General features: G+C 34.7%; 1 pseudogene; it reads right to left on the bottom strand.

Annotated features, from left to right (window-relative positions):
- Window positions 1-57,034: 57,034 nt before the first annotated feature.
- On the bottom strand, window positions 57,035-124,053 carry LOC149543550 (lysine-specific demethylase JMJ13-like; annotated as a pseudogene).
- Between the last annotated feature and the right edge of the window lie 20,126 nt (window positions 124,054-144,179).

Raw genomic sequence — 144,179 nt, 5'->3', positions numbered from 1 at the left:
GTGTGAGAGTGTGAGAGAGATTAGGGGGTGGCAGAGAGAGAGTATAGGATGGGAGAGATAGATTAAACAGATGGGAAAGAATGAGAGAGAGAGTAGGAGGTGGCAGAGAGAGAGAGAGAGTATGGGATGAGAGAGACGGAGTGAAAGGATGAGAGAGTGTGTGAGAGAGAGTAGCGGATGGGAGAGAGTGAGAGAGAGAGTTGGGGATTAGAGAGAGGGAGTAAGAGTAGGGGATGGGGGAGAGAGAGAGAGTAGAGAGGGAGAGAGAGAACTTGAGAGGGAGATAGTAGGTGGTGGGAGAGGGAGTGAGAGAGGGGGAGAGAGAGGGGGGATGGGAGTGTGTATCTGTAAAAGAGAGAGTTTAGGGGATGGGAGAGGGGGGAGAGAGAGAGAGTAATAGATGTGAGAGAGTGTGAGAGAGAGTAGGGGGATTGGGGAGAGAGAGAGATAGTAGGAAGTGGGAGAGGGAGGATGGGAGTGTGTGTGAGATATCTAAAGAGTAGGGGATGGGAGAGGAGAGATGGTGAGAGAGGTAGACAGAGTAGGCAGTGGCAGAGGAAGAGCGAGAGAGATAGAGAGTAGGGGGGAGAGAGAGTGTAGGGGATGGGAGAGAGAGAGAGTATGGGATAGGAGAGGGGAGAGAGAGTAGGGAGAGAGAGAGAGTAGGGAGGATAGAGAGTAGAGAGGATGGGGAGTGATGTGTTTTCACATAGTGCATACGCGCTATAGTGCACACACAATATATGAAATCACCTAAAAATAGTCAAAAAGAAACTTTGGGGCCCATTTCATCCATTCTCTACTTTTGGTTTGTTGTGCACTCTATTATTCCGACAGAAATCACTGGTTTCAACATAGCAAACACTATTTCAACACTTTTTCAAGCTAGCAAACACCAAATTCAATCATTGGATATGCAATTTGAAGACTTTTTGAATATTCCTTGTATAGAAAAGGTTAGTGCAATCCATTTTAAATATTGTTTGTTGATATATAGACACAAATTTGATTATAATTTGACATGTTGTTTAATATATAGTGAATTCATTGAAAATTGTATGTTTGAATGAAATGTTATTTTGAAATGGTTAGAAATTTGACAAGCCATTTGATATATATTGTGTATTCATTCAAATAATTATAATTTTTATATGTATTTGAATAATTTTTAATTTACACATTTGAAATAATTCAAATGTTTGAATAATTTGACATGTAGGAATCATCACCATGCTAAGGAAGAAACTAAAAACTCAAACAAATGAAGAGAGGGAGAGAGATTTGGCAATTAAAAGAGATAAAATGAAATTACTGCGTGAACAAAGAAAATTGCAAAGCAATAATGAAGAATTGACTTTCAAAAAGGATCAAGAACCACCAGTACAAAGAAATAAAGAGGAAGAATTAGAAAGACAAAGAGAATGAATGAGACTGTTACGCTCAAGAAGACAATTGAATTGTGAAGCTACACCATCTTCCAATGTTGGAGTCATATCGTCCGCTACACCATCTTCCAATGTTGAAGTCATATCATCCTCTCATGTTGGAGAGACACTGATTTGTAGATTTGATGATATACACACTCCATCATGTTATGTTGAAAGCACAACATCAACACATCAAGTAGGTGATATTACATCTTTTACATCTTATTGCCAAGGCATATCATCTTCGGTTAAAGGTATGCAATACACTCAACCTTATATTGATGTTGAAAATGTTGAGAGAATTAAAGAGATTATAACACCTTCTAGAATTTTTTTTAGAAGACCAAAATATTTGATTGATATTGATGCTAACATTTTGAAATCAATGCCTGACAAGATTAGCAAGTGTATTTGTTAAAGAAAAGTTAATCATATGTGGAGATTATTTTTTGAAGAATTAAATATTATAGGTCAATGCCAATTATTTGTTGAAATGATGAGGAATTTGAAATTTAGGCCTATCATGAAGATTCTTGGGCTAAGAATGATGGACAATTCAAATGAAAAAAATATTATAAAGAATCTAATGAGTGCTTATGACAAAGTGGGTTCTAAATCATGCACCAAAGATAGTAATATCACAAGACAAGTACTTACATCGACAATAGTGAGTAGCCAAATGAAAAAAGCTTGACTCATGAGAAAGACAAGCAAAACATTAAAAATTGGTAGAGGTACTCTAAGGAGAGCCATGCTAAGGTGTGAGAGATTGGAAGATCCAACAAAAAATGAGTTATGGACATTTAGTGGTAGACTACCATGAAAGGATAAAGAAATTAGTGAAGCCTTGTAATCATTGATCAAAGATTTTTTGAAAAAATAACACATGTTTCCCCTAATAAAATAGATGTTGTAAGGAGGATTGGTAGCCAAAATCGCGACCCACATGCGAAACATTTTTTTGGACTCAACTCAGACACATTTTTTTGCAAAATTTATTGGTATGTATCATCAAATTCGAATAAGTCAAAGATTTTTTGAGATGGGTAAACCTTTAAATGTGAAGATAAATCACACACGCACAACTTGTTGTTGTAGGATACATATTGAATTTTCTAACCATTTTAATGTTTTAAGGCATATATGCATAGTTTTTCATTCTCAGTTTGTTTTGCAAGATTGTGACATGAATGAGCCACCAAGATCTTCAAGAGAATTCATATCCAAAATTTTATGTGAAATAGGAGATGGCCAAAAATTTTACAAGACATCATGCTTGGATGGTACGTGCTTATTTTGTGGTTCTTTGCAACTTTTATCAACTTGTCAACATATGGATAGTACACATGCAATTGGAAATGAAATAGTAGATTACGAAAAATTTAAGACTATGACATATGCTCTAAAAGATGGGAAACATGGTAAAAGATGTGATTTAGTCATTGAAAAGATTCCAGTGTATGATTTCATGAAGATTTTTCGTGAAAAGACTATTTATGAGTATGCAAGGCATACCCATAGAGCTTGATGACTGGATTTGCAATTCAAGTTGTGCAAGGATACGTTTCCACTGGATACCATTGTTTTAGTTATAGATTTCATAGAGAACTACACACTACAACCACAAAATGAGGTGCAACAAAAGTATTATACTTCTCAATAGGTTTCCATATTTGTTCACATAACATTCATGAATTCACCTACAAGTATAGAGGATGACATGAAAATTTTGAGGGAGTACCATTTTTACATCAGTGATGATCTATCACATTCTACAGAGTTCATACATGGTTTTTTAAAACTATTTTATGGAGATTTGGCTAACAATGGCATAACATATCGTTAGCACATTATTTGGTCCGACAACTACGCATCTAAATTCAAGAATGCACAGATGTTCTATTAGTTGAGAAGGATGCACAGGTTGTGTAGAATTCAATATATGTAGAATTTCATAAAGGCTAGTCATGGTAAGGGAGAGCACGATGGTGCAGGAACATGCATTAAAAGAGCCTTGGCTCGTGAAGAACTAAAGTACAAAGATGGAGCAATATTGATAGATGCAAAATCCATCATCCAATGTTGTAACGCTACAATGGGTCTAGGTAAGGAAGGTGAGTCTAGGGTTCGTAGATTTTTTTGGTTGATAGATAATATTAACATTGCACCATATCAGGGTTGTTGCACACTAATATGATCTAGTGAGTTACACTCTTTTAGAAGCTCTAATGTAGGTTCATGGAGTATCCACACATGAAAAATGGCATGCTATTGTCCATCATGTGTAGAGAAAAATTGGGATGACTGTGAGTCAACTAAATGGGTGGACAAATGGGATATACGGGTTTTGGATGAAATCGACACCTATCATCCCCCACAAGCACTGGAAATGGTAGAGATGGATTTGTCTATTGACTTTGACCACTTGTCAAATCTAGTGCAAGCTGGTAATATATATATTTATATATCTTTGTGATTTCAATATGTAACTTTATAACTTTTACCCAAGTATTTTCAGAATTAATGACTGCATTTTGTACATTTGTCACTGTAGGCCATGTTTTTGTTGTTATTGCACCTGAAGACAATGAAGAAGGGACATATTATTATTTGTGTTGTTGTGTTGAAGCCAAAAAAAAATTGGATCACTCAGTTATAGATGGTGAAGGTTTAGAGTACCATGTCAGTGTGGTGGTTGTAACTGGCACATGGCTTAGATGATATTCTATGAAGAACCCTAACTTGTTATTTGAGAATTGGCAAACAGAGAGGAACATTCTTCATTATTCAAACTTTGTTGTCGCATCGAATATCCACTTGATAAAATATGGTGGAAAACCACATAATAAGATTCTTTGGAAAGTTCATGAGTGAGACCATGAGGCAATACTTGAGACATTAAAATGTCGAGTAGATCCAATTGGCTTATTAGATTGAATAGGGAGAGAGGGAGAGAGAGAAAGAGTGATCAATTGGATCCAAATACAATGTTGCAACCTCTTCCCCAAGACTATCCACACGACTAAGATGGACCGTATTGTTATGATGTGTAAGTGATGAGATTTAGTTTAAATAATAGATTTTATGTTTTGATTTGTTTAGAATCTAGATACATTATTTGAATTTATATTAGATTCTTTAATAGGACCCATTTTTAGATTAGTCATTTAAATAAGTGAAAGTTTAGAATTTTTTGCTTAGATCAAAATGTAATGAAAGAACATGAAAATTGTTACAATGTGAATGCTTTGTGATGTAAAGTTGTGATTGTGTGCATGTAACTAGAAACTTCAAACTGGCGAAAGCAAGGATACAATGGGAGAAGTTTTCAATACTCATCAAGAAAGGGTTACCATATAACTCAGAAAGCAAGGATTTCTACAAATGGATAATTCTTAATGATAAGCCAAATTATATTTTTTTCATTCTCTAATTTTAGTGGATTAATCTTATCATAGATTTTTAGTGTGCTAAGTCTTCATTTGTAGGTCACTAAAGAAGAGGGCTAATAAAGTTGAAGCACTAGTGATAAAGGGTGAGATGCCAAAATCATCTGCAAAATGGTATTATCAATTCACATCCTCAATATTTATTAGTGTTCTTTGTTCAAGTACCATTGTGTGTTAATCATCTTATGCCTGGAATTGTAGAGGATCACAATCATCAAAAAGTAAGAAGGAAAATAGGTCTCGATCTGATGATAATGGGGCAGTTACAGATATAGTTCTCTCTAAGGATAATGTTGATAAGCCAATGTATAGGTTGAGAGAACCAAAAGACTATTTAGGTCTATTGAAAAGAAATCAAACTTTTGATATTTTAGGATACAAAATGTATATTGATGGATTTGACAAGAATTAAAAGTATATAGACAATCAATTTAGTCTTCCATAAAATGGTTCTTATATTAACAACTTTTACTATATTTATTGATTTTGTTCTAGCATTTAATATGATTTAAGTGATGCAAGTATATATTGGGTAGGTTCGGCATATGCTTTGAATGATTTATCCATGTTCATCACAAGATGACCATCTTAAAAGTGTTTATTGAGCTCATTTTTCTGGCTACAAGACTAATGCTCTTAATTTCTTCCAAACCATGGTTTCTTGTAATAGATACCCAAGAATACTTGCAATCATTGCATTCCAATTTGTTGGACTTTGACTCATTATTATCATAAAGTTGGAATGTTGGAAAGGGTTAATACTTGATTATGTAGATTCATCCCATGTGTGTTCCATGAGGTTTTTACTATTGTAACATTTTAAGATTTAATTTTATGGATTTTTCCCTCATTTTGTACATGATAGGTTTGTTCAAGTGACATATGATGAGGTTGTCTGTGCAACGTAATGATTGAGTTGAAGTGATTTATGAAGTAAAGGGATATTTAATGTAGCTATTTAAATCATCTCAAAACATCCCATCTAACATTTTCCAACTCCTTGCACACTCTCAGCAACTCATCTCTTACACTTTCTCAATTTTGTCTCTTCTAGGCTTGTTCCAACTAGCCCTTGCTAGTCACTAATTTGTCATTTTCTCAAAACATTCCCATAGAACTTCCTAAAATATTGGGTGATTAAAATAAAATTTTCCTCACTCTAAAATAAACTCCAAAACCAACTACACTTTTTTTGTAAAATATCACTCAAAACTGGCTATTTAAGTCTACCAACTAGGCCTAGTTTGAGGCCATTTACAAAGCAACTCATAATCCCTTGACTCTTGGAACTCCCATGACCCAAAATAGTATTAAGAAATGACTCAAATGCAAGGATTATTCTATTTTTTTGGTCTCATGATCAACTTTACAATGGTTTTTACAAAACCCTCCTTTCAAGCCCCTTTACCCTAGGGCTTTCTAGAAATCTTACTTTGCAACATCTCTAGAACCTCAAAATGGTTCAAAAACCTTCAATTTGGTTATATTAGATTAATTCAAACATAAAATGAAACTCTTGTTTGGATAAAACACCAAATCCACCTTTGGAGAAGTCACATTCCCCTTTTTATGCACTCTTTCTCACTCAACCCCATACCCTTGCGCATCAAAAAATCAACTCCAGGTTCTTCCCTGCACATGAATGATTAAAGAACATATTTTAAAATACTCTTGAACCATTCCACAAGCCCTAGTAAACACATATAGTAGAATGGGTCAGATTCACAAAATGACTCTCAAACCCCTCTTAAATTGTCACCTACAACAGATTTTAGGACAGTCAATATGAAAAATACAAAATGATTGACTAAACCTTCATACCAATGCTAAATGAAAGTTAAAAAATTTCCTTATCACCTCCAAAAATAATTAGATCAAAAGGTACTATGAAAATGAAATTATAGTAGTTACAAGTTTAGATTTTTGATCAAAATTTTAGGGAAAACTATGCATTCATTGCCTAAACTTCAAAACTCTTACATTACCAATCAATTTCAACCATCCAAACTTGTATCACACACATGGTAATGAGGTTTTAAACTCATTTAGACTCTCAAAACCAAAAGAAACCTCCCTAAATACCCCTCTAACTACCTTTGTGCATTAATCACCTTATTTTGTTGTCAAATTGACACTTTTAGTTGTCAATTGACAAGTTTTTGATATTACTTGCTACATGACTATCCCATTACATTAATATGGTCATTTGAGACCTTATTAAACACAAAAAATTAAACAAAAATCATATCTACCATTTGGACCCCTTACATGACTCGATTAAGCCCATTTTGGCTTATTTTACAAAATATTGCACTTTTAGTGCCTTTTACATCTTTTAGAGGTTTTGATAGCCTTATTACATTATTCAAGACCTTTATAGGTCTTTTCTATCCACCCATAACCTAGGATCAATCCAAATCCATTCCTAGTGACCCCTAAGTACCTTGTAGGCTCAATAATGCCATTAAGGCTTACATTAAAGCTTTGATTACAATATGATCAATCTATGATAAAAAAAAAATCACATGTACATGATTAAACTCATTACAAGTTTTAATGATCTTTGAAGGCCATTTTTATTCTAATCCACCTAAGGATTGCTCATCTTGTCTCCTGCTTGTGACCTTGGTGCTCCTGCACCAGTGTTGGCCAACAATTGGAAATTTTGTGTTATTGATTGAGCTACTAGATCTTGTGATTTTAATTTTCATTGAAGACACCAAGGACTAAGGATCCAATGTAATTCTAATATAGGGAGACTCTACCTTGCAAGTGGACTTCACTTCACTTTACAAACCCAACCCTCAAACTTAGGGTACTCAAACAACTTGGATCAATGCCTAGGAACTCCCTTTCACCAATAGGCCTACAAAGGAAAATACTTCTTAAATGGTTTCAACACTTGACTTTTTAGATGGAAATGGTTATTATAGGCTAAATCCAACAAGAAAAATCCCAAACTTGAGGTTTCTCAACACTCAACAATCAATTTTCAAAACTGTTACCAGTACTTCCTACTAGGACAATTTCTAGTTTTAATGGGCAAACTCCTAAACCATACAAAGGAACCCCCCATCCCCCCCCCCCCTCCCTATTTTTTAATTTTAAAACAATCTTCAACATTCCCTAAGAGATTCCAAAAGATTAACCACCAACTCGGCTCCAACATCAAGTTATGCCTGTATATGCTACTTTAGTATGTTAGAAACACTAAATTAAAATAATCAAAAAGCATTTGCATACTAATTTAACATAACTTCATGAGAGACAAAGTGAAGTCCTCAAATGAGAATATGAGCCATGGATAGGCTCTCTCAATTAGGATGATCACTTGATGTAGAGGTGTGTCTAATAGCTAAGATGGCTTGATTATGTATGTATGCTCAAATGCTCAAATGGGCTTCAATGGAGGATTTTTGATAGATTTTGGTGAATGGATTTGATGTAAAAATGGCTTCTCAAAATGGAATTATGGCTTTAATTTCTAGATTGTGTTGTTTTTGCAAAGGGGAATGATCCAATTTATAGGCAAGAGGCTTGAGGGATGGAGGGCTAAGATGGAAGGAAAGGAGAAAGCTTATGGAGGGCTCAGATTGAATGAGAGGAGAGCACATGGATTGTGCTTCCTTATAGCCAATCAGAGAGTGACACATGTCATAGGGTGAGAGGATGGAGGAAAGGGCAAGGATGAGTCAACAAAGGAGGCTCAAGAGATAATATCTTCATAAACACCCTTCATAAGTGCTTTGTAAGAGCATTGAAGGAGAGTGTAAGAGATATTTGAGGGTAATTTATGTTGGAGGGTGAGGAATTTCAACTTGGGTTGGATTAGTAAGGTTTTAAGCTTGATTAGGATTGTGCAAATGATTAGAGGATGGATTAGGATGGTTTAGGATTAGCTTAGGGATAGACAAGTGGATGACAATAAATGAGGGTGGGTGAAGGAGGAGATATTTGTTAACTTTGGCTTGGGTTAGCAAGTCTTAACCCATGTTTAGGGAAAGTGACAAGGTTAGGAGGGGATTAGGATTAGGATTAAAGATAAGGATTGACATCTTCTAAAAGAGTATAGGCTTTGGATGAGGATGAAGACTTTCTAGAAGAGTCTAGAACTTCCTAGGATGAGGATAAAAAAAGTTTTTTAGAAAATAAATAAAGTTTTATTTATTTCAAGGGTTTGGGTTGAAGAGATATTTATTAAAACATTTTTAATAAACATGAGGATTAATATTTAATCTTAATTAAATATTTTGAGTTGGGATTAGGGATAGGAAATGATGGGATTAGCCTTTAATCAAAATTAAAGAAGGATTAGAAGATTTTGGAAGAGGTTAGTGGTCTTAAAGAAATTGGCCAAGTTTTGGGCAAAAAATAAATTATTTATTTATTTTGGGATTTTTGGTCTATTTATTAATTAAATAATTAACAAATAAGGAAATAATGTTTAAATAAGATTTAAACATTTTTGGGAGGGATTCCTTAATTAAATATTTTTAATTAAGATAAAGGGATTTAATGGCATAAAAAAATAATTAATTAATTCTTAAATAATTAATTAATAAATGGTGATGTCATCAGGGAATTTTTTTAGAAAAATAAAAAAATTTATTTTCTAAAGGAGTTTTAGGTGTCTACATTTTGCCCCTCTTTGATGTGATGCCACAAGTGGCATGGCATCAAAGATAAGAAAATAAGATGCTCAAGGCTAGAGCAGAAGAGGAGAGAATGGATTGCGAGATGCCCCCTCAAGAAGGTGGTGGGGAGAGAAAGTGAGGCTCGATGACTTCTTGAAAAGTACAAGAATCTTGGTGGGTGGGAGGACGAAGAGTGGCTTAAGATAAGAGGTTTAGTTAGCTCAAACTCTCACTATGGGAGAATGATAAAGGGGAAAATTAGAAGCACAAGAGTAAATAAGCTTAAGACTTTTAGGATTGGGGGGAGGATGAAGGAGCAGAGTGCTATAAAAAGGAATCTAGGATAGGGAGATGGATGATGGGATGATAAAGTTGATGCAACAGGATTTCAAAGAGCTAGATTGGTGAGAGATGGGTTTCAGAGATCCCTAGGACTAGGATTGTGGATTTCGAAAGATGAGGCTTGGTGGATCCTAAGACTAGGATTGTGGATCCCTAAAGCTAAGAGTGATGATTGATTCAAAGAGATACCGATGCATAAGCTAGGGTAGGAGAGACAGATGCTAGATATGGATGGGGAATAATGGAGATGAAGGGATTCCATTGAAGCTTTTTGAGCGGGGGGATACTTCAAAGAGAAATACCACCATGTAGTTGAGCACTAGATTTGCTATAGGACTATTGGTTAATTGCCAAGGTTACCAAGAACATCAAGGCTTTTTCACCAACTATCTAGAGGATTGACAGACTTGACTCAAAACAAACATGCAAGGATTGCCCTAGTAGCACACATGAATCAAAGAGGAAGCAACGCGAAACTGACACTGGGTAACCCACAAGTAGAAAAGAAAAACAAACAAAAGACTTGATCAAAACCTTACACTCAGATTGCCCCATTCGCAGTATACCATGATATGGAAGATCGTGGCAACCTTGAGGAGGGAACAAAAAGATTGCTTGGAAAAGATACTTCAAGACCCAAAGGGAAGATTCCAAATCAAAAGAAAGTGAAAATCCAAAAGAGAACTGTTTGCCAATGAGATGGGTAGGACGAGGTACTACCAGACCAAGATCAAACATGAGGAAAGCTATATCCTACAAAGATCTATCAGAGAGCACCTAAGCTGATGGATCTGGATGAGTGATGCGTCTGGCAAGCTGAACTAAGAAGGATAACACTTTGGTGACATGAGATCTAGCTAAAGGATGCATTGGAATAGCTAACCAAGGGTTGTGCGATGTGTGCAAGATGTTGATCAAGGATGAACTAACACGAAAGCTGGATAGATACAAATGGTACTAAGCTAAAGAGGATGTACAAGCTGACAAACCAAGATATGTTACAAATGTACAAGGTTGTTCATGTTTGGGTTTTGTGAGATGGAAATGTTCTAGAGTGTGTTGGATGGATAGTTGGATAATTTGATGGTTTTGTGAAAAGCTTAAGGAAAATGGAATTCTTTTTGTGCATGTGATAGGATACAAACTAGGATACAAGATTATTTACAAGCTGGAATATGGTACAAGTTTTGGACAAGATTTGGATATACAAGCTATGATACAAGGTATGATACAAGCTTTGGTACAAGATTTACAAGCTGAGGTACAAGATTTACAAGTTGTACAAGAGGTATTTACAAGCTTCATTAGATGTTGGATATTTGGTTGGAACACCAAGGGAACAAGCAGGTGTTTTATGGGATGGTGAGTGGATGGATGAGGGATAGGATAGTGATAGATAATGGATTAGTCTTAGTACACAAGGCACCTGAATTACCAGGTTTTCACCAAGGTACCTATCCAAGGCACTTGAATTGCCAAGTTTTCACCATTGGATGCTTATTTCTCTTTACTATTTTTTTTGTATTTTTAAAAAGTTGGGTATACCAAGGATCTTCAAGCATAGAACTTCTTGAGATGAATGATGTTAGTAGGATCATTCAAGAGTTCTCCTTCCAGTGTAGATAGCTGATAGGCTTCGAAGCCAAAGGAGGAAGTGACAACATAAGGACCAAGCCATGTAGGTTCAAACTTGCCTTTCTTTTTTTGATCGGCTTGGACTTTCATATTTTCTTTGAGGACCATGTCGCCCAATTGAAAGTGTTAGGGAAGCACCTTCTTATTGAAGTTCCTTTTGAGACGAGATTGATAGAATGTGAGGTGATCATAGGTGTGTTGTCACTTCTCATCTAGGAGATCTAGCTGGGTGAGCTGAGCTACTCTGTATTCTTCATCTGATATTTTCCCTCACAAAGATATGTGCAAGGAGGGAAGTTCAACCTCTATGGGTAGTACTGCTTCGGCACCATAGACTAGGGAGTATGGAGTTGTTCTTGTGGATGTATGGAAGGAGGTTCGATAGGCCCATAGGGCTGGATTTATTTGTAGGTGCCAATTGCGGCCGAAATCATTGACAACTTTCTTTAAGATTTTGAGGAGGGTTATGTTAGTTGCCTCTGCCTGGCCGTTACCTTGTGGGAAATATGGGCTAGAAAAGTGGTGATGGATGTGGAGGGAAGTGCATAATTCTTCCATATTGAGATTTTCAAAGCTATCTCCGTGGTTAGTGAAGATGGTGGATGGGATGTCGAAGCGGCAAACAATGTGGTACAAGATGAACTTGGAGACCCGAACTCCTGTAGCTGAGACTAGGAGGACTACTTCCACCCATTTAGTGAAATAGTCTATAGTTGTTATTATCCATTTATGTCTGTCAGATGAGAGAGGTATGATAGTTCCAACTAGATCAAGGCCCCAACATGCAAAGGGCCAAGGTGGTGCAATAGGCTATAGATCTTGTCTTGGAGCGTGCACAAGATTGGCGTATTGCTAACATGGGAGAAATTTTCTGACAAAGTCACAAGACTCTTCTTTGATGGTAGGCCAATAGTAGCCTACTCTAAGGATTTTTCACGCTAGGACAATACCACTCATGTGGGCACCGCAAAGTTCAGAGTGTACTTATTTTAATACCATCGCAGCCTTGTTTTGGTCTAAACAAAAGAGAGAGTATTGTGATAACCCTAACAATATAGGGTATTGGCTATGATGACATAGCAGGATGATTTTTGGATGAGGTTTTGGCATTGGGTTTGTGTGAGGTGAGAGGATATGATACCATCTTTAAGGTAAGCATGGATTTCATGGTACCAAGGGGATTGAGGACCAACCAAGATACAAACATGATTTGAATCCTCATTCACATAGGCAGGTGTGAGGAGCTGCTCTACTAAAAACTCATACTGTGTAGTCACTTGGGGAATTTCCAAGAGTGAGTTGATAGTAGCCATAGCATCCACTGCTTTGTTCTGCATTCGAGGCACTTGTATAAAATGAAGCTTTGTAAAATGTTGGGTTAGCTGATCAACTAGTTGTTTGTAGGGTAATAACTTTTCATCTTTGGTTTGATATTCATTTAGGACTTGCTTGATGATGAGCTAAGAATCGCCAAAGATTTGTAACTTAGTGATGTTCCATTCTGCAGCTATCTTTAATCCTACTATGAGAGCCTCATATTCAACTATATTGTTGGTGCTAGGGAATTGTAGCTTAAAAGCTTTTGGAATGTAATCTCCTTGAGGTGTGACCAACAATATTCCTACCCTTGATCCATGAGATGTGTATGAGCCATCAAAATAAAGTTTCCATGGGGGTTGTTCTTTAATTAGACAGATATGTTCATCTTGAAATTCTATGATCAAAGGATATGTATCTACTAGAGGTGCATCAACTAGGTGATCTGCTATAGCTTGCCCTTTGATTTCCTTTCTATCCACATACTAGATGTCAAATTCGCTAAGGAGCATAACCCATTTGGCTAAACGGCCTATAAGTGCTATTCTAGAGAGCATATACTTGAGAGGATCAATTTTGGATACTAGCTAGACGGTATGACTTAGCATGTAGTGGCAAAGCTTTTGAGTTGAGAAAACAACTGCCAAACAAGCTTTTTCCATAGGAGTGTAATTGAGTACATAATCAACTAGGGTTCTACTGATATAGTAGATGGCTCTTTCTCTGTCGTAGTCATCGTGCTGTGCTAGAAGTGTCCCTAGAGCAATAGGCATTGCTAATATGTACAAGATGAAGGGACGACTAAGAATTGGTGGAACCAAGATAGGGGGATTGTCGAGATACTACTTGAGCTGATCGAAGCTGTGTTGACATAAAGAATCCCACTTGAAGTTCTCATCTTTCTTTAATAGATGTGCAAATGACATACGCTTATCTACAAGCTGGGAGATGAAGCACCGGATGGATTGAAGCTTTCCCTAAAGAGTACGAAGCTGTCACAGTGTCTGAGGAGGAGGCATGTCTAAGATAGCCTTGACCTTCTTGGGGTCGATCTCGATACCTCATTTAGAAACTATAAAGCCTAGAAGCTTGCCAGATGTGACCCCAAAGACACATTTCTTGGGATTCAACATGAGATGATATTTGGCTAACCTATTAAAGACTTTCTCTAGGTCAGCAAGATGATCCATGAAGGTGTGAGATTTAACCAAGATATCATCCACATAATCCTCCAAAATGCTATGGATAAGATCATGGAAAATGGCTATCATAGCTCGTTGATAGGTAGCCCTAGCATTCTTTAGGCCAAAAGGCATCATGTTGTAGCAAAAGGTTCCCCAAGGGGTAGTAAATGCTATCTTATGCTGATCCTCTTCTGCAATCTTGATTTGATTATACCCAGAAAATCCATCCATGAGGGACAAAATTTCATGTCTAGCTGTAAGGTCTACAATCATATCTATGTTGGGTAAGGGAAAATCATCTTTTGGACAAGCTTTGTTAAGATCTTTGAAACCAGTGTAGATTTTGATGTCACCATAAGGCTTAGTGACAGGGACCATGTTGGAGATCCACTCTAAGTAGTCGATAGGTCAGATAACCTTAGCAGCTAACATTCTTTCTAATTCAGCTTTGACTAGTAATGCCACCTTGGGGTGCATTTTTCTAAGCTTTTGTCTGATGGGCCTGATCTTTGGATCGATTGCAAGATGATGAACTACAAGCTTTGGATCAAGTCCTAGCATGTCCTAATATGACCATGCAAATTGGCCAATGTTCTCTCTTAAGACCTCAAACAGGAGATCAGCTTGGTCTTGCGATAAGGATGCAACAATGTGAACAAGTTTGGGGATCTCTAAAGAACTGATATTGACTTCTCTAGTATCCTCAATTAGAATAGAAGACACCTCTGGTCGATTATCTTGAGGAGGCAATGCTAAATCCTCATGTTCCGCTTGTGACTCTGGATTTTCTCATTGAGGGGCTCTCTTCACTACCTGAGCTAGTCTTGGATTCGCCTTAGTTCCAGTTTTGGGTGTATCAAAACTAGGTTGGGGATTTTCTCCAAAATACCCCTTGGGATCTAGCTTATAGGTATAGGTAGAATCTGGCTTTGTTTTCTTGTGAGGAGTTTCGGCTCCCATGAATCTTAGAAGCACTTCCTCTAATGTGAACTCATCAATGTGTATGACGCTTGGTTGGTCCTAATCTATGAGTTCAGGGTGAGCAAGTGGTAGGTCGATGAAATGGATGGATAGTTCTTGGAGAATAGAGTCTCCCAAGGAGATTTGGTCTGGGATATTATCATAGGCTCTCTTTTCAACTTCTTCAGAATGTCTTCAATTTCTACAAGGTCATGGTGGATGTTCAAAAAAGCATGACCATCCGTATTGGTGCCCCCAGTTGTGGGTATGCCAAAGCCTAGACCTAACTTATTTTCCCATTTGTGTGCTTCGATGGGACACTGCATGCCTCTTTCCTCTTGTCCTAGATCACCGCCTTGATAGTTCCATTTTTCAGTGATGAGCTTATGTGCTTGGGGATACTTCTGGCTGAAGTGATCAAGGTATGCTTGATTTCTTGGAGGTGCATCCTTATGTAACCAATTGTTGATATCTAGAGTGAGCTCCTCATGAAGAGGGATTCTTGGGGATACAAAGGTTGTTGGGCCAAGCTGTGTGCGTCAAGGAGGTGGAGTCTCCTTGGTTCTATGATATGTGGGCTGTCCATAGGTGTCTGGATCAAGTGGCCATGCACCAACTGCAAATGCATTAGATAGGCTATACTCTCCACAACCTTTGTTGTTGATCTTTAGGGTAGATAGGGTGGAGGCGAGGATGGTTTCTGGGTCATTACAGGTGTTGGATGAACTGGTGATGGATTGGCCAATTTCAATGCCAGGACAATGGTTTGTATATGAGGCTTCAACTGCATTGCAATAAGAAAAGGGTTCTAGATCGGCATGGATGGTCACTTTAGTGCCCTGATGCAAAAATTTGAGGCACTGATGATATGTGGATGGAATGGCCTTCATGGCATGGATCCATGAGCATCCAAGGAGGATGTTAAATGGTAGGTTTAGATCAACAACATGGAAAATTGTTTCCTGGATGACCGACCCAACCTTGATGGGTAGCAAAACTGTTCCCTCTATGGTTCTCTCCAGATTATCATAAGCTTTAATGGTGATAACCTCATTGATGATATCTGCTTCAATATACCCAGCTTGATTTATGAATTTTAGGGTGCAAATATTCAAGGCTGATCCATTATCTATCATTACTCTTTTTACAGTGAAATTGGATACCATAATGGCTATGCGAAGTGGAAGGGTGTGATTTGGCTCGACCACAGGAATGTCAGTGGGCTTGAATGATAAGGCACATGAGGATGAAAGGTGTCCAACAAGATTATGAAAATTAGTCACATTGATATCCGAAGGGACACAAGATTCTATGAGAGCACTATCAAGGATGTCTTTGTACACAAGACTAGTGTGGAGAAGGTCTAAAATGGAGATTTGGGCTGGCATGTTCCCAAGGTGTTCTAAGATATTGTACTGGCTTTTTGATAGAGCTGATGATGTTGTTGGGGTTGATAGTGCTGATGGGACTGATGGGGCTGCAATGTTCAATTGCCCTCTTCGAGTGGTGACTGCACACTCATTGTTTGGGCCTTAGATATTGATAACATTGACAGAAGGCTCTTTCTCAGATATACAACCTATGAGGCTACCATAGTCTATGTAGGATGAAGTGTGGTCATTGTTCTTCCCATGTTGTTGGTTTGGCTGGTGGTTGTTGGTGTTGTTGTTGTTGGTTTGGATGGGTGCTTTTCCAAGATTTTGGTTGTTGTGAGGAGGAAAAGCATTTTGATAGATCTACAAGCCTGCATTGGGAGAGGTTTTTGCTCCAACTATTATTTCTTTTTGATCAATGAGGTCTTACACATAATCTTTCAGCTTCATGCATCTAAGGGTGGTGTGCCCTTTCACCCTATGAAACTTGCAATACTCATTGTCTCTATACCATGCAGCTTTGGATTCGCCTAGGTCAATTTGCTAGGTAGGAGAAAATTTGATGAGGTTTTCCTTAACTAATTTCTCAAAAATGACATCCAATGGCTCACCAAGGGGTGTATAGTTTTGAAGTGTGGGTTGGAACTTGGGCTTTGGTCCTACAACTACATTGATGGCATTATCTTGATTGTTAGACCCTTGAAAGTTGGGCTTTGGATTGTGGCTTTGAAAGCTTTGCTGATTCTGCTGTTGGTTGTTGATAGCTTGTATTGTTTGGTTGATAAGGTGGGTTGGACTGATTTTGGGAAGGACCAACAATATTCACATGTCTGTTGTCAGTGACCCCATCTGTTGCAACATGCTTGTTTTTGTTCCAATACCTAGACTTGTCATTTGAATGTGGTTGATTTTGGTTGGCTTCCTTGTAAATCTTGACCACACCATCTTTAATGAATCCTTGTTCAAGGATCATTCCTTCTCTTTGATATCTTTGTAGGTCTACAAACAATTCATGGTCATGTGGTGAGCTAAGCTGGGATGGGCATTATCAATAAACATTTTCACCAAATGGAACTCTGGCAGGGTGCAAGATATGCGGGTGGTAAGGGTTTGCCATCTTTGTAGATATTCACTAAGACTTTCTCCACCTTTTTGCTTGGTGTGGACAAGATCAACCACTAATAGTTTTGTCTCAACAAGATGGGCATATTGGGCTACAAATGCCTTAGAAAATTCAAAAAAGTTTTTGATTATGCCATATGGGATTCTATAAAACCATTCAAGAGCTGGTCTGGCCAAACTTTTGGGGAAGAGGTGCAAAAGGAAGATGTCACTGTATGCCACTTCTTGGCAGTGCATGTAAAATTCTTTGATATGTGTGACAGGGTGTCATTTTCCTCTAAATTTGTCAAACTTGGGTATCTCAAAGTGTCATGGTAATGGCTCTGTCAAATGGGTAAGGACACACATTCTCAAACTTGAAGGTTTTTGGGTCATTTCCCTCCTGTATGTTCTTCAAAGTTGTCTTCATGGCTTCCCATTCTGAATTAATGGGTGATGGCTATGGTGCCTCCACTGTAGGAGCACTCTGAGGGAGATATGCACTGAATGGTGCAATTGAATATGGATGGTTTTGAGGTATGGGCTGGTAGGGATTGTACATGGCTTGGACAACTAAATGGTGGATGATGGGTTGCTGAGGTGGAGGTGGCACATATTGCTGCATGTGTTGCGAGGCTTGCTGTTAATATTGGATTTGAGGTTGGGATTGAGGAACATAGGCTAGCTATGGGATAAATGGATTGCTTTGTGGCGGTAAGGTATAAGATGGTTGTGAAGCTTGGGGAAAGGATCGAGGAGCTTGTGGAACTTGACTTTGGATTTGAGGAGTTTGACCAATATATGTGGGTTGTGCCCCCATTTGGAAGGTATCCGCATGGAAAAATAGGCCAAGTAATTGGTGGTTGGTGGTGGTGCATTTCCTCCTAGACGCAGCATAGAAAAATAGTTAGTAATAGGAGGTAATGGATTAGTTGGTGGTGGAGGTGGTGGGAATTGAAAGCTTGGAAATGGAACTGATGGGGTTTGATAGCTTGGTGGTTGGATTTGAAAGCTTGGTAAAGTGGTGGCAGGAGCTTGGGTCACTTGAGAGCTTGGTAGAACATTGGTAGTAGCTTGTCGGGTTTGATAGCTTTTTGGAGTGAGGGCAGTAGCTTGTGGATTTGTGGCTGATGGCACTGAGCTCCAAGGACCTAGTGGAAATGATGGAATTGTGCTTTGAGCTGAGGTAAACAAGCTGAGGGTGATGAAAGGTTGATTACTTGGCCCCATGGGTGGCATCCCAGTTGTATATTACTGAGGTTGGCCAAAGATGCTAGCACTGATTTAGGAGATGGGTGGATTTGGAAGGCTGGGTTGGAGAGCAGCAACAACAATAGTGAAGGGAGTGAATGATGAGGTGTTTTGGGCGAAGGGGGTTTGGGATGGAGTGGTATAGACCAATGGTGGAGTGGTGGTAGCTGGATTGGCTTGCGGAATGGAGATTTCAACTTGAGTGGAGGCTGGTATGTTTGGGTCTGTTGGATCATATGAGGTGGGTTGAGGCTCTTCTTTTGGTATATACAAAGGATGATTTGGATCGTAAGAGCCTATGGGTGGTGGCAGCTACCCAAACAGAGGGTGAGAAGGATCTAATAAGGGAGGAGGTCTTCCAAAATTGAAGGCTCCTACGTTGTCCCTCTAAAAGTTTTCCATGATTGTTTCTTTGTTCTTGTCTATAATGGCATTCACCAATACTGCATTTCCTAGTTGGTTCATGAAAGCTTCAATGTCAGTAGGTGATGGTATAGCATTCTCTGGGCTGAAGGATGGTTGAGTGCTCAAGGGGAGCGATGTTGTCTGATCCAAATGATAGGGCTCCATTATTTCCTTCTTCTTCTTGGCTAAGCGAGTTATGGGTGGCATGAAAATGTTCCTAGGGATTAGGTGCAACAATGTTGATGGATGCAAAAGGGGGGAGGCTTTTCTATGCAAATGATTTCCTAGGCTGAGGCAAAGCTATATGAAAAACCTAAGGAAGACTGGGTTGGGGATTCTAACTTCAAGGATATGTTGCCAAAGCACAAAAGGTCTACTTTCCTATGTGCAAGCTTGGTGGTGATTGTGTCAACTTAAGGATACACTGATGATCCCTTAGGAAAAACATGAGATTGACCACTTGTGGATCCCAACCTTTAGCTCAAGGTGATGAGGGATGACATGTGACAAGGCTAGATTACCCTAGACAAATCTCTATCAGAGGAATAACCTTGGTGAGACTAGTGGATTTGCAAGATGATAGGAAAAGCAAGTTTTGGCAATGTAACAAAAATTTTGAAGTCTTGGATGTGAACTCTTTGATTTCTGGCTAGATGGTTTGGTTCTAAGGCAAGGAACTAGATAAGATAGATGAGCTAAAATGCTTAAAGGGATAACCTAGAATGGCTGGCTTTCCTACAAAGATGACTCTAAAGTGAAACTTATGCAAGAAGATTTGGAGAAACAAGGGGGCCTAATCATAGAAATCATGCCTAGTTGGTAAGACATAAGCAGGGTTAACTCTTGGATGTTTGTAAATCTGATAGTGCGATCTAACCAGGCATCTTGAAGGGCTTCGTGGACAACTTTGTCTTCTACTTTGTGGAGTTTGGTAATTCGAGGGCTTGGTGTTACTTCCTTTCTCTTGGCTGAAATTTCTTGGTATACCTGAGATGGCTTGAGTTTGGCTTTATGAAACTTCTGTTTGGGTTTGGGTTGTTTTGACATAAATTCCTAAATTTGTTTGGCTTTGAGAGATCGTGGTTGTTTTGCTTCAACTTTGTTTAACTTCTGAAATAGGTAGTGACTACGCTAAGTGTTCCCTAAGCTAGGATTGACCCAGTTTGGCAAACATTCATTCAACAAGTTAAAGATCAAGCAATAGATAGGAACAACTAGATAGAAGTTTTGATTCTCAGAAGATAGTAACTGTACTGTGGAGTGTGTATATTCTACAAATGTTTCGATCAGTCACTTCAAACACATTAACATCCTAGATGGTTGTCTACAAGGCTGATAGTTGGTTTAGCTAGGGAGTCCTCAATATACCCAAGGTACGTGAGGCCCAAATCCATAGATGAAACCAAAACAATGTCACATAGCCTAGAGGAGCGGTAACCCACTTCTCCTCTTTCATTTCTCAAGGGTATAAAGTTCCTTGAGGCTTAGCCCGAGTGACAAAATTTTGATCGCAAGAGAGGTGTCTTTGGATTCACCTCCCAATCTTTATACTCCATCGAAATGCTGAAGTTGAGGTCATCCCAAGGGGTGATGAAATCCCCAAGCAGGCCTCCTAAAAGCTAAGACAAGATTTTGGATCCTAATCTTATGCACCCAAGATGGCCTCGAAAGAGAATAAGGGGAGAGATGACTTGGATGATCTTGGGCTAAAAGACTGAGTTCTTTTCCAACTGATGCTTTAAGTTTTCTGATCTAGACCTTTTGAAAACACGTGTGATTTAAGATGCAAAGGTTCAATTCCAATTTGAAATGCACCAAAAAAAGAGAAGTGATCGAAGAATGAATACACCAAGAAGATTGAGGGTCAACAAAAAGTAAACTCCCACGCCTGGAGGCCCTCCACATCAAGTATCAATTGATTTCCTTTAAGGCATTCGAGATTGAGTGTGAGTTTGTTTTAAGTCCAAAACAAAGATGTGTGTAAAGCTCAATTTCAAGCACACGCCCAGAGGCCCTCCACATCAAGATTTGTTCAATTTTTATGCCCAAATGAAGTGTTAGCGAGACTAATGCGCATTCAAAAAAATTTCTATCTTAGAAAAACCAATAAAAACTCAAGTAAGTGGAATTTGATTTTTTTGGAGCACTTAACACTTTCTTAGGTAGACCCATCCCCATATATGGCACCGATATTGCAACCAATGGTTAGAATGATGGGTGATTAAAGAGGGTGAGTCCAACAACAAATTCACTCAAAGTGTCTTTATTTGTTTTTATAACTTAGAAAGTTTCTAAAATGTGGATTCTTTTTATACCCCAAAAGATGATTATTTGATCTATGGCATTCAAGATTAGATTTGTTGTTTTAATCATGCATTCATAAAAAAAAAAAAATTGATTTTAATCGATGACACTCAAGAGCGATTTTAGCAACATGAATTCAAAGACAAGTGTTTAAGCATTCAAGTTTTTTCCTTTGAGCATTCAAGATTTGAGATTTTTCGTGTTGTTTTAAGAACTTTGAAGTGCTTTGTTTTAATTCAAGATTTTTTTGGACTCAAAAGTGAAAATAACTCTTTGGACTTTGATTTTCATTCAAGATTTTGTGTTCTAGTTTTCATGTTTTAAGCCTAAAAAAATGATATTACTAGATTGTTTTGATGCATGAAAAAACTAGGAAACATTCAAGATTTTGCAACAAGACATTTGTTTGGAACAAATAATGAAGCTTTTAGGACAATTTTGGAAACCATTTAGGACTCTTACTTTTCATGAGATTTTTAAAAGAAATTTAAAATATTTGCAAATGAGGTTCATTTTATCCTTGATTGATGCTTTGAGTTTTATTTAGATGTTAGTGTGTACTTAGTGTTGATTTTGAACCTTTTGAAATGGAAACTTGAAGTTCTTTTTAAATTTCCAAAAATGAAGTGTTCCTAACTTTGCATGAATGCATCTAAAACCTTGATGTTGCAAGGATGCAAATGATTGGATTGGTTTAGTTTCACTTGTTAAAAGATTTTTTTTAATTTTTATTTTTATTTTTTTGCAAATTTTTAGTTTTTAATGGATTTAAGTATGATTTGGGGGTTCATTTTAAGCACTTAAAAAAAAGTGTGTATGATTTTTCTTCCTTAAAAAAAAAAGGCCAAGATCCCTCAAGAAGAATAAGAAGAAGTAGATGGAATAGAAGAAGAATATAGACAAGAAGAGGAAGAAGAATTCCAAGTGCTCCGTCCACCTATAAGCTTGAAAAATCTGCAAACACTATGAGATAGACTATGAGTTCCTTTGTCTTCTTCATGCTCATGTGGACCTGCAAAACCAATTTATACAATCCTAACAATCACAAAAACAAACAAAATTAGCCAAAATTAGCAAATGATATACAAAACTTGACTAAAAAAGCTAATGAAGATGACCCATGCGAGGTCCTACTAGGCGTGCCAAAATGTATATGCTACTTTAGTATGTTAGAAACACTAAATTAAAACAATCAAAAAGCATTTGCATACTAATTTAACATAACTTCATGAGAGACAAAGTGAAGTCCTCAAATGAGAATATGAGCCATGGATAGGCTCTCTCAATGAGGATGATCACTTGATGTAGAGGTGTGTCTAATAGCTAAGATGACTTGATTATGTATGTATGCTCAAATGCTCAAATGGGCTTCAATGGAGGATTTTTGATAGAATTTGGTGAATGGATTTGATGTAAAAATGGCTTCTCAAAATGGCATAATGGCTTTACTTTCTAGATTGTGTTTTGTTTGCAAAGGGGAATGATCCAATTTATAGGCAAGAGGCTTGAGGGATGGAGGGCTAAGATGGAAGGAAAGGAGAAAGCTTATGGAGGGCTCAGATTGAATGAGAGGAGAGCACATGGATTGTGCTTCTTTATAGCCAATCAGGGAGTGACACATGTCACAGGGTGAGAGGATGGAGGAAAGGGAAAGAATGAGTCAACAAAGGAGGCTCGAGAGATAATATCTTCATAAAGACCCTTCATAAGTGCTTTGCAAGAGCATTGAAGGAGAGTGTAAGAGATATTTGAGGGTCATTTATGATGGAGGGCGAGGAATTTTGACTTGGATTGGATTAGGAAGGTTTTAAGCTTGCTTAGGATTGTGCAAATTATTAGAGGATGGATTAGGATGGTTTAGGATTAGCTTAGGGATAGGCAAGTGGATGGCAATAAATGAGGGTCAGTGAAGGAGGAGATATTTGTTAACTTTGGCTTGGGTTAACAAGTCTTAACCCATGTTTAGGGAAAGTGACAAGGTGAGGAGGGGATTAGGATTAGGATTAAAGATAAGGATTGACATCTTCTAGAAGAGTCTAGGCTTTGGATGAGGATGAAGACTTTCTAGAAGAGTCTAGAACTTCCTAGGATGAGGATAAAAAAGGTTTTTTAGAAAATAAATAAAGTTTTATTTATTTCAAGGGTTTTTGTTGATGAGATATTTATTAAAACATTTTTAATAAACATGAAGATTAATATTTAATCTTAACTAAATATTTTGAGTTGGGATTAGGGATAGGAAATGATGGGATTAGCCTTTAATTGAAATTAAAGAAGGATTAGAAGATTTTGGAAGAGGTTAGTGGTCTTAAGAAAATTGGCCAAGTTTTGGGCAAAAAATAAATTATTTATTTATTTTGAGATTTTTGGTCAATTTATTAATTAAATAATTAATAAATAAGGAAATAATGTTTAAATAAGATTTAAACAAGATTTAAACATTTTTGGGAGGGATTCCTTGATTAAATATTTTTAATTAAGATAAAGGGATTTAATGGCATAAAAAATTAATTAATTAATGATGATTTCATCCAGGACATTTTTCAGAAAATAAAAATATTTTATTTTCTAAAGGATTTTTAGGTGTCTATAATGCCCACTTTGTGTCATAGTCCTAAATGGTCAATTTAGGCTGGGTTACGAGGAAAACATAAACAAATGGGTTTAAAGACTTGGTTCAACCCATTGGATCTCTTTTATACATCAAAATTTTCCTTCTACACCCTTCACCTAGGTTAGATTAATCAGTTTGGGAGCTTGATCCTTCTTTTTCCTTCAAATCTAGACTAGACATCAGATTATGTTCAGTCTAGCGCTTGCTGGTTAAAATAGATGTCATGCTTCTATAGCCCTAAATCTCTACCATCTCAAAGAACCCTCTCCTAACTTGTATTACACAAAGTGGCATTGAAATCCCATAGTGGGTTTGTAAGTTAGGATTCTATCTTGCTGAAACTCTTAAATTTAGAGTAAATCTGACCAATCTGTACTAAAACTAATATAAATTTTTTTGTATACAAGATAAAGACCTCAAAAAAATTGAAATAGAATATTGACTCAACCCTCTATCCAACCATATAATACTTGTACCACCACCAATATTTACAAGCCATACAAAATTGAAAAAATAGTAAAAAAGGCATAAAATTTGAGTTTTTTATTCACCAATGTTGTCCACCGTCCGTACAATGACCTTTCCCACATGTGGAAATCTTAAGTACATGCCTTTGAATAGTTATAACTTCTATTTGGATGGTTGCAACACCATACAACCTCATTTTCAGTTTGACAACTATTATTTGCAATAATTGCTCTTTAGCAACTTTTTGCATTTTTTTATTTTTTGCACTTTTTTACGTTGGTTTAGTGGTTTTGAGTCCTATAATAATCATTTAGAATGATTAGGATTCATTTTAGTTGGTCGTTAGTTGAAATTCCAAAAAGTGCAAGATTTGCAAAGTTGCATTAGCAACTTCTGCAACAATTTAGCAACTTTTAGAAAATAACCATAAAACTATCTTTGGATGGTTGAAACCATTTGTAAATGCCTTTATAGGACCTTTTAACTCAAATGAAAGGCATATAAGGAGTTTGATATGTTTTTCTTCCAAGAATCTAATAAAAAACCCACTGTTCCAGCATTTTATGACTGTTTTTGGCCATATAGTATGGATTTTTCAGATTGGAAGGGTGATGTTTTGCATTCATCAGTTAGTGTATCTAATTTGAAGAATTTTGGAGGTGGTTTGAAGGAGATATTAGTTTCCATTTGCAAGTTATACATTTTTCCTTCCTCACTGCCTGTGAAACCCTTGAACCTAGGGTTTGGCCAAAGAAATGGTCCTAGTTTGAGTTCCCACTGATGGAATTTCTTTGAAACTTGCATGGGGTAGGGTAGGGCTATGTATTTTCATATTTTGATGGTTTTGGAATAGGGGGTTGAATTGGGAATAAATGGGAGGAAGCCCTAGGTCTAATAAGACCCATGTATTAGACCTAGATTTGATGTTTTGGTTAAGTAATGAAAAGAATAGGAGTTGAGGACTTATCAAATTAGGAAAACACCCTCATCTAACCTAGAAGAATGCTCTAGAGTTGAAGAATGAAGTCCAGAGACCCATTTCTTGGTCTTTTCTTTGTAAACCATGCCTAAACTTGCTAATTAGGCCTGTGTGCAAGGTAGGGTTAGTGTATGTTGGAGTGGAGTGGAGTTTTGAAACTGTGGTGTCTGTGGTGTCAATTTTCATTAGATGCTACATAATGAGGTTCCAACCATTGATACACCTTGTTTTGGTCATTTTAAAGTTGCTTTAAACCATCTTTAAGTGTGTGGGGAATCTTGAAGTTCCAAAGTCTCATTCTTGTCACTTTGTGTGAAGAACAATGCCAATTGCTACATTACTGGTCTGTGAATAATAACAGTAAATCTGACCATTTTTTTATAGTTTGGATTGTGTTGGATGGTTTTAGGTCTCTATTGATGTAGGGGAGGTTGTAGTTTTTGATGTCACATTGTGTTAAGGTTGAGTGAATGAGATTTTGGTTGGTACAAGGGGGAAGTAGTTGGTATTCAGTCTTGAATGAAAATATCTATACCAAACAAAGTACCCCGTATCTATAGTCAGATCTTACTTAGTACATGTGTATCACTTGGAATATGAAAATATATCAAACTTCCAAATATATTGAAGTGACTAAGTTGCTTTTTCACTGCTTAGAGATTCCAAAAGATCAAACTCCAACTCTGTTCTAGCACAAAGTTGCCAACTGTCAAATCTCTCTCACCTTTCATCGTGGGATCAAACTATGTACTTTGTTAGCTCTAGGTGGTTGGGTAAACCCTATCCCCAACCTTGTCCTATCCCCTTTAGCCCTCAAATGTTCTTGGGCGTGCCGAACTGGAACATCCCTAAGGGTCACTAAATGCTATAGGGTTGCGATCTTTGATGCGGCATATCTCAGAGCTCGTGTGAGGTATGGATGTGATTCTACTTCCTATAGGACTGTGTTGTGGAGGCCTACAATAACCTCTCTCACTTTTTGGAGATCACACTTCATTTTCATTTTACGATGCCATCTCGGGTGATGGTGAAACTTGCAGTGTTGGCCAATACAAAGTTGCCAACTGCCAAATCTCTCTCACCTTTTGTCGTGGGATCAAACTGTCTACTTTGTTAGCTTTGAGTGGCTAGGTAAACCCTACCCCCAACCTTGTCTTATCCCCTTCAACACTTGAATGTTCTCGGGCAATCCAAATTGGAACGTCCCTAAGGGTCACTAAATCCCATAGGGCTGCGATCTTTGATGGGGCATATCTCAGAGTTTGTTTGAGGTATGGATGCAATTCCAATTCCTATAGGACCGTGTTGCAAAGGCCTAAAATAACCTTTCTCACTTTTTGGAGATCACACTCCATTTTTATTTTACGATGCCATCTTGAGTGATGTAGAAACTTGCAGTGTTGGCTAGTACAAAGTTGCCAATTGCCAAATCTCTCTCACCTTTCCTTGTGGGATCAAACTGTCTGCTCTACTAGCTTTGGGTGGGTGGGTAAACCCTATCCCCAACCTCATCGTATCCCCTTCAATGCTCAAATTTTCTCGGGCATGCTGAACTGGAATGTCCCTACGGGTCACTAAATGCTATAGGGCTGTGATCTTTGATGGGACATATCTCGGAGCTCGTGTGAGGTATGGATGTGATTCTAGTTCCTATAGGACCATGTTGCAGAGGCCTACAATAACCTCTCTTGCTTTTTGGAGATCACACTCCAGTTAAAACTTGTAGTGTTGGCCAGTACAAAGTTGCTAACTACCAAATCTCTCTCACCTTTCATCATGGGATCGAACTGTCTACTCCATTAGCTTTGAGTGGCTAGGAAAACCCTATACCCAACCTCATCCTCTCCCTTTCAGTTCTCAAACATTCTCGGGCATGTCAAAATGGAATGTCCCTAAGGGTCACTAAATGCTATAGGGCTATGATCTTTGATGGGGCATATCTCGGAGCTCGTGTGAGGTATGGATGTGATTCTAGTTCCTATAGGACCATGTTCTGGAGGCCTACAATAAAATCTCTCTCTTTTTGGAGATCACACTCCATTTTCATTTTACGATGCCATCTCGGGTGATGCTGAAACTTGCAGTGTTGGCCAGTACAAAATTGCCAACTGCCAAATCTCTCTCACCTTTCATTGTGGGATCAAAATGTCTTCTTCATTAGCTCTGGGTGGTCAGGTAAACCCTATCCCCAACCTTGTCATATCCTCTTCAGCGCTTGAACATTTTTGGGCATGCCAAAGCAGAATGTCCCTAAGGGTCACTAAATGCCATGGGGCTGCGATCTTTGACGGGGCATATCTCAGAGCTCGTGTGAGGTATGGATGAGATTCCAATTCATATAGGATCATGTTATGGAGGTCTACAATAAAATTTCTCACTTTTTGGAGATCACACTCCATTTTCATTTTACGATGCCATCTCGGGTGATGCTGAAACTCGCAATGTTGGCTAGAACAAAGTTGCCAACTGCCAAATTTCTCTCACCTTTCTTCGTGGGATCAAATTGTCTACTTCATTAGCTCTAAGTGGCTAGGTAAACCCTATCCCCAACCTCATCCTATCCCCTTCAGCACTCGAATGTTCTCAGGCACGCCAAACCGAAACGTCCGTATAAGTCACTAAATGCTATAGGGCTTCAATCTTTGATGGGGCATATCTCGCAGCTCATGTGAGGTATAGATGCAATTCTAGTTCCTACAGGACCATGTTGTAGAGGCCTACAATAAAATCTCTCACTTTTTGGAGATCACAATTTTTTTTCATTTTACAATGCCATCTCAAGTGATGCTGAAACTCGCAATGTTGGCTAGTACAAAGTTTCCAACTACCAAATCTCTCTCACCTTTAGTCGTGGGATCAAACTGTCTACTCTGTTAGCTCTAGGTGGTCGGGTAAACCCTATCCCCAACCTTGTCCTATCCCCTTCACCACTCAAATGTTCTTAGGCATGCTGAACTAGAATGTTCCTAAGGGTCACTAAATGCCATAGGGCTGCAATCTTTGATGGGGCATATCTCAGAGCTCGTGTGAGGTATTGATGTGATTTGAGTTCCTAAAAGACTATGTTGTAGAGGCCTACAATAACCTCTCTCTTTTTGGAGATCACACTATGTTTTCATTTTACGATGCCATCTTGAGTGATGCTAAAACTTGCAGTGTTGGCTAGTACAAAGTTGCCAAATTTCAAATCTCTCTCACCTTTTATTGTGGGATCGAACTGTTTTCTCCATTAGCTCCAGGTGGTCAGGTAAATTCCAAAAGGGTGTCTAAATCTACCCATAGAATAGTTAGATTTCAACCTAAGAGGAATTTAAGTCCATAAAATCAAAGTAGGAGACCTACAAGGAATTCTATGATAGTCAACATTTTGTACTGTATGACAATTGGAGGGTTAAACCAAGAGTTGATTCTCAATTAGTTCAACATAAGGAAGGTGTCCCAATAGAAACTTGGTGTTGGTGAAGCCATTGGTGAAGAGTTACAGTTATTGGCTTGGAATAGGGCTAGTGTCCCTAAAGCAAAAAGGTGCAAGATCTTGATTGGAGAAGTACAAACCTTAGAGGAGTTCACAAATGACCCTATCACTTTGGATAGGCCACAAAAATGATATCCTAAAGGAGTAAGATATTGGGAAGGCCACAAGTTTAGTTTGGTAGATTAGGAAGAATAAAGTGCTTAAACCTCACTTCTTGCTCAACACCTCTGCATTAGTGAGGGGGAGTTAAAGAGGATAGATGGCTACATAGATATGGAAAAAATAGAAATATAAAGAGGGGGGGAATAAGAGAGAGTGAGATATTTAGAGCAAAGTTGTATCCATTAAAATCTTTAATAATAAGTTAAATCAACATCAATAAAATTTATTACTTAAAGATATTCATAGTTCTATCTAACCACCTCCCAAATCAAACCATCATGGAGCCAAGATTGCAATCAAGGGACAAAAATAGACTTATTCAAAATAGCATCTGCATATGGATTGTCATATAGCATAAGACTACAATAAGCTCTACCTTGGACAACCTCCATGCAAATGTGCTGATCATTAGGATCATCATAATAAAATGCCCACTTATCAAGCATTAAATCATCCTCAGCTTCCAACTTACAGTACGCCCTTATTTTCACCTTCTTACCTCTCTTTGCAACATAAGCATGTTTCTTAACACTATCCCTATAACTCCAATGCTTGCTGAACATGGAGAAGATGCATAGAGATAGAGGGAAACAAAAGAAGGTGTAGGTAGACATGAAGATTAAAGGAAATAAAAACATAGTGATAAATGAATAGAGATATAAGAAGAGGATGAATGTGAGATAAAATAGAGAGAGTTAGGGAGATGTAGAGAGACATTTTGTTGGTGATATAGATTCATAGAGATCATCATATTAATACTTAGTTTTATCTAATTCAAAAAATATTGAAGATATCATGCTAGAACTCTCTTATTGATTTTGTATCGACTTCATACTTAATTTTTCTTCTTTAGGTCATCCTTTTTAGGTTTAAGTGTATGTGCATACATTAATGATTATTAGAAATTGTAAAACTTGATCTTCTTCTTATGTAACAATATTTCTATGCTTAGATGAATACACTATTTATTTGATTATATATCTATAAAATTGGTTTGTACAATGAAGGCCAAAAGTCTACAATCCAAGGTTTTAATTTAGCTAACAAATGGAGAGCTTCTCAAGGTATTGATTTATTTCATGGAGTTCCTAATAAATCTCAAGGTTCTCATTTAGGTGACCAATTGCTAGGAGGTCCATGAATATTGCTTGATAAAGTTTATTGCCAAGAGGTCCTAATCGATCTTGACTGATAAAGTTTATTGCCAATCAATATTGTATCAAAAATTCAAACTAATTAGGTATTGAATTAAAATTGATAAACAAATGATAGATAAGGAAAACTTTAAACATGAACAAGATCATAAATCATATGACAATGACATATTGCAAATGATTAACTTATGCTTAAACAGTGATAAAGTTTATTGTTAATCAATATTCTATCAAAGTTTTGAACATTTTAGGTATTGAATTTAATGTCATACATAAACATATCTAATTTAATATCATACATGCACATATCTAATTTAATGTCATACACGAACATATCTAATTTAATTTCATACATGAAAAAATATATAATATAAAATGATAACCAATAATGTCGTATATGAACAAACATATCACATATTAACCAATAATGTCATAAGTCAAATAATGTCATACATCAAAGAAATGTCATACATCAAATATAAAATTTCATATACATGAAATGTGTATTGAATATGTCCATTGATGCCTATATATATACATGTCTAGATCAACTATATCTTTTCCTTCTCACGAGGGGAAGGAAACAAATCTCTTGACATCTTCTGTCATCATGTGGAGGGAGACGGTGGAGATGACAGGGCCCTCTTGACATGCTCTCTCATCCTCTTGTTGAGGCTCTTCTCTAACTCGAGTTGATACAAAGAAAGTAGATATGAATCAATATTTATTATACGTTGAAATCAAATATATGTACACACAAAATCAATTATTTTCTCACCGCCATCAAATAGTCACTCTGTAAGTCCACCTCAAAGGCTCGTGGATGATCAAGCATGATGAGACCCTAAAAAAATTCAATAAATATAATCTTTTATAAATAACATTAGAAATTTTGAGAGTAACTATTATAAACAACAACTAAAATGAAGAAAATTCTTTCATACCTCAGTCAATGGTTGTGAGCTAGCCATAGCTGCGGCCACTCCATGATCAACAAACTATCAAAGATGAGGAGGGGTGTCCGACGTCATGAGCTGCATGTCATACAATAAATGTTACATGTAACATGAAACATAAAACAAATATAATCAAATGAATTAAATTAACAAGAAACAAATGTACCTGTACATAGCTTGTATGATGTCTATGCTCCAAGTCCATAGTAAAGGTTGACGGTCTAGTAGAGAACTGAAGCACATGCATAATTTTTTTCATGAATCCTTAATATGATTACTTAATAAATATATGTATTAATTTGAATGATTAAATCGATACATGCCTCTAGACTCATGGAGGGGAAAAAAAATGGGGCCGAAGGATCGCTGCTAGGCCCGTCAACACTCTAACCCTGAATTTTGAACAATATCAATAGATGCTAATTAATTAATCATTCACTATACATATGAAATGTGATCAAATTAGTAAATTATAATTGTAATTTACCTATGTGTCAATGCCAAATTTTTTGTTCAGGAACTGATCAGTGACGAGCCCATTATTCGCACCATCTCCAGCATGAGTGCCAAATGTGCATAAGGATCCACATGAAGTGCACATGTGACCACAACGCACAAAAAGCTCCCCCTCAACTAATGGGCTGGTGGAATGGATGAGGGTCTATGTCAAAGCATTAATGGTTCCTAGAGCACTGGCCTCTACATGTTCCTTCACAAGTGAAGGAATAGTCACATGCTCGCGTTGTGGCTTGACCATAGGTTCCCTAACTACATTATGGTCACGACATGCTCCTGGCATCTCAAATGATGACCCCCCACCTCTACCCTAGGAGTCTAATATATCAAAATAATTGGGGATCTCCCCAAGGAAAAACTCACAATATAATTTCTTCAAAAAATACATGGAGACCTCGTGATTGTTGCAAGGAGGGGCATCGAAAACCATCAACCATCTATCCCAAAAATTATTTCTAATAGCATCGTGTATGCACCAATAGATGGGGAACCGTTCAGTACCCTCTCTAACAGTATTTTGCTCATTGGGTTTTTTAAATAATGCACATATTCTACCTTTTCGTATTTCTTTTTTTTTTTAACATCTTCATATGACAATTTATTTGCATAAAATATTTTTTGTTGATCCCTCTTAACCCACCAAATATCTAACTGACCACTAATTGAGGCTATCTAGGTCTTAATGGATTCAAGGGATGATGCCAATTGAGCCCTCATTGGATTGGTTTGTCCAGATTCTTTCAACTGAGCAATGAGTCCTTCTATTTCAATTTTGCCTCTCTCTATTTCATTTATTATATTTTCTTGTGTGCTTAGCGGAGGTCTTGCAATTGGTTCGGGTTGTGGAATTTGTTGTTCTTCTTGGGGAGGGTTTTCGTTTTGAGGGTTTTGAGGTTCTTGTGGATTTTTCAGTTGATTATGGACATTTCCTGATAAAAAATCAATTGAAATCCAAATAAATAAACAAATTTAAATAAAAATTGTAAAAACCCTATAAAATAATATTAAAAACCTACAAAACAATATGAAAAACATATCAAACAATGCAAAATGAAGTTAAGATCACATACATCATGGGCGTGGGCATGCTTGTGATCTCAAATTTTGCCGACGAGGAGGCATATTGGCAACTAGGATGGCGAAACCCTTTGTTTCTTGAACCCACGTACGCGCTGCTAGTGTAGGAATGCGAAAAAATAGGGATGAAAATGATGGGCTGTAGGTATGCAGCCCATCTATAAAAATTCACTTTTTTTAAAGCGCGTACGCACTATTGAAAATAGAAAAAAAAAAGAGTTGTCACCTTTTTGGCATCACAACTCGATGCATATACCCATTGATATTATCATCTTTTTATGGACCAGTATTCAAGTGTTCTATTTGGACTCTAAAGGATTAAGCTTCATTATGGAGATAATTTTAATCTTTCTTTCAATCACTATTTAATGGATAGGTATCAGGGCAATCTAACCCTAACTCTTGAGCATTCAACCTCGTTCTGGGGATAATCCTATGAATTGTGATTGATCTTGTCATACTTTGATGGACATGTATCTGAGTGTTCTACTTAGTCTCCTAGGGACTTAGCCTTGTTCTATGGATATTCCTATAGTTTATGAAAAGTATTTATTGTCATCTTTTAATGGATAGCTATTGGGGCATTTTAACCCTGACTCTTGAGTATTGATTCTCATTCTGGGAATGATCCTACGAATCGTGACAATCTTTGATCTTTTAGATCAGTATATAGGTGTTCTATCTAAACTCTGAAAGGTTAAGCTTCATTCTAGAGATAACCTTAAAAATCTCATCAATTGGTTTCCATATCATCAACCTCAAAGACAATATCAGTTCTCATTCTATGGTTGATACTTTTGATTATTCTTTGAATCAATGTGCTACTCGCAAATCAATTCAAAGAGGAGAAAATGTAATACCCCAAAATTGGCACATTGACATTCTGAACCAATTTTGTTGCATTATTCTCAACATCAATCTCTTAATCATAAATGACTATTGCACTAGGCATTTCTAACAAATTGTCTTTAATTGACCTAAGTGTCAAATACAAAAAACCCTTAATTTGTATTAATCACAAATCTTATTTAATTCCTAAACATTGACTTTAATTGGCTAAATTAATCTTTTAATTGAATTAATTTAATTATAAGTCCTAGTACTTTAATTAAATTGAATTCACCTATTTTAGCTAACACACAATAAGAATTAAATACATTTAAATAAATAATATCTCCTCATTTCAATTATTGAATTTCAATAATTCATTAATTGAGAAAATCATCAAATATGAGGTAACATTTAATTAAATATTCAAATATCTTCCAAAGATCTCATCTTGAGTTCAAAAAATAGAAAATTTGAGTTAATTTAAAAAGAAAGGGAAATGAATCAGTCAACTAACTCTTAACTAAATCTTATTTCCTAAAATATCTCAATAGCTCCCTCTTTGATAGAAACTTTCTATTTGAACTCAACTTTGAATCAATCTCAACCTTTCATTCAGATCAATCTTGACCATTGATTTATTTGGATTTCTATAAAAGGAGGATTTCTACCTCTCATTCAGAAAAAAAAGAGGGTGCAATTTGAGTAATTAAATTATGGCAAATTCATGCTAGATTATTGTGCATTAGAGTAATTATATTGTTAATAGCTTTTCACTCTATCTTTTAGTTGCATTCATGCTAAACTAGAATTCTATTTACTTATCTATATTAATAGTTTCTTTCCATATCATTCTAGATTAATTCATACTTACTTGCATTCAAAATACAAAAATATAGATGCATTCATTCTCTTAAATCCTTCATTCTAGTAATGGTTTGTGGTTTACTGAACTCTTGATTCTAAGAGAAATTAAAGAACCCCATATAGATAGGAGGCAATAGGTTGCATTGTGCAAATGTTCAGGATGAACAATCTCATGTCCATTCTTGGATGAACCTCACAAATAATGACTGTGTTGAAGTGTGTGTCTAACCAATTTTAGTACATACAATTCTCTTACTCCCTTGGAGTCTATTGATGTTGTAGATAACCCCATATCCTTCTTGACCTTTTCTAATACTTTGGGACACATCAAATACCATAGAAAACTTACTATCTTCAAATAGGCTAATTAGGCCTATTTGTTTCTAGGTCTAGTAACATCGTTTTATGCCAATACCCAAAATTCTTCTAGAAAACCCCATGAGAAACCTTAATAATCTAAAAGATATCTACTAGCACTCCTAGATTCCAAATTTTTAGAGCTTCAAAATACCCATAACCCTATTCAGTGCCCTCAAACCCTAGTTTCTAGCCTATCTTTTAGGCCTCTAGACTAGTTTTCACCAAAAAACTTCTAGATCTCCTCAAAATTCAAATAAATCTCCCAAACCACTTGCACATTCAAAGTAACATCCTAGGGCTTCTAGGTAGCCCCTTGCTTTGTCCCAACTTATCATGGGCGTGCTTTGCAACAACATCTTTAAACTGCCCTAATTCACTCACTCCCACCAGTCAACCTAGGGCATCACTCCAATGCTAGGTAACCAATCACAAAAACGAAAAACAAAGAAAAACATTATGTATAATGTCTAACCTATCATTCCACCAAGTTTCACACATTTTTCACCATGGATGTTTAGGTTAGAACCATTATTGTCAAAACAACCTTGTGAATGAGGATCTTAGACCAATCACCAAGAAAATTCCAATCTAAGAACTTCAATCCTAGTTTGAATATGCAAAAGAAAAAGGAAACACTACCCTAAAACAATCATAAGTTATAACTCCTGTGCCAGTCTGTACACAACCATACTAGAGCATTAAACACTGCCAAAATATAATGAAAGACTCATAAAAATGTCTGTACAACAGGTCTACACATGCATAATCTAAATGGAAACCTTATAAGCTTCCAAAATATGATCCTCCTACTCAAATACTAGAGCATGTGTAGTTACAACTTTCCAAACCACCATTTACAACTTTTTGAGCAACTCAGCAACTTTTGAGAAACTTTTGTTCTTTACATCTTTTGGTCAAATAAGTCAACCTACGACCATTATAGAACCCTAGTTAGGATTCCTAGGACCTATTAGGAAATCAAATACCTTATTTTTCCATCCCTAATCAATTTTGACCTATAGAGAAACTTTTGGCTCATTGAGCAACTCTCGACCAACCTAGGACCTAGTGAGCAAACTTGGCTCTTACATTTGGACTAATTGCATTCAAAGGAGTCTTGGAACTTATTAAGCACACACAAACACAGTCAACTAAACCCTAACAACTCCAAAAACCAAAACTAGGGAGGTTCCATGCACCAACATGCTTGACCCTTTACATGATGTAGTTAACCAGGAAACAAAAGTAATTGATTGTGGCTTAGTCCATTTAACATACATTTTGAGCCATTCAAATTGCTTCAATGAAAGTCATAGAAGGTCTACAATATATTCATGTGTCATTGTATGAGAGGAACCTTGTTCATTTTCCATGCACATGGTTAGACTCTTATAAAGAGGAGGGTCGACTTGACATGAAACAAGGATAGATTGCAGTGACAAAGTTTCATTTGAATGATTCAAAATCTAACATAATCATGAGGTGTATTCCATTTGAATCACTTCTTAAATATCCAGTGATCTATTTGATTATCATCACTACATTTGATTAGTTTCTCTTTTAAACTTTTTTTCCTAATATAAAGAAAACATTACAGTAGATCTCACAAACCAACCAACTGTCAGAAGGATTAATGACTATCGATTCTTGTTCTCTTAGTTGTTTCAAGTTAGAATCCAATCAAGAATTTAGATGTATATACCAACACAGTAATACGATAAGTACTAGGTGTCGAAATGTTTCAAAAATATTTCTTTGGGGTCATTGCAATTCACAAGGTCCTTCTAATAAATCTTTTTCCTACACTTTTGGAATTCTTTTACCTTATTTGACAAAGGACTAAGGAGTTTGGTTTATAAGTTGGTAGTGATCGATCATCACTCAGAAGAATAGGCTAGTTACCACAAGAGGTGGTGGTATTCATTAGAATTTCCACCAATTAAACGCCATGATATCTTATTCCGAGGCATGCATAGCAATTATGCAAGTATGATTCAACACATTTGAATATTGCAACAATGGTTCATGCAAATCACAATATTGGCCAAGAAAAATACAACTTATGTAGAGCACACACTCTTAACAATAGAATTGCGATAGCACTGGTTATATGTTTAGTAATATAAAACAGGGGTACCAATCCAACTATTTTTCAAAAAATTCATATCACAGTTTACTGAAAGAGTTGTATTCTAAATAGTTACAATGCAATACAAGTTCAAAAATACTCTATACGCAGAAGTTGTGTAATGCCACTATCAAGAAGTTTATTAATCATTTGAAAAAAAAATAATGCATCCAAAGCATAGTTACCTGAAACATGATGGAAGAACTTCGTTCCCTATTGCGATGGCCAAAATGGTTTCTCGTCACGAAACAGTCGTTTCCAAGTCATAAAATTTTAGTTGTTAATTATTTCAATCAAATTCAAAAAAATATTAAATCTTCCTCAATTTTGACTACTGCATAAACATAAATACATTGACTGCTAGGAATGAATGATTCCATTTAGTTTATTAAATCTTCCTCAATTTTGACTACTGCATAAACATAAATACATTGACTGCTAGGAATGAATGATTCCATTTAGTTTAAAATTATTATAGTTTAGGATCAGTTAACTATAGTTTCATTTATAAATTACTTCGCATTTTGTTTTAATTTGTTACAGTTTAGAATCAATTAACTATAGTTTCATTTATAACTTTTTTTTTGAATGTTTTAAGTATGACTTAACCATATTAATTTATAATTTAAGTATGAGTTAACAATCTATTAATTTTATTTATAGATTTTATTAAAAGTATTTAGCGAGTGGATTAAAATTAAATCATTTATTTTCAATTTCAATATTTAGTGAATTTATTGGACTTTTTATAAGTCACATTTTATCTAGATACTAATAATTTATAATTAATATAAATATAGATAAAGTTTTTATATATACACATTTCTTATGTGCAACTTTTCATATATTGTCTTTCTCTTTACTTCTTGTTGTCATTGCGTTTCTCGTTACTTGTCGTTGTCGTTGTGTTTCTCGTTTCTCGTTTTTGGTAACATAGATCTAAGTAGGAACCTAGTAATTCTGAAGTTTGATTTATTCCTTCCTTCTTTCCTTCCAGCCTCTAGCAGCTAGTGCTCCCAATGTCCCATGGGTTATCCAAGAATGATATTTTAATAGAGGAAAACTAAATTTCACTTCCTTATCCGATAAAAAATAATGTAACAATTTACATCTAGCTATTTATGTAATTAAGGAAAGCAATAAGATAGTTAATTTAATCAATTTGCCTAACAAATCCATGTGGAAATACATTTTCCATTTTCTTTGGTTTATGCAAAGACGGGTTATGGCACAAGAAGAAGGAAGAGGGGATCAAAATAGTAAACGACCAAATTTGAAGTCTACTCATAATTCCCTACTGTATATCCTTATAAATCCCCTACTATATATCCTTGTAAATCCCCTATTGTATATACTGTTGCTTTGTTTATGTAATTCTCATGTTCTTACAAGACTTCATGTGGATGTGAAATCACTCAATTGAAAACTCTACACAAAAACCCATTAACAATTTGTTACATGAAAAAAAAATCAACGATTTGGGTACCTTGAAAAACGTCAACTGATTTAAAAAGACATTTCAACAACTGTAGCTTCCAGATTTTAGCTTTTCACAAAAACTCATTAAAAATTTGTTACATGAAAAAAAATTCAACTAATTTGGGTACCCTAAAATACCCCAACTGATTAAAAAAGACATTTCAACCATTGTAGCTTCTAAATTTTAGCTATTTCTCTGCTTCAAACTGCTATAGCTTCCAGATCTTTGCTTGTTTTTATACTTTTTTTTGGTAAATCTCAAACATTAATTCAAGTATTCTAGATGTTTCATGTAATTCTAGATGTTCCTAATGTTAATAATTAAGCGTAGAGGCTTTCTATGGTGGAAGCATTCATCAATGTAAACATTTGGTTGTTTTAATTAAAATTTGACGTTTACTTGAATGTTTTATAAAATGGTGAGCTGGTAGAATAATGAGTTGACAGGTCACATTTATATTGTAAGAATTAGTAATAATTTATAGTCTGTCCATCCGTCCATATAGCTATAAAGAAGGATGTTTGCTTGCATTTAATTGTGTAACGGTAAATATTGAAGAGCCACTTGCTAGAACTAATAAAGAAAGATACATAGATAAAGAAACTTCTTACTTTTAAATTGAAATTGAAGATGTTTCTAAAGTAGTGAAAAACTTTCTCCAATGCCAATATTAGAAAAAATAAATTAGTAAATATGTAAATTAAAAATATATAACAACTTATTATTTTTCAATATCTTATTTTTAAAAATGATATTCCTAAATTATTTATCTTATATACAACTATATACAAGATACAAATTGTTTTAATGTCAAGGATATCTCTCGGCTTATTTTATATCTATAGAATATGTATATAAGCTAGTATTATGATATTTGTATTTGTAATGATCTTGTTTTTAAAAAAAATTCCAATTCCTGATGGAGAATAATTATTTTTCTTCTTACAATTTACGACAGTAATCAATGAGCTTGTAAAAAATATAGAACTTCATAAAAAAGTTTAATGTCTTGCACCCGGGGTGAAAAATGGAAGACTTCCACAATTACGGTCAAAGATCTTCCCTGATTTTTTCTGAAAAAGATAAATTATTATTTTTGTAGAATCAAATACATAATTCTCTCTGTAACATATCTTTTGGTACAAAATACATAAATCTCTTGAATTCTCTATTTGATATAGACAATATACATACGAAAAATTCAACTAAATATCAATCACCAGCTTACACAAAAAAAATCATACATTGGTGTTCTGAGGCGTTTTGTTTCTCTTAAGACGTGTTGCATTCAAATGAAGGCTTTATTTCAAGGAAAAAAACTATCGATGTTCCATTTCTTCAAGCTAACGGATGATACGCATTTTTGTGTTTGATAAGATACCTGAACTAAATGTGGTTTCTAGCCCTGTTATGATTGATGGATAACTGAAAACTAGCAGCAGAGATTTCGCACGCCAATTGTTTGACAGAATGCTTGATCATGATATTGTTTGATGAGCTGCAATATTTGTAGGATACGCTCAATGTGGAGATGGCGATGAAGTTGTAGAGCTCTTTGAAGCGATGCTACGATCAGATTTGAAACCAAACAATTTTACGTTTTCATGAATTCTTAAACCAAAATTGGGTTTAACTCCCATGTGTCTGTTCAAAAAACAACCTTGTTACGATATATGTAAAATGTGGTCTCGTAGAATATGCAAATCAAGTGTTTAAACTTTGGACAAATGCTTGAACGAGATGTTGTTTCGTGGACAAGAAGATTTGCAGGAAATGCTCGACGTGGGTTTGGTAGTTATTCAAAACTATGCTGTAGAAATGCATGAAACCATCCCATGTTATATTCTTGTGCTTCTTACCGCATGTCATGCATGCCTAGTGGATGAAGGCGGCCACTACTTCATTTTTGGAGGGTTAAAATAGTCAAAGTTCATTTATTTTTTAAGCTAATGTTTTTCTTAGTATATGATATCAAAAATATAAAATCTCCATAATAACATGCCTATTGAATCCAATTCTTCCATGTGGGGAGCATCACTTGGCTTCTGTGGAGGCCATGGAAATGTAGATTTATCAAAATGTGCACCAGAAAGCATTTCTATGTTGGAAAGAAAATATGAAGGGGCATATTTACTATTGGCAAATGTATGCTATTTTAACGCTATTTTAGGCATAAAGTAGCCGATAAAAATAGAATTATGAAGTGAATGATACAATGTATTGAAGGAAGACCTACATATAAGAATGATAATATGAACTGACCAAAAGAAGCATCACTTTGACTGAATCATGAGTCAATTGAGCATCTCAAGCAAATATTTTTAAATTTAATTAGCACCTGTATTCTAAGGAGGAGGTCTAAGGGATATGCTGATAGTTTTTTCATTGGAAGTATAAATGAAGACTAAGATAATAATTAAAGAAGTTTATTAAGCAATGGTTTATAAATATTTAGTATTGGAGGAGGAAGTCTTGTACATAGTAGTATTTTTTTTGAATGAATTGAAGTTAAAAAAAGTGTTCTATTGTATTTTTGTAGGTCATCTTAAGAAAATGTAACATTGAAATGCATGTATAGACAAAAAAAAAATTGTATTTGTAAATATAGTTTTTCTTTGTTTCCTCATTTTGGTTAGTAGGTGCTAATAAGTAGAATAGAAAAAAAATTAGAACGGAAAAAAATGATGAAATGAAGAGAGGGAATAATAAAAAAATTAGTAATTGAAAAGTAGGTATACAATCAACTTCACATATGTAGACATTGTGCAAGATCAATTGCATGTAAGCTTCTTCTTTCTTTCCATAATGTTGTATTGATTATTTTTCATTTTGTAATACTAATCAATCCAAAGTGAAGGCACAACCTATATGAAGGCCTTGTAGGTATTTGACGATAGAGATTGTTGTAAGTGTGAGGTTTCGTCCTTCATTCCTACCTATAGCAATTGTGGTTCTATCTAGTGTCAAACCATGTGGTTTATATATTGTGATAGCCCATCTAGCGATTAGTGGTATTTATGTATGTCTGCCTGAAGTTATGGGTTGTATTTGAATAGTTTTTGGGGTTCCTTCACCCAAGGTAGACCATTGCAACTATCGAATTCAATTGTAACATATCTCACGACACTTTTGAAGACTTAGGATCAAAGGGATATACAATATCTTTGACCATTCTAAGAGATACACTTACAAGACCAATTCTGATTCATAAATTTGTTGTAAGAATGACACATTGACATCTACATAATAAGATCCATTGGTACATTTGAGGTCAATTTCTAATGTGTATTTGTCAAAACCGCAACAAATGTTCATTGAAATTCTAAAAAATTTGGCAATGTTACTTTTTTCTTTTTTTTTTGGTCGAAATTTATGATGCAAGAGCATTGAGCATGGAGTTTGTGGATCTATGGTCTGCATGGTTGGGGATGTGTTTGAGGCATATTCACGTCTTACTGTTAGAGTTCTTTTGGTGACTATTGGTCATGTGTTTTACTAGCAAACATTGGAGATTGTATTCAAGAGCTTCAATCCAAGTGAGTTGGTATGTGCACTCTTGGATTTGGATCGTTGGATGACACATGGACCTATGCCTATGGGTGCATGTTCTTATGTGATCTTTTGAGTTAGTTATGCATTGTAAACTTGGGGCTTGTCCTAAGTATTTAATTATTTCATGTATTTAATGTTTGTTGCCAAGCCGACTTGTAGCTTGAAGGTGTATTTAATCTGAGTGTTTATCTAATGTCTATTATGCTAGGCCAACTTGTGACTTGGTTTAGTATAAGTAGAGGGTCTTGTGGATTCTAGAGTGGTTATGATTCATCCAACATGGAGTAGCCGAGAAAGCAAAGTTTGTTAGAAGAGTTAGTAGTTGTGGCTTGGGAAATAAGGAGGTTGCTTGGTGACTTGCGAGCACAAGTTTAGATCTCACTGGAGGTTTCTACTAGAGTGTTGTTGTGTTACAGATCTAGACTAGCTAGGGTGTCAGATCAGATCTTGAGGGATCTTGTAGAACTATTACTTGCTTTGTATTTGGTCGTAATTAGGAAGGCCTTACAACCCAACACATTGCATGTAATCAATTTTTTTATGAATAAAGGATTGAGTTTGGTATACGATCTTGCATCTTGTGTTGTATTTCCATTGTGTAGTTACTTGCTAGGGGCTAGGAAATCTCCTTTGGGGATTCTCCTACCTTGCACTACACTAGGTTTTATCAGAGGTAGTTCTCCCAAGCATGTGGGCAGATCACCGAACGTGAAGTAGCTTGCATGAGGACTTCGGTTGCATGACAATTTGATTTGGGTGATTGATCTTATCATAGTGAAGTTTTACCTTGTGGAGTAGAGTTTGATCTTGTGGTGCATTGTTCTTCCTAGAGTCCTAGATATCTTGGTTGTGAGTGTAGACACCTAAAAATCCTTTAGAAAATAATGTTTTTATTTTCTAAAAAAAAGTCCCTGATGAGATCATCATTTATTAATTAATTAATTTATTTATTTTTATGCCATTAAATCCCTTTATCTTAATTAAAAATATTTAATTAAGGAATCCCTCCCAAAAATGTTTAAATATTATTTAAACATTATTTCCTTATTTATTAATTATTTAATTAATAAATTGACCAAAAACCCCAAAATAAATAAAAATTTTATTTTTTGCCCAAAACTTGGCCAATTTCCTTAAGACCACTAACCTCTTCCAAAATCTTCTAATCCTTCTTTAATTTTGATTAAAGGCTAATCCCATCATTTCCTACCCCTAATCCCAACTCAAAATATTTAATTAAGATTAAATATTAATCCTCATGTTTATTAAAAAAAAGTTTTAATAAATATCTCCTCAACCCAAACCCTTGAAATAAATAAAACTTTATTTATTTCCTAAAAATCTAATTTATCCTCATCCTAAGAAGTTCTAGACTCTTCTAGAAAGTCTTCATCCTCATCTTAGGAAATTCTAGACTATTCTAGAAAGTCTTTATCCTCATCCAAAGTCTAGACTCTTCTAGAAGATGTCTTTAAACCTAATCCTAATCCCCTCCTAACCTTGTCACATTCCTTAAAAATGGGTTAAGACTTACTAACCCAAGCCAAAGTTAACAAATATCTCCTCCTTCACCCACCCTCATTAAATGCCATCCACTTGCCTATCCCTAAGCTAATCCTAAACCATCCTAATCCATCCTCTAATCATTTGCACAATCTTAAGCAAGCTTAAAACCCTCCTAATCAAGCCCAAGTCGAAATTGCTCTCATCTCCCTCAAAATATCCCAACCATAAAACTTTATGAAGCCCACTAGGCCATAAATGACTCTTCCAAGCCCCTTTATTGCTCTTACAAGCCATTATGAGGGTCTTTATGAAGATTTTATCCCTTGAGCCTCCTTTGTTGACTCATCCTTCCCCTTTCCTCCATCCTCTCACCCTGTGACATGTGTCACTCCCTGATTGGCTGTAAGGAAGCACAATCCATGTACTCTCTTCTCATGCAATCTGAGCCCTCCATGAGCTTTTTCCCATCCTTGCATCTTAGCCCTCAATCCCTCAAGCCTCTTGCCTATAAATTGGATCCTTCCCCTTTGCAAAATAACACAATCCATGAAGTAAAGTCATAATGCCATTTTGAGAAGCCATTTTACATCAAAACCATACACTCACACCCAAATTCCAACTCCATTTGAAGCCCTTTTTGAAGCATAAAGCTTGAGCATACATCCTATATATTTAGACAAAGCTACTCAACAAGAGAGCTTCTTATTGAGAGAGTCCATTAATGGCTCATATTCTCAATTGAGAGCTCATCTTAGTCTATCTTGAAGTTTATGAATTTTGTTTAGTTTGTAGAAGCTTTATTTAAATTTGGTTTCTATTAGCATACTAACATTTTATCTTAGTCTATCTTGAAGTTTATGAATTTTGTTTAGTTTGTAGAAGCTTTATTTAAATTTGGTTTCTATTAGCATACTAACATTGCTCATATACATTTTGGCACGCCTGGTGGGACCCCGCATGGGTCATCTTCATTGGCTTTTTTAGTCAAGTTTTGTATGTCATTTGCTGATTTTGGCTAATTTTGCTTGTTTTTGTGATTGGTAGGATTGTATAAATTGGTTTTGTAGGTCCACATGAGCATGAAGAAGACAAAGGAACTCATAGTCTATCTCATAGTATTTGCAGATTTTTCAAGCTTATAGGTGGACAAAGCACTTGGAATTCTTCTTCCTCTTCTTGTCTATATTCTTCTTATTCCATCTACTTCTTCTTCTTCTTCTTGTGGGAGATCTTGGCCATTTTTTTTTAAGGAAGAAAAATCATACACACTTCTTTTTAGTGCTTAAAATGAACCCCCAAATCATACTTAAATCCATTAAAAAATTAAAAATTTGCAAAAAAGAAAAAATCTTTTAACAAGTGAAACTAAACCAATCCAATCATTTGCATCCTTGCAACATCAAGGTTTTAGATGCATTCATGCAAAGTTAGGAACACTTCATTTTTGGGAATTTAAAAAGAACTTCAAGTTTCCATTTCAAAAGGTTCAAAATCAACACTAAGTGCACACTAAAATCTAAATCAAACTCAAAGCATCAATCAAGGATAAAATGAACCTCATTTGCAAATATTTTAAAGTTCTTTTAAAAATCTCATGAAAACTAAGAGTCCTAAATGGTTTCCAAAAATTGTCCTAAAAGCTTTGTTATTTTTTCCAAACAAATGTCTTTTTGCAAAATCTTGAATGTTTCTTAGGTTTTTCATGCATCAAAACAATCTAGGAATATCATTTTTGGGCTTAAAACATGCAAACTAGAACACAAAATCTTGAATGACAAGCAAAGTCCAAAGAGTCATTTTCACTTTTGAGTCCAAAAAAATCTTGAATGATCTAAGGTTAAAACAAAGCACTTCAAAGTTCTTAAAACAACACACAAAATCTCAATCTTGAATGCTCAAAGAAAAAACTTGAATGTTTAATCACTTGTCTTTGAATGCATGTTGCTAAAATCACTCTTGAGTGCCATGGATTAAAATCAAGTTTTTTTTTTTTATGAATGCATGATTAAAACAACAAATCCAATCTTGAATGCAAAAGATCAATTAATCATTACAATATCTCACACTTCATCTTTTGGGGCATAAAAAGAATCTACATTCTAGGAACTTACTAAATTATAAAAATCAAATAAAGACGCTTTAAGTGAGTTTGTAGTTGGACTCACCCTCTTTAATCACCCATCAATTTAACCATTGGTTGCAATCTTAGCACCATCTATGGGGATGGGTCCACCTAAGAGGGTGTTAAGTGCTCCACAAAGATCAAACTTCACTTACTTGTGTTTTTATTAGTTTTTCTAACTTAGAAAATTCCTTGAATGCAAATTAGGCTCGCTAACACTTCATTTGGACATTAAAATTGAACAAACTCTTGACGTGGAGGGCCTCCGGGCGTGCGCTTGACAAATCGAGTCTCACACATCTTTGCTTTGGGCTTAAAACAAACTCACACTCAATCTTGAATGTCTAACAATCAATGAACATCACATGGTCTTGACGCATTTTCAATGGCGCTCGCATTTCTTATGTTGACGATCTCTCGACTTCCATTATGCTGATGATGCTATCAAGTTGGAATGAACATTGTATGCCATAATCACAAGTGTTTTCAATCATAGCTTACAAAATCTAAATCATCAATTGGAAAATTACTCTACTTTTTAGCCCAAGGTCATCTGAATCTTCTCTCCCCTTGTTGCCTTTGCAGGCCATCTTGGGTGCATAAGACTAGGATCCAAAACCTTGTTTTTAGTTTTAGGAGGCCTGCTTGGGGATTTCATCACCCCTTGGACAACCTCAACTCTAGCATTTCGACGGAGTATAAAGATCGGGAGGTGAATCCAAAGACACCTCTCTTGGAATCAAGATTTTGTCACTCAGGCTAAGCCTCAAGGAACTTTATACCCTTGAGAAGTGAAAGAGGAGAAGTGGGTTACTGCTCCTCTCGGCTGTGTGACATATTTTTGGTTTCATCTATGGATTTGGGCCTCACGTACCTGGCGTATATCGAGGACTCCCTAGCTATAAAAAATTTCATCCTTATAGAAAGCTTCCTAGGATGTTGGTGTGTTTGACGTGCTTGCTCCAAAATTTTGTCTGCTTGTTTGTTCATAACTTTTGAATTAATGTTTGCCAACTTTGGTCAAAATCCCAAAAAAGTAGAAATCTCCCAGCTCAAGGCATACTTAGCGTAGTCACTGCCTCATCAAAAAATCATCCAAGCTCCCCCGCTACAACCGAATCTTTCTAGTTCCTTGCTTTAGAACAATCCCAAATCCAAAGTCTCTCCAAATCATCCCCCCCAGCCAGCTAGCAACCCAATCGAAAATCACACCCAAGCCTTTAGAGAGTTGTTGTCATTCTGCTAGAATTTGCTATCCAATCAATCCGACCAATCCACCAGCCTCACCAAGGTTATCCCTTTAACAAAGCTTTGTCTAGGGTAATCTAACTTTGTCACTTGTTATCCCTCATCACCTTGAGCTAAAGGTTGGGATCCACAAGTGGTCAATCTCGTGTCATGCCCATAGGATCATTAGTCTATCCTTAGGTTGACAGAATTGAGTCAGAGTTTTTGGCATTGATATTTTTATTGAGTATTTTTAGATGTTGAACATTTTTCTTAGATCATGTTGCTATAGAAGCATCTTTGACATTTGCATGGTGTACTTGTTATCTTCATAGTGTGTGAAGATGGTTGGATCTTAAGGACTCAAAGGGTTCTTGGTTATCTTTATGGTGTGCGAAGATTATTCTTCATGGTATATGGAGATGGTTTTCTTCATGGTGTGTGAATATGGTTGCATCTTTAGGACTCATCGGGTTCTTGATAAAAGGTGTGATTTATGCTTCCATTTGACATGTCATCCTTGGTGTGAGGATGGTTTCATTATTATTTCATGGTATACTCTTGATATGTGTTTAAAGTTTTAACATGTTATAGTATGTTCATATGGATCATGTTATCTCTTTGGTTGAGATGGTAAGATCATGTTGTCATGTTTATGTTCCTAAGGCCATGGTTGGAACTTTGGCATTGATGTTGGTTTAGCTTCTTGGTATTGTGTACATTGATCATTTTATGGATACTTTATGACTTTGCTATGTTGCATTTGGAGTTTTCATGGATTAATTGGTTAAAGGTGCTCATGGATAATTAGAGATGGTGGCCATGTTGATTTCTCTTGGATTAGAGAAGTATTTGTTGGGACAATTGTTTGGTTTCAGCAGGAAGTCTGAGGGACATTCACTTGATATGAACTTGAGAGGAGATTGTTCTTAGATGAGTCTTGATTAGAGACTTGGGTATCTTGATGAGCATTCTCATTTCCAAACTCTTGGTATATTTCGTGGTTTACTACTTGAGAGGTATAGCCCATTGTTTCTCTTAGGTGTATTATGTTTATGCTTATCTTTCATGGATATGGATCTTGAGCTATGGTACATGAGTTAGTTTTAGAGGGTCCATTTGGGAGATGGTTTAGCATTGGTTATCTCCATGTGCATATGTTTTTTTTTATGCTAGTTTAATTTGGGAGATGGTTATATTGGGCATATTTCTTGAATTAGGAATGGTTTATGATTTTGGTCTTCTTGTGAGAGGCTTACATCCATGATTGGTTATATGGTATGGTTTGGATGTTTTTTTGTGGCTTCTTGGTTGGGGTTTTATGGAGGAGATCTTAATTGACACAATTTACATCTAGAGGTGTGTGTAGAAAGACATGATACATGTTATGATTTGTATGGTTTCTCTTTGGTCTTGGTTATCTTCCTGGATGTTTGATTTCACTTACGTCGGAGTTGAGATTCATTAGAGATTGTGATCACAGGTTTGTGCTTATGTATGTCATGTGAGAGATGATATGTTTATTCCTTTATATCTTTCCTTTTTTGGTTGTGGAGAACTTGAGAGAGTATTCAAGAATTTTTAATGAGAGTTATTCTTGCAGGTTATTGGTTTATGTATTGCAGATGTCCTTGATACAACATGGATTCACTTTTATGAGATGTTGTGAGTGGATTGGTTACATATTTGACATTATCTTTTGTAGTGGGACCATCATGCTATATATGTGGCAAGTATTTCTCTTGAGGCTTGTGATTCTACGTTATAGATTGGATATGTTGATTATGTGAGATTCACTTGGTATACCTTTGGAGGTATAGATAGCTGGATGGGTTGGCACTTGCTATGGGTGTTATTTTAGCTATAGATATTTGACCAATACAATTACATATAATTAACTTTTGGATTAGGTTTTGTGTTTGAAATTTTAGTTGGTAGATGATTTTATGACCTTCTAATGCAACAGGTTAGGTGGCTTTCTCTTTGGATGACTTCTATGTATGTATGGTGGTAGTTGCATAATAGGAAGTGGGGTCATTCATGTTTGAGATGCTAGATACTTTGATTTTGTTATGGGTACAAGGATGGAGCATATGGTGTATTTTGATCCATGATGGTGGATGTGCTTGGAGGGATTGTTCTCTTGTTCATTATTTGGTTATGGATTGACCCTATGCAATGTATACAAGTGGAAGATTGTTGAGATTATGTGTGTTGCACACATTGCATAATATTGTTATATTGTACTATTTTATTTTACTATGTAATGTTGCACCTAGGAGCACCTAGATGGATGTGCACCATGTAAAGATTCCCATTGGATATACTTGATGAGTTGTATTCTAACATTGTGATAATATTTGATGCAATTATTTAATATTGGAAAAAGAATTAAATGTCCAATATTAAATTTGGGGTCAATAGGTTAGGTAGCACATGGTTTTAGCATAGTTTATGTAACACCACTTGGTGGTTTTGTGGGACTTGCTACTATATAAGAAACCACAAAGGTAGTTGTAGAGAAAAGAGATAAAAGAGAAGAAAGGCAAAAAGGGTAAGAGTTGAGTGGGAGAAGGTTTGCCAGGTTAGCCAAGGGAGAATTTGTTAAGGTTGGAAGCATGATATGGGATATGTGGATTCATACTTGTTCACATAGATTGCTTGGTTGTGGTTATGAATTTCAAGACTTCCATGGCTGCATTGCAATGGTGGTTTTTTTTTGAATAATACATGGTGATGGATGCTTTTGGAGGATAGGTTTTTCCCTCAATGATGGTTTTCTAGGGTATATCTCGTGTCACAATTTTTGTGGGTATGTTGTCTATTCTCTTGCATGTGGATTTCAATTGCATATTTATTTAAAATCTATCATGTGTTATGTAGAAATGATTAAATTTTTGTTTCAAGTTTCCTTACAAGTGGTATTAGAGCTACAATTTTCTTGTTGTAACCCTAGATTAAATCCATGGGCATGCATGAAAGGATGAAAGAAAGAGAAATATAAATGATATTTTTATTGTAGATTTTAAGGTTTTTGGATTTTTTGTTATGATGGGATGTTGGCAAATTTTGGGCAAGTGGAATTGTTGGACAAAAGGGTTTTTTGGATGTTTCATTTAAATGAGGGTTTTAGGGGGTAGCTTATAGGAATGATCTCCTAGGAAAAAACAAACCTCACCATTGGATCTAGGCCGATGTTTCCATAAATTTTGATATATAATATGCTCTAATTTGGCAATGTTGATAGAAAAATAAAAAGATTTTTAGTTTCAGCCCATGACAGCCATCAAATATCTCATCAGAATTTTTGTCACAAAAAAAATGTACTGAAAATGGTTAAAAGACTGTCTTAGTTGTAACCCTAGATTAAATCCATGAGAATGCATGAGAGGATGAAAGAAAGAGAAATATATTTGAGATTTTTATTGTAGATTTTAGGGTTTTTGAATTTTTTGTTATGATGGGATGTTGGCAAATTTTGGGCAAGTGGAACTATTGGACAAAAAGGTTTTTTGGATGTTTCATTTAAATGAGAGTTTTTGGGGGTAGCTTATAGTAATGACCTCCTAGGCAAAAAAAAACCTCACCATTGGATCTAGGCTGATGTTTCCATAAATTTTGATATATAGTATGCTTTAATTTGGCAATGTTGATAGAAAAATACAAAGGTTTTTAGTTTTAGCCTATAACGACCATCAAATTTAATCCCGCCAGAATTTTTGTCACAAAAAAAAAATTGCAGTGAAAATGGTTAAAAGACTATCTTAGTAAAATAGCCATAATTTTCTCTTAGGATTTTGAATTTTGGATTTCTTATAGTCATTGGAAAGCTAATTCAGAGCACTACAACTTGTTGCATGTTTAATTTTGTTATTTTGATAGGTTCTAAGAGATCGAAAGTTAGATGTTATTTATTTTTAGTACAAATTTGAGCATAAATTGAGCATATAGAGTTAGATTTTGAACTTTGAATAGTCAATGGAAAGCTCTTAAAGAGATATACAAGGTTTAGATTTAGTGCAAGTTTTGCATGATTTATTTGGTGACATATTGATCTAAATGGTCTATGATATATATTGACTATGGTAACATTGTGAGTTTATGACATTGTATATTTTGGAGATTTAGATTGTGATGTCATTGTATACTTAGTTCATATTTCAGATTGTTCTCATAATAATGTTTCTATATATGTATGATGACTTGTTGGGTCTATAAGTTGTGCAATATTGTACATAGTTTATAATTACAGGTTGCATTTATGGCTTGGATATGGGTTGAATTTGCCTATTGATCTTTCATTATTGATGCATATTCAAATTTATGGCTTGGATTTGGGTTATCTATGCCCTAAGTCACATGATTTTTGGATTTTTCTTCATGTAGAAGGGATGAGATGTTGTTACTAGGTACAGTCATGGTAGAAGATTGTGTTTGACTATTTTATGGTGGTAGGTTTGACACATTGAGGGTTAGTTTCTTAGTTTATGGATGTAATCATGGTGCCATGGATTTTGGCATGACATGATTGGATATATAGGTACATCCTTGATTTTCATTGGTTTGGATTCTTGATTTAGTTACAGTAGTATATGTTCTTACTTGAGGATCATGGTTATTTGGTTTCTTTTGAGTTGCTCATGATATTCACTTTGAGTTCTTTGATGGTTTGATGCCTTGGTTAATTTTCATGGTTAGACGGTGATTTTTTCATCATGACATCATGGATAGCTTGGATATACAGTTTAGTGAGATCTTGTGACAATGATGAGGTGACAGTGTAGGATTAGTTCCTAGTTTGATTTGTATCTTCTTGGTTTGGAGATCTTGGTTTTATTTAGTATTGACACTTTGGTTGTGTGAGTGTAGACCTAGGGGATCTTTATGTAGGATATGGATTTTATGATGCCATGGGTGGCTTTGTACCATAGTAGAGTGGGAGTTTTGGTGTTGATATATTTATTGAGTGTTTGTAGATGTTGGAGGTTTGTCTTAGATCATGTTGCTATAGAAGCATCTTTGACATTTGCATGGTTTACTTGTTATCTTCATGGTGTGTGAAGATGGTTGGATCTTAAGGACTCAAAGGGTTCTTGGTTATCTTCATGGTGTGCGAAGATGGTTCTTCATGGTATGTGGATATGGTTTTCTTCATGGTGTGTGGATATGGTTGTATCTTGAGGTCTCATAGGGTTCTTGGTGAAAGGTGTGGTTTATGCTTTCATTTGACATGTTATACTTGGTGTGAGGATGGTTTCATTATCTCTTGCTACACATTTAAAATTTTGACATGTTATAGTATGTTCATATGGAGTATCTTATCTCTTTGGTTGAGTGGTAAGATCATGTTGTCATGTCTATGTTCTGAGGCCATGGTTGGAACTTTGACATTGATCTTGGTTTAGTTTCTTGGTATTGAGTACATTGATCATTTGCTAGATAATTCATAATTTGGTATGTTTCATTTGGAATTGGCATGGATTGATTGATTACAGGTTCTCATGCATAATTAGAGATGGTGGTGATGTTGATTTCTCTTGGATTAGAGAAGTATTTTTTTGGATAGTTGTTTACTTTTAGAAGGAATTCCAAGGGGCATTCACCTGATATATATTTGAGAGCATATTTTTCTTAGATGAGCCTTGGTTGGAGACTAGATATCTTGATGAGCATTCTCATTCCCCACTCTTGGTTGATTCTGAAGTTTACTACTTGAGAGGTATAGCCTATTGTTTCTCTAAGGTATATTATGTTTATGCTTATCTTTTATGGATATGGATCTTGAGCTATGGTACATGAGTTAGTTGTGGAGGGCTCATTTGATAGATGGTTTAACATTGGTTATCTCCATGTGCATATGCTTTTGTTATGCTAGTTTAGTTTGGGAGATGGTTTTATATTGGGCATACTCCTTGGATTAGGAATGGTTTATGAGTTTGGTCTTCTTGAGAGGCTTACATCCATGATTAGTTATATGGTATGGTTTGGGTATTTTTTTTTTGTGGCTTGTTGGTTGGGGTTTAAGGAGGAGATCTTACTTGGCACAATTTACATCTAGAGGTGTGTGTAGAAGGACATGATACATGTAATGATTTGCATGGTTTCTCTTTGGTCTTGGTTATCTTCCTGGATGTTTGATTTCACTTACATTGGAGTTGAGATTGGTTAGAGTTTGTGATCATAGGTTTGTGCTCATGTATGTCATGTGAAAGATGGCATGGTTATTCTTTATCTCTCTCTTTTGTTGGTTGTGGAGAACTTGGGAGAGTATTGGAGACTTTTTCTTTATGAGATTTATTCTTGTAGGTTATTGGTTTATGTATTGTGGATGTCCTTGATACTACATGGATTCATTTCTAGTTATTATTGCAGGTTATTAGTTTATGTATTTTGGACATCCTTGATGCTACATGGATTCATTTCTATGAGATATTGTGAGTGGATTGGTTACATATTTGACATTATCTTTTGCAGTGGTAGCTTCATAGTATATACATGGAAGGTATTTATCTCGAGGCTTGTGATTCTAGGTTATAGATTGGATATGTTAATGATGTGAGATTCACTTGGTATATGTTTGGAGGTATGGATAGTTGGATGGGTTGGCACTTTTTGCAAGTGCTATTTTAGATATGGATAGTTGACAACTATGGATACATATAATTACCTTTTGAATCATGTGCTTGACATTTTAGTTGGTACAAGATTTTATGACCTTCTAATGCAATAGGTTCGGTGGCTTTCTCATTGGATGGCTTCTATGTATGTTTGGTGGAAGTAGCATAATAGGAAGTGAGATCATTAATGTTTGAGATGCTATATACTTTGATTTTTTTGTAGGTACAAGGATGGAGCACATGGTGTACTTTGATCCATGATGGTGGATGTGCTTAAAGGGATTGTTCCCTTGTTCATTATTTGGCTATTAATTGACCCTAGGCAATGTATATAACAAGTGGGAGTTTTTTGAGATTATGTGTGTTGCACACATTGCATAATATTATTCTATTGTATTATTTTATTTTACTATGTAATGTTGCACCTAAGAGAACCTATAATGACATGCAACATGTAAAGATTCCCATGGGATATACTTGATGAGTTGTATTCTAACATTCTGATAATATTTGATGTAATTATTTAATATTGGGAAAAGAATTAAATGTCCAATATTAAATATGGGGTCAAATGCCTAAGTAGCACATGGTTTTAGCACATGGTTTATGTAATACCACTTGGTGGTTTTGTGGGACTTGCTACTATATAAAAAGCCACAAGGGTAGTTGTAGAGATAAGAGACAAAAAGGAAAAAGGTGAAAAGAGAAAGAGTTGAGTAGGAGAAGGCTTGATAGGTTAGCCAAGGGAGCATTTGTGAAGGTTGAAGGCATGACATGATATGTGTGGGTTCATGCTTGTTCACATGGATTGCTTGATTATGGCTATGGGTTTGAAGGCTTCAATGGTTGTATTGCAATGATATTTTTTTGCTAAATAATAAATGGTAATGGATGCTTTGGAGACTAGGTTTTTCCCCCAATGAGGGTATCACAAGGTATATCTCACTAGTAAATTTTGACCCATTTTTTGATGAAATTTGGTTGAAATTTCTGCCGATGTTGGTCAAATTTGTGACTAAAATTTTGATGAACCCTCTAATTGGTTAGAATTTTGACCAAATGTTTGGTCAAAATAGGCTATATTTTGTATGAGCATTATTGGTTGCAATTGGTCAAAATTTTGACCAAACTTCGTCAAAATGGCCACCAAAGTGTGGTCGAAAGTTCGATCAATTCTAGTCTATCAACAACTAGGAAGCCATATCATGACCAAAAAATTAGTCAAAATTTTGACCAATATTAATTGAAATGGACACCAAATTGTGGTCAAAATTTTGATAGATTATGGTCTATCAATGACCATGATGTCATACTCACAACCAAAGAATTGGTCAAAATTTTGACCAAAACTTGGTGGAAATGTTGACCAAGATTGGTCAAAATTGTGACCAATCTCATTTGTTTTAAAAAAATACAATAGAGGTGAAAGGGTGTGAAAAAATCCCAATTGGGATGAATAATGATGGGGAATTATGTTAGGAGAGAGTGATAGTGATGAATGTTGAAGATTTGTGGTTGATGAAAGGCTGAATGAAATTGGTGGTCGAGGTGTTAATCTACATAATGTCCAACTATGGTGGTTGTTAAAGATAGAGATTAAAATTGTTGTGGATTTGGGAATGGGCTTCTTCTTATTCATGTTGTGGGAATTGTGGTGGTCTAGTAAAGGTTATTTGGTACTAAATTATGTGCAACAATGACAACATGAGTATACACGATGGGCATTTTAGTGGCCTCCTAAAACTTATTTGGTAATGAATTGTCTACAATTTCTTTTCAAGTTCTAAGTATCAGTTGGATTGATGGAGAAGAATGGCACTCCAAATAGTGAAGGTTTGAAGGGAATCTCTCTCCTTAAATAGAATATATAATATATCTTGGTCATTAGTTTTAATATTAGAAAGTATTAGAGAACAAAAACTTGGCAAATAAAGTTCATGTGAAAGCTCCCAAATATAATATAGAATAATTTAAAACGTACCATTGCTTTCATCTTCAAAGAGAATTTCTTGGCATCATATGGATTCACCTTCATATCAATATTGAGATCGGAGAATGATTTGGGGATTTTTAGTCCCTCTAGAAGTGCTTCATTGTTTTCCTGCAAGAGAAGTTGGTATATGTCTCTTCCTATTCTCTACAAAATGCCACATGCTCTAAGGTTAGATTCCAATAAGTGTAGAAGTCCCAAGATAGAAAAAAATTAATCATTCCTCATTATAGTTATGTGAATAGGGTTAGTATTTTAATATTTATCTTGATTTTCTATATCAATGGAGCTTCTTAGCACATCTTAAGAAGCAAGGAAATTCAGGAAAATATTACCTATTCCAATGAACTAGAAGACTGCCAAAAGCTAGTTAAGTATCAATGGAGCTTCTTATCACATCTTAAGCGGTAGCAAAGGAGCACAAATGGTCAAATGACCTATTGACTAAAACATTTAATATCATGATAATTTACATCTTAATCTATTACTGCTAAACCTAATCAAAATAAGCCATAAAGTACCTAGAACATACCAACAATGAATATCATAAAGCATGACAAACTTAATTAGTATCTATGTGTGCAATAGTCATAGTGGATAAGTGAAGAATAAAGATATAATCCTATGGTTATTAACACATTTTTGATGTGATGCATAAAAATGGTAGGAGAAGATCAAAAGGATATGGTCACATGAAATTAGTCTAAGGGTGGCTTCAAATGGAAGAACTCAGTCCAATGATCAAGAAAATAGTGTCAAAAGCTATTCAAAGCCTAATCAAAAGAAATGAAATAACATTTTTTATAGGTTGTAGGCCAATCATGGTCCTACATATCCCAATTTTTGCATCCTTATTTGTTTCCTTGAATTTTTTTTCCAAATGTTCTAATAAGATAATGACTATGATATGGTAGGAAAACATTAAAGCCCTTGTTGAGGGATGAATATAAAGAATTGTAAACATTGATTAGTTAAAAACTTGTAATTTAATACCAAATAAATTGTATATAACAATTCAAGAAAAAGCCACTATCTTAACAATCTTAGCCAGAACTAAATATGAAAATACTTCCTATGGTGACCTATTAGTAGATGAATATAAATATATGTTATTAATATTTATTATTCTAGGGGATTACATGGTAGGACAAACCTATCTTGGAGGTGGTAAATTTTTTAATGCAACCTTGGATGGAGCACCATCAAGTACACTAATGCAATTTTTATACCGAACTTCTTCCATGGAAAGTTTATCTATTTTCCCTTCAACTTACACAAAATCAAGCTTATGTACCAAATAGATCATCAACATAAATCTCAAAGAATCAAATTAAAACTGAATTTGTAAAATTATGATGTCTTGAGCTCCCTTTATATCATCTAGCCCATAAGGAATCTTTTCACCACACTTTCATAGAACATAAAATGCAAGTTCCTACTTAAGAACTCTATTGTAGCCATTTAGTGGATCAATAATAAGCTTTCTATAGAGAAGAATCAATAAATATTAGAAATTTGAATTACAATCAAGAGGTTTCTTAATACTGACATTCATAATCTACTTTGTTCATAATCTACAACGAAAAGCAAAAAGAAAACTTGTAAGAAAGCAATTTGAACAGTAAAAATACCAAACCACCCTCATTGGAAGATTCCTTGTCAGAACCAAAATATGTTCCATTATTTTGGCTGCAACATACTGAAGAAGAAAGAACACAATTTTGATTTTGCTCTAAAATGATACTAGAGTATGGAACATAATCATTGTGTTCATCAAGAAATATATGTAGCTCTTTCAAAGATTCTTCCAACACTCCCTCCTCTTGTTCAAATTCTTGGGCTACTGCTTCCATTACAGATATATCATCTTTCAAGTAGATGATTGGTATGTAACCACATGCACATTTTATTGTTGCAAATTAAAAAATACCAAGGCATGCAGAAAATCACTAAAAGGGTCTAATATATAGTTAATACCAATTTTCATGGTAAACAATTTGTCATTGAAAGCCATATTGTGTATACAGAGGATAACCACATAGATAATGCATTTGTAACTACTAGTCAAATTGCCACTTCATGAAATAAAATCCATTTTGAAGTAAACCAACAATTATGAGGAAAAGTTTTCTCGAGATCATCTTTGATGTCCAATGAAACATAAAGGATGAATGATCAAAACTAAGAATGAAAAGAAAGCCATATTATGATTTAAACACATAGTGTGCATGTTGGATTGGCATATGCCAAGTGCAACATAGCACCAATGATTATAGACACTGCATAGTACATTTTTGTTATAACCCAAAGAGTAAAATATATGTGCTTCCTTCTTCTTCAGTAACCAACAAGACTAATGTTGATGTCTTATATGGTGAAAAAATGCAATCTTCATGAAGTGCTGCACTCTTGTGGAACTTGGTCTATTGTTTGCATGAATCATTGCCTCTTTACACAATTGTTGCTCATTAGGATGTATTTGTACTCTGTTCAAATTTTCATTTTATTTATAGGCTATTGCCCCAAATGGAAACCAATCAACTAATGTAAAATTTACTACCTCATCACAATTAAAAGATACAACAATGTTTTAATATGTCAATTAAAATTTACTTCACTTGAGTAATATAATCAACAATTTTAAGAAATCAGCCAGACATAGTTAACAAAATTAACTCAACAAAAAAATCTTTCCTATGTCTTTACCATGACCAAAGCCTACATGGTATGCTTGACGAAATGAAATTAAAAACTCCCCATGCTCTTGTACAACCTTACAAAGAGGAACTCCATGGTCACATAATATTTTGGTGGAAACATTGTATTTTTTCCTATCAATAAACTGAAAGCTGCATCTTCTTCATCTTGCATGGCCATTTCTATGCCATGCACATGTTCCACAACTACATTTTCAAAATTATTAGCTTCATGTTTAAGAACACCATACCATGTCTTAGGTGCACCACAATGGTGATAGTTAATGCTACCATGAAAAGAGAACAATTAAATAAATAAATTTCCAAAAATAGTGTAATTTTAAATTCACAATAGTGCCTATCATCATGTCAAATATGATGATCCTCAAAGAATAAAATATAGTACATATTTTATATTAGACTTACCTGTATAAGTAGTGATCTTCAACATGCCATGAAAACATGCTAAAAAGCATTCCAATGTAAAGCATTGGATCACTCACCCCCTGCACCAATTAGAATGGAACTTTAGTTGGGTACAAATAACAAAAATGGAAGCTGCTACATATTTTGAACTGCTAAAAACACCACCCATATTCACTAGGACTAGACAAGCTACATACAAAAGTGTTACCAGAATTGGAGCTTCAAATAGGTGCAAAATATATTTTAGAAGTCTTGAAATATCCTACATGCACCCAAGAAAGGCAAGGTATCAGTAGAAGAAGTTAGAGACTTATGGCATAAAGTATTCAAAAATTGGCAACGAGAAATATGATTTTCATAAAAAGCATCTATAAGACTATGAGTAATGCATGATGTGTAGTTAGCATCATAAAAACTACAAGAAATGAACAAAAATACCTAAAGTCCCATTGATCCATAAATAATTAGCTTGGAAAAATTACATGCAAAAATGGTGAAGGAGCCCTAGGTCCTGAATAAGGTGGCCAAACACAAAGGAGGAGAATACTGAAGGTCAATAAGTGTCCAAGATGACACAAGTTAGTTGAGGCATTCTTATTATGCATTTAAGCAATTTGATTTCATGTTATGCTAAGGTTACAAGCAAAGTCAAATGGTGGTCAACGATTGCTCAAACATTGGGAGTTGACCAAAAATCATCATTTTAAATTTTAATAAAGCTTTTTCATGTTTTGGTATAGTTGGGTAGCCATTGTGAAGTTTTTGTGTTAAGGTTTTGGAAAAAAATGTAAAAATTGCAATAAAAGTTGTTATGCAACTTTTTTGCATCTTTTCTTGCAAAATTTTGGAAGCTCAATAGTTAGAACTATGTTTGGATTAAAAATGGGTAGGTGAAGTTGTAAGGTCAATGTAAGGGATACATATTGTTTATCTTCCACCTAGAGGGGGTTGATATGCTATGTACGAATTTGGAGTGGCTAATATAGACTTTTTGAAGCGAATTTATGCATAGTCAGCAAGCATCTTTCCTTATTTGATTGTATGGTGATAGTAAGTGACTAAATCCATTATTATAAAGTTTTATCTTTGTTCTTAAATGAAGGAAATGATTGTGTTGTTCTAATATGATAAGTTAATAGTTAGTCTTGGCTTATTCTTTACCTCTTGTTTCCCCTAGATTGTGATAAGGTTTTGTATGTACATATTGTTCTCTCTTAATACCCACAGTGAAACTTCCTAGTACTTGGTGAAAAGGAAGGTTTGGACGTGTAAGTGACATGCATGGTGATTTTTTTTTATGCTCTTTATTAAACTAAGATATAATAACCACATGCAGGGATTGTTATCTCTATTTTTGACGTGCTGATTGACCAAGAACATAACAAATAGGTCATTTTATGAGATATGGAGAATGGAGATTTGGTGGAAAATAAGAAATTATGATGCCAATGGTGATGGGAGAGAAAAATTTATCATGGGTTTCGAGGTTATGAGCCTACAAGGCTAAACAACAATTTGAAGCCATAAAGCCTATAAACTAGGGCTCAAGAGGAAAGGGCTTTTGAGTTGAGATCCTAAACCCATATTTGGAATTTAGATATGGTTTTTCATGTAATAAAATATGCTGAAATTTATTTGGAAGGTTTTTTGTAATTTTTGGGAGTTTAGAGTTATTGTGGGTAAAATAGGGCCACTAGGATTGAGCCCCTTTTAGGCCTCCTAGTGTAACTTGAGGTTTTGGTGTAGTGAGAATCCCTAGACCTATCAGTTGGCCAAGAAACTTTGTGGAATAGTGGAGAAGATGTTTTAGGGTATATTCATTGTTACATATCAAAATAATAATTGCAAAGCTCTGTGGAAGCAATTAATTTGTTACTCCCTTATAACCATAAAAGTAAAGTCCACACCCCATCACTATCTAATTAATGAAGCAATCTGCAATCAAAAACAAAATACCACTTTTTATTTACTGACCTTATTCTTTTGACAGCCTACCACTATAAGCATATACACTATAATTAACATATGCTTGATACAACAAGAAGCCGATTGAATTGTCAAACTTCAATAATATCCATACATCATGATACATAATTGTCTAAGATCATACATTAGATGTCAATATTCACATCATACATCTAGAATACATAAATAGATATAATATTACAACATGAATGAAAGTAAAAATTTGGCATACTTATAAACAAATCACGTGGTTTAAATTCATTGTAGGAATAAATACCTTGTATGGTGCTTTTCTTGTGCTCATTGCATCATTTTCATTGAAAATTGAAACTATGCATAGCTCTAGCAAAGAACCTATAATTTCATTCAATTATTTTCTAAACTTTGAATCCTTGAATTCATTATTAGTTACAAGAAGTTTAGATGATGCAACATCTAGTTGCATGATAGCAAGACATACTTTAATTTGTGTAATGTATTGAAATAAATTATCTTTCTTATTTATCTCCTAAGAAAGTATATTGAGTGTTAGAAATATCGAAATCATAAATAAGATTAAGGCTATTTTCAACTTGAATAAATAGACTATCATACAGAGCCATGAGACCACTTTCCCAAAAAAAACACGTAGTTTTCCATCAAGTTCCACATATGGTTTTTGGAGATCTACAAAACTATTCAATATTGTAGACATCAATGTCAATATAATAGAGTTATTTAATCTTATTTGATAAAAGAACAAAGATTTGGTTTTAAATTCTATGCACTATCTTTTTGAGGTGATTGTAGAGCATTATAAACAAATACTTTTGTAGGAATTTTCTCCCCTCTTTCCTTAGCGATGTGCTAAAAATCTAGCATAAATTTTCCACCTTGCTCATAGAGATCACTACAATAGTTGTTATTATTAGGCAGTGTTATTTGTCCACTCACTGCTATACTCAAATGACTGATATTTTGGAGTAGCAGCACATGATCATTGCTCGTATTCAGGTTCAACAGATAGTTATTCTGTGAAAGAATCATAGTGTTATCTCCATTAGGTTCTTCCATTGATAGTCTTGTATCAACAAGCCAACTAAGTTATCATCATATGATCTAATAGACCCTTATAATCCATATATAGTCCTTCTCTTCACCAACTATTAGAAAGAACCAATAAATTAAAGAGTACATTTCATATAGAAATGATGAATCTTATAAGGTATTGAGTCTCAACCCCTTTACCACTAATCATTGTTCATGTCCCATATGTATCAGATTTAATTACTAAAGTGTATCAAATTTGTATAATCTATACTAGTTAATTATTTTCTCTTCTCAAATAGACTATGAGATAGTTTTTAGTATCAATGCTAATCATAATACAGAAGGTTGGTGTAATCATGTGTTGGACATGATTTTATTTTTTAACAAAAATATTGCAAGTTTTAAATTCAATACTATAATGAAATTAGATTTCTATTATAGGTGGTGAATTCAATGCTATAATGAATCCTAGAGAAAAATAGCAGAGAATCTCCAAAGAATCTCAATAAAAATTGATTTCAATATACTTTCTTATCCGATATCCTCCCTCATTCTAGTTCAAACCACTTTGTAGTTGAGATGAATATCATTGAGGATTCACTCCCAAAACAATGTCCTTTCAAGTTTGGAAAAATGTGGGTAAGGGATGAAAACCTAATGAATACAATAGAATAGTAGTTGAAGGAAGCAGAGGTATCAAGATCAAAATTATATTGCTTGGTAACTAAGCTAAAGATGATCAAGAATAAATTGCTACTTTGGTAATAGTTTTGAAGCAAAAGAAAGAATAGAGTAGGAAATTGAGGAGCCTAAAAGGGTAGTGTTGATAAAGGAATGAACACAAAACTCTATCTCAAAGAAAAGAAACTATTAGGAAGATATCCTTGGTATGTTAGTTTGAGCTTCACTTGGTTTCTAGAATACTTTATTATTCTCTACCTAAGAAGGAAAACCACATGAAGGTGGAAGCTCATCTGGCCTCACCCCACCTTCCCCTAACATCAATCTAAATTCCCCATTATCATCTAATTACATACTTCATTCATTCATTCATCCATTTATGAACTATAATATTCAATCAATACAATCACATAACATTCATTAATATGATATAAAATTCATTAATACACAATACTAATCAAGAATTCCTTAACACATAAAAATATTCATTAACATGAAATAAAAATCAATATTAATACACAAAATTCATAGATAATTACTTAAAAAAAATTTCTTTCATTATCCAACAAAGTTTATCAAACAAGGTTTATCAAAGAGCATTTTTAAAAAATCATTTCTTATTTTTGTTTTTCTTAACTCTCTTAAGAAAAAGGCTAATAGGAGAATCAATATGTTCCTCATTCTCCTCCTCTTGTGGCACATTTAACGTCAAATTATGATGCCTCATCCTATTTCGAGGAGTAGGAGGCTACTGCACTACAGGGGGCTCTATTGCACTACAGGGGGCTCTATTGCAAGAACAAGTAAATGGGTTAAATTGGCATACTCTTTTCCTTTTCTATCTATTTAAAGTATTTAATTAACTAGTACAAAACAACATGCATTTATCTTACTTGAAAATTCCATGTCATGTACATTAACATTTTGATCTGTCGCTACGTCAACATGATGAACACTTGGAACATGCTCCACTCCTTCACCATGATGTTCAACATGCTCTGAAATATTCAAAAAAATGTTACACGCCAAATTGTAACTGAAGATGTTAAATTGTATTCATAATTGTGTAATTTATTTCCAATAGAAAATTAATACTTCCACCACTATAATGCACATCATGGCCTTCATCACACGCAAATTTTGTGATAAGATATGAAGGCTATAGTGAAATGTTATGCACATTATTATGCAATAAATTTATGCTTGAAACTAACACCAAAAAAGAAATTTATCAACTATTCAATTTGATTAATTTTCATTTGACCAATTTACTTGTCTCATTTGATGCACCAGATTCTTGGGTATGGCTTTTAGATTCTTGGCGTAGGCATGCAACCACGACTTTATAGCCTTCCTTCAAGGCAAATTTTTTATCTTCATCCATGAGCTCTACATTTCTATGCCCTATATTTTATGTTTAATATCATTAGTTTTGCATATATGACTTGATTAAACAAAATTGTTTGTAACATTATATAGAAAAATTTATATGAAATTTTATTACTGCTACTTACAAGTTGAGATTGAAGATTCATATAGCAACCAGAGCCAAGTTTGTGTTGGCCAACCTTTTCTAGTCTTGCTTTTGCGGCCACTGATGTGTCTTATAGTCTATGAATAGTTTGAAATATGTTAGATTATATATTTATAAATATCACTAATTAGTGCATGATTACAGTCTACTTAATACTATCATGACATACCTTCTTTTTCCCTCTTCTGGTTCATTTACTTTATTATCACATAGCTTTTTCTCTTTTGCATTTTCTATTATCCACTCCATGGGTGGAATCATAGGAGGATGGTTGTACTTTAGGTTCTCTTTTAGACCCCTTATATATTGGTCCCTCATAGTCTTTATGTTTTTATGCTCTTTTGACAAGTAGGGTAGTGTCAAAAATGTTTATTCCAAAAAGGTCCTCAAAAGATGTAATGAGCTGATTTTTTAATTCAGGACCCTAGTCATTCCACCTTTAAAAAAAAAAATTTTTGTTAGATCAATAACTTTAATATAGTACAATAAATGAAAGAAAAGAAAAATATTGTAGCAATGATATGAAACTACATGCCTTTTACGTATGGTGGGTCCAAATAACCTCAATGTCATATCAAAAATATGATAAAATAAAACATTATTTCCTACAAAAAAATCATGGGATTATTAGTCCAAAATGAGTTATGTATAAGTAAACTAAAATTACATTGGAAATAATAATAGTTTTAAAGCACCTAGAAGCTTTCATAATTTTAACAGAAACATAGTTTCCTTGTTTACCAATAATTTCCCCGAAAATGAACCAGTACTAGTCATACAAACTGCTCTAGAAATGGTTTAGTTTCAGTAGTACTAGTCTCTATTGCTGCTCTATCAACTGAAGGTCTATCTATTAGTGCACAAAATAGGTCCATGAGTATAAAATCCACCCAACAAAAATAATAATGGATGATTAGCACATTACAAAATATAACAAAACAAGGTTTTACTAGATGTACTTGGCATAGTTGAGAATGTTTGCATGCTCCTTGTTGTTGACAATGCACTCAACAATATTGGAGTGATGACTGAAGGAGGCATCCACACTTCATCATGAGCTGAAAAATACAATATTGTTAGCAAAGACATTTGCAATGGATAAAGATAAAATGGGATACTAACAAGAAGCATCTGAAAATAAAAGTTAAGTGTTATAATGTTGATGGACACAAAGAATGTTGCAAGAGTTTCACTTTCAACATTATATGTCCTATTTCAACACTGAGTAATTGCCTTAAATAAACTCAATGGTTTAATAATACTATAATTTTCAGTAATGTTGTTGGTGTAGGAGCACCCTGACTATCTCCCATGGAATCTTGAGTCATTTTAGTGTGTTTTGAGCATTGATAGATTAGGGAATTAGTTGTTTCATATCATCTTATTAGGTGTTCAAATTAAGGTCATGTTGACCATTTTCTTATTTGAAGCAATATGGATCAAAGTGAGTAAAAAAGTAGGAAAATGCCATGCAAGGGCATGAATGGAGTATAATGAAATAATAAAAGGTCTTAATAATTAGTTTTAAAACCTATTTAGGGTGTCTAGGAAGCGTGAGAAATCATAAAATGCAAAATATGCAAAAAAGTGTAAAAATTGCCAAAAGAATGCTGTCAATAATTTCTTTGCAAAAATTGACAAAGTGTAGAGGTGAATAATCATTCATATTGTTCAAACCTCTTAGGGAGATGGAAATTCAGGTTTTTGTATAAAAAATTGTCATCTCATGTTAAGAGATAGGGGAGAATGTGTGGAGAAGAGAATCGAAGTGTTTTATATATAGTTGTGAAATGGAAATCAATATTTTGGTGTAATATTGCTACTATACTAGCATTTAGATTATAGTCCTTCTATCTTCTCTTTGAATTTATGGTTATGATGATATTTAAAGTTTCCTATTTGTGGTTAAGGAAATAGTACTTCTATCCTTGATTGAACATTTGTATGTTAGCATTATATTATTACCAAGAATACATTACTTGCTGCTTGGATAGTAAATTACGTATATTTTTAGAATATGAGGTGAGAAAAAATGCATGTTTTCATTCATGGAGATAGGGAAGGTGGTTTAAAATATTTTGTGTTATTAAGATTGTCCCTTCTCAAGTATATATTAGAACTCTATCCTCCCATATCGGCATGGACCAAGAATCAACGTATTGAGTATTGTTAGAAACAAAAAGATAGTGAATCAGCAACCTGTAATCCTATGGTAGATGTGAATAATGTTTCATAGATGTTTGAAGGTTGGCATATATACTTTGGGTGTTAAGAAACATTTCCAAAGAATGGAGTGGCTGAGATATTGAAGGTTGGGAGGCAACAACCATATTCAAAAAGGAAACCCAAATTATCAAAAGGGTTTGGAGATTTTGCCATTTACCAATGATTGGAAGCCCAAAAGTTAGAAGTTTGATATTGGCTTTGACAAGGTAATGTTGTATGGAAGTTTATTGGTTATTGTTCTTTGGAGAGTAGGTAAATTTGGAGTGAATTGATGTGTTGTAGGCTTATTTTTTAAAACTTGGGCTTGCAAATTATATATCTAATTGAATAGTGGGAATCTATGATCTTGGAATTATGTCTATATCAGTGAGAGATATCTCAATCTACTTTTAGTTTGAGAGATGTTTTAAAGAATTTGAGTTCTTAACCTACATTCTAGGGTAGCTATATGGTAGAGTAGTTTGTATTGGTGTTTTGAAGCCCACTAAGATGTGTAGAACCTTTTCTTGTTAGAATCTTGTTATTGGTAATGAATCAAGCCTTGTGGGAGTAATTTTAACTATGGTGTTGATAAAGATCCTAGAGGTGTAAGGTGATGGAGGTGTTATGAGGTGTGAGAGTTAGTTTTCTAGGTACTGTGAAGGGTTAGGTAGAAACATTTGGAATAGGTGAGAGTGGCACAAAGAATAGGAAAATCATTGGGTCTCTAACCTTGGAGAATCCTAAGGGATATCATATGATATGCCGATGATGAAGATGCTTGAAAAAATAGACAAACCTTTTTAGTGTAAATAATTATTATTTACACTTTAATTAAGTTTACTTAGAATAAATGAATTATTTTATTATTTATTAGGTTAGACACCTAGGAGTTTGTGTACTCATATGAGTTGTCTTGTTGACAACACATGAGTAAGCAACTCTATTTTAGCACATGGTGTCTACAAAACTGGAGTTTGCATAATCAATAGAGTTGTCATGTTGACAACAAAATTGTTCACTCTCTTAATTAAGCACATGGTGTCTACAACATAATTTTACATGACACACCTTTGTAGGCTTATCCTCTCATCATCGCACTAGCTCTTGTACTTAATGGAGGATAATCCACTCCTGGTGGACATGTTCTTAGTTGTGAGACTTATCATATTGCTAACTCCTAGACATTCTAGAAGCATTCTAGAGGCCTTTATATATAGGCACTTCTAGTGTACTTGTACATCAATCAACATCAATTGAATATCATATTGTTATTTTGATCATACTTTGTTGGTCTATTTGTGCTAGTTGTTGAGCTTCTTGGTCTTGGGTGATTTTTCCCTAAGGAAAATTCTTACATGTATCAGAGCCATAAGAGTGTCATTTCATATATAGCCATTGGAGACCATTCTTTCTTCACCTCCAATCACTCCAATTATGGTACCTACTACTCCAGATGGGATCCCACCTCCTAATGCTCATGTTGATTCTATTGATCTAGTTTCAACAATAGTTACTCCTGATTTAGTGTAGTAGGAATTACCATGTCTTCCTACTTCAACTTCATGGGATGACTTCCTTCCAGACATTGTAGGGCTGTTCATGGAGTCTCACATTGAAGATGTGGGAGACATCATCGATGACATCAATCTTCTCTTTATTGAGGAGACTTCTTCACTTGTTGTGAGGGCACACTCTAACCTTCAACCATTTGATCATTCTGACATGATTTTGTACATTTCTTTATAGCAGATGGAGAAGTAGTCTTTCACTTATGAGGAGTCATATCATTCTTTGGAGATTGTCTTATAGTTTCCTTAGAAATCATATTTTATGAGGACTCTTCCTATCAGTTAGGGAGCATTCTCTACTACACCTATGGTACCATTTTTTCCTACAAGGAGGAACATCATTCAAATTTCATGGTGTAGCTTCTTCAGTCATCGAGGAGCTTCTTTCATGGGTGTACCTACATTATTGAGGGGAGGCAAAATTGCTTCTCTATCAACATCTTCTTATCAAGATGCTTCATCATCTTTGGAGGTTGATTCAGCTTCATGCATTGACATGTTACCTTGTTTGCCACCTTATTTTGGGCATTTGCCAGATTGGTTCATGGAATCGACATTCCTCAAGGACTTGTCAACATATGAGCAGACTTCAGAGGTAGCATTCACACCATATTACATATGGATCCCTATTCCATCTTCCTATCCACAGTGGGAAGCATTTTTGCACCTATACATGGTGTATCTTCTTCCTAAAGGGAGAAATGTTGTTTTTCGGCATTAGATTTTCTTTTGTCTTCAAGCACTCATCATCATGAGATCCTTCACTAAGGGGGGGATTTCACTGAGGGATTCTCTATTATATATGCATGATGTATGTCATAATGGGGGGGGGGGGGGGGGGGGGGGGTCTTGATTACTCCATCCATACATGCATCTTCTTTATTGTACTTATGTCTCTTTTTGGAGGAGGGTTTTTCCCATGAGGTTTTCCCTCTTTCTCAATTTTTAGAGAGATTTCATTGCATTTGTACTTGGCCTAGTAGCCAGGACCCATTATGCATTTCATCATAGCTTTTGTGAGCTTAAGTGCATTCCCCTAAGTTGTACTTAAGGGGGGGTGTTAGTGTAAATAATTATTATTTACACTTTACTTAAGCTTACTTAGGACAAATGGATTATTTTATTATTTATAAGATTAGACGCCTAGGAGTTTGCATACTCATATGAGTTGTCTTGTTGACAACATAGTAGTAAGTAACTCTATTTTAGCACATGGTGTTTACAACATTGGAGTTTTCATAATCAACTAATTTGTCACATTGACAACATATTTGTTCACAATCTTAATTAAACATAGGGTGTCTACAACATAATTTTATGTGAAACACCTTTGTAGGCTTATCCTCTCATCATCACACTAACTCTGGTTCTTAATGGAGGATAATCCACTCCTGGTGGACATGTGCTTAGTTGTGAGATTTATCATATTGCTAACTCCTAGACATTCTATAAGCATTCTAGAGACCTTTATATATAGGCACTTCTAGTGTACTTGTACATCAATCAACATCAATTGAATATCATATTGTTATTCTGATCATACTCTTTTGGTCTATTTTGTGCTAGTTGTTGAGCTTCTTGGTCTTGGGTGATTTTTCCCTAAGGAAAATTCTTACAAACTTGAACCAAAAACTTGAAACCACAACAATGCCTTAGGATGTGGAGATGATGATGGAGATGGAGAGCCATGTGAAGGATAGGCTTGTACCAAGTAACTCCAATTCCTCCATGCTTGTGGTCATCCATATGAAGAATGTGGAAAAATTAATAGAGAAGGGAGTGGTCACAGAGGAGGAATTCCTCATGTTTCACGTGATACAACTCATGATGATGTTACAGAGGAAGATTAAGGCCACTCACCTCACAACTTTCCTCAAACATCCTCCTCTTGCCTTCAACATGTCTTCTTCCTACATTATATTTTTCACATCTTCAAATGCATTTCCTATTGCTCCCACACTCTTTTAGAATGCTTGTAGATTGCCCTTCTCATTGCTATTGCTATCATGCAGAGGATTGAAGCCAAGGTTGCCATAAACATTAAATTAGGTTTTTCATGACATGCTAGAAGATGAGTTAGTCAATTATTGGACTTAAATTATCTAGGGAGCATAACATTTCTTGGAGCTAACATTTAGTTATGTTAAAAGTTGTCAATTAGAGACCAGTGAGACTATTGAGACTTTGTAGTTTACCAATGTGTATGCTCAGTCCCAAAATTTGGTCCAATCCATTAAACCCATATCTTTTTCCATGTGAACATTTCCCATTCAAGTTTTTTTGAAGCCAAGTTTTGGGTGAGTAGAAAATATGAACTATAATATCTACTTTGCTACCAAAAGATATAAACTAAATTAGGTTGTCAAAAATAAAATTTATCAAGTTAGTGTTATAAAATTTCAATCCCACTACCATATCTACTGGTAATGCTCCTTTGAATAGTAACCTCACTAAATAGTAACCTCAGATTTCATTACCAATCTCTTTAAAATTAACTAGAAAAGATAGATCAAGTTTTTGATCCATCTCCATATGAAATTTTTTTAATAGAGTTTGGTGGCTGCTAATACAAACAAAATGGATGAGATTTTTTTCAAGAATTATTTTCAAGATTGAAAACTTTGAGATTATTACTATAAATGCACCTTATTACTTTTTGAAAAACTACAACTTAATGCACTTAAGACTTCTCAAATTTTCATTTTAACAATACTAGTCAAAGTAGTTCACTGGATAGTTCCATTCATCTATTGTCAAATAGTTTCCATGGCAAGATTTTTTTCCCTTCAAATCTTTCAAGCTCAATTCTCCTTTCCTATTACATATTTTTTTCTCAACAATAGAAACTACATCATACAAAATATCTCAGTAGTAGTAGTCTTTAACCATTATATCTTTCATAGAGTAGTTCATAAAAGAAGTCTATTCTAGGCTTAAATCAAGGGAGATGAGGTATGCTTCCATTCTTTTTATTGCTTCCAAATGATCAAAGGTTAGTTTCATATTCAAAAAAATATGAAGAAAGTAAGAAAGAGAGAGTTAATTTCTATAAATAGACAAAGGAGTGGGCAAGAAAGAGAGCATTTAAGTTCATAAATGACTAGAAGTAGGTTGATGCAAATCAAAGGGTACATACATTTTTCTATTCTAAAGCATAAATACTATGGGAAAGGGACCCTAAATTATAAACAACTATTTACATAGCATAAATGATAGGGATCCTAAAAATGGACTACATCCCAAATGATAAATACTTGGATAAAGAAAATAGAATATGAATATGCCTGCATAATACATAATATGGTTGGGGAAAAATGATGCCATAGATTAAATCAACCATGTGCTCGGCATATGTGATCTAAAAATCATAATGAAAATAAGTCTATATGCATGAAATATGAGTTCCAACTATAGTCATCCAACAATGTAAAAAGACTTGTATAGTATTGCAATTTATAAATTCATCCTTCACTGCACATGATTTAATAATGTTTGACCTAGATTCTTTAGGAAGCTCTATAGTTGAAAGCACTTTCTTAGAATAAGGTCAAGGTATTGAGGAAAAATCACTTGCAAGTGAAGATCTTGTTGAAAGTGATGGGGCAGAAAAAGTGAATCTTGTTCTTGTCAAAGTAGGTATAGGTGTAGAGGGAGCATATGGTAGACTTGGAACACTTGAAATAAATAAATAATCCTAGGGTAAGGTTCTGAAGCTAGCTCTTGTTCAGAAGCTACACAAGCAACATAGTTATTAGAATATATCATAGGTCTTGGTATCCTCTTTATTAATAATTTTTCTTAGAGGTTTTTTTGTACTTTGTGGATCCTCTTGTCTAGTTGCTACTACCAATGTAAGTGTTAACAACATAATTAAATTGTGTTTCAAACTAGTTGAGGACTTTTTTCCTCAAAATATCAATTTATTATTGAACAAAAAAGGGCTCAACTTAATAGGGTAGGATAATACAAATGTGTTTCTCACCATAGCACAACCATTACTAAAATTGAGGGAATTAGCTCCCTATGGAAGGGCCTCACACATTTTGCCACACATTTGACCCTCAAGTACATGATCAAGATGGAGAATACTAATATATTTTAGGTTTCCTTACAAGATTCTCTGACAAGGAATCTTAGCAATGCAAGTAGGACAATGGTTAGATTTGGTGTAGGGGTGTTGGACTCCATTGTAATATCACACCATTTGAGGTAGTGGTGCAGGGAACCTTAACCATCTCTCATGAAATTTGAGTTATAATTAGCATTTTTTGGGTCATGTTAGATTAGGATATTAGTTGTTTCATATTAGGTGTTCAAATTAAGGTCATGTTGACCAATTTCTTGTTTTAAGTGTTATCAGTCAAAGTGAGTCAAAAGTGGGAAAATACCATGCAAGGGAATAAATGGAACATATTATAGAGTTAAGATGTCATAATGTGATGTTGAACCTATTTAGGGTGCCTAGAAAAGTATATTAGAACTTAAAATGAAAAATGTGGAAAAAAAGTGTAAAAATTGCCAAGAAATGATATCAACAATTCTTTGCAAAAATTGACAAAGTGTAGAAGGTGAAAAATCATTCATCTTGTTCAAGCCATTAGGGAGGTGAAAATTCATGTTATGCTATAAATAAATGTAATTTCATGTTATTTATATAGAGGGAGATATGGACAAGGTCAATGAAAGGTTTTGTGTATGGTTTTTGAAGTAGAAATCAATTTTTTGTGTAATGTTGTTGATATATTGGTATTTATATTACAATCCTTCTATCTTCTCCTTTACTTCATGGTTATGGTGGTTATTAAGTTTTTATATAGAGAAAATAAGATCTAGAACTACTATTGATATTATAAATTGATATAGGATCATTTGGTGATTGAAAAGAAGAGCTCACTGGTCACGGTTAGGTAGTAATGTTTGAATGATAGCCATTTCTTCTTCTTCATATCTTGTGGTTGTGGTATTAATTAAAATTTAATATACATGGAAATGAAGGTTGATATTTAATTTTTTGTCTAGTATCAAGGGGTTATCACCAAGATCTTCTTAATTCATTATTTAGATAGTAAATTCTGAACCGTGTTAGAGTGCAATATTATCTTTTTGGTTGCATATTCCATTGTATGGAATTAGAAAGGATGAGAGAGATTCCTATAACATTTTAGAGTAGCATTATACTGGTCCCCAATAGACCCTTCTCACCATAGAGTTGACCATGAATCAACAAACTAATCTACTGTTGTATGTAATAACCATGAGACAATAGTTTGGAAACCCGTGATAGAGGTGGTTATTGTTTGTATAGATGTTTGGAGGTTGGAATACATCCTTGGGGTTTTAAGAAACATTTAGAAATAGTGAATTGGCTGAGATATTGAAGGTTGGGAGGCAGCCACCATTTTCAACAAGGAAACCCACATTATCACGAGGGTGGCTCTAGTAAAATAGAATGGAATTCGGGTTATTTTAGCTTGAAGAGAAGATTATTACTTAGATTTATTATTATTAGGTTGTAAATGTAATAAAGTAAATAAACTATTAATTGTTTATATTGAGGTTCACTTATTGTCTAAATTATTTTATCTAAGTATATTACTATTGATGAAAGAACATCTAGTAATGTGTACATTCAACAATGCATAACTTGAATATCTTTGAAGTGAGTGGATAATGATATGACAGAGGCTTCATACTTTACACTTAGTTGGATTTTTTTGGCATATTTCTAGGAATAGGAAGATAATAAACTAGAAATATTATTGTGCAATTATTAACTAGCCAACCAATTATAAATGACATAATATAATTTTGATGAAACCCTTACCAAATACACATTTAGAAAAACAAAATTACTTATCGATTTGATGAAACCCTTGCTAAATACATTATGCAATAAGAAAAGTTACAGATTTCTACCACTTAGCGATGGAAACTCGAAACTTATCAAATGTCTGCAATGACAACTTGAAACCTGTCAAACATCTACAGTGCCAACTCAAACCTATCAAACGTTTGCAACTCTTACCTTAAATTGCTCCTATGCATGCAAAACTCATCGAACCAACTCCTCCCATGAAAAAGAAAATGTTATGCCATTAAAAAAAATAAAAATTATTAAACTTGATTTGGTCAAAATTTTGACCAAATTGGAAAAACATAATTTGGTCAAAATTTCAACCAAATTGAGCTAAAAAAAAAAAGATTGTATAGGCCAATTTGGCCTTTGGTTGAAAACCTAGGTGAAAAAATCAACGAAAAATGTACTAGTGTCTTGTGTCATAATTTTTTTGGGTATGTTGTCTATTCTCTTGCATGTGGATTTCAATTGCATATGTATTTCAGATATATTATGGGTTATGTGAAAATGGTTATATTTTTGTTAAAAATTTTCTTACACGTTATGCATTGTAAACTTGGGGCTTGTCCTAAGTATTTAATTATTTCATGTATTTAATGTTTGCTTCCAAGCTAACTTGTGGCTTGAAGGTGTATTTAATGTGAGTGTTTATTTAATGTATATTATGATAGGCTGACTTATGGCTTGGTTTAGTATAAGTAGAGGGTCTTGTGGAGTCTATAATGATAATGATCCATCCAGCATGGAGTAGCTGAGAGAGAAAAGTTTGTTAGGAGATCTAGTAGCTATGGCTTGGGAAAGGAGGTTACTTGGTGGCTTGTAAGAAAAAGTCTAGATCTTGCTAAAGGTTTCTACTAGAGTGTTGTTGTGTTATAGATCTAGACTAGCTAGGGTTTGGGATGGGACCTTGAGGGATCTTGTAGGACTATTACTTGCTTTGTATTTGGCCATAACTAAAAAGGCCTTGCAACTTGACACATCAAACATAATTAGTTGTATTACAAATAAAGGATTGATTTTGGTATCAAATATTGTATCTTGTGTTTTGTTTTTGTTGTGTGGTTAATTGTTAGGGGTTAGGAAATCTCCTTTAGGGATTCTCATGGCTTGCACTGTGTCAATTTATGAAAAAGAGGGATGTTACAATTCCAATAAAGGCCATGTCAAAATTTCTTGACATTAAAAGTGGCCCCCCCCTTGTTTGTAAAGAAACAAAGAATTTAGATAGTCTAGAATAATGTCTTGCAAGGATGCTAAACCTACAACGAAAGCAACTATCATAGGTTTAACATCCTTATTGGATAGTATGGTGATTGTTTGTCAAAATTATGATGAAAATGACATAGATGTCTTGACTTGGATTGTTTTTAAATAAATAATCCAATATTTTTTTTGTTTCACAAGTTACAATTTGGAAAACTTATGAAACAATGGAAATTTAAATTTATCAATTATAAGATCAATGAATTATTTTGAAAGTTGTGATTTTTATTGAATAATTAGTGTTGATCTTATATTTGTATGTTTGTAATACTATTACAACTATATTGTATACTTAAAGTTGATGGTATTTTGTGTTGTAGCTGGAGTTATGGTTCGTAATTATGTTTCTTTATAAAAAAATTATTCGATGATTTAGTTTTTTTTTTTTCACTTCTATTTATGTTGAACTAATTATTAGTTTTGTTTTCTATCTTTATGTTACTAATAATCTAAAATCTTCACAAAAAAATTAAATACTTGACATTGAGAAAAGATTGTTACAAGTATGAGAATGTGATACAATCATTATTTTGTCACTAATGTCAAGTTTGCTACTTGTTGCTAAGACAATTGCTTACTTTGATTTGAATTCTATCATTTGATTGATTGATGAAGATGATTTGAAGATAGGATAACAAGAGCACCTAAAGAAAGGTTGAGTTATATGGTATATAAAAGGAGCACTAATATCAAATAAGATAGTGATGATATAGTGTATTATTTATCTACTTAAGTTTGCAAAGGATGGATGCACTAACAAAGTCTAGAAGAAGAAGAAAAGAAAAATGTGTCTACTAAGCTTGACTGAGTGATTAGTAGGAGTCAAGAAAAGATAGTACAAGCTAAGTAGAAAATCAACTGGTGTTGAGTAAAAGTTGAAAAAAGTGTATGTCAAGTGAATATAGTATGTGTCGAATGACAGTAAAAAGATTTTGTGTTGAGTGAATTTTAATGGATGCAAGTAACCTAGAGTGTGTCAAGCATCAAAAGTTAGTTGCTGCTGAGTGACATCATAAAAATTTTGATCATAGATTTGATGAATCTAAGCTAACAAAGTTGATTTCTTGGATTGTACAAAGCATGTGGAAGATAAGCTTGATGAGCTGGTGGCACAAAATTCAAGATAAACTATTTTGAGGTGAATTTGATAAGGATTAAGAAGGAAGTTTCTAGAAGAGGAATAAAATAGAAATATGATTAGATTCAATTAATCTTACCTAACTGTAAGATGGATGATTGTGATTAGGTGGAAAAAGATCACAATTCTCTTTATAAGGGGATACAAGGCTTGAAGCAATAATTGGCATATGCGAGAACCTAAGGAAGACAAGAAGTATGGGGTGTTGTTTCATACGATGGCCCAAGGGGATGAATCTAAAAATGACATACTGAGCAAGAAGGCTTAATGAGTTGAATGATTAAAGGGTGAACAAGCTATCAGAGATGAAGAATGTGAATGCCAAGAAGAATGGAGGACTAAAATAGAGATCTATGATCTGCAAGTGAGTTGTATTTTGATATAAGATCAAATCCTACTATTCCTCTCTAATCATTGTATCAGTTAGGGAAAATCCTTTGGATTAAGGTTGACTTAACAGTAATTTGAAAATCTTTTAATAGGGTGACATTCTAATGGAATGTCCTAAAGTCCTCTAACAAGGCTCACTCCTAACATGGTGGTTTAAATATTTTAGCTCAATCACATTTAACCATGTGCATTATAACCTTTAACAAGGTTGGCCTTTAATAGGGAATCACTTTAGAAGAGTGAGAATTAGTAGCATGTTACTGGTGGTTTTTCCCAAATTGGGTTTCCATGTAAAATCCTTGTGTCAAATGTCTTATTAGTTCTATTATGTCTCATGTTTACATTTTTGCAAAGTTATTTTGACTTAGGAAAACAACCTACAAGTTTAAATATTGAATGATCTAATGGATGCATACTTGATATGGATATGAATTTGTTGAGTGTTGAAAAGCTTAATTTGGACAATTGGACCTTGGATAACTGATTCACCCCCCTCTTAGTTATTCTAAATATTCCAACACTTGATTATTTAAATATTACAATTATTATAACCATTAAATCTCCATTTAGTGCAAGCACTAGTGGTATATAATGAGCCTATTCTCATATAGCTTTATTATGCATCGTGAATAGTTTCAAGAATGAAAAGATTGATACTTGTAAACCTCCTAGGATATACTAAAAACAAAAAAAAAATTATTTATAATGATACATTTGATATCATTATCATGACAATATTACTTATTATTTTTCATCTTCAATGCTTGTGACAAAATATAAAGTTTTTATGCATCATGATTGAGTGAAATCTTGAATAAATTTTGGGTTAGTATTTGATGCAGGAGCATCTTGGTTTTTCTTGGTGGCTACTTTGGAGTTCATGGGAGGAGGCTCAGTAGTTGCTTTGGTGGATACTTGGACTAGTACTTAGTTGAAGAAAGAATTTGGGACTTGGCATGGTCTATGGTTTCTCAGCATGGTCTTGGGACTTGGCATGGTCTTTGGTCACTCGGCATGGTCTTTGGTTACTTGGCATGGTCTGAAAGGAGCTCAACTTTGCTTAGGAATTTGGTTCCTATTGTAGGATGTGTATCTAATTTTCTAAAATGACTTAGAGGATGAAAATTTTAGGGATGGAAGAGGGCCTAGACTTCTACCTATGGTTCTAAGCTCAAGCTCTAATTCATTTTGAAGCTAGGAGATATTGCTATTTTACCAAGACATCAATTTTGGAAATTTAATTGTTGTAGGAGGCCGACTTTGGCATTTAATTTATGTATTTGTATTTAATTTGTTTTCTGGGCTGACCTATGGCTTATATTGGTATAAGTATGAGTTGTGGGAAAGTATTTAGGCATTATTCATCCATCGAGGAGAAGTAGAGGAACTTGGAAGAGAAAATTTTGAGAAGGGCTAGTAGTTGTGGCTTGGGAAATAAGGAGATTGCTTGGTGGGCTTGCGAGCACAAGTTTAGATCTTCCTTAGAGGTTTCTACTAGAGTGTAATCTATACTAGCTTGGGTTTGGGATTAGATCTTGAGGGATCTTGTAGAACTATTACTTGCTTTGTATTCGGCCATAACCAAGAAGGCCTTATAGCTCGACACATTACATGTAATCAGTTATTTATTTATAAATCAAGTATTGTGGTTTGGTATTAGATCTTGCATTGTTGCTTCTTGTTGTTTTGTTTCCACTACATGGTTTTATAGTAGGAGGCTAGGACATATTCTTTGGGGATTCTCCTACCTTGCACTACGTCAGGTGGTATCAGAGTGAAGGTTGTTCCTGAGTGTGTGGACAGATTGCCAAAGTTGAGGCAGTTTGCACCAGGACTTGGGTTGGAGAAGTAGATATGAGTTGATCTTGATTTGGTGGTGGATTTTCTTTCTAGATTCCTAGATCTCTTGGTTGTGAGGTGGTAGATTGTGGTTCTGGCTTGCAATTGCATAGGGCTTATAGATGGGTTGATGGATGCAAAGATGGATGAATAATCTTGTTGAGGCATGATCGTAGAGAATTTTTGGATTGCAAATCCATGGTTCTAGACTTGTGATGTGGTTCTTGATTGTTCATGCAAGGTGGCAGGTTGTGATCTAACTTGCAAACAATTCAAGGTTGTCACAAGGAGCGTGGGAAGGATTTGTTGCAGAGGGTTTTTGAAGATCTTAGGAGATGGCTCTGAGAGGATTGGACCCTAAGATGATTGCAAAACTCTATGATATAGTGGAGAGGACTTTTTCTAAGATGTTTTCTTGGTTGGATGCTAGATTCATTGATCAAGCTCAGAAGGTCAAGGTGGCAGAGTTTGGTCTTGTTGATCAGTTTGTGGAGTCTGATACAGAACTTGCAGAATAGTTGGAAGTTGTTGCTGAAGATATTCCTAACCTTGTTGATGTTGGGATGGACATTGGTTTTCATGATCAGTTGGATGAGTATGACATGGAAATTGCAGAGCACTTGGCCGTGGATGATCTAGTTGTTGTTGGTGGTGAGTTGTGTGTTGTAGAGCATTTTGTTGTAAGCAATTAGATGGTTGGTGTTGAGAGTTTGGCATGTGTTGATGGAGATCTTCATGTTGCTACTGATGTGGATTTTGTGGCTGATATGGAGTTCATTGCTACTAGTGTGGATTCACTAGTTGTTGTTGTGGATGAGGATTTGATGTTGAAGCATTATGTTCAGTTTGTTCCTGGGAGTGAGCATGCTAATTGGATGGTTGAGATTCTAGTTTTTGATAGAATGATGTGGATGTGGATGATGTGCAGATTGGTTTTCTTATCCCTGTTGGAGTGGAAGCCTTTGGTGAAGATGAAGTTGGTTGTTTCTCTTCCTTTGGGCATCAAAGTGTGGGACACACTTTTCTATTTACCTGGGGAGTCTAATGCAGGAGCATCTTGGTTTTGCTCGGTGGCTACTTTGGAGTTCATTGGAGGAGGCTCGGTAGTTGCTTTGGTGGATGCTTGGACTGGTACTTAGTTGAAGAAAGAATTTGGGACTTGGCATGGTCTATGGTTTCTCGGCATGGTCTTGGGACTCAGCATGGTCTTTGGTAACTCAGCATGGTCTTTGGTTACTCGGCATGGTCTGAGAGGAGCTCAACTTTGCTTAGGAATTTGGTTCCTATTGTAGGATGTGTATCTAATTTCATAAAATGAGTTAGAGGATGAAAATTTCAAGGATGGAAGAGAGCCTAGACTTATTCCTACGGTTTGAAGCTTGAGTTATAATTCATTTGGAACTAGGAGATATCGCTATTCTACCAAGACATCGATTTTGGGAATTTAATTGTTGTAGGAGGCCGACTTTGGCATTTAATTTATGTATTTGTATTTAATTTGTGTTTTGGGCCAACTTGTGGCTTAGATTGGTATAAGTAGGAGTTGTGGGAAAGTCTTTAGGCATTATTCATCCATCAAGGAGAAGTAGAGGAGCTTGGAAGAGCGAATTTTGAGAAGGACTAGTAGCTGTGGCTTGGGAAATAAGGAGATTGCTTGGTGGGATTGCGAGCACAAGTTTAGATCTTCCTTGGAGGTTTCTACCAGAGTGTAATCTAGACTATCTTGGGTTTGGGATTGGATCTTGAGGGATCTTGAAAAGCTATTACTTTCTTTGTATTTGGCCGTAACTAGGAAGGCCTTACAGTGTGACACATTGCATGTAATTAGTTATATATTTATAAATCAAGTATTGTGGTTTGGTATTAGATCTTGCATTGTTGCTTCTTGTTGTTGTGTTTCCATTGCATGATTTTATAGTAGGGGGCTAGGACATCTCCTTTTGGGATTCTCTTGCCTTGCATTGTGTTAGTATTTGTGAACAACATGGTATGGTCCTACTAGATAAGATAGTGACTTGAAAATGATTGAGATGGACTAATGTTTGTGTGTAGATATAAAGGACTTAGTGTCACTTGGTAAGAGGACTATGAGAATAAAAGCACGAGGGTTAGTTGTTTTGTAATTGATGAAAAATAGGTTTGAGGCCCAAACCCTTGCAATAGATCAAGCGCAAGAATGACCTTTACGTATATAATGAAGTGTTATAATTTGATTGTATATTTGAAAGGTTTGGTTAAAGAAGACGGGACAAGATCCTAACCCTAGATTGACAATTGTAAATGAGATGTTGAGATTATGATGTTACTCATAAAATATTGTTTGTTATGGGAATGTTTTTGAATTCCAAAAGGGATAGTAATTAAAAGTTGAGTGGATGCTAATGTTTTGTGAAAGTGACAATAAATAAAGAAATGATGCTGAATAAAGACCTAAAATCTATGGACTCATGATGGAGCGAATGGTATGACAAATCCATGGTTGTATATGAAGTGAGTTTTTTTCATGAAGTTTGTAAGGCTAATTTTTTTTTGAATGGTGCTTACTACTTGTCAATTTGGTGAAACTTTGCAAAATGCAATATTGGAAAATTTGCACTTTTTTCAATCGCTACTAAATTTTCGATGTCCATTTTCAACATTAGGCCATTTTATCTTGTGAAATTCATTTTTTTTATTATGTCCCAAAAACATTAAAATTCTGATGCCACTTAATTTTTTTGTCAAATTATGACATTCATTAAGTTTAATGTCAATTTTTTGACAAAATCAAGATATAAACAAAAAAGGAAAAGTGAAACTTGGTTCATTATGTTTTAGGTAGATTGAGGGCGAGAGAAAGGGAGTAAGCTATATGTGTTGCCAAACCACTGGTAAGTCCATTTTTTCTTTTCATTTTCTTACATGTGTAAATATTTCACTTCATGTTTCATTGTTTGATCAATCTATAAAGATTTTTACTTTATTTACATGTGTAAAGTAGGTTTCTTAGAAATCGTGTCCCCCCCTAATTCTAGGGTTGTAATTATGGATAATAATTTTTATCTAAAAAATAAATAGAATCTCTCCATGATAAATAAATTTGATGAAGTGTTTAATCATCTCCCCTCTTATTCTCTCCCACAAATCTATCATGGATTCGTTAGTTTTAATCCACCAACATTGCAAAACATGACTATTTTCAATGAAAAAACATATGGAGGTCCTTGTTGTCATTGTGAATGCACGCTCCAATGGAGACACTTTCAAATAAACCCTATAGTTTTTTTTATCATACTCCCTTTAAGCAAGCTTGAAGGTAAAGAGGGAATCCTTAATGTCGATCATGTCTTTAAGAGAGAGCATTCATCCATAAATGGTAATAAGTCATCAACTCTTATGATTGATAAGTAGTTTAGCAACACATTTAAAATAGTACCATCACATCTCTAGGTTGATATAATAGAATTTATATTTACCCTAATTTAATTGCAATATTCTAATTTAATCTTGAATGATAAGGGCACAACAAGAGACAAAATATATATTCACTATAAATATAAATAACTGGAAAAATCATACTATTGTTTGAAAAAACTGATCAAGTATAAAATGAGAAAAGGAGTGAGAAAAATATAGATATAAATAATTGGAAAAATCTTACTATTGTTTGAAAAAAATGATTGAGTAAAATGGGGGGATGCATTCAACATATGGTGATATTTGACCGCATACAGTGGGATGTCTTGTAAAGCTTGTTTCTTGGCCACAAAATTCTCTTCCAAAACACAACCTCTATTTGTCATGGGAATAATTTTAAACAAAGGGCCTACATATTTCTACAACTATCCCAAATCCTCCTCTAATTCAATAATGTTATTTCACCTTTGAAATTGCATGGCGTTCATGTATACAATCCCATTGGTCTTTAGTATGAGGGGTTAAAATGACTACATCACCCAAAATGAAATATATTTGAATGAATTTTGAATGGAACACAGTCCTCTTGCCAAATGGATTTTGATTTCCAAATGCTTCAAGCCCACATCACCATTCATTTCCTAAAGCCTAGAATATTAAAGAATTTAATAAACCCAGTTGTACTTCATCACTTATAGCTTTTTTTTATTTGAAATATAAGGAACCCAATCATACTCATGACTTATATTTGGCTATTTTAGGATCCAAGATAAGAAAAAAAGAAAAAGAGGATGGATATGATTGGAAGTGCCATGCAATGAGCCTCACAAGATAATTTGGGAGATTCAATTCATTTCATCTCCATCAAATCCATTCACAGACCCATATGCAAATTTTCCATAATTGTCAAGTCTTCTTCTCGGAGAATCATACACTGGTGTATTTCTACAAGCCAAGAGCAATAACACAATGTTCACAACCTTACAAAAATGTCCAAGAAATGGGTCTTGTGGACTCCAACTTAGAATCAACTTTCAACCATAAGCTATGGGTCGCCATTGGTTGTGGAGCTCTACTGGAAATGTCTCTCAAATATATCATGGCCATGGATTCCATTGAACCAATTCTAGGTGGGTTATTATTAGTTTGATGCATAGTCATCTTATTTCTTATATAATTGGGAATATTGTTAGTAACATGACAGAGAATTCAATGTGTACAATGTTATTTCTTGTTGCTGATGCATTTGTCTTAATGTTTTTATGAGTTATAGTTTAAGTGTGGGGCTTAATTGAATCATTTTTTATAAGAATCCTAATCAACATCAATGTAATTAAATGTGAGATTCACTACTTTTATATATGCTATCTTTCTTTTTTGTATTAGGAATAGGTTTGATCAAATAAATTACTTGATTTCAATGGATGCTATCAATAATGAAATAGTTATATAGAAATGTGAGATTCACCAATTTTACAAATGCTAGCTATCTTTTTGTATCCAAAAAATGGTTGATCAAAAAAATTACTTGAAGTCAAGTTTTTTTATAATTACAATGTTCTTCCACTCCCTCAAGATCATATTCTTCATAACCCAAAATTCAAGCTAACGAATGTTAAAATGTATGACATGTTGTAGAAGGAGGCAAAATCTTACATCGTGTTTCAAGAAAATAATTGAAGCTTCCTCATCATCAGCTCCTTTGCATAACTTCATAAAATCTTGCTCAATATACATGCAACTTCCACAAGCCATTCTATAAAATTCTAGCACCACTAGAGAATCTTTTTCCTTGGCTACCTACAAAATTTCATTCGGTTCTACAAAATTCCACATGATTGTACTTGAAATTTGCTATAAAAAACTACTGAAGAAGATCAATTAATGTATTTTTTTTCAAACATTTAAGTTTTCACCTATGGTTTTACACTACGACTTATACCTTTAAAACTTTATCATTGTCAAATTTCTTAGTCAAAATATAATAATGAAGTTTGGTAGGCTCTTTCTATGGTTTTCTTGATAACCTTCATCTAACATTATAAATGGGTTTAAGGGGCATCTCCTACCTCATTATAATATGGTTAAGTTTAATGTTAATAAACGTTTGTATGGTTAATAAATCATAGCTATAACTATGTTAGTATTTAAGGCTGAATTTAATTTTTTATCAAATAAATTAGGAATATTTGAAAAACTTAATGTATCTCAAGGTTTTGAAATAAAACCTAAAAATTTAATGAATGTAATAAAAAATAAGTCATGGTGATGAATTAGTAATCTAGAAAGGATATGCTTTTTTATATTGTAATTAAAAGTTTTAACATATTGTTTTGCATGGATGTAGTGTTACGATCCTTAGAAGATCATTGCCCAAACACATGTAGTGCATCATGGAGACACTTTAATGTGGGGTAGGTTGAAAATATTCTAGGGGATCCTTGATCAAAATAGGGTGTCACTAGGTTTCACCCACCCATCTGGAGCTAGTGGCACTGACTATTCAATGCTACAATCACTAGTTTGATGATACTCCTCAATTGCCAAGTTTTTACAATAATTATAATTTGTGTAAGTATTATGTCAATCACACTTAAACTTTGTAAAAATTACCAATATTAATTAGATGAAGTAAAAACATCATTTATTATCTACCTTCATGTTATTTTTTGACATTGAGTTCTGAGACTACTTTCTTTGTTAGAGAACCTTATGACATAATATATTAAATCTACAAGCTCATTTTTACAATATCTCATGTGTTTCATCATTATTACATTAGTACAAAACTACCAAAAATCCTAGCACCAAAAATATAATAGAATTTTCTTCATTCTTCTCCTTATTGGGTTTCTACCTTCATGCATTGCTCCTCTTGATGATGTACCTACATTCCAATATTATACAAACTATTAGTATTATCTAAGCATACTAATTAGTATATTAATAACCAAGATTTTATCATAAGTTGATTGAATTTAAACAAGATACTAATTGGTTCACCAAATAATTATAAAAAAAGGAACATAAGAAGTACATATACCTAGTTGAGTGTTCTTGTAGGGTTAGCTCTCTACTTGAGGGTCTCCAATAAGGCTCTGTGATCAACATTACTAGCAGTAAAAAGTTCTTTTACTTTTGGCCGTACTTGAAGCTTCAACTACTTTATATATATGAGAATTGTTTTTTTCTTCTCATAGTCTTCGACTACAAAAATTCTATTATTTATAAGAATGTATGTCAATAGCCATATTTTAACAACAACAATTGAACTAGTAGGATATGTGAATCTATCATTGGTAATCTATTATGCAAGCTTTTGTTTACCTCTTATACACCATGCTAACCAATAATATGATTTATCATCATTCCCTTGAGGTGCAACCAATGCAAATACATATCATGGCTAAAGAAGATTAGTTAGATAGTCATACTCAACTAAACTTTCTATGTCATCATATTTGATAGAGAGCATGAGAGAAAATGGAGTAAGATAGTATGGAACCACTGTATCCATTGAGAGATCATTTTGCATGATCCTAAAAAAAAAAATCTCTTGAATATCTCTCTTGAAAAGATGATCAACGACCAACCCCAAGTTTCTATATGGCTATTTTTCAACTTGCTAGATAGTTTAGTTAAAGATAAATGCTAGTGTTCACAAGGATGCCTTTGTTGGTATCTACCGATTTTGCACAGCTTTGCTGAATTTTTTTTAAATTTTAGGATGAATACAATTTCTTATCAATGAAACTATATGAATTCCTACTTTAACCAAATATTTTTTTTAAAAATGACAAAAATAGAGTAACAAGAGAATTAAAGAAAATTACTAAAATGGAAATTTGTAACGGACATAAGACAAAGTAACAACATGTCTACGAATCAAACTAGGGATGTGCAGAGCATAAAATTGGAAGAGGAGGAAATTGTTTCCTCTAAACCCAAGGAAGAAAGGAAACCCTCTACTTGCATTCCCTACAAAAAGAGCCCAAGAGGTCTTCCCCCCATCCCCCCTAAGTGTAAGCTTCAGGAGGAGGAGGAGGATAATGATGATGACTAGGATACTGACTCGAAGGAAGAGGAAAAGGGGGAGGAGGATGAGGAGGAGAAGAAGGGGAGGGAAAGTGAAAAGGAGGAGGAGGATTCAGTAGATGTGTCAGGGAATCCTAATAAAAGGAAAGTAGATGAGGCTCTTGAAACCAAAGACTAGATTCCTATGATTCTAGGCCCTGGCCCCACTCCCTCCTCGTCTATTTTGGGAAAAGAGAGTGGGGAGGTGATATCAAAAAATAGGAGGAGGTCTTGGAGGAATTTTAATTTCAATAAAGCCAAATTGGGGATTGTCAGGGAGCCGTTGAATATTTAAGTGATGGAGGACATTGATGAAAAAACCCAGTATGATATTCTCATTGATCTTGGTCTGGTCATGATATTTGATAATGCGAGGGAAATTGGGCTTAACCTATTGAAAAATACAAAGAAAAACATGATAGACAACTGTTATTTCATGAAATTGAAGAACTTAAGGGGAGAGGAAGCCAGGAAGGAAACCAAAATATTGGTCATGACTAGGGACACAATGAAGAGGACAGAAGCTAGGATTGAAGCCAATGGATCTTCAACATCCAAGAACATAGAGCACGCCAAGAGGAAAGAATCACCAAGGTTGAATAAAGAGTCCAAAGGATGGAGTTCTTTCATAAAAACCTAGCAAATCAAGTGATCACCACTTTGAATGCTTTGAATGAGAACATTAATAGCCTGGGTGAATCGCTGATTAGTGCTGGATTTGACAGGGATAAGATGGAGAAGATTGGCTTGGAAATTGGGCAGCTAGAGGATGATCTGAAAGAAACCAAGGACTAGATGGAGGCTTAGAACGAGGACTAGGAGGATGCAGACAACAAGAAGACCATTGAAGCTACAGAGAACTTATAGGTTCTTCGATAGAGAGAATTGATAGTTAGTGCTTTTTTGCTATCTTGTTCTTTCCTTGTGTAGCTAGTTTTTTTTTCTTGTTCTAGTTTAGCTGGCTTTTTGTTTCTTGGCCGTGGGCCTATTGTTTTGGGTTGGCTTTTGCTAAGAAGTTTTTCTAATGCTAGACTTTTTTGAATATTTCTATATTTGATATGTTGTAAAATCTTTCAGGTTTCAGGATCCCTGTAAAACCTATTTTACTTAATAAAAAACAACATGTTTGCAAATAAAATTATCAAAAGGATCTAGTAGAAAACCAATAAATTGGGAGCAACACTTCCTCAATTCCATTAGTGCAATATTTGTTGGGAACTATAATGAAAACCAAAAGATGTTTCATGATTTGTCAAATCACAAGGCCACAAAAATTTCACTCACTGAGACAAAATTTTATGTAAGAACAACAGTGATCCTTTCACCAATTAGTCACAACAACAACGCTTATTAACATAAAGAAAATACCAAAATTAAAAGATCACATAATTATCATAGCACAATAAAACCATTAGCTCCATTATCATTCATTTATTTTAAATATCTCTCTGACATCATCTTTAGACGAAGAAACCTCAAATAATTCTTTGAGCTATTGCACCATTGTTTATATTGAAGAAAGTTGAGTTCTTGACTCATCCTCAAAAATCTCTAGGCTAGCAACATTATAATATATGTCCACTTCCAAAAATTTTCATCAAGCTTTACTGCTTATCTCTTGGAAATTTTCATACAATCCATCGATAAGTTTATTCCCTATTGACACTTTCTCAATCCAATCATCCAATTTATCCAATTCCTTAGTTGTATATATCTCCATTAACATCTGATACCTCTACCCTTTAATAGATTTTAGCACCTTCAAATCATTGGCCCAGGCACACACCTCATCCATTAGCCCAAAATATTGGTTTACAATTGTAACCATTTTTCAGCATTATTCTAGATATTGTGCAGAAGGTTCAAATTACTATCTATAATTTGAACTCCTTTATCTTTAAAAATGTGATGCCACCTTTTGCAAGCATTCAAAATTGAACCAATTTCTCTTATAGCTTTCCTTGTCTCTTTTCTCTCCAATGCTATCCCTGAAGGGATTTCTAGATGATCAAGGTCTATTAGACCCATTATCTAATTCAAGTATCCCCTTACCAAATCATTTTTCTTCCTCAAAACCAAGATCTCTAAGTCGCCTTTATCTACCTGTGAGAACACTTGTTTGAGACCCACGATGATTAAAACTTTAGCTATATCCACTATGGGATTTACTAACACTTTCTCTTTCATTTGATCATCCTTTCAAGTCAATTCTTTTGTATTCACATGAGGAGGTGGAATGGCAATATGGACCAAAAGATCTTAATCTTGATTCTTCATGATAAAATCTAGTGTTTTAGGTAAATGAGGCAATTGATTCCAATCTTCTCCTTATGGCTCATTCTAATAGGTGTCCTATATATTCTCTCCTACCATTTTCATACCTATTGGCATGAAATCAAAATTTGAAATGTTGAGGACATTGAATCCTTCACCCTTCATCTCTGCAATCCATTTCTCTTGTTCCTCTTATGATGCCTCTACATGGATGAGTTCTTGGGGAATATAAGGTGGTGTTTGAGTCAACCTCCTCCTTCTTTCTTATTCTACAACCCTCATTGAGTGATTCCTCATATTAAGTGGGGCATTTTAAACTTTCCCCCTCATCCTCATATTGTACCTCTAGAATGGTTTCTAAAACCCGAGGTGATGGAGTTTTCTTCTTCAACTTCCTTTTCTTCTCAAATACTTGGTCTCTGTTCAAGCTCTTTTTTGCATTGATGGGGAGGCTTTTGCTAGGGTTGTAGGGTCTTCTTTTACTTGTATGCCTTCTTCTATTGGTTGAGCCCACTCCTATTCTACTAGGGCTTCCTTTTGTGTAGTGAGCTCTTCTTGAGCTTCTTCTTCTTGGTATCTCACTTGAGTGACCCTCTTTCTCTTCTTTCTCTTTACCCTCTTAGTCTGAGAGTAGTCTACCTCTCGTTCATGCTAATGTACCATTTCTGGCCTCAGTAGTGACTTTATAGGGTAAGTAGGTAAAATGAATTTGGTTCCTTTTCCATTCTTGGGTCAAACCATGGCTTAAAGGGTTGGGGATTGAGGAACTAGGTCTAGAAGAAAAGTTTTTCTAAACCATTCTCTTGTCAACTCGATAATATGTCTAGCCTTATGATGAATATCATCATTTTCTTCTCGTCCAATTTTTGCATTCATGATGGGCTTCTCATATATCTTATCCTTGTTGTACAAGGGATCCAACACCCTAGGGACATCCTTGTTCCATGCTTTGAGGTGAATTTTGAGGGTAAGCACATTTTCAAGAAGTTGTAGACTCATTCTACAAGAGTATCTGATTCAGACATCATAGTCATCTCAAGAACAACTTCTTCCCTACCAAATGTTCCACCATTCCAATATTGTCAAAGTATGGGAAAGGTGACTTATAATCCTTAAGAGGATATTGGTCTCATTCTAAATCAAACATATCAATATACTACTTCTATTTGACTTTAAAAGCCCAAATTTTGATGGGCTAGAACCATGTTTTATTATGCTACTTTCTCACCCTATCATAGGAAAATTTCAATTTCCTTGAAATATTTAATAGAAACAATCTATCTGATGGATACCTTGGACACTTCTTCGGGTATAAGAGAATGCCCGCTACTTGAATATAAGAGAATGTATTGAACTAGATAAAATAAGCTCTAATCTATGTTATCTATATTGCTACTTCTGTTGGCATTCTCTTGTCATAACACCTTTCTATAAATTGAATGATGGAAAATATGAACCCATCATTAACCACCCTATATTTATGACTCTTTAGGGGGAGCTTCTTTTTTGAAGATGCTTCCCTTCCTAAATAGCCTAGGGTAATTTGTAAGCCTTGCCACTATAAGATATACTATGTTAGAAGTCATATAAAAGCATAGGTCATTTTGCACTACAATCAGTTGTTCATCTAGATTGTCATTGAGGGTAGTATCCCAATCAATAGGCATGTTTTCCATCCTAATAGTTTCTATGAAGTGTACCATCCATGTCTCTAAGTGACCTATTTTAGGGAAGCCCATGGATCTAATCAGAAGAACTATAAAGTAGTAAATATCATCTATCATGTAGCCTCAAGTTATATCAAGCTTTCTACTTCTCCTATTCAATGGTGTCCTATCAATGAAGTACTTTCCTTGTACTAGCTCCTTTGCTTTTGACTATTTTCACTGTGTCATCTATCTTCCATGTCATAGGTGATCTATAGGTGCTAATATACCCATGATAGATGGAATAATTTCTCAATGTTATTAGGTATAATGTCTAATACAATCTCCCCAGTCACGCTCTTGACCACTTTCTCCTCTGGCACGTAATGGTGTGCTAGAGTCATAATTAGTTCTAATGATTGAATTGACACCAAGTGAGAAGTTGTGTTTACCAATCCACTTTTAACCAAAGATGATACCATGGCTAACCTCTCTTTGGGATTATTACAAAGTAGTAGAAAGGTGTTCTAGTAAATATGTCCCAAATCAATGTCTTAGATTTTAGAGTGGTTTTCTCCAAATCAGGATTACTTAGGTGCAACTTGATATTTGAAGGTGACTAGTTTTGATACAATATTTGCAGCCATAGAGGATAAAGATGATGCCATTTAATGTGAAAAAAAGAGAACTATCAATATTATTGATGATAGAAACTTATGATGACCCTAAAACATGACTCAGACTAACAAAAGATTAACCAAAATAGAAGAATTTGATTAAAATCCCTTGATTATGCCTGAAATGTGCATATATGGACCTTGTGTACATGGAACACCTACACATGTGTGCAAGATGTGCATATGTACAATTATGTTCTTACATCATTACATATATAAAGTGAAAATATTGCACACTTAGTGCACCAACACATGTGTACAACATGCATACTTTACTTGTGCATGTATGGGGGTTTTTTCTTGTATGTGTACACTATGCACACACATGAGGGTGTGCAAATGCACATGTGCACATCCTCTTCTATTGTGGTTTAACTAAAAAGGGAGGATATAGTGGTGCGTACATAGTAGTGGAGGTACAGAGCTCAAGAATATACAAATGTGGAGATCTCTGAGCTCTAAGAAATGAACAAGTGTCTTATGATAAGGGAGAGAGGGTATTTATAGGTGAGAGCTCTTGAAGGTGCAGACCTTTGAGGGTGTGGACATGTGTGCCTCCTCAATTGGAGGTGAGTGAGTACACTCATTGTACATGCACAAGTAAACGAATTTTTCACTTTGAGTCAATATTTTCCTTTCTAGCCTTCTGATATACTCAAGCTTGCCTAACCAAGCACTAGAGAGTATCCTAGACTCAGAGGAAGATCCTAATCAATTGAGGAACCTAACTAGGTTATTTTGAGAGAGATCTTTTCAAAAGAAGGGGAACCCCATTTTAGACTAAAAACAGGGTGTGTGTGTGTTGTCAAACTAGAAAAAATAACCCCAACAAAAGGGAAGAAATAAAAAAGGAATTTCTTCATTAGCAAGCATTCTTCTAATTTGTGTCAAGTGAAAACTTGATTTTAGATGTCACAAGCAAGCCTTAAGTGCTTGGAAACTAGAAAATCATCATCTAAAATTTTTAGGCTCAATGTGTGTTTAGTGTTTCAATTTCTTTTGATTTCTCTAGATGTCATCCATCATGAGTGTCTAGAACCACAAAAAATCTTCTGCTAATCAGAATAGACATTGTAATCCCCATAAACCTGTTATCCATCACTATATGACTAGATGAGAGAATTCATTCATAGGGCTTTTAATGAGTTATCAATTTCATTTCTTCATATTTTTGGTAATCTTCTTGACTTGCTTCGCAGAACTCATGTATTTCTACTTGATTCTTCCTTGAAGTCTTTTGTTCATTATGTAGAATGAATAGAAATTGAAATTTTATGTCTATATTTGATTACCCTTATAATTATCTAGAATCTTGTATGTGACACTCTTTATAAAAATTTTCTTTTCTTTTCTTACCTTAACCATATTTAGATTATGTGGCCAACGTATCGCTATTCCTTTTCTAGATCAATTTCCAATTTGATAACTCTTGTGTTCCTCTTTTAATGAACTTTGGGGAAAATCTCATGCCAAAAAATGATCTTTATAGGTCTTTGAAGAGACCCTTTATCTGAACTAGTAAGTTTCAAATTGTCCCTTTACTACTGTCAACCTAGATTATAAAGATAACCTAGATGAGCAATACTTTAAATTTGTAAAGTGTTGAGAGTGATCAACTTAGATTATGAGTTTTAAGGTTAGAAGTCCTTTATGACTACAAGTGACACCTATATTTTAGTTGGTACAAAAAAAAGTTATCCAAATTCTTTGAAGAAGAAACACCTCTTCCCTAAAATCAAGACCAATTGGGATGGTCTTGGTTACCAAGGAGAAATACTCATCACACCTTAACCCCAAACCAAAAATCAAACACACATAACTTAAAGAAAAAACTCAACTAAAAGAAAACAAACAACTAAAAATAACCACACAACTTCTATCTTTTTTGTGGTGCATTTTCTTTGTTAGGCTTCAAAATAATGTTTCAGAAATTGGCCATTAACTAGTAATGGGACCAATCCCTCTTGTATAGTACTTGGCCTAAAAGTGTTTACCCCTAGAATCTCTGCAATTTTATAAGGAGCAATCCACAAGTGTTGAAACTTGGTATGAATTCCTAGTTTTTCTTTTTCCCTATCCCATACAAGAACTTAGTTCTAATATTTTGAAAGACTTTATTGTGGCTCTCTTGTCAAACCAACATTTTATGATGGTGTGATGTTTTGACATTTGTTCTAAAGCCACTATCCTATTCTCATCCAATTCTAAAAGATTTAGCAATCTAATTTGGACCCTATTAGAATCCTCAACATATCCTTTATATGTTGACTAGTAGATATGGGGATGTTCCCAAAGAATTCTTTATCCTAACCCTGTCTGTCCATAACGCACATTTCAATTGGGCATGCAAATCTTTTGGAATTTCTATGAGAAAGCATTTTATGACTAAAATAAAATTCTTGTTGGTGGACTCAACCACACAATTTCCTTGTGGATAATAGTTGGATGAGAATTTGATTATGACTTGACTCTCTAATGCCCATTGAATAAGAAAAATCGATGCAAAAGGTGACCCATTATCACACACTAGGAAGAATGGCATTCCAAACATAGTTACAATGTGTTCTTCTAGAAAGTTAGTGACCATTATTTTTGTACAATTTTTGAAAGTTTAAACTTTAGTCCATTGTGTGCAATAATCCATAGCTATTAGATCAAACATGTGCCTTGTTGATGATGGTGGGTTTATAGGTCCAATAAAATCTAACCCCCACTTGGCAAAGGGCCAAACCTCAAATACCGGTTGCAATGGCATGGTTGGGTTTCTTTTCCTATTGGCACTTATTTGGAAGATGTGACAAGAGCGTACATGTTCATAAGTGTCTTTGAAAATAGTATGCTAGAAGTATCCTAATCTCAAAATTTGATGGGTAATGGTCTCCATTGATCCATGTCCAGTATTGTTCTTATCATGGTATTTTTCTAGTACTTCTCTCACTTCTTCATGACTTAAACATTTCAATTTAATCCCCTCATAATTTTTCTTGCAAATTTTTCTATCTTGAAGCATATCGGAGTCACATTTCATTTTTAGTCCTCTACGTTGGGAACTGTTCATCCATTGAGGGTATTTATTTTGCAAGAGGTAGAATACAATATCTTAGTACTAGAAATCTACGATTATCCCTTCATTAGTGTCTAATTGAGACACTACGGTTTTTTCTTCATTGTTAGCTATATTGAATTTGATTATTTCTATCTAAAAATCAATTTTGTTCAAACATATGATCTAGATAAATTCACCCCAAGTAAGTTATATATGTTCTCATACTTTTCTAATTGCAAATGTCTATTAAATGCATGTTTTATACTAGTTTATTTCTAATTACTAAAGAAATAAAATTATTTTAGAAAAATTGCATTTCAATAACTCTTACTCTTTTTCATGATTATTTTTAATGAGATATAAACACTGTTTTATAGAGATCAAAGTTAAGAATATTCTCATATAGAGTTTATAGCATTTTACTTAGAGATAATATATTATAATTAAAAAATATTACAAGTACATATTTTAACAATCAAGAAGACATTATTTTTGAGAAAAATAATAATATTAAATCTTATAAAAAACATTTAAAAAACATATGGCATTCTAGAGGAGAGAATCATCTTTCAAAATGCATAATTTTTCTTTTGTTTAGAATAGATTTTAAAAAAAAATTGTGGTGAGAGATGAAAACTATAGATTTTAGGTAAGGTAAATTTTGAATTATTATAAAAGAGAAAATATAGGTCAAAATCATTTTAAATTTTTATTGATCTAGTTATATATGTCATCTATAACATAATCTAAGATCAAAGGGAAACATGTTTATTTCCATAGAGTTTTGTGATGGGAACTAGACCCCTCATTTTCAACATTTTCAACAACTAAAAAATCATCCTTAAAAATTAGAAAAATATATCAATTCTTGTTCCAAATAATCATTAAAAAAAAACCCTAAACTTCATCCATTTCTACACATTTTATTATTTTACTTCATTTTCTATTTCTAAATAATAATACCAGTTTTATGTCATTGAAGTTGAATAGTTATACTTTTGTTAGCCTTTTCCTTTATAAAAGGCTGACATAGGTTTGTGCTTTTACACCTCACTAGTTTCATTGGTTGAATTTATAAATCAAAATCTTGTAAGATGACCATCCATTTTCCTCTTCTTTCCCCTAACTCATTTTGTATTAGCAGTGATTTGACTGTAGGATCTAGTACAATAGCATATACCTTACTCATGAGTATGTAGTGGCAAAATTTATTGATTGCCATTACTAGGGAAAATGATTGTTTATCTAGGTTGGGATAATTTAATTTGGAATTTTTCAGTGGGTAACTCATAAATGTGATGGGTCTTTCATCTTCTATATCTTTCTTTTATGTGAGGATATCCACACACGAGTGTTCTGAAGCAAAAAAAGAAGACTTTTTAAGGCAACTCATAATCAGGACTCATGAGTATTGGGGTAGTAGAAATGACTACTTTGATATCTTCAAAAGATTTCTTGACTTTAGGAACACAATAATTTTTTTCTCCTTTCTTTAGTAAATCATTGAGGGGTTAAACTATTTTGGAAAACCCACTAGTGAACTTTCATATAAAATTGATCTTACCAAAGAAAAATTTAAGCTCTTTGTGACTATGGGGAGGCAAAAACTTAAGAATTTCTTCTTTCCTTTCAAGATTAATTGAAATATCATCTCAATAAATGTTGTGACCTTGGAGCTTCCCTTTGGTAACTTCAAATGAACATTTTTTAGGATTAAGAGATATACCGTATTTCTAACATCGGTTGAAAACTTTTTTTAGGTCAGTGATATGGGTACTCCTTTCCTTTGAAAAGACTTTAAGGTCATCCATATAAATAACTATGTATTTTTTTACTAATACTTGAAGTGCTCCATCCATTTCTCTTTGAAATGTAGCTCTTACATTGATTAATCCAAGGGGCATCCTTCTGTAAGAAAATGTTCTACATTTGGTGGTGAATGTTGTCTTCAATCTATCTTCCTCATCTACCATCACTTGGTTATATCTCGAGTATCCATTTAGAAAATATATCATCTTAGACCCATTGACAATCTATAATACTTCATCAAGTGAAGGTAAAGAGTAGTTATCTTTTTGGGATGCTTGATTATTTTGGAAATCTACACAAATGTGAATCTCTCTGGTCTTTTTCCTCACTGACACTGAGCTAGTGACCCATTTAGAATGTCAAATAGGAAAAGTAATCTTGGCATCTAGTAGTTTCTAAACTTCTTTTATTATCAAGGGTTCAATGATGGGGTTTACTGGTCTCTATCTTTGGTGAAAAGGCTTAGCATTAGGCTTCAAACTAATATTGTGAATGATGATGTTAGGATCATATACCTTGAACTCCTCATTGCTCCATGCAATGACATCTCTATATTCTATGATTAATTGGAGCATATTTATTCATTCTTGGGAATTACAAGCTTTTCCAATTCTCACCATCTTTGGGTCATCTTCTATGCCTCAATTATAAGAGTCACATTATTCAATTCCTTTTTCTTCATTGCTCCTCTTACTATGTGTTAGCTCATCTTGGTCAAAGACATGTTCTAGCTCCACCATCCACTTAGGAATAGTATTATTTTAAAAATTTATGATCTCATCTTCATATTCTAGTTCATCTCTTTTAGATTTGTCATCTGATGTGTCATCAATTTCTTGTCCTTCAAAAAAACCATTGCACATAATGAACTCCAAAATATGTTCATCATCTTGCAAGACCTGTAATTTAGTAATGTTATCTGAGATAGATGAGGCAGGCACAAGTTATACTAAGAATCTTTTGAGTTTCATTCTTTCCATGAGTTGTAATGCACTAGCAAAAATTGCAAGGGTATTAGCTAATACATTTCTTCTTCATGGAATATATGTTATGTTTAGGGATTCAAAATATTCCATCAAGTCCCAAACTCTCTTTTGGTAAGTGAGAAATATTCTATTGTTGCAAGAATATATTGATTTGAATTATTGAATCACCAATTGGGAGCCTCCTTCAACTATGAGAGCTTTGACACCCTTTTCTAATGCAAAGGGTAGTCTGTGTACCAAGGCTTCATATTCAACAACATTTTTAGTACACATGAATTATAAATGGTATGCAACATAAAAAGACCTACCTATGGGATTAACTAGTTCAATACTTGCTCCACCTCCTAGTTTACATTTGGATCCATAAAACTTGAGTGTTTTTGGTTTCCTTGATTTGTGTTTATTTTTTTGAAACATTTCTTTCACTTGGTCTTTGAAAGGTTATTTCTTTAGGACCCATTGCATTCTTTCTTGTGTTGGTATTGATGAGTCACTAGTGGTTATTCTTGATATAGGGATTGCTCATTTCTTTTGTTCATCTTTAATTTCATCAGTTAACTCCATGATTTTAGTAGTTTTTAGTTTAGGTCAAACAATCACTGAGGTTCAACCTTGAACTTTCACAAAACATCTCCTTTTAAGAACTTCAATCATCCCTAGTGGAGGAGAAGATAAAGCTCCCCCATCTGAAGAGGTGTCACTATATGAAGCATTTAGATCTTCTTTTATCTCCTCCTTATTATTCATGATTTCAGGTGTACATAGGTGACTTGAATTATCTTTGGGTATTTGGCTTGTGGTTTGGCCAATCGTAGAGTTTGTCATCAAGGTTAAAATTTGAGCAGTCGCTTGTTGATAGTCTAAGAATTCAAACTATGAGTGGCTTATACGATGCAACTTATGGAACCCTAGAAGGAGCAAGATATTTGGATTTGCATCTTCCTCCAAATATTGTAAGTTTGTAACCATGCTATCTATAAATTAAGTTATAATTTCTTTGCATGGAGTGAGATTTTGTGACATTGTGATCAAGTTATCATATTTTTCAACCGTAGTTATATCAAGAGCCATTACTCTATAAGATCCTAAGCTTGATTGAAGAAACACTTCTTCATTTGGAGCATTGTACTTCATGATCATGGTCTTCAATTTTGGATCGGCATCTACTTTAATTTGGTTATTCAATCCCTTCCAAGGCATCCATAATTAGGTGAAGTATGTTGAGAACCATCCTCTTTGGCACCAGGTTTATTCTTTGCTTAGTAATAGATCATATGTTTTTGGAATCTCTACCACATGTATGTCAGTGATATCTTAGATTCGGGGGTCTATAGTCAAATGTATGCGAACATCCTTCAACACTCCTATGACTTTGACTTATGTTTTTTCAAGTTTAATCACTATTCAATTTTTTTGTTGTGGGGTGACTCCTAACTTTTGAGATATCAAAAGTGGCATGACATTCCAAGAAGCTCTTGAATATATGAGGTAGCTGTGAATATTTATTCCAAAGATTCAGAGACTGAGCAAGAAAGGGGGCACTTCAACTTTGTCTTTATACATGGTAGGCATAGCCTAATAGGTGTTGACCTATGGTGATATTGTCTTCTGAGGGCTAGTGTTAAGTGTTGTCTATGTATGATCAATATTTTTCAATAATGATGCCCTTTGACTAGGACAACTTTGTAGCATATCATACATGGAGATATTAGCCTTGATTCTTTTTAAATCTTCAACAAAATTGTAGTTTTGAGTTTACTAGGTAGGATTCTTCAGTATAATGGGCATGTTTCTTTGTGCCTGAGTTTTTTTTCTAGAGAAGGCTGCTCTTGTAGGTGTAGGATTATTATTCACTCTTGGGTGTAGTGGTGTTGGCTGTAATCTAGGGGGAATTCCATTAGTCATGGGTTCCCTTCAATTGTGTAACTTGTAAGTATTCTAGTTATCATTCCAAAAAGTGAACATCTCTATTGGTTCAAGGTCTGGTTCTTGGTTGAATGGAAAGACACATTCTTTATTGACTGGGTCTCCTATTTCAGTGTTCTATGGAGAATCATAAGATTCTAGTAACATGTCTTTGAACTAAATAGGGGAATTGTTATTAGTGCAATGCAAATTCTAGTTCATTTCTTGATTTCTAATGAAAAATGAGTTTCCATCATTGGATATACTTTGACTAGTGTCTAGTTGACTAATGTCGATGAATTGAGAATTGTTATTATTGTTTGTAGGGATAATTCCATTGTTTGGATGAGTATTCCATTGTTTGGATGAGTATTCCATTGTCTATTCTATCTCTAAAAACTATTGTTACAATCTGGCAGGTTAAAATTCTTCCTTGTAGTATTATTTCTGCATAAATTCTTGTTGTAATTTTGACCAAGCTATTGTTGTAGGGGGCTACATTAGCTCTTTGGAAATTGTTATTCTACCCTTGTGACAACCTCATATGGGTTAGCTCATTGGTTATTTGAGACATGGTCCTTTTCATTTTATCTAGCTCATTTGTGACATTGTTTGTTGCCTCAGTGGATGGTGTGACCTTTTACGCAAAGAAGGAAGATTTTGGAAATTCATATCCTAGGTAGGTTATGGTTGGAGCTAGGGTAGCTGATGCCTATTGTAATGTGATTAGAGTTAATAAAATCAATTAACTAGATATCAATTGCACTCCAACATGGTATAGTGGTGCTATCATACTAGCATGAGTTGGAACCATCATACCCCCTCGATTAGGGTTATCCTATTTACTAAAGGTGACTGCTTCTTTGAAGACCTTTTCTAGTGTATCACTATCTTTAGTAGGAAACCTTCTTAGGAAAATAGTAGTGAGGTGGTCCATAGAGTTTTGATAGATTTGAATTACAACCACCACTAGTATGGTGTAAGGGGTTTCCAACTTGTAGTATGCCATGGGAAAATGATAATTAAAATATGAGATGGTCTCTGTTGGATCTCTCTTGATAGATATGAACTAGTGGTGTATCATGGTCAGATTAATGAATATTTTGAATTGATCTAAGAATAATTTTTTTAAAATTTCCTAGTTTAGAATAGATCTTGATGGCATATTCATGTAACAATTAAATACAACCTCTCCCAATGTATATGGGAATGGACAAAGGACCATGTTTTATTGCTAAATCTATGTTGTTAAAGCTTAAAATAAACACTATTAAATGTGACCCTGTTAGAGGATTTCAATCACCCTGTTAGAAGTGAGCCTTGTTAAAGGACTTTAGACCATTCACTTGGAATGTCACTCAGTTAAAGGATTTACAAATAATTGTTAGGTCAACCTTAATCCAAAGTATTTACCCTAGATTGATACAGTTGTTAGAGAGTAATAGTTAGGCTTGATCTGATACAACTTACAACTTTATATGCAGATTAAAAATCACTATTTAGTCCTCAATTCTACCTAGCCTTCATACTTTTTAAGCTCTGATATCTTGTTTACCCTTCAAGAATTCATCTCCTTAAGCCTTCTTTCTTAACATGCCAATGTAGACTCTTCTCTTAGGTCACTTGATGAAGCAAAACTGTTGACTCCTTGTCTTTCTTAGATTCTCACACATGACATCTTTGATTCATGACTAGCCATTCCTATAAATAGGAAATTAAGAAATTTTGCCACTCATTCTCCACCATCCAATTTAGGGTTAGGATGGATTAGGTAGGATACAATGTATCTATCCCATTTTCCATATCTCTTCTAGAAACTTCTCCTAGAATCCACTTTGAATTTTCCTCAAAATGGTTTACCTTGAAGTTTGTACCGCCAGCTCATCATCCTTATCTTTTGCCTAACTCACAAACTCCAAAAGAAAAAAACTTATTAGCTTAGATTCATCAAATTCATGATCTTTTAAATAATGTAGCAGCTTAGCATTATCTTGCTTCTAATGCTCAACACATACTACATTTCTCGACATCCTTTGTGAAATTATTCGGCATGAACTAAAGTTTACTAGTTCTTGAAATCAACTAAATTATACTTGGCATCCACTAAAATGCTTGGCATACACTAGAATGAACTTTTACTTGGCTTCAACTAATTTTCTACTTAGCTTGCACTGACTTTTCTCGGCACCTACTATCCACTCAGTCAAGCTTGGTAGAAAAACTTTGTGTAACTTGTTCTTCTAAACTATCTTACTATAACCAGCCTTTGTAACCTTAAGTAGGTTATCAATACATCATGTCATCACTATCTTAATTGATTCTTGTACTTCATTACATAATCATAACTCAACCTTTCCTCTAGGTGCTATTGTTATATCTTTTGATCGAATCCTCTTCATCAATCATCTAAATGATAGCACTTAAATCTTATAAGCAATTGTCTTACAATCAGATAATAGGTTTGATATCAGTGACAAAATATTGATTGAAGCATACTGGTCATACTTATTGATACCAGGGACTCCCCTTAATACCATAAACTCATAACAAAAACAAAGAAACAATAGCAAATGTGAGAACAAAATATGCACTTCTTATTGTTGTCGCAAATGTGGAATTATAGAATTCTCAATTAAAATATGTTAACCTAAATGGGTGAGTTCATTACAATAATCTACAAGATAGTGCTGTGAATTATCACCCAAAGTTGTCCTAGATAATCTTCAAGCCTTTCTTAAATAGGTAGTTTTATGCCACCCAAGAAGGTTCTAGATGCTTAAACTTAATACCTAGGGTTGATAGACCCTAACAATACATAGAGTCAGCCAAATACATCTTTGACAAATTATTTTAGAAATTTTGGTAGCCCAACTTTCGAAGGGCATAACTCATGAACCCTTGCTCTGACTGGCTATTATAACCAATTTTTGGAAAAGCCAACTCATGATCTATAGACTCAAAACTGCGCTAGCACCCTTCCATTAAGTTTTTGGACCTCATCCAGGCACTCTAAGGCTTCCAATGGTGAGCCAAAAGATTTTCCTACAAATTTTTGCACTAAAAATTTGTAATAACTTCTCTAATACTAATGCTTGAGCAATGAGATTTTTATGATTTTTATGGTAGGCTTACAACTCTAAAATGAACCTTCTTGTAGAAAATGAGAATATTGTGAGCTTGTATGAAAAACTTACTAAAAATAGTAAGTTCCCATAATTAGTAATCACCTTGTCTACTAGTCCTAATTTTAAAAGAAAGGCTGAATTTTTTTTTTTTGGGTGATGCAAGATTGGCCTTACACCTAGGATGCTCCTGCATCAAACACCCAAGGTATTTTGAGAAGTGACCTCATCATGTCTCAGGTGTTTAGAGGAAAATCAAGATGGTTGACCTCCTCCTTGGTAGCCATGATGAATCCTCAACTAGGCTTCCTTTCTATTTGACCAGATATTCCTCATAAGTTCTGTTTATAGTACTTTTTCCAATACGACTGTCTAGTATCTCCTCAATCTCCTCGGTAGCTAAACTAGCTGCTAGAATGCTCCACTACACTCCTCCTTCATAATACTCTTTCAAATCTAAACTATTAAATACAAGTGAAATATTCAATTTAGCAAGAAACTCGACTTCATACGCATTTCCAAAATCATGCCTCTTCACTATCTTGCATGGTTCAAACTTTTTCATCTTCAACTTATTATATGTACCTACTCAAAAATGCTCTTTTCTCAAATGAACCATGACTTCATCTCCAATCTAAAATTCCTTATATCTCCTTTTCACTTCTGCCTTAGCCTTATATTGTGTTTTCATCTTTATGATGTGCTTCCTCACCTCTTCATGGATGTTCTTCAAATGTTCAATAAAATCTTTTGCTTCAGCACTCCTTATCTCTCCCTTGTCCAACTACCTCAATCTAGAAACATTTATAGGACTACTCCCATATATAATTTGGAATGGTGATTTACCAATACTCCTATTGATAGAATTATTATATGCAAATTCTACCTATGGTAAAATCATATCTCATCCTTTTGGTTTATCTCCAACGAAGCATTTTAGCAAGTTTTCCAAACCACGATTCACAACTTCTATCTGCCCATCAATCTATGGATGATGCGATGAGCTAAACTTCAAATTTATCTTCAACTTTTCCCACAATGTACACTAGAAATACCCAACAAATTTGATATCTCTATCTAAAACTATACTCTTTGGTAGACCATGCAATCTCACCACTTCTCTGAAAAATAACTCTGCTACATGAACAACATCACTAGTCCTCTTACAAGGAATAAAATACATGCCATCTTAAAAAACCTATCAACCACCAAAAAAATAGAATCATGCCCACACTGTGTCCTCAGTAATCCAAGAATGAAATCCATGCTGACATCCTCCCATAGCTTCTTTGGTACAGGTAATGGCTGATACAACCCTGTATTCTACTTCACTCCTTTTTCCATTTGACATACTGGACAAATTTGTACAAACTTCATCAAATCTTGCTATAATTGTGGTTAATAATAATTTTCAAAAACCAAAGCTATATTTTAATATTTGCCAAAATGTCCAACCAATCCCCCACTATGCTTCTCCTTGATGAGGTTCTCTCTCATTGAACTTCTTGGAATGCACAATTGGCTTCCTTTGAACAACATATTTTATTAGAACATAAAGTCCAACCACTTTGTCATGTCAAGTGTAACAGGTTCTGTACAAGCCTTCCATGCTTCACCAAAATCAAGATCATCTAGATACAATGTACTAAGTTCCTTGAACCCAACCACCTCTATTTGCATTTCTGCTAGCAAAATTTGTCTTCTACTAAAAGCATCTGCAACTTTGTTAGACTTCCCACTTCTATCTTTCAAAAAAAATGTATAACTTTGCAAAAACTCAACCCACTTTAAATGCCTTTGATTCAATTTTCCTTGAGTATTCAAATATTGCAAAGCTTGATGATTAGTATACAAAACAAAAACCTTAGGAAGAAGATAGTGTCTCCACTTGTTCAATGCTTGAACTATGGCATAAAATTCTTGATCATAAACATAATATTTTCTTTTTGCATCATTTAACTTCTCACTAAAATAAGCAATAGGTCTACCTTCTTGGCTCAAAAAACCTCCTATTGTAGTACCATTGGCATCATAGTCTACTTGAAACACCTTGTTAAAATCAGGAAATGCTAAAATAGGTTGGTCAATAACTTTCTATTTCAACAAATTAAAACTCTTATCTACTCCTTCAATCCACTTAAACTCTTTCCTATCTCCTATCATTTTTTTAGTCAAGGGTCAACAAATACTACTAAAACTTCGTATGAACTTTCTATAAAATGTAGTGATTCCATGAAAAGATCTTACCTCTGTCACACTCCTCGGAGTAGGCCATTCAAGAATAGCCTTCACTTTCTCTGGGTCCATTTTTAGACCTTCTCTTGAGACTACAAATCCTGAGTGCACTAACTCCTTTACAAAACTGCACTTCTTCAAGTTTATCAACAACTGTTCTTCCCTCAACTTTTCAAACACCTTGCAAATATGAATCAAATGCTCCTTCAATGTCTTACTAAAGATCAATATATCATCTAGGTAAACAGTGAAAAACTTACCTAGAAAATCCTTTGGTACCTCATTCATGAGCCTCATGAAAGTGCTTAGTGCATTGGTTAGCCCAAAAGGCATGACTAACCACTCATATAATCCTCCCTTGTCTTGAAAGTAGTCTTCCACTCATCACCTTCTCTGATATGAATTTGATGGTACCCACTCTTTAAATCAATCTTTGTGAAATATTGAGCTCCACTCAAATAGTCCATAATATCATCCATCCTTGGCAAAGGAAATCTATACTTGATGGTGATCTTGCTGATAGCATGAGAATCTATGCACATCCTCCATTCTCCATTCTTCTTTGGTGCTAACATTGCTAGTACAACACATGGACTCAGACTCTCTCAAATCAACCCCTTCTATAAAAACTCATGAACTTTCCTCTGCAACTCTTCACCTTTTGTCGGTGTCATTCTATGCACTACCTTGTTTGAAAAACTACCTCCTAGAACCAAATCTATCTAGTGATTGATCTTCCTCACTGGGGGCAATCCATCAGGTACATTATCTGATACAATATATGAAAACTCTTCCAACATATCTGCAACTGTTGTAGGTACCTCCTCTACTTCTTCTTTACTATCTTTAAGAATTATAGTAAAACACATATGCTCATGTTTCATACCTTTAAGAAACTCATTTCCATCAACAAAACATATTATGGTAGCACTACATACCTTTTCTTCTTTATCCTTCAATGACTTCAACTTACGTTTCACTCCATCCTTAATTAGAGTGTAGGTATTTTCTTTCCCATCATGTACAACATGCTTGTCAAACTGCCACGACCTACCCAAAAAAATATGACATATGTCCATAGGTATGATATCACATAGTACCTCATTCTGGTAGCTCCAAATCTTGAACTTCACTGAGCACTGCTCATTGACCATAACCTTTTGGTCATCTTGAACCCAAGCAATATGGTATGGATGTGGGTATTTCTATCTCTTCAACTTCAACTTGGTGACCATCATTTCTGACAATACATTGTTAGTACTTCCACCATCAATGATCACATCACAACACTTATCTTCACATCTGCACCTTGTTTGAAACAAACTCCTTCTTTGATTAGGTTCATTTTCACCACTTAACAGGACTCTTCTGTTAACTAGGACTTCTCCTCTTTTAGCATCTTTAGAATGTGAGGATCTAGCATCTTCATTAACATGTATAAATCTCGCCTGACCTTTTATTCTTCGATTGGTCCTTCCTTGGTAGTGGGTACATTCAAATGCTCTATTCCTTTCTTTCCTATAGTGAAAACATTTTCCATGGAAGCCTCCTAATGCAAGAGCATCCAGAGGTATAAGGGCAATCCTGTGTTACCCAAAAAAATGTACTTAGACTTAGTTTCTGTTTCATGTCTTTTCATTTTTGGATACCCATTTGGGTCAAATAAAGGTTCCAACTCTCACAGTTCAACTATCAGTGTGCTAGAAAATTTCAAAAAAATAGGAGCATGCAATTTGGCCATCATTTTGGTGACCTAGAAGGTGTCAATTGGCCAAATGAATGTAATTGTGATTTAGAGCATTCCAGAAAAAGAATCAGGTCAAAAGGCCCCACGGTTTGAAAGTTATTGCAATTTTTTGGGTTTTGGAGACCTCCTAAGAATGCTTCAAAGTCAGGTTAGGGGCATTAAATGACCTCGAAAAGGGCCAAAAAATGGGGGATGAGTGAAAATGGTCCATAGGGCTATAGAGCGCTTTGAGAGCTTTTCGAAAATGTAAATGGTTCGTCAATTAGAGCTACGGTTCAAAAGTTATGCCTCTCAGAAGTTCGGTTACCATTTTTGGATTCTTCTAAATTTGCACCGACTTCTAACACAGCTTCTGGAACCTTCTATTTGGTAGGTGGATGCCTACTAACACTTTTTTGAATGTACTCCTAGTCCTTAAACCTTCGAGGTCTATTTAAGGAGATTTTTGGCAATGTAAAAGGCAGCTCAGAGTGGAGTTTGAGAGGAGGTACTAAAAGGAGAAATTATCTCTAGATTTATGCTATTGTAAGCCCTTAGGGCATGTTTTGAAGTTGATTTTCTCTATACTGTTTGTACTAGCTTATTTTCTCAGTTAATACAATTTCCCTTTTCTGTTGTGTCTATTCTGTTCTTGGGTTGTGTCCCCATCAAGTGGTATCAGAGAAGGTTTTCTTGAGTGTGTAGACAGAGCACCAACTGTGAGGCAGTTTGCACTAGGACTATGTGGTTATGGGTTTGAGTTAGAAGATGCCTCCATGAAGAGAGTGTGGTGGAAGGGCTAGATCTATTAATCCTAAGGAGGTTAGAGCCCTCCAAAGGCAGGTACAGGCATTGCAAGAGGAGCTCCATAGAGGAGCAAATGTTGCCGCAGGTGACGACAGTGAGGACGACAATGAAGAAGAAGTAATTGGACCAGAAGGGGAATTTGATGGGGAAGTTCTGAATCATGCAGAGGAACAGATTTTTAGGACCATTACTAAGTTTGGGAAAAGACCCACAATTGAAGTGGGTGTATTTTCAAGAAATCTGAAACCAGATGAGTTGATCGATTGGATCAATGAACTGGAAGAATACTTTGAGTATGAGGATATCAGGGACCCAGATAGGGTTAAGTTTGCAAAGGCCAAACTGAAAGGCCATGCCAAAATTTGGTGGCAAGAGGTCCAATTGGAAAGAAACAGAAGATGAAAGGAGAAGATCACAAGATGGGATCGCATGGTGGACAAATTGAAGAAGTAGTTAATTCTTGTGGACTATGAGCTTGATTTGTTTAAGAAGATGCATGGGTTAAAGCAAGTAGGAAGATCAATCCAAGAATATACAGAGGAATTTTACTGACTCTTGATTAGAGTGGGACATGCAAAAGAAAATAAGGAGAAGGTTGCTCGTTATATCAATGGGTTGCGACCTAGCATCCAGGAGGAATTAAGTTTGGTAAGAATGACCAGCGTTGAAGAGGCATACCAGTTTTCCCTACAAGTTGAAGAGAAGCTGAATAAAAGGTTTGAAGGAAGACAAAGAGGGCATGGTCAAGGAGGAAGGGGAAGCGGTAGATCATCTGGAGGCCGCAATGAAACCCAAAAGAAAAATGAAGATGTGGGTACTAGTAGGAACTAGAGGAATGAGGGTTTCAATCGCTCCCATGATCAAGACTTTGGAAATTAGAGAGGAAGAGGTAGAGGATGTGGACAAGGAAGAGGAGGCTTTCATGGTACCTATTTCCATTGCAATGAAGAAGGTCATCGTGCCTTTGAATGCCCTCAATGATAAGGAAGGATAGATAGGAGAGCCGAGGGCCAAGCTAGGGTTGCTCATGTGGATGAGGATGCACAATCATCACATTTAGAGGACGCAGAAAGAGGAGAGACCTTGGTAAATGAAAGAATCCTACTAAGTGGTGAGATTGAACTAGGACAATGCAAGAGTTTGTTCCGTACCAGATGCAAGTGTGAGGATAAATGTTGTGACGTGATCATTGATGGTGGTAGCATTGATAACTTGGTATCAAAAGAGATGGTCTCTAAGCTGAAGCTGAAGAGGGAGAAACATCCCTAGCCCTATCAGATTGCTTGGGTAAAAGATGATCATAAGGTCCTGGTAAGTGAACAATGTTTAGTAAAATTCAAAATTGGGAGTTACCATGATGAAGTTCTCTATGATGTTATTTCGATGGATGTTTTCCATCTATTGTTGGGTAGACCATGGCAGTTTGATAGACATGCAGTACATGATGGACATGCAAACACATACTCTCTGACAAAGGATCGAGTTCACCACAAATTGAAGCCCATGAAAAAGGAAGGGGAAAAGGTATGTAGCAGTGCTAGGATTTGTCTTGTTGATGAAAGGAAGTTTTTAGATGGCATGAAACATCAGCATATGTGCTATGCTTTGATTCCTAGGAAAGATAAAGTAGGTAGTAGTGAAATGACACTTGAAGTTTCAGATTTACTAGGGGAGTTTGGAGATATTATCTCTGATAATGTTCTAGATGGATTGCCACCAGTAAGGCAAATTAGTCATCAGATAGATCTGATTCCAGGAGCTAGTTTTCCTAACAAGGCTGCTCACAAGATGACTCCTAATAAAACAAAGGAGCTAAATAGATAGGTTCAAGAGTTATTGAGGAAGGGCTTGATTCAAGAGAGCCTGATTCCATGTGCAGTACCTGCAGTACTCACACCAAAGAAGGATGGAGAGTGGAGGATGTGTACAGATTCTTGAGCTATAAATAGGATCACCATCAAGTACCAGTTTCCTTTGCCAAGGATGGATGATATTATGGACTGCTTGAGTAGAGCTCAGTACTTCACAAAGATAGATTTGAAGAGTGGTTATCACCAGATATGGATTCGAGAAGGAGATGAGTGGAAAATAGCCTTCAAGACCAAGGAGGGTCTTTATGAGTGGATAGTCATGCCCTTTGGACTGACAAACGCCCCAAGCACCTTCATGTGGCTCATGAATGAGGTACTTAGGAAGTTCTTGGGAAAATTTGTTATTGTCTATTTGGATGATATTTTAATTTTTAGCAAGACTTTGGAAGAACATTTATTGCATATTCGTAGTGTCCTTGAAAGGCTAAGGGAAGAGAAACTATTAATTAATTTGAAGAAGTGTAACTTTGCAAAAAGGGAGTTAGTCTATTTGGAGTTTGTTATATCACCTGAAGGTCTCAAAATGGATCCAGAGAAGGTAAAAGCCATCTTGGAATGGCCTACTCCGAGGTTTTCTACTGAGGTAAGATCATTTCATGGTTTGGTTAGTTTTCATAAGAAGTTTATTAAGAATTTCAGTGGCATATGTGCACCCCTAACTGATACAATAAGAGGGGATAGAAAAGAGTTCAAATGGACTACATCAGCTGCGAGAAGTTTTGGATTGCTGAAGAAGAAGGTAACAGAACAACCTGTGTTGGCACTTCCAAATTTTAGAAAAGTGTTCTAGGTGGATTGTGATGCTAGTGGTAGCGCTATTGGGGCTGTATTAAGCCAAGAAGGTAAGCCTATTGCATATTTTAGTGAAAATTTGAATGATGCAAAGAAGAAGTATTCTATTTATGATCAAGAGTTCTATGCAATAGTTCAAGCCTTAAAGAAATGGAGGCATTATTTATTGCCAAAGGAATTTGTTTTGTATACTGATCATCAGGCATTATAGTACCTAAATAGCCAAGGTAAATTGAATCAGAGGCATATGAAGTGGGTAGAGTTCTTGCAGAGTTATACATTTGTGTTGAAGCATAGAAGTGGAAAATCTAATAGGGTTGCAGATGCACTAAGTAGGAGACAGTTGTTGCTTACAGTAATGCAAGTTGAAGTAGTTGGGTTTGATGAACTCAAGAATTTGTACCCTAAGGATCTTGATTTTGCTGAAGCCTGGAAAGCTTGTAAAGAACCTGTTGCTGTAGATAGAACCTAGTGGTTGGACTATTTGATTCAAGATGGTATGTTGTTCAAAGGTAGTCAATTGTGCATTCCAAGGAGTTCCATGAGGGAAAATCTAATTAAGGAGAAACACAGTAGAGGGATGGCGGGACATTTTGATCAAGATAAGACCATTTCCATTCTTAGAGAACATTATTTTTGGCCTCAAATTTCACAAGATGTGAAGAAGTTTGTCAAGTTGCCAAGAGGTTTAGTCACAATACTGGCCTATATCAGCCATTGCCTATTCCATCAAGGCCATGGGAGGACATAAGTATGGATTTTGTTCTTGGATTTTCGAGGACACAAAGGGGTAATGACTCAGTATTCATGGTGGTTGATAGGTTCTCCAAAATGGCACATTTCATTCTGTGCCACAAAACTCATGATGCTGTCCATATTGCAGACTTGTTTTTCAAAGAGGTGGTAAGACTACATGGTCTTCCAAGGAGTATAGTTTTTGATAGAGATACTAAATTTGTGGGCTATTTCTCGAGGACATTGTGGAAAAAGTTGAGAACAGACTTGAAATTCAGTTCCACGCATCACCCACAAACTGACGGCCAAACAGAAGTGGTAATCAGAAGTCTGGGCAATTTGCTGAGATGTTTAGTTGGGGATAAGCCCAAGGGATGGGATTTGATTCTACTACAAGCAGAGTTTTCTTACAATAACTCTATAAATAGGAGTACTGGAAAATCACCATTCCAAATTGTATATGTGAATAGCCCAAGGACTGCACCAGAGCTGAGGAAGATAGAACAAGGGGAGAGGACATGTGCTGAAGCTGAGGAATTTGCTGAACATATCAAGCGTCTACATGAGGAGGTTCAAGCACACATTACCAAGATGAATCAAGAGTATAAAGGTAGGGCTGATCAAAGGAGAAGACATAAGGAATTCCAAGTAGGGGATCTAGTCATGGTGCACTTACGAAAATAAAGATTTCCAGCCGGTACTTACAACAAGCTAAAAATGAAGAAATTTGGCCCCTGCAAAATTTTGAAGAAACATGACTCAGGAAATGCATATGAAGTGGAGCTGCCAGATGGTATTCACATTTCTCCCATTTTCAACATTGCAGATTTAACAAAGTATCATGATGATGGTGCAGATGAGGAGCCAGTGTTAGAGCCATGTCCAATTCCTGCTTCTAAGAAGGAGGAGATAGAAGACATTCTAGATCATCGTGTGGGTAGGAGTACCAGAAACAGATAGTATGAAGGGTATTTGGTCAAATAGAAAGGATGACTGATCGAGGAATCAACTTGGATTTCAGTAGTTGAGGTTTCCCATTTGGGATTTCCTCTACCATTCATAAAGTGACAGGGTCACTTTTCAATCTACCCTGGGTGTCTGATGCAGGAGCATCCATAGGTATACGGCAATCCTGTGTCACCCAAAAAAATGTACTTATACTTAGTTTCTATTTCATGTCTTTTCATTTTTGGATACCCATTTGGGCCAAATAAAGGTTCCAACTCTCACAGTTCAACTATCAGTGTGCTAGAAAATCTTGAAAAAATAGGAGCATGCAATTTGGCCATCATTTTGGTGACCTAGAAGGTGTGAATTGGCTAGATGAATGTAATTGTGATTTAGAGCATTCCAAAAAAAGAATCAGGTCAAAAGGCCCCACGATTTGAAAGTTATTGCAGTTTTTTGGGTTTTGGAGACCTCCTAAGAATGCTTCAAAGTTAGGTTAGGGGCATTAAATGACCTCAAAAAGGGCCAAAAAATGGGGGACAAGAAAAGCTGGTCCATAGGGCTATAGAGCGCTTTGAGATCTTTTCAAAAATGTAAACGGTTCGTTAATCAGAGCTACGGTTCAAAAGTTATGCCTCCCGAAAGTTTGGTTACCATTTCTAGATTCTTCTAAATTTGCACCAACTTCTAACGCAACTTCTGGAACCTTCTATTTGGTCAGTGGATGCCTACTAGCACTTTCTAGAATGTACTCCTAGTCCTTAGCCCTTCGGGGTCTATTTAAGGACATTTCTGGCATTGTAAAAGGCAGTTCGGAGTGGAGTTTGAGAGGAGGTACTAAAAGGAGAAATTATCTCTAGATTTATGCTATTGTAAGCCCTTAGGGCATGTTTTGAAGTTGATTTTCTCTATACTGTTTGTACTAGCTTATTTTCTCAGTTAATACAATTTCCCTTTTCTGTTGTGTCTATTATGTTCTTGGGTTGTGTCCCCATCACCTCCTCTTCCATATCCTTGTCCTCTACCTCTTCCTCTCTAATCTCTATTGTTCTGATCATGGAAATGATTGGAATTGTTTCCCCTTTGGTTCTGGTTGCTACTTCTAACCTCATCCCTATTCTTCTAAACATCATTATGGCCTCCATAAGATTGTCCGCTAGATCTTCCACCATGACCTCTTCCACTATTCTTATTGTCAAACTTCTTGCTCAATTTTTCCTCAACTCTTAAGGGAAAATTGGTATGCCTCCTTAATACTATTCATCTGAACCAAACTCAGCTCATCTTGAATGCTGGGTCTTAACCCATTAAGATAATGAGAAACTTTCTCCTTATTAGCTTTTGCATGGTTGGTTCTAATGAGAACTCAGTAGAACTCCTTAGTATACTCTTCAATAGATTTTCTTGCTTGCTTCATTCCTTGTATCTTCTTCAATAGATCAAGCTCATAATCTATAGGAATGAATTATTGCTTCATTTTAGCTATCATCTAATCCCATTTGGTAATTTTTTCCTTTCTTTTTCTATTTCATTCCAACTGAACCTCTTGCCACTAGATCTTTGCATGTCCCTTCAGGTTTTCCTTCACAAGCTTGACCGTATTCAGACCCTCAATATCTTCATATTCAAAGTACTCTAGTTCATTGATCTAATCAATCAACTCTTCTAGGTTAAGATTTCCCAAAAATGTGGGAACCTCAAACTTAGGTCTTTTTTAAAACTTGGAGATGGCCCTAAAAAGCCTCTCTTCCTCTAGGTTTAGAACTACCTCTGCTTTGACATTCTCTTCTACTTCATCCTGATCCTTGCTTTCATCTCTTATGGGAAGATTCATTCCTTTACACATTTTTTCTTCCAATGCTTGCATTTGTCTTTGGAGGGCTTGAAAATCCTTAAGTGTAACACCTACAACTCTTCTACCACACTCTCTTTGTGGAGGCATTTTTGCACTTTTGCTGAAACCCTAGTGCAAAATGCCTCACAATTGGTGATTTGTCTACACACTCAACCCAAACCATAGTCCTGGTGTAAACTACCTCACAGTCAGTGATCTATCCACATGGTCAAGAAATTTGGCTTTGAAACCACTTGATGTAAGGGACTCAGCTTAATACCATAAACTCATAATAGAAACAAAGAAACAACAACAAATGCGAGAAAAAAATATGAACTTCTTATTATTGCCACAAATGTGGAATTACAAAATTCTCAATTACAATATGCTAACCCAAATGGGCACCTTCATTACAGTAATCTGCAAGACAGTGCTGCAAACTATCACCCAAAGTTGTCTTAGACAATCTTTGAGCCTTTCTTAATAGGCAGTTTTATGCCACCCGGGAAGGTTCTAGATGCCTAAACTTAATACCTAGGGCTAACAGACCCTAACAATACACATAGAGTCAGCCGAATACATCTTTAGCAAATTATTTTAGAAATTTTGGTAGCCCAACTTTCGAATCCATAACTCACAAACCGTTGCTCTGATTAGCTATTATAACCACTTTTCAGAAACACTAGCTCTGGATCTATAGGGTAGGAATTGTGCTAGCACCATTCTATCAAGTTTTTAGACCTCATCCGGGCACTCTAAGGCCTCAAACGATGAGCCTGAAGATTTTTCTACAAAATTTTCCACCAAAAATCTACAATAACTTCTCTGATACTAATGCTTGAGAAATGAGATTTTTATGGTGGGATTACAACTCTATAATGAATATTCCTATAGAAAACGAGAACATTCTGAGCTCATATGAAAAACTTACTAAAAATAGTAAGTTCCCATAAATAGTAACCACCCTGTCTACTAGTCTTTATTAAAAAAAAATGTCTGAAAATAAAATATTTTTGGGTGATGCAAGATTTCCCTTACACCTAGTATGCTCCTACATCACTTGTATGTTCTCAAAAATCTCCCTTTACAATTGCCCTCTTTGATTAGCTTCTTCAATCCATTCTCAACAATATCCCTCTTTGGCATTAATGGCAAACCAAATTGATCAACCAAATCAACCAAATGGTAAACACCTTGTTCAACCAAACTAACTAGGTTAAATCAGTAAGACAATACCAAAAAGAAAATAATTCCCTGTATTCAAATCTCTCCCTCTATCAGCAACTTCCATCTTTTGAATAGGTACAAAACTCTTTATAACTCCCTCTGAGTTTCATCTTATATCTTCCTTTTTACTATATCTCCCTCTTACTAGGTAGATATTAGGATTTCTCCCTCTTTCTTGTATTTCTCTATCTCCCTCATTATGCTTGTGTTTTTCTCTAATAAGCAATATCATCAATTATCTCCCTTAGTAATTATCTCTCTTGATTAGTAATCATACTGTTGATCAACAATATTATCTCCCTCTTTGACAAAAATACCAAAGACTTATCATCTGTAATTATGTAAATATAAGCTTTTCAATTTCTTTAGTTTCTCCCTCTATCACCTTGCTTGTGACTAATTTGAAGTTTCAACATTTTTATTACTTTAGGCAGCTCCTAAAGTAAGATCCTCTACATCAATTTGTAACATATGAACATTAGCTTGTTTGATGAAGGGCACTCCTCTTGTTACTTAGTTAACCTTTGATAGATATCACCCCTAGTTTACATCTTAGATACTCATGAGCATCCTTAGGTAATGCATTTGTGAAGATATCAAAAATTTACTCATTTGTGTTAACATATTCCATCTTCACCTCTTTATCTTGAACTAAATCTCTCAAATAGTGATACTTGATTGCAATGTGCTTAGTCTTTGTGTGCATCACTAGATTCTTTGATATATTGATAGCACTTGTATTATCACAACAAAGTATCATTGGTTTTGTGATCTCTTCATTTATTCCTTTGAGTAGCTATTTGATCCATACAATGTTTGTGCAATTCACAACAACAACACATTCAACTTCAGTAATAGATTTTGAGGTGCAATTTTGTATCTTGCTAGTCCATGTAAGCAACCTCTTGCCTAAGGAAAATGCTCCTCCACTGGTGCTCTTTTCGTCATCAATGTTTCCAGTCCAATCAACATTAGTTAGGATCTTAATTCAAATTTCTCATTCTTCTTATAGTATAGACTAAACTCTTATGTTCCTTTCAGATATCTCATTATTCTCTTTACAACCATTAAATAATTATCCCTAGGGTTAATAGAGAATCTTGCAACAATCCCTACAGATAATGCAATGTCAAGTCTACTATGTACCACATATTGTAATTTTCCAATCATAGACTTGTACAATGTTTGGTTCACTTCAACTAAATCATCATTCTTTGAAAACTTGAGTCCTATCACCATAGATGTACTTACTAGTTCACAATCCTCCAATCTAAAAAATTTAGTATTTCTTTGACATATTTTGATTGAGTGATGTATATACCATATTTCATTTGATATACTTGCAAACCCACAAAGAATTTGATCTCTCCAAACATAGACATTTCAAATTCTTGCTTCATCTGATTTTCAAAATAATACATAAAGCATCTTGATCTCCAAATATGACATCATCAACAAAAAAATAAAATAATAATATACCTTTTCCTTTCTCTATCTTCATGTACAGATTGCTATTATCATCAGTCCTTTCAAATCCAATCTTTACAAAATAATTATGAAGTCTCTCATACCATGCTATTGGTGCTTATTTCAAACCATATAGAGCTTCATGTAATTTACATACCATGTTTTTATTGTTAACACCAACAAAACCTTATGGTTGTTCTATGTAAAATTCTTCCTCTAATATGCTATTCAAAAATGCAGATTTAACATCCATTTGATAAACTTTGAAACCTTTGTATGTAGAATAAGCAAGTATAGTTCTTACTCCTTCCAATCTACCAATAGGGGCAAATGTTTCTCCACAGTCAATTCCTTCTTCTTGTGCATATCCTTTGCAAACTAATCTTGCTTTGTTCCTTGTGACTTCACCATTTTCATCTAGCTTGTTTCTGAATACCCACTTGGTGCCGATCAATTTTTTTCTCTTCTGGTCTAGGACCTAGACACAATGTTTTGTATTTCACAATTTGTTCAATCTATTCTTCCATGGCTTTACTCTAGTCTATATCTTCTAATTCATATCTCATTGATTTGGGTTCCTTCATGCTCAAAAAAAATGTATCATTTCTCAATCTATTTCTTGTCATTGGTCTAGCATCTTTATCTCCAATGATTTGTGTAGTAGGATGATGTCTCTTCACATATTTGGATAGTCTTGGTTCAACTCTTGTTTCTTCACTTGATATTTTAATCTTAGCATCACTATGTGCATCTCTGTTAGGTAACTCAACATTTTGACCAATCTTAGAATTAGAATGTACCTCAACTTCATTCTGTAACTCGCCATCTTAATGTGGCTTAGTTCCTAAATGTAATTCAGCATTCATAGTGTATGACTTCACAATTATTGACACTTGTTGTTGATTTGTAACTTGATTTGCAACATCTTCTTCAGAAAGAATACATTCATAAGATTATATAAATGATTTTTATTCTTTTGGTTATTTCATAGGTTCAACCTCATATACTTCTATATATTCATCAAAATTTACATTTGCACTTTCCACAATTTTGTTAGTGTTAGTATTCAAACACTTATAAGCTTTACTTCTTATGGAATAGCCTAGGAATATACCTTCTTCACTTTTTGTATCAAGTTTACCATTCATGAAATCTTTAAGAATGTAACATTTTCTTCCAAATATGTTAAAGTATTTTACATTGGGTGAGTATCCATACCATAGTTCAAAAGTTTTTGAATGAGTACCTTTCTTGACTTGAACATGATTCGAGGTATGGACAATTGTACTTACAGCTTCTCTCCATTATTTCAAGCAACATTCTTCTCCATCATGAGTGTTTTAGCACAATCCATGATAAATTTGTTCCTCCTTTCAAAAATCTCATATTATGGAGGGCTTCTAGGTGCAAATGTCTATCTTTTGATCCCTTTGCCATTATAGAACATCTCAAATTCATTTGATGTGAATGCTCCTCCTCTATCAAATCTCAAGCACTTCAGACTTTTACTTATTTCCTTCTCAACTCTTGCTAAGTACCACTTAAACAATTAAAAAGCATCAATTTTCTATTTCAAAAACATAACTGTCATCATCTTAGAATAGTCATCAACAAGTAGCACAATATACTTATCTCCTTTGTAGCTTTGTACATCAATTGGTCCACACAAGTTAGCATGAACAATCTCTAGTATTCCTTTAGAAGTGTAAGTTTTACTCTTAAAACTTGACTTTGTCATCTTGCCCAATTGACATTGTTTGCACATTACATTATCAAGCTTCTTTAACTTAGGAAAACCTCTAACCTTTTTCATGTTATTGATACTAACCAAGTTATGAATATTAACATTTCATAACCTCTTGTGCCATAATCATACATAATCAAATTTTACAACAAGATAAGAAGCATCCTCTATGTCAAGATAGAATAGATTACTTATAGGTTGATCACCCTTTCCAATCAATTTCCCATTTGTGTCATATATCTTAGCAACCTTGTTTTCAAATTCAACTTTACATCCCAAATTATTTAGTTGTGATACACTCAAAAAATTATAATTAAGTCCTTCAATATAGTAAGAATTGTCACATAAAATATTATCTATGAGCTTGATATAACCTTTTCCTTTTATCAAACATGGTGCATCATTACCAAATCTTACACTTTTTCCATCATAACAATTCAAGAAAATGAACTTACTTTTGTCTCCAGTCATGTGATGTGAACACCCATTGTTAATGATCCACCTGTCATTCTTGTTCACACATGTCACAAGTGTAGTTGCCTCATCTTCATCAGATTCATCCTTCATTGTAACATATACTGCTTTATTGTCATGTTCATCACATGTTTCCTCTTCAACAATGTAGCATGCCTTTTTTCCTTTGTCTTTGTAGTCCTTGCTATCTTCATCTCTTCTACTTTTGTATCTATCATCACCTCTATAATTTTTCTTTTCTGGACATCTAGAAGCAATATGACCAACTTCATTGCAATTGAAAAAAGTGATAGGTAATTTACCTTTCAACTTGCCTTTACCTTTGTGGAATCTTCTTGCCAATAGTGCTTCAAGCTATTCAACATCCTCCTCATCTATATCACTATTACTAGATACATATTTTATCTTTTTCTTTTTCTTCTTCTCATTAGGTTCCTCCAATGACACTTTGGCTTTGAAAGAATATTCAATACTCTTAGGTTTTTAATTATCAAAGTTAGATAGCTCAAAAGTAGTAAGTCTACTTACTAATCCTTCAAGTGATAGATCATTCCATTCTTGAATTGCAGAGACTCTAATAACATAAAAAGGCAGTAGTGTTCTTAAAAATTTGCTTAACACAGTATCATCATCTAATTTTCCATTAGCTCCTCTTATTGCATTAACTAATTCTTTTATCCTTGCAACATATTGAGCAATATTTTCACCTTTTTCAATTCTCATTTCATCAAACTTACCTTTGAGACTTTCAGCTTTGGCTTTAAGAACATTGGTGTCTCCTCCATAGATGGAAGCTAGGGCATCTCACATTTTCTTTGTATTGTCAAGACCTTTGATATAATCAAATTTAGCATAACTTAGGGCAGAGGAATACTGGTCATACTTGTATGTTCTCAACAATCTCCCTCTTCAATTAGCTTCTTCAATCCATTCTCAACATATAGAACTGTCAAAGAGAAACTTGGTTTTTTGGGTAGAATGGTTTGAAAGCCCTCCTAATGCCATTTCTATTGAGCAATCATTTTGCATGATGCTAACCTTAGAAATTCTCTTGAATCACTCTCTTGAAAAGTTGATCAATGAACAACTCCAAGGTTTTAGATGGCTATTATTCAACCTATGGGGTAGCTCAATTGAAGATAAATGTGAGTGTTCACAAGGAGGCCTTTTTTGGTATCTACCAATTCTGCACAACTTTGTTGAAATGTAACCACAAAAAAAAAAAAAATAAAACAATAAAAAATAATTTATTTTTATTTTTGTTTTAGTTTTATGGTGAATGAAATTTCTCATCAATGCAACTATATGAATTCCTATTTTAACTAAATGTTTGAAAAGAAAATGACAAAGATAGAGTAGCAAGGGAATTAAAGAAAATTACTAAAAGAGAAATTCCTACCAGACATAAGCCAAAATAATAACATGTCTACAAATTAAATTATCAAAAGGATTGTTAGAATTTCTTTAGAATAACTAAGAGGGCAAGCGGGGTGGGGGGGGGGGGGTGGTTGAATTAGTTATTCAAGGTCCAAATGTCCTATTCAAACTTTTTACTAAGTATAGTGAAATCATTCAACCATTCATCCATCCAAGCATTAACTTATCTAATCAGCAAGTTATTGTAAATCAACATGCAAGTAAAAAACACAAGAAATCAACACATGACACAATGATTTATGTGGAACTGCAATTTGGGAAAAACCACCAATAACATGCTACTCAATTTTCACCCTTCAGAAGTGATGCCGTATGAAAGGCCTGCCTTGTTAAAGGCTTACAACACACTATTAAATGTGACTTTGTTAGAGGATTTAACTACCTTGTTAGAAGTGAGCCTGGTTAGAGGACTTTAGAACATTCACTTGGAATGCCAACCTATTAAAGGATTTACAAATGGTTTTTAGGCCAACCTAAGTCAATAGGATTTTTAGATCTAATAAAATTGCTAGAGAATATTAGAAAATCTTGAGCTGACTACAACATACAACTTATCTTGTAGATCTCAGATCACTTCTTAGCTCATACCCTTGCCTGGCCTTCAATCTTTCCAACTCTTAATAGCTTGCCTTTCCTTTCAAGCTTTGTCTCCTTGAGTCTCCATACTCAATGTACCAGTGTAATCATCTCTTCATGACCACTCATTGAAGTAGAGCCTCTATGCTTTTCCTTCTCCTAGATGTCTCCTTCTTGATACCCTTTTAACCACTTTGTAGATTTGGCACTTTAGCAGCAATAGTATCATCAGCTCTTTGCTTCTTGGTTTATGACTTCTTAAATAGAAGTCTTGGAGTTCCTTTTTCTGCTCGATTCTTCATTTTTCAATTTCAATTCAAATGGATTAGGTAGGATTCATTGTATCTAACCCACATTTGTTTCCTCTAGAAACTTCTTGAATAATTCTTTAGAATTCACCCAAAAATGGTTTACATAAGATTTTGTGCTAACAAATCATCATCCTTATCTTCCAACTCATTCACAAAATTCAATGCAACCACTATGTCAACTTAGATTTGGGAAATCTTCATCATTTGAAATAATGCAATAGCTTGGCACTATTGAAATATTGGTGCTCGACACATACTGTGTTTCTTGTCATCAACTATTTTTTTCTTGATGCTCAGCACCTGAAGATCACTTCGCATCAAATGAAAATTTTTCGATGCTCAACTTCTACTAAGAATTTTCTCAGCTTGAAATAACTTTCTCGACACCTACTGATGATCTTAGTTAAAGCTTTGTAGTCAACCTTGTTACAAATTCTTCTTCCAATGTATCTAAGTGTGACCAACCTCTATATCTTTGAGCATGTCATCAATTTATTACTTAACCATTGTCTTAACTAATCCTTGCACTTCATTACAACATCATAACTCAACCTTTCCTTTAGGTGCTCTTGTTACCTTTTGTTGATCAAATCCTCTTCATCAATCAACTAAGTGATAGTGCTTGGATCTTATAAGAAAATATCATCCCTATGAATAGCAAGTTTGACATAAATGGAAAAATAATGATTGAAAATATTCTCTTACAAAAATCTCCTTTTGTGATCTTCAACAACAATGAGCTTTTCAATCAGATTTCTAGCAAGGATATGGTAGAAAACCAATGAAATTAGAATCAAGGCTTCCTTAACTCCACTGATAGCATTGATGGGAACTTTAATGAAAACCAAAAGATGTTGGATAATTCATGAAATTGTGAGGCCAAAGAAAGTGTGCTCACACGAGACAAAATGCTATGTAAGAACAATTGTGATCATTTCTCCAATTCATTATAGAAACAATTTTTTTTTGATTAAGTAAAAATAGGTTTTAAAGGACCTAAAACCTTTACAATGGTAGTGTTCTAGAGGTAAGCAAGAGAAAAGAACAACAGAGAGAAGAAACTAAAAACAATATGAAATAGACCTCAGACAACAAAAAAGAGGTCACAGAAGATAGTGCTAGAAAAGACAACAAAAGTCTAGCTAAGGTACAAAAAAAGACCAGCTAAGGAGTATTAATCAAATTCTTAGCCTAGTCCATCAGAGAATGCATGGTTTCAGGAACAACTTTTACCTCATCCTTCTTACTAGTTTCCTCAATCTTCTTCGAATGGGCCCGAGTACATTATGTGTTGTCCTAAGGTTCTTTCCCCTCTAGCCATTTTGCTCAATTGATCCATTTCCTTGTTTAGTAGCACCATTTTATGCTTGAGGATTCCAATGTCCTTTTGAATAGAGCTGGGGTTACCAAATAATCCTTTAGGAAACCCTAGCCCACCACCAGCATAGTCACCCTCATCAGATTTAGACCCCTATTCACCATCATCAACATAGTCAGAATCCTCATTCATCTTATTGATATTTTTATTATCCTGTCACTGCATAGACTTCCTTCTCCTTTCCAAACGTTGAGCCAGGGGTTCATCATCAGAATGAAGAGAAACCCTCTCATCATGACATGCCTTTCCCTTTCCTTTGCTGCCTCCCCTATTTTTGATATGCTCTCTGAAAATTTCTTCAACATAATCACTTTCCCTCTCCTATTCAAAATCTTCTTTCTCAACATTCTTTTTCTTTTTCTTATTGCTACCACCCAAACCTTTTTTTGGGCTAACCAAACCTCGTTCGGCCTCATCTTGCATATCAAAGTTGTAGCCTTTTTCCTAAATGCTCCCATTAATATCTTGATCACCCCCTTTAAAGTTTTTGAGTTTTGAGATTTATTTGGATTTGAGCACATTAATAATCAAAACCATTAAACCTTCATGGAAGACATGTTCACCAATCAGGTCACGCTAGATGGTTTGAGTAGAGATGGAAAGAGATTGCAATAGATAGGAAGGAAAATTCACCCTAATATCATGTCAAAAATGGTTTTCTAGCACAAAGTGGTAACCATACTATTTTGCAAATCTACCATCCAAAGTCAAATATTCCATAATCACAAAGAACACAAACTACCACGGACAAGACATAGAAGCCAAGTTAAAATAAGAATTACGTATCTTAACCAGATGATTTCTTTCTTATTCAGTCTCAAAAAATTCATCAATCACCTTAGCCAAGATCTTCCTTTCCCTATAAAAATTCATCCCATCCAAATCCAAACTAGTAGCCTCCATGATGGTCTCTTTCATGACCTCCATCCTCTGATTCTCGAGCAACATCAAATCATCCTTCCAAGATTTAACAAACTAGTGCGTGATTGCAAGGTTATTTTCTTTGAGTCTCTCCATGTAACTGGTAAAATTTCCATACCTAAGGATGTCCCAAACCTCTGGTTTATTCTTCCATTCTACACATATGGGTGGTTTGACTTATTTCCTCTTTTTCCCCATTATCTCTACTACAGATGCACTAATTTACTTGCATTAAAAAACCCCAAACATTCTGCAATCACCACTACCTAGGCATGGATAGAAAGAAGAAACTCATAATCCATGTGAGCTACCTACATTTCTAAAAATAATTTCCCACCTTGCTCCAAAGGAGTTAAATTCATAATTCACTGACAACATCATTATTAAGGGATTTTTGTTGGGATTTCCATTTGTCATGCTTAACATGCTCGCGACCATTAGCAGGTAAAGTGTCATATGACTCCCATATGATCTTTTGATCATTACAACATGTCACATTCAAAGCCCAATCAACTAAAGCATTGGCTTCCCTATAATTATGGGATATTATACAATTTTGGAAAGAATTTATAATATAACGTGCCTTAGAAATAATATTGCTAATGGCCCAAGAAGGTGGGTTAATTTTCTTTAAGTAGTTTATGATATTAAGGGAATCACCTTCAATCCAAATTTTTTTCAAATTCAAATCCTTGGCATAAATAAGACCATAAAGTGCACCAGAGGCTTCAACAACATGATTGGTTTGACACCCCAAAGGTATAGCCATACCACCAACAAAGTCACCATTAGAATTTCTAATCACCACTCCATAACTAGCGATTCTCGGGTTCCCTTTTGAGGCCCCATCAAAGTTAATGTTAAACCAATTAGTCAAAGGACAAACCCATCTTGCACTTTCCCTTGGGTTAGGACCCTTTGTGTTCAATAACAAACTCCTAATATTCCAATTATTAATCACCCCCACATCCCATTCATTTGAAGGTTGCTATCCCATGCCACAAATTTTGATATTTTCATGCAAAAGGACCTTGATTTTATGGAAAACCTAAATTGGAATGGATTCCACCCCTCTAAAGATCCTATCATTATGTTCCTTCCATATATCCCAGAAAAGATAAGGAAGGATAAAATCCCACAATTTAGTAATCAAAGGTTTCTTGGAAGGAGCTTTCCAACAAGAAAAGAATAGCTAGATGGTAGCATGAGGTACCCAATCCATGTTCATTAAAATCCAAATTTTATCCCAAATCTTCTTAGTGAAGGAACAACAAAGCATAATATGATCCACCGATTCCCCATCATTCTTACACATAACACATTGATTAACAATGAAGAACCCCAATGAAGAACCCCCTCTTCTTAAGATTGTCAAGAGTTAATATTTTATTTTGCATAATAATCCAAAAAAAAAATTAGCTTTAGGGGTGATACCTTTCACCGAAGCCATAGCCCAACAAGGTACATCATGTTCCTCAAAAGAGTTAGCATAGGCTGACGCAATAGAATACATGTCACTAAGATCCACTTTCCAAATTAGAACATCCTCTTCATGGTTCAGACAACAAGTATTCAAGCATTTAGCAAGCTCTGCCAAATTTAGATCCACCCTAAGAAGATTCACCCATGAATCATCCTTCCAGTAATCGCTAACTAGAGTGCCAAGCTTATTCTTGCATTGCACCATAAACACATTCCATGTTGGGTCTTCACAAAGGGGGTAATCCAAAATCCAAATATCTTCCCAAAAAAGAACTTTTAAACCATTTCCAACCTTCCATTTAACTCCTTTCCTTAAAATGTGTTTAAATTTCTAAGTATTCTTCCATATCCAAGATCCCCCTTGATCAATATTAGAAAAAAGAAAATGCTAAAAATCAAAGTTATCCTAGTTATATTTGTCATCCCAGATATTCCTCCATTCCCCCTCTTCCTTATGCCATCTCCAAAGAAGTTTAGCCAGTAAGAGTTTATTCATAGTAGAAATCCTTCATAGCCCAAGCCCTCCCTTCCCCCTAGGAATACAAACATTCTCCAAAACAATACGAGGAAGTCTCTTTTTAGTCTCCATACCTATCCACAAGAAGGTCTTCTAAATTTTCTCAATAGCAAGTGCATACTTTCTCAAGATTTTAAAGACACTTAAAGCATAGAGTGGTACATTTTGAAGGATAGATTTCAAAACAATAACCTTCCCAGCCTAACTTAGGAGAGATCCCTTCCAGCCAACATGTTTCAAGTGTATCTTATCAATTAGAGAGTTTCAAAAGCTATCAGGAGGAGATAACCCTAAAGATAACCCCAGATAAGTACTTGGCAAGGTTCCAATCTCACACCCAATAATCCTTTTAATCTTTGATTTTCTAGCCTCATGAACAGTGATAAAGTAAATCACACTTTTATTCCACTTAATGGTTTGGCCAATAGCATCCCCATAGTCAATCAAAGCCTTCTTAATATTCCTAGCATTTCTCACCAAACCCTCCCCAATGAAAACAGAGTCATCCACACATTGTTGATGCAAGCAGACGAGAGCAAAGGAAGAAGGGCTGAGACCCACAAAGTCTACTTTCACTACCATATTAATCACAAATCTTCCCAAGCATTCAACTAAGATAATAAAAATAATAGGAGAAATTGGGTCTCCCTGTCTAAGGCCCCTAGAAGCCTTAAGAAAGGAGGAAGGGGGACCATTAACAAGTACTAAAAAGGAAGCCAAAGAAATTAACATAAAGATTCGATCCATGAATCTCTTATTAAAGCCAAACACTTCCAACCCCCTAAGAAGGAAGTTGCAGTCAACTCTATCATACCTTTTAAAGAGATCAAGCTTAAGAAGAAACCCTACTTTCGTAGACACCACAAGAGAATGAATGTTTTCATGAATAGATATTATGGAGTCCAAGATCTATCTACCTAGAACGAAACCATTTTGCTGACTAGAAATGATAGCCAGAAGAATGGAGGGAATTCTAAGAGTCATAACTTTGGAAATAATCTTATAAAAAGAATTACATAAACTAATAGGCCTAAACTGATCCAAACTATTAGCACTCGACTTCTTAGGAATAAGGGCAATGAAGGTCCCATTTAACTCTCTAAGGATGTTCCTTGAACCAAAAAATTCCTTGACACCATTACTAACATCAGTTCTAATGATATGCCAGTATTTATGAAAGAACATGAGGGGAAAACCATCAAGAATAGGGGCCTTATCACCCACAAAATAAAAAAACAGCCTTAGAGATCTCATCCAAAGAAGGAATGGAAGTAAAGACTAAATTTTGAGCTTTAGAGATGCAAGAAGGAATACTATGCAGGAACAATTGTTGTTTCTCTAAATTTAGGTTTGGGTCACATTGCAGCAAGTTACCAAAGAACACCATGGCCTCCCTTTTAATGATATCTTCATTATCAATCAAACCATCAACCATCATAAGTTTGGAGATTCTATTAGCCATCCTATGCTTCAAGGTTATCATATGAAAGAACTTGGTATTCTTGTCACCTTCTTGAAGAAAAACCTTTTGGGAACGCTATCTCCAAAACATTTCCTCTTTAGTAATAAGATCATGAAGTTCAACTAGTTTATCACTCTCCTCTTCCCTAGAGACCATCTCATAACCATCATCTTGAATCCTATCTTGAATGTCTTTAAGCTCCTCCATAATCTTGTTTTTGTTCTAAAAAATATTACCAAAGGTAGTTTTATTCCAGATTGTAATGTATTTCTTGACATTTTTCAATTAGGCCGCCACTCTAAACATAGTTGTTCCCTCAACATTAATGTTTCACCACTCCTAAATGAGGCTCTCCAAATTAGAATGAAGGGTCCACATTTTTTCAAATCTGAAAGGAAAATTCTTTTTAAAATTAACAGTGTCAGCAGAAAAGAAGATTAGTGATCTGAACCCATCCAAACCTGAGCATTGAGTGAGCATTTATAATTCAAAATCCAATCATTGTTGATAAGGGCATGGTCCAACCTAACCTAAATTAGATCCTTACTAGTTCTTCTATTCATCCATGTGTACTCAATCCCATGTAAATCAAGATCATGTAGCATATGAGAATCAATAAAGTTCATAAGATCTAATCTGTTGTCCAGATTAATTTGATTGCCTCCCCATTTTTTTGATTCCTTTAAGGGGTAATTAAAATACCCTATCAACAACCACTTATCCTCAGAAAAAAGCTTTCTGTAATTAGAAATTTCTTCCCACAAAGCCTTCCTCCCCCATTTGGTATTCGGGGCGTAAAAATTAGTAAGGACCCAACTAAAATTGTCTTTTGAATTAATAAAACACACATTCATCATATTTCTACTTTGATAAATGAATTTCCCTTGAATCCATCTATTAAACCAAAAAAATGCCAAACCGCTTGAAGCTCCATTAGAATCACTTCCAATAATCTTTCCTCCCTTAAAGATAGAAAGGCATTCCACCTTATCCTTTAGCATCTTCGTTTCCTGAATAACAAAAATATCAAGTCTATTATCCCTAATCATATTTTTTAAAATATCATGTTTGTGAGGGTAATTTAACCCTTGAATATTCCATGAGATGATCTTCATAATTTAACAAAGTGTTTAGATTCAAGGATGGTTCTCTAACTTCCATCTACAATTCTCTTAATAGCCTCAACTATTCTTTTGTGTTGATTAGAAGGTCTACCATCAGAAGATGGAGAAGACCCAACATCACCATTCTTGATAGCGACTTTACCATTCTTAGACAAACCAAACTTACCCTTAGTAGGCTTAGAATCAACTTTGGATCCTTTTTCACTAGGGTAGATTCCTCATCTTCTTTTTTATAATTTTTCTTTTGTCCCTAGATTATTTCCCTACTACTGTCCAATTAGTCTCAAAACTATCCTTTTCCAAGACTGCTTCCTCAACATGGGAAATACTGAGAATGTCCTCAACCACTCCACTAACAAAGGAATTATCCTTCAACATAGGAGGCTAGGGTAAAGTCTCCTTGTGAGATCCATATAAAATAGAAATCTTATCCTCCATTGAAGGAATCTCCAAAGCTTCATGATTCCTTTATATGCAACCAATCTCAGGAATCACCAAAGGATCCTGGGAAGCGGTAGCCACATCAAACACCATTTTTAAAGGTGTAGTGGTATTAAGCTCCTTTGGGGGAATAGATAAATCAATATCCTCCCCAACATGATTTCTCAAGTCTTTATTCTCCCCAACATCCTTTGAGAGATCATTTGGTGCTGGGAGATCTTGGTGGGAAGCAACATCTGCTCCAACCACATCTGCTCCAAACAATGGAATGCTACTATCCATATGAACTTGGTCCTTTGGAGGAGAAAAAACCTCAACTACTACCATTACCTCTTTAGATAGGTCTTTCTTTACCCAATTTTTCTTACTCTTCTTAGCTTTTTTTTTCAGTAAAGGACACTGCTTAGCCTAGTGACTCACTTTCTTGCAATGGAAGCATGCAAAAGGGATATATTCATACTCAATCCTCTAGTCCCAAACACCAAGTTTATATTTTAGAGCAATAGATTTTGAAAGATCCATCCCACGGGATACCCCAACACAAAACCTAGCATAATTTAGTATCCTCCTAGAAACAGTCACCGGATCTAAAGAGAGGAGTTCCCTAAAAGTATTGGCAATGCCCTTGAAAAAATCTTCCACCTAGAACTCAAGATGGAGACCATGAAGTTTCACCCACACAGGGGCTTGAATAGTTGAATCATCCAGCAAGTAAAGATTGGGGGCCCATTTCTATAATAGCAGGGTATGCTTCCCCATAACCCAAGGGCTACTACACAAGATATCTCTCTTATCCTCATCACAAGAGAAAAAGAAAGAAAGATAGCCTTTAGCCATAGTAGAAATATCCACTTGACCTTTAAAATACCATTTTCTCCAAACAAAAGCATGCACATCTTCAATATTAGGTCACACTCGAATGAAGCACCCTACCAAAGTGGAATCTATACAAGAGATGTTTCTATCAATGATCTAATCAAGAATTTCAGTAGAGAACTTACCTATATCCTTCGTAGATATGTCTTTGACTAGTGGGAAAGAAAATTTTCCAGTAGGTCAAATCCCAAACAAACTTGACCATTTTTTATTCTGTTTGGGCCCCCCTCCTGCATCTGCCAAGCACTTGCTATCATTTGCATCCCTAGAATCACCATCCCCAAATTTGATAGGGCAATCCCTAGACTATTCACTTGGTACAGGGGAATTCAAAATTTGATTCCTACTTGAACTTTCTCTGCTCCCACTCGCCATCCACAAATGAAACTCACAACAACAAAATTTGTTAATGTAAAATAAACACTAGAATTAAAAGATCACACAATTATCAAAATGTAATAAAACCATTAGCTCCATTATCATTCATGAACATGAATTCACAAAAAATAACGCACTTTGAGAAGATTTACTACATTCAGAATGAGAGCACCAAAAGCATTTATTATTGCATTAAAATATAGACCTTGAATACATATTACATCCATGCATTTAAAAGAAAATATTTCCTCCTTTTTTCTTAGGAGTGAGATCTATTCTAAAGAAAAATCATGCAAAAAATTTAATAAAATAAAACTAATTAAGTACAAACTAACTCTCTAAATGGTGCTAAGTAGGTCTCCACCCTTGTTTATTACAATTAATGGGTGCATGAGCCTTTACATGAATTAACACAGTGAAAGAAGAAGAAGATATGAAGAGAGAAGCCATGAGACAATATGAGAGTAACTAAGACTTCTAAAAATGGGAGCTAGGCCTTCTCTAGGTGTTTCTAGGAGTTGAATTGTCATTCAAACACATTTTTGATGCATGGAATGTTCAAAAATAGCAACCAACAGTTAACTATCGGCACATTACTTCATCTTCAAAATTGTTAGCCTGCCTCTTGATTTGGTGCATCTTTGAAAAAGTACACCTACTAAAAAGAGAACCTTTAAAAGAGAACACCTTGTGACAGGATCAAAAAAAATCAAAATTATGCTAAGTGTCAAAACTAAATTTCTAGCATATGAGTTTTCTTTCCCTTTAGACCAAAATGATATTTGGATGTTTACTTTTAAACTTTTCAATTATCTTTGTGATTTCCTTAACTACTGGTAAGTTTAATGACTCATACTTATTGCACACCACTTAGCAATAATTACTTATTTCTATTCTTGTATTTGCAAAATCTTCCAACTTGGAGTCCAACTCTAGTAATGCTTCTTTTATTTTAAAGATATCTTTGACATCATCTTCAGATGAAGCAACCTCAAATAATCCTTTGAACTGTTGCACCATTTTCTATACTAAAGAAAGTTGAGTTCTTGACTCATCCTCAAAAATCTCTAGGCTAGTGGCATTATAATATTAGTCTGCTTCCAAAAATTTCCCTTGAGCTTTATTTCTTATCTCTTGAATATCGTCATATAGTCCCTCCATAAATTTATTCCCTATCGAAACTTTTTCAATCCAATCATCCAATTTATCCAATTCTTTGGCCGTATATATCTCCATTAACATTTTATACATTTTCCCTTTAATAGATTTCAGTGCCTACAAATCGTTGGCCTAGGTATGCACCTCATCTATTAGCCCAAAATATTGGTTTACAATTGTAACCAATTTTTTGACATTATTTTTGATATTATGCAAAAGGTTTAAATTGCCTTCTATAATTTATAGTCCTCTATTTTCAAAATTGTGATGCCACATTTTGCAAGTGTCCAAAAATGAATCAGTTTCTCCTGCTTTCCCTGCATTTTCCTCTCCAATGTTGTCCCAAAAGAAATCTCTAGATCAAGGTTTATTAGACCCACTATGTCATTCAAGTATTCCCTTAACAACTCATTTTTCTTCTTCAAAACCAAGATCTCTGACTCGTGTTTATCTAGGTGTGAGAATACCTGTTTGAGACTTATGGTGATTAAAAATTTAGCTATATCAACTCTGGGATTTCCTAGCACTATCTCTTTCATTTGATAGTCCTTTGGAGACACTTCTATATCTGCACAAGGAGGTGGAATGACAATATGTGCCAAAAGATCTTGATCTTGATTCTTTACAATAGCCATTTTTTTGGGATCACCCTTGGATGGCTCAAGCTTTTTGACCAGTTTTATCAACTCCACCAGACTCTCTTCTTCAATAAGCTCTACTTGTCTCCTTATTTAGAATAAAACCTCCTCCTTTAACCATGATGGAGTCATTCCCATGGGTGACATATACTATGTAGAGGACATTGGTTCTAATGTTGGTCCTTTCCCTTCATTACTTCTCTCTAGAGTTTTCTGTATTGATGGAGGACTATAGACTAAGCTTCTATATCTACATGGGTTGAGGACCTAGTATCTTCCCTAGGAAGAGTTTGTTCCCCTTCTTTAGAAATATTTCTTTCATTTGATATTTCATTAGTGTGTAACTGAACATATTCCCCTTCCTCTAAGGTCCAACTCTTAGGCTCAACTATCGAAGGAGGTAGGGAAACTTATTCTCTCTCTATTTGAAGAGGCATAGATGGAATATCTTATGATGGTAGAGAAGGGATACTGAGAGACCATTTTGGTAAAGGAGACAACTAATTCCAATCTTCTCCCAATGGTTGATTCCTATTAAGTGGGACATATTCAATTTATTCCCCCTCTTCCTCATCTTGTGCCTTTAAAATGGTTTCTAGAACCTAAGGTGACAAAATTTTTTTCTTAAAATTCATTTTCTTCTCACCTACCACCATAGTCTCAATTTGAGCTCATTTCAGAACTGACAGGGAGGGTACTATTGAGAGTGTAGGGTCTTCTTTACTTGCACCCCTTCTTCTATTGGTTGAGATTGCACTTGCTCTACTTGGGCTTCCTCTTGTGTAGTTGGCTCTTCTTGGTCCCTCACTCAAGTGAAGCTCTTTCTCTTCTTGCTCTTTACCCTCTTAGTTTGAAAGTACTCTACCTCCGATTCATGTTGATGTACCATTTTTGACCTCATTGGTGACTTCTAAGGGTAAGTAGGTACAATGAGATTGGTTTCTTTTCCCTTCTTGGGTTAGGATGTGGTTTGAAGGGTTGGGGATTGAGGAACTAGGTCTAGATGAAAAGGTTTTCTAACCCATTCTCTTGTCAACTCGATAACATGTTGAGCCTTGTGATGAATATTGTCCTTTTTTTCCTGCCCAATTTATGAATTCATGATGGGCCGCTCATATATCTTATCCCTATTGTACAAGGGATCCAACACCTCAAGGGCATCCTTATTCCATGATTTGAGGGGAATTCCTAGGTTAAGCACCTTTTTAGCAAGTTGTAAACTCATTCTATAATGGTCCCTTATTCGGACATCATAGTCATCTAAAAAGTTCATCCAATGATCTTCAAGTGCCATCTCGGGCACAAAATTCTTCCCTCCCAAATGTTGCACCATTCCAATATTGTTAAAGTATAGGCGAGGTGACAAATAATCCTGAAGAGGATATTGGTCCCATTTTGAATCAAATGTAGCAATATCAAGCTTCTATTTGATTTCAAAAGCTCCAATAGTGATGGGCCAGAGCCATGTCTTCTTATGTTGCTTTCTCACCCTATCATAGGTAGAGGCCAATTGCCTTTTTATCTCTAATAGAAATAATTTGTCTGATGGATACCTTGGAAACTTCTTCGGGCATAAGAGAGTACTCACTACACAAATATAAGAGAATGTATTAAACTAGATAAATTGTGCTCTAATATATGTTATTTGTGCTGATACTTCTACTAACACTCTCTTGGAATAGTTTCCTTTTATAAATTGAATAATGAAAATATGAACCCATCATTGACCACCCTATATTCATGACTCTTTAGTGGGAGCTTCTTCTTCACAACCTAGGGATAAACTATGTACAACCAAGAATTTTTATCCTACATTCTTCCCTTCCTAAATAACCCCCCCTAATCTATAGGCCTTGCTGCTAGAAGATATACTATGTAAGAATTCATATAGAAGTGGGGGTCATTCTTCACTAAAATTGGTTCTTCATCTAGATTACCATTGAGGGTAGTAGCCCAATCAATAGGCATCTTTCCCATCTTGATAGTTTCTATAAAGTGTACCATCCATGTGTCTAAGTGACCAATTGTAGGGAGGCCCATGAATCTACTTAAAAGGACTACAAAGTAGCTAATGTCATCTATCATATATCCTAAGCTCATATTGACCTTTCCACTTCTCTTGTTCAATGGTGTCCTATTAATGAGTTACTTTCCTTGTACCAGCTCCTCTGCTTTTGATTCATTTTCCTTGTACCATCTATCTATCATGTCATAGATGATCTATAGGTATTGATCTACATGTGGTAGATAGAATACTTTCTCAATGTTTCAAGTTCTAATGTCTAATACAATCTTCATAGTCACAATCTTGACCACTTTCTCTTCTAACATGCAATGGTGTGCTAGAGTCATAATAAATCTTGATGATTAAAAAGACACCAGGTGAGAAGATGTGTTTAGTAATTCATTTTTTATTAAAGCTGACACCATGGCTGACCTCTCCTTCGGCTTGTTACACAATAGTAGAAAGGTGTTCTAGTCAATATGTCCAAACTCAATGTCTCAAATTTCAAAGTTTTTATCTCCAAACTGGGATTTCTTAGGAACTCTTTGATATTTGAAGTTGATTAGTTTTGGTGCAATCTTTGTGGCCATAGAGGATTAATATGATGCCATTTTATCTTTACAAAAAATAATTACTAGTATTTTTAATGATGAAAACTTACGACGATCCTAAAATATGACTTGGATTGATAGAAGACTGACCAAACTAAAATAATTATATTAAAATCCCTTGATTATGCCTTAAATGCACATATATGAACCTTCTGCACATGAACCACTGGCGCATGTCTGCAAGGTGTGCATATACACACCTTATAACATTGAATATATAAAGTGTGAATGTTGCACACTTAGCACATGTGTGCAACATGCAAACTTGACTTGTGTAGGTGTGGGGGGTTTATTCTTCTATGTGCACACTATGGGCACACCATGAGGGTGCACATGTGTCCATCCTATATTTTTTGGTTTTACCTCAAAAGGGTGGATGCAATGGTATGTAGTAGAGGAGGTGCAAAGCTTGGGGATGTGTGAAGGTGCAGATCTTTGAGGTTTGAGAAATGAACAAGTTTCTTATGAAGAGGGAGAGGGAGTATTTATAGGTAAGATTTCTTGAAGGTGCACACCTCTAAGGGTGCACATGTACACATGTACACCTCCACAATTGGACATGAGTGTGCACATTGTGAACATGCATAAGTGTTCATGGTTCAATAGTGTGCAACTGCAAAAATTTTGTAGTTTGAGTCAAGATTTTCCTTTCTAGCCCTCTTATATAATCAAAAATGCCTGACTAGGTACCATAGACTATCCTAGACTCAAAGGATGATCCTGACTAAAAAAATGGTACTTGTGTTGTGAAACCATAATAATATCTACCCACTCAGTCATCTCACCATGATCCCAATCACACTGAAAAAAACTCAAATAAAAACAAGCTAATTGTCATGTGCAAATGATCCATCTACTACAATCAAAGCTTCATAATGAATGCATTTTTTAATAATCTTTAACAATAGCACAATCCAATCTATCAGCTATGGACCTCTCCTCAACCAACCAAAAGATCATGCATACTATTGAATCAAGAGTCCCCCTTGTGGTAATGTTCAAATACACCAATCAACAATGTTGCAAGCATCAAGAAGATCTCCACCTAAAATCTTCAATTTCTCCTTAACTAGAGCTTTCTTCACACATGCCTTTGCTCCATCACGTTCCCTTTTCCCATGGATGGACATGAAAAAACTATAAATATGAGACACACCCCTCTCTATGTGCATCCTACACAAACAATAAAATATGCAAGCATTCTTGAATTGATCCATCCAATTATTTGACGAAAAGATATGTCTATCAATTGAAATATCATGCTCCTACAAGAAATAAAAATAGTTCTCGAAATAGTGTTGCACAAAATAATGAGAGTGAGATCTATCATCACTCATGTAAAAATGGTACTCTCTAATTATCTTCCAATTATCTTCTGCACTATCAGAGGCATGCTGATATGTTGTGCAAACAAAGATTGTTGTATTAACAGATTTGTAATACTGAGATTGTGTCTCATTTTGGGGCTGCAATGTGTCTAGTTCTTTGTAAAGTTAACTACTAATATAATAGTTCCAATGGGAAAGTGTCCTTACACATTCTAAATTTCTAATCTAACCATTAAGACCTATGAGTATGCCGTGCATACTGATAGAAAATATTTTTCTTGAAGTCTGAAATAAAATCAGCCATGCTGATTTCTTTCACAACAAACTCACATCTAGAGCCCTCATGTTCACCCTTCAATGTGTATTTCATCATTTTATATACCATTTTTCTTTACTATTGTCCTTCCTAGATCTGTTTACACCCCTCATGGAAACATGTTATAAACTAGGCTAAGCCACCACACTATGAACACTTCTCATAACAATTCTCCATATCTCATTACTATATAAAGTAAAACAGATGATGCATAGAAAACTCCACATGATATTTTCAACAACATGTATTTTTAATCTTAAGTGGTACACAATAAAATGGCTTCAAGGATTCAAAAGTCCTCTATGATATATGAAATGTTTGATTACTCTCACTAAATTATTTAAACAACATAGTTTGACTTAACTGCAAATAATGTTTAGGATGTGGCATGCGATCTCCATTACCAATTGTCAACTTCAACATGTTCTTATCATTTGGTGAGATACTTGAGATAGAGTGCTAAAATTGTGTAACTTCTTTCTTCACATCATCCACTAGCTTCTTATCGAAACGTAGAAGTCTCCCAGTATAATTCCATGTATCATTTTGAATATCATCATCAATTCTCTCTCTTCTAGCAAGTTTTCTTCTCAAAGTAGTATGATTTAGGTTCAAGTCAACACAAGTTTGTACCATATATCTACCATTTCTCAAATGATGACTTGCCAAGGAAGCTGTAATAACCCTCTAAGTAGCTATCTTTTCCTTCTCCCTTCTATTTTTTTCCTATAATAGCATTTCTCTCCATTTTCTTGTTGACACAAATCTTCAATTTGGAAAGCATAGGTCTCATCTTTTACATATTTAACAAGTTTACAAAAAGTTGACATTTCTTCACCACTATCTTGCTGCCAAAAAATATCGCATATAATTTTGAAGCCCATAACCAAACCATTCGTCATGATCTCCTCCCTTTAAAATTGATAATAATCATTTTGTCAATTTCAATTAACCTTTTTAGCATTCTATAAGGACCTTCATTTCAGTTATAATTAGGAGATATGTAGGGCTCTTGTGCTTTTTAATTCTCCATATTTCAATCCTAACATTGATATTATCAATTGGTAAATTTTCATTCTCCACATTTTCAATCCCAACATTGTCATTATGAATTGGTACATTTTCACTCTCCTACTAAACATATTCATTTCCCAACTCTACAATTTCACCTTCCATCAATACATTGCCAACTTGATTCACATTTAACATACCTTATCTCTTCCTTTGGTGATTTTCCCTATCTCTTTCCTTGTCGTCTTTGATTGTTTCATTGGATACCTTCTTTTTGTGTTTAGCCTTTTGACAACTACTGCTCTCCATTCAGATAACAATCCAGGATACCTTATCAAGTAATTTAGCCAACTTTTAAAAAAATGGGCCCATGCCCTTTTTCTTTTGTAACAACACTGTTGAAACCCATGATTTAAAAAAAGAAGAAGAATTTTTGAGTCTGCAATGACAAAGAATATTTTGGTAAGAGTTCACCAGTAAAATGGATTAAGTACTTGATCCCTTATTGGATACTCAAAATAATTTAGTACTTGATACATAATCATATACCCGAAATTGTTGGAAATATAAGGTAGGCAAGGTTACTGAGAGGAGGAGGGGTGAATTAGGAACTGATAAATCTTTATCTTACTTCACCAATTAATCCTTCATATAATATTCTGATTTAATTGCATGCATGAAAGAATGAAAGCATTAAAACATTCATAAAACTTTTATACAAGATATTGTGACCCAAAAACCTTCCAATTAGAAAGTAAAACTGGGGTAGGAATGATTCCCACACGATTTAGTACTGTAGTATAAATGTAACCTATTAATACTTACACAAGAGATTTTTAAGTCTACCGTGTTAAAGGATTTGACTAATATACCTATTAGGATGAACCCATGGCTAATCTCTTATCCACAACTTTGATTTGTTGAATGAGATTCCATGTATTACAATGATCACCTGACTATGATAGATAAATCTCTGTTGTCCCATTTACTACTTGTAGCCTTCTTTAATTCAAACTCATGTACTTCATAATATTCTTCAATGAAATTCTTGGATATGATACAATACATTACATAAATACCAATCCAAATAATAATTTACTAGAGTCTACTACAATAGTAATTTTATCATAATTCACAAAGTCAACCCAACTATTGTAACTCAGGTTTAGAAGACAAAATTAGTGTTGTTCTAATACATAACAAATACTGTCAAAACTTGGAAAACTTTGGCACTCAGTTGAACTTGAAGCTCAGTCTATAGTAATCACTTCTAAGTAGCTCAAACTCGGTCAACATTGTGTGACTTGGTGAACACTAAGAAACTCAGTTAACATGACATGACTCAGTCAACACTAGATTCACATTGTTAACACTATGATCTTAGTAGATACAATAGAACTTGGTTAACATACCAGATCTCGATTAACACTACGATCTTCTTCACTTCTGCTGAATAGCTCGATAGCCTCTACTACACTTAGTTTGCACTGTACATAGCCTTTGAAGCTTGGTAAACACTGTGTGGCTTGGTAAACATTATAAAATAACTCAAGTACTTAGGAGAAATTAAAACATGTTAACATTGCAAAATGAATGATAATCTTGGTAGAAACTATAGAGCTCAGTAGCAATGTAACTATTTGACTAAGTGTTGAGTCACTGATAGACAAATTGACCTAAATGTCAACAATCTCCCTCTTTGGCATTTGTCACAAAAATACTTATCAAACCAAAAATCTAAACATTCAAAACTATAAGTCAAAAAACTTCCGTTATCATCATTCTTTGTCTTTAAATCAATTTTGACTTCTTGCAGCTGTAGCTTGGTAGCATACTCTATTTTTCTAATTTTTCAAAATGTATTTTGTAAAGATATTTTCTTCTTATCTATACAAGTATCTTCATAATACTATATTACTCCCCCATACATATATCTCTCATATATACATATGTCTGGAGTATAGTAATCTTTTCTCCCTTTCTCAATATCTTCTCCCTCTTTATGACATAATACAATATACAATATCTTCTCCCCCTTTTTGATATAAATGCCAAAGGTGTATAATATCTATATGTTAAAACCAAAATGTGACAAGAAATTAGAATGTACCTTCAGAACTAGTACCATAGTCTTGTCCCAATTCTCTTGTAATACCTTACTTGCATGCAAGGCAATTTGAACTTCTGCTAATAATTCCATCATGTGGTCAGCTATGGAGAAGTTTTTGTCATGGATGAGATTCTTTACATGTGCAATGCCTTTTTTTAATGCATCCATGTTTGGAAGAATCATGCCCTAAATTTTTACAAGTGTGGCCTTGATTCTAGCTTCTTCCTTCAATAATTCTGCCTGCAAAAATGTCAGATATTTGATCTTTGTGAAATGTGAAGAACTATAAGTTAAGTCAAGTGATAGTTTGTTTGCACTTGCCTTCATATTTCATCTATCTTGGACAATTTATCCTTGATCTTCTTTGTGAAGATAGATGTGTCACTCAATTTGACAAATATTGAAATAACATTACTTACAAATGTTTCTAGTGAAACAAGAATAGTAGATAACTCTACTTGATCTATTGCAATTTTCTATGCAACCTAATCCAATACTCTATTTTCAAATTTTCTTTCAGCTCATTGTAGTAGTTTTTCCTATCCATTCAGATCTTCATTAAATTTGTGGACAATTTCAGTTAGCTGATCAATAATAGGTTGTGGACAATTTCAGTTAGCTGATCTTTATGTCCTCAAGGACTTGATTTTTCTTCTTCTTTTCTTCTTTAAGCTTCTATTTCTTAGCTCTCTTCTTTAATAGTTATCCTAGGGTATCCATTTGATCAGGAGTGAGGACAAAGACATCCCAATTTGGAATAACAATGTCCTCATCCAAATCAATTTCTTCCTCTTCTTTACTCTTTTCTTTTAGAATGGTAGAAATAATTTCTTTAACCTTATTTAAAACTTTAGTTCTCGATTGAGACTGATTCTCAACTACCATTACACTAGCTATGGATACACTTGGAATAGAAACAATTGCAAAAACAAATGGAATAGTAATAAATGTAGAAATGACACTAACAGTAGGAATACCTTGTTGTTTCTTGGTCAAGCTTGATGGTGGAGGAACATGCTACTTGGTAGATGAAGTGTTGGGCACTTCAATCAATGTAACACTCGGAAAAATAGATCCAAAGCTTGGTTGGGTACTTGGTGTAGCAGTGGTATCCACAACTAAATTGGTAGAAGCTTTCTCTAAGCTTGATTGCACTAAGGCTTTGCTCAGATAGTGAGGAAATGAAGCCATGACTGCTGCTGCAATTTTCTTTGCATTTTTTTCCTCAATGCTTTGTAGCTTTGGAAGGCTTCCTCTAGTAGCTTTATGTTCTTCCTTCTCATCATCAAGATTGACATTGTCTATCTCTTCATCTTTTATTTCTACTTCTCTTCCTTATCTTCACCATCTTTGTCATCAACACACACAAAAAAGTCACTAGGTTTGTGTAGCTAATAGATGTTTCCCATGTAGTAGTAGGTATTTTCACCAGAAATTCAATATCCTTAAGCGATATCATGCATGTGGTTAACTTGAGAGTGAACTTCTCCTCATTTTGCTTCAAGGATTCCTTTGCTTCCTCCTCACTGAGACTCAACATGACTTGCTTCAAATTTTGTTCAAAGATGTCTTTGAAAATCTTCTTTGCATTTTCCCATCTAGGTTTTACCACCTTCACAAGTTCATTAAGAATTTTTTGTGAAAGCTCATCTAATGAGTACTTAATTTTCCCAATTTATTCACAAGAATGTAACACCTCGCTAATGGATCCAAAAGAATTAACCTAAAGTTTTACTAAGTTTGCTAAAAAAAAAATTTTTTGAAGTAAGAAAGTATAACGTACACATCAAACACATAGTAGCAGAAGAAATAACATGTAATCATCAACAAACATACATAACAGGTTACATTCTTTAAGGATCCCAAGACATTGAGTCACATTTAACTTTAATTAATTCTAAGTCTATCAACTACCATATCCACATGAAAGAATAATTAGAAAGTCCAAAGTCCATTTAATATACATATGTTCAGAATGCCTCTTGGAAAATTAATTCGAAATGCTCATTCATCCACTATACATGTCACAGGGTATGAAAGGCTTAAAAGAATATACATATGTAAAAATAGAAATACATCATCCTCTTTGGATCAATGATACTTACAGTAAAATAAATAAAATCATCCACCATATAAGGTACATCCATACATCAAAAAGATATAACATACATCATAAAATATAACCATCCATCATAATGATCCATAAACAGAATGAAGGTAAATGCCAACAAAGAATGCTCCAGCCACGATGACTACGGACGGATCTCAATGGTAAGAGTGAAAAAGAACTACCACCCGACTACATGGAACCTAAATGGCCCACTCCCACCATGTTGAGGAGATAGTCTCAAGTCCCAAACATAATATCAAAACACAAAAAACAAGTACTCTCTAAGTCTAGGAAATCCTAAAAGTACACTAACTCAAATGTTCCAACATAGATCAACATCTAGACCCAAAGGCACACAAGACACATAGAAAACTTACTATGTAAGCAGGAAAGTGTCATCACACAAATCACATTGGAAATTACCTGAGCAATCCCTTAGGAATCTCGGGTCTCTAGTGATCCTGTGGCCACTAGTATCCTCTCGTACTGATGAGGCATACTATGGAATGCAAGGTCATAACCAAGAGTTCTTTCAACTCCCATCCTATTATGTACTAGCACTTGAGGCATGGGTGAGAACATACAATTAACCTTATTAGGTTCATTTAAGTCAGTATTTAGTGTAACATTATCACTTATTCAAAAACAACTTACAATGAGTCATTCCCAGAGCCACTTCAGGTCTCCCATCCCCCATTGCAAGCCACTTCTTGACACTACACATAGATAACCTAGCCTAGGCTCATGAAATCACAAATCAAAAAGTCATCTCAGTCCTATACAAGCGATTGGAAAGCATCAAAAGATAAGCTGCAATAATCACATCAGTTCTCCATAGGAAACTTGAAAGCATCAAATGATAATCATAATGATCACAGCAGTTCTCTATCAGGAATTGAAGGCATCAACGATAAATTATAATATCCAATGGTTCTCAATGAGCAATTAGAAAATATCCCAAAATAAATCACAATACGGATCAAAGACTCCAAAATGGTCAAGCCAAAACATGTCACAACATGACATCATCAAGAACAATCATCCAAAACATCTCAGTCCTCTCAAAGTGACTAGAAGGAAAATCAAAAATAACTGATCGATGACTAAAAAATGGTTAAGCCAGATGTCACATAAACATACACCTCAGCTTCACACAAGAAGACTAAAAAAATTAACAATCAATAATATATAGACATCATAGAGCATGCCATCACATTACCTTGGTTGGGTTAAAGATCGAGATCAAATCAACATGAAAACACAATTACATAACCGCTGAGCCTCTGGTAAACGTCCTAAATTGGTCAACACTCTAGACCACCCAAACCCCAAACATAACCAGTACATAGAAAACATCATAGTTTCATAGTAGGTTTGATTTGAAAACACATAGTTTCAATTTGTAGAAAAGTTTAAATTCCAGTTTCATATATGTTCAAATGTATAAAATTCTGTGTTTAATCTACAAGTTAACCCACTTACTTATTTGAACCAAAAATATAACTACCCTTGTTATACATTAGACCAATTTTTTTTCCAAGATATTCCAAGGGCAAATTATATTTATTTAAATTATTAAAATAATGCTTCTAGAGTTTCAAAGAAATTAATCTATGAATTTATCAAGTCAATATTATAATAATTTAATAATTTTAAAACTTAAATTGACTATTTCCCTTATTAATTAATCTTGATTAATTCACGTTTATATATATATACTATTTTTGAATTAATTTTTAATAATTAAAAAACTATTTATTAATTTATAAAACTATATTTTAAAATTATTAATAAATACATTTTATTTTATTTAAAACATTACATATTAAAAAATTTAAATAAAATTTTTAAAAAAATGTAATATATCGAAAAGCATGTTTAAAGGCCTACCGGCTTGCGCTGCTTTGTGGCCACAAGTGTTACTGCTACTGCACAATAGTACCACCTACTGGGGCAGCGTGGTGGTGGGGCATGGGAAGTGGTGGCCCCATCCCACTTATATATATATATATATATATATTTTTTTTTTAAAATTTTAAATTTATACTTTTAATTATATTAAATTTCATAAAAAATGTTTTAACAATTTCATTTATATATATATATATATATATATTAAATTTAATTATTATGTATTTTTTTAAAATTAATATTTTATAAATTAAATTAAGTTTAATCAAATTAAATACCCTCCCCACATATATATATATATATATATATATATATATATATATATATATATATATATATATATATATATATATATATATATATATATATATATATATATATATATATATATATATATATATATATAATTTGATTTCCACATTAATCTAATAGAGGAAATATTATCAACCATCCAAAATTTTTAATTTAGAATTTCATCTTTAAATTCAACCCCTTTCCGATTAAATCCAATTTTCTTTAATCTAGAAAATGAGGGTTTCTGATGACAATCATTTAATAATTCACAATATTGAAATGTTTAAGCTTTCATCACAGAGAATTCAGATTTACAATCCATAGACACGAAGAAGATAGGAAAGGATAATTGCATAATTAATCAGTGATCAAAACACAAGACCCTACCTAAGCCTGATACTAATATGCAATCCCCAAAAATTGTGAGAGAATTTGCTCCTCTTCAAGAACCTTCCATTGAAAATTCTCCCAAAATTCTCCTTCTGAAATTCGCTTCCAAATTTTGCATCCAAAATTCATCTCCCAAGATTCTTCTCCAAAGATTCGTCTCTCAAAATTCACGGTCCCTCAAAAAATGAACCCCAAAGTTGTGATAAGGAGTTTTCTCCTCAAATTGGGGCACTAATTGTGCATTCACCTGAGAGAATTGCTTGCTCACAAGACTCAAACTCAAAATTAACTTTTATTAATCTTTGCTTTATCTTTTCATGCACGTTAATAGAATTATTAAATAACTTTATTTAATTTTCCACTTGACTTCTATTTTTAAATAATTTATTACTTTTAATCCCATGTGCACTTTATGAAATTAAAAATAACATTATTATTTTCACTTATTTTATCTTTTTAATTAATATCTTTTATTTTCAACTCATGCACGCATCATGCGATCTAGAATCTTTTAATAATATGTTTTTTTACTTTTGATTTATTTTAGAAACTTAATTGATGAAATATTTATTAACTTAAATAACAATAATATTTAGCATTTATTTAAAAATGAACTCTAAATATATTATTATTAAATTAAATAAATATTATCATGTTCCAGATTTATCCTTAGACTTTTATCTCCAACTTTAATTCTTTTTATTTAATTAATTTCTCAATTAATTAAATATTATAGATATCATATTAATTTTTCATTAAATTAAATCATTAATTTAATCTTTTAATTAGACTTAATTAATAGAAAATACACCAAAGACTCATAAAGACAACATAGGAAAACCCATCATAGCAAAACCCATACTAAATCAAACAAAGGGTTATAATCATGAATTAATGTCATTCAATGTATTCAGAGGGTTCTCAACTCAAATACTTGTCCTATTTATCAATTAGGACAAATGGCTAAAGGGTTTAGGATTTGGACTTAAGATTTATCTCCCCTCTCTTACCATTGAGATAATGCGATAGGGTACGCTCATCCTGGCAATTTAGGGAAGCCGATACCTGGTACTTGTAACTTGCATAAAATCCACGCATGTACAAACACAATATTCTAAGCTAAATAGGCAATGGCAGGAAGTGGTGCATCGTGTAGATCCCGACTAGCACGTGACTACGACTCCCTTCCTTAACCATATCAGAAATGCCATACATAAAGAAAACAAACACACGCACAATACACATGCAATATGGTGTAAGTATCCATAAGAAAACATGTGTGATAATAAACCATCTAACTAATCATCATCAGTAACTGAAAACAATGAATAATCATAATACATACATGAAATATAGAGTGCTAAGTAATCTCATCATATAATAAATTGAATGTAAAACAATATCTGATAATCTCTAAAATAGTAGTACTAATCATCAAACATAAAACTCGCCTAAAAGAGTTTGCCAATGATAGCAAAAATGTAACTTAGGAGTAGGCACTACAATATCCTCAATCTTCCTTTTTTCTTCTTCATTCCTTGTCTCATGCTTGAGAAACTTAAAATATGCCATGCTACTTCCTTCCCATCCTCTTCAATCTTTCTTGGAGTGTAGGTGTAGATCTTTTGAAGATAATCTCTTTGGCTTCATCTTCACCTGACTTCAACTTCCTTTTGGATTTGGCTACCCTCTTGTAAATACAATAGGGTAGGATTTGGAAAGTCTAGTAATTATGACCTTCCCCTTCTTCTTGGGAGGCTCTTCCTTCTCATATTTAGAATCCTCTACTTCATCCTCTTCATCATCATCTTCTACATCATCTCCTTTTCCTTCTATTAGCATGAGAGGAGAACTTGCTTGCCTTTTGTTTTTCATTAACTTTTCTATCCTCTTCCTCCCTTTGTTCATTGCTTGAGGTATCTTGATCTCAATCTCAATTCTTGCCTTGGCTTCATCGTATGTTCCAAAATAGGTGGCTTTGGGATCCATAGGTTCATGGAATAGAGCTTCAATGATATCCTTACTATCATCAATGTTAACCTCATACTGTAGAGGTTTAATCCATGCCACTCTAGGTCTGACTGCTTGAATATAAACTTTGTCACACTCAACCACAAAATAAATATCTTTCTCATTGTCTTCCACAAGATTTTTGGGTATCCTAAACCTATTTTGCATCTTTTTTTTGAATGTTTCAAAATAATTATCCATGATGCTGTCAAAATTCTCACCCATTTTTGTTATATATTCATTTATCTGATATAAAATTGGAACATCCTTCCTCCATACTACAAAAATATTGGAAGGGAAAAACTTTTGAACAAAGAAGAATAGACATGTCAAAAGGGAATTGAACTTACATGGGTTGTTCTTTGACACCTTGATTCTCTCCATGTTCTTATTGAATTGGTTTAACAACAACTTGGCAAGGTCAAAGGATAGATTATTATTTACCACCTTGTATGTAAGATCAATAGCTTCACATGACATGTTGTTCAACTGACTAGAGCTATAAATTTTGCGATAAATCACATGTATGTAAAAC

This window comes from Cupressus sempervirens, chromosome 8 (assembly GCF_028749045.1).
Source record: "Cupressus sempervirens isolate cs-2001-9-10 chromosome 8, ASM2874904v1, whole genome shotgun sequence".
NCBI classification, from domain to species: Eukaryota; Viridiplantae; Streptophyta; class Pinopsida; order Cupressales; family Cupressaceae; genus Cupressus; species Cupressus sempervirens.
Note: the sequence above shows the minus strand (reverse complement) of the source record. Positions and strands in the feature narration are given on the sequence as shown.